The sequence below is a fragment of the Cajanus cajan genome, chromosome 7 (assembly GCF_000230855.2).
Source record: "Cajanus cajan strain Asha chromosome 7, NIPB_CcT2T_4, whole genome shotgun sequence".
Taxonomy (NCBI): Eukaryota; Viridiplantae; Streptophyta; class Magnoliopsida; order Fabales; family Fabaceae; genus Cajanus; species Cajanus cajan.
In genome coordinates this window covers 18,276,570-18,403,020 of record NC_138523.1, presented here as the reverse complement: position 1 = coordinate 18,403,020, position 126,451 = coordinate 18,276,570, and the positions used below count along the sequence as shown (strand labels likewise).

General features: G+C 32.6%; 5 protein-coding genes, 1 long non-coding RNA gene and 1 other non-coding gene across 11 annotated transcripts; 4 read left to right on the top strand and 3 right to left on the bottom strand.

The window, feature by feature from the left end:
- The first annotated feature begins 30,135 nt into the window (after positions 1 to 30,135).
- On the top strand, positions 30,136 to 33,978 carry LOC114916448 (MATH domain and coiled-coil domain-containing protein At3g58410-like). Of its 2 annotated transcripts, none has more exons than XM_083059403.1 (4): positions 30,136 to 30,273; positions 30,572 to 30,677; positions 31,009 to 31,169; positions 33,099 to 33,978. In XM_083059403.1, exons 2-4 carry the CDS (start codon positions 30,595 to 30,597, stop codon positions 33,833 to 33,835), a joined length of 981 nt encoding a protein of 326 aa, XP_082915529.1. In that variant the 5' UTR covers positions 30,136 to 30,273; positions 30,572 to 30,594; the 3' UTR covers positions 33,836 to 33,978. The 2 variants fall into 2 exon arrangements, with proteins under 2 accessions (XP_082915529.1, XP_082915528.1); XM_083059402.1 differs by having other exon boundaries at positions 30,137 to 30,273; positions 30,572 to 30,716.
- A 10,511-nt stretch (positions 33,979 to 44,489) lies between these two features.
- On the bottom strand, positions 44,490 to 49,884 carry LOC109807988 (uncharacterized). 3 transcript variants are annotated; one of them, XM_083059401.1, is made up of 14 exons: positions 49,099 to 49,878; positions 47,902 to 49,016; positions 47,581 to 47,816; positions 47,299 to 47,502; positions 47,113 to 47,205; positions 46,924 to 47,016; positions 46,415 to 46,843; positions 46,251 to 46,323; positions 45,683 to 45,738; positions 45,481 to 45,611; positions 45,277 to 45,373; positions 44,950 to 45,167; positions 44,752 to 44,841; positions 44,490 to 44,538 (listed from the first exon to the last, which is right to left on the bottom strand). In XM_083059401.1, the coding sequence occupies exons 2-12, from the start codon at positions 48,062 to 48,064 to the stop codon at positions 45,090 to 45,092; spliced, it is 1,653 nt and encodes a 550-aa protein (XP_082915527.1). In that variant the 5' UTR covers positions 48,065 to 49,016; positions 49,099 to 49,878; the 3' UTR covers positions 44,490 to 44,538; positions 44,752 to 44,841; positions 44,950 to 45,089. The 3 variants fall into 3 exon arrangements, with proteins under 3 accessions (XP_082915527.1, XP_082915526.1, XP_082915525.1); XM_083059399.1 differs by lacking the exon at positions 44,490 to 44,538 and adding an exon at positions 44,659 to 44,681 and having other exon boundaries at positions 47,299 to 47,816; positions 49,099 to 49,884; XM_083059400.1 differs by lacking the exon at positions 49,099 to 49,878 and having other exon boundaries at positions 47,299 to 47,816; positions 47,902 to 49,018.
- LOC145949878 (uncharacterized) lies at positions 48,284 to 50,962 on the bottom strand. Its single transcript, XM_083060780.1, has 3 exons — positions 49,434 to 50,962; positions 49,099 to 49,320; positions 48,284 to 49,016 (listed from the first exon to the last, which is right to left on the bottom strand). Exons 1-3 carry the CDS (start codon positions 50,960 to 50,962, stop codon positions 48,284 to 48,286), a joined length of 2,484 nt encoding a protein of 827 aa, XP_082916906.1.
- Positions 50,963 to 51,031: 69 nt separating this feature from the next.
- LOC145949700 (uncharacterized) lies at positions 51,032 to 56,254 on the bottom strand. The gene is made up of 4 exons (XR_014428112.1): positions 54,339 to 56,254; positions 54,041 to 54,090; positions 53,133 to 53,198; positions 51,032 to 51,951 (listed from the first exon to the last, which is right to left on the bottom strand). It is a non-coding gene; the product is annotated as an uncharacterized LOC145949700 (long non-coding RNA).
- A 22,333-nt stretch (positions 56,255 to 78,587) lies between these two features.
- On the top strand, positions 78,588 to 82,193 carry LOC109793368 (MATH domain and coiled-coil domain-containing protein At3g58410). 2 transcript variants are annotated; one of them, XM_083059398.1, is made up of 4 exons: positions 78,588 to 78,739; positions 79,037 to 79,142; positions 79,474 to 79,634; positions 81,314 to 82,193. In XM_083059398.1, the coding sequence occupies exons 2-4, from the start codon at positions 79,060 to 79,062 to the stop codon at positions 82,048 to 82,050; spliced, it is 981 nt and encodes a 326-aa protein (XP_082915524.1). In that variant the 5' UTR covers positions 78,588 to 78,739; positions 79,037 to 79,059; the 3' UTR covers positions 82,051 to 82,193. The 2 variants fall into 2 exon arrangements, with proteins under 2 accessions (XP_082915524.1, XP_082915523.1); XM_083059397.1 differs by having other exon boundaries at positions 79,037 to 79,181.
- Positions 82,194 to 94,166: 11,973 nt separating this feature from the next.
- TRNAR-CCU (transfer RNA arginine (anticodon CCU)) lies at positions 94,167 to 94,239 on the top strand. Its single transcript has one exon. It is a non-coding gene; the product is annotated as a tRNA-Arg (tRNA).
- Positions 94,240 to 97,944: 3,705 nt separating this feature from the next.
- Positions 97,945 to 99,825, top strand: LOC145949877 (uncharacterized). The gene is made up of 3 exons (XM_083060779.1): positions 97,945 to 99,220; positions 99,443 to 99,655; positions 99,728 to 99,825. The coding sequence occupies exons 1-3, from the start codon at positions 97,945 to 97,947 to the stop codon at positions 99,823 to 99,825; spliced, it is 1,587 nt and encodes a 528-aa protein (XP_082916905.1).
- The last annotated feature ends 26,626 nt before the right edge of the window (positions 99,826 to 126,451 follow it).

The window sequence follows — 126,451 nt, the reverse complement described above, 5'->3', positions numbered from 1 at the left end:
GGTTTATCTTCATTTGTCTTCTTTCCCGACCAAGAAAATCTCACTATTATAGATGGACCTATTATAGTCACTTTCTTTTTACCACCCTCTAATCACGTTAATCCTATTGTAAATTTATTTTCACCACCTATGTAAATATTATCGTAGAAGTAAAAGAAAATGGTATGTAAATAGGCATGTATTGTAAATATTTTTAGAATAACATGTAATGCAAATATTGAAATAGTAATGTAAAATATAAGTAGTTTATAATTACGTACGTTATTGCAAATGTTTTAATAATATGTAATATAATTATAAGCTAATTATATGTATGTGAGTTCGAAAAAAATTTTCTTTGTTATCACGTATAATATTATTAATAATATACTTGTGTTTTCAATCTATAAATATATATATATATATATACACACGTATAACATTCGGATTAATATTTATACTATTAGACGTTACAACTGCGGCCATGGCGATATTCGGCTTCTACAAAGGAATGAGAAACAATATTCTGCTTCTTAGATTTCCATGAGATAGGGGATTGTCCAAGTGAAATAAAGTAGCTGCTGATGGATCATCGAGTGATAGGACAACCCGCCCAGTCGGAGTCACAATATGCACGAAGTTGAAGATCACAAGTAGAATTGAGAAGTCCTTGCCCGAGATTTCTCTTGATGTAGTGCATATAATGTTCTTGTAGAGGATGTTGTAGAAATTGAGAAAGTATATGGACGACATAACTTAACTCAGGTCAGGTGATGGTAAGATAAATAAGCCGACCTACAAGTCATCGATAATGTGTACGATTATCGTAAGTTGGACCATCAGTAAGGGCTAATTTATGATTTTGATCCATGGGAAAGTCAACTAGCTTACACCCAAGTAAGCCACATTCACTCAAGATATCCATAGCAAATTTGCATTGACTCCAAAATAGACCTGATGAGCTACGAGCAAATTTAATACCGAGAAAGTATTTAAGTTTGCCAAGATCTTTGATTTTAAAACAAGATCGGAGATGATTCTTAACTCGATCACAAGAAAATGTATTATTTTCAACTAAAAGGATATCGTCAACATAAATAAGAACAACAACAAAATCATGATCGCAAGTGAAGGTAAACAACGTGTAATTAATTAGCTTTGAATTGTTGAAATCTGAAACTGAGAAGAGGGTCACAAAGTTTGGCAAACCAATTTCGTGATGATTGCTTGAGACCATAGAGGGAATGACATAGTTTGCATGGAAAGCCAGGAGAACTAGTAGAAAAACCAGAAGGAAAATGCATATATACTTCCTCCTCAAGGTCTCCATGGAGAAAAACATTATGAACATCTAGTTGATAATTATATCCCACCCTTTTGCAATAACCACGGAGAGGAAAATATGCACACTTACCATTTTTGCAACAAAAGAAATGTTTCATTATAATCTTCTCCTTCAATTTGGTTATTGCCTACAATGACTAATCTAACTTTGTGTCGTTCTATAGAGTCATTATAATGATAATTGATTCAAAAAATCCAATTGCAAGGAATTGCCTTCTTGCTAGGAGGAAGAGAAGTGACCACCTAAGTGTGGTTATCCTCAAGGGCTTATATTTCAAGTTTCATAGCCTGCTATCAAAGTGGATCCTTCATGGCATCTTAGAATGAACCCAACTCTATGGTGCTACTTATAACCGCTAAGAATTTTTGATGTTGTGAGGAGAAAATATGATTAGTAACAAATTTCTCAATTGGATATACCTAAGTGGACGTTGGAGAAAGTGTTGATAGAGGAGGGTGTAGTGGTAGTGTGACAATGTTAGTCTTTAAGATGGTGGCCAATGAGGTCGCTACTTGTGCGACAAAGAGATACAGAAGGTGGAGATAGAGTGTTGGAAGAACTCCCCCTATCATGTGGAGGTAGGCTGTGAGGGAGTTAGAGGAATGTTTATGGTAGCTAATGTAAACGGAAATGCATCCTCAAAAAATTGAACATCACGAGAGACAAAAAATTCCTTAGTATCTAAATCCAACACCTTCCAACCCTTTTTGTTTGAGGGATAGCCCACAAAAGCACATTTTCATGAGCGTGCAACAAACTTATCAAATAGTTTAGGCAAAATCATGGCATAACATAAGTAGCCAAGGACCCTTATATAATCATAACTAGGTGGAGTATCATGAAGCACTTCATATTGATATTTTCCTTTAAGAAATGGAGTGGGAGTCTTGTTAATCAATTGAGCAGCCGTGAGAATACATTCGGCCCATAAATCTATAGGAAGATGTCCATTAAACCACAAGGCACGGGCCATGTTAAGAATGTGGTGATGTCATCATTGAACTCTGTCGTTTTGTTGTGGCGTGTATGCACATGATAATTGTTGGAGAATTCCACGATTTTCAAAGAAGGAACGAAGAGAGGAAGACATAAACTTAGTCCTATTATCGATTTGGATCTGTTTAACCATGTAATTAAATTGAGTTTGCACCATTGTAATAAATTTTATTAAAACAGAACGTGCCTCATGCTTATCACGTAAAAGATAAACCCAAACATGATGGCTAAAATCATCCAAAATAGTGAGAAAGTAACAGGCACCGGTGGAAGACACAGTTAGGTATGGCCTCCATAAATCACAATGAATTAAATCAAAAGGGTGTAAACTATGATTATTAGTGATAAGGAATGAACTACGAGTTTGTTTGGCTCTACAACACAGATCACATGGAGCCATTTTATTAGAACTAGAAACAAATGGTAGTAAAGTTAAATAATTCCTAGAAGGATGACCCAAGCGTCAATGCCATAATTCGAAAGTGGAGTAACCATGAACTGTATTTACAAAAACTATAGTTTGCAAAACACATATAAACCCCTTCATGTTAACACCTTCTCCAATCGTCGTCCTCGTCTGTAGGTCCTGTAGAAAACAAGTGGAATTAGTAAACATTGTTATGCAGTTGTTACAAGTAGCAACTGAGAGACAGAGATGAAGTTTCACGTAAGAGATGACATATATAGAACATTGGTAAGTAGCAATAAAGAGGTAAGCCTGACGTCCCCACATTGGATTGCAAGGGTACGAGCACCATTAGGTAAGCTTACTGAACAAGGGGGAATAGTACGAATGTTGGATAGGTATGAGATGGTCCTAGTCATATGTTGGGAAGCCTCGTTGTCCAAAAGCCAAAGGTGTTTGAAAGATATTATAGCCGATAAAGTTTTAGTGGAAATTTTGGAGGAAACAACAATGGACATCAAATGTTGAAGCATATTAGGAGTAAAGTCAGTAATAGATAAGGGTTTGGAGGAGCCACTATTGTTAGAGGATACGCCAGATTGAGTAGCATAGGTAGAAGCAGAAGCAGGACGACCTTGAATAGAGCATCCACATCCATGTCCACGACCATGGCCAAGAAGAAGGTGATCGGCATAGCCATGGAGTTTGTAGCAACGAGATACATTATGGTCGGTACGTCCACAATGGGTGCATGTGATAGGTGGCTTAGGTGGATTAGTGGGTGCATTCGTGGTGGCATAGCCAAGAGCATTAGTAGGAGTTTCAGAAGAAAGAATCATAGCTTAATGAGATTCCTCTTGAGTAATCATAGCGAAAACTCTATTAATGGTAGGAAATGGATTTCTGTTAAGGATATGAGTGATAAGGGTGCCATAAACAACATGATCAAGGCCCATAAGAAATTAATAGACGCGATCATGTTCTTGTTTAGCAAAGATTGATTTTGTGAAAACACACTTATCCTCGATGGCACAATAGTCAAATGTGCGACTGGACTCTAGTTCATCCTAGATGGATAGAAGCTTTGTATAGTAATCTATAATAGGTGGCCATGTTGCTTTAAAGTTGTGAGGGAAGCTTTGAGATAAAAGATACGAGGAATGTTGGCAACTTCAAATTGTTCCTTAAGATCATCCCATAGACCCGTTGTTGTGACACCCTCTACCCCGCATATCATAACTCAATAAATTTAAATATAACATTTAATAATCAAACATGTTTAAAGAGTATCACATTTTTTAACAAACACAATCAGCAGAAATTACAAAGAAATAAATCTCAAGTTTCCAAAATAATAACATTAACATCCTAATCTAATCTTATCTATGCCCCGATGTCACATGTCCTATCAGAGCATAGCCCATAAAGAAGCCTAAGCTTCACGACCAACATTCTCAGCCTCATACTGATAATCACCTGTATAACAGTCAGAGAAAAACAACACAAAGAAAAAGGGAGTGAGAAAACATCTCACTCGGCTCACAGTGTAGAAATATATACCAGATAGCCAAGCACAAACAAAACATGTATAACATAGATTAATAACAATATCACATCTTACTCATTCAAGGCATATTCATTTGTCATATAACATCAAAAGACACATGTATGGACACGGACTACATTTTATCATGCATGTGGCGCCAGTCACTTATCACGTAGTATATTGCCGCTAGCAATACACAAAGAGTAGTCTAGGAGTACATGCCGGGACACAACCTCTGCGCACTCTCACTAGAAGGACATACTACCAGAGTCTCGTCGGGATAGCTAAGCCGCGCAAGATACATCCCATGCACACAATGGGCGAGACTGGGACTTCCAAACCGAGCCATCCCCAAGGACTGATCCCCACAGTTTTTACACTAGGGGGCCTTCTCTGGCGGCGTATTCCATATCGTACCCTTATCACTTTATGCAAATGATGCATGTCAAACAAGACTCTATGCATTCTCATATCACTTTATCACTTTCCATGGTCATTTCTCTTTATCACATTTCATATCTCTTTGTCACATTATCACATTATCTATCTCATGGTCAATCATATCTCATGGTCATTTCACATCATATTTCATCATCACATCATATCATTAGAAACATCACATTCACATTATCATATCATATTCATAACTTTCACAATCATAATCTCAACAGAATTTCTATTCATACACACATATTAACCCAGCAATTAGAACATACAAACAATATAACATACAACAAACACAGGATTGGGGGCCAATCCCACTACCCAGCATACAATCCCACACCCAGAGCGAGATTTCTCACTCCCCCCCTTACCTGGATGACAAGCGCTGAAACTAAAGAAGAGCTTCCTCCTCTAGGCTCCTTCTACTAGGATAGAACCACCTCCTATGGATTCCTCTAGGTCTTCAAAGAGAAGAAGAGGAGAAGAAGAGAGTATAAGAGAAGAGAGAATGAGAATTGAGGGATGGTTTGCAATGGAGAAGTGAAGGGCTATTTATAGCCTTCAAGACACATTAAAAAATGGAAAATAATGAAAAAATCTTAGACAAAACTAAGTGGAATGAATTAGTGAGATGAATTATTAAAGTTGGTGGGATGAATTAATGGAGTTGGTGCCATGTTCTTTTCCTCATCGACTTTAGCTACTGATTTGGACCTTATAGACAGCCGAATCTGAAAATATTTCCTTCATGAAAGTTGTAGGATTTTCTCTTATCTTTCCATAGCCACCAAGTTTGTATCATTTGAACAACCACCGACCAAGTTATACCCCACAAACCGAGGCTTGCCAATCAGTCCAGCGAGAACCAATTGTATCAATCAAATTCCAATTTTGACCTCCTAAACAACCGATTTTGCAAATGGCTATTTCTGTAAAAGTTGTGCGTTTTTCTCTTAGATTTCCATTGACACCAATTTTGCATCATTTGGACCATCACAGCCCAAGTTATGCCCTAAACACCGAGGTTTGCCAGTCAGCCCAGCGAAAACGATTTTATTGAAAAGAAAGTTTACAACTATCTAATTAAGCCCAACAATATACATATATTTCTAAAGCCTACAATTAAGCATAAATGAAATGTGAATTAGCTACAATTGAAGTAAAATATAATCACAAAATTATGACCAAATACCATATAATAATAATAAAAACTGGGATGTTACAATTCTCCCCTCCTTTAAGAAATTTCGTCCTCGAAATTTACCTGAAAACAGGAATGGATGAGCTTCCCGCATTTTGCTTTCTAGTTCCCATGTAGCGTCTTCTTCAAAGTTTCCTCCCCAAACAACTTTGACTAAAGGAATTTCCTTACCTCTTAGTTGCCTTACCCTCTTGTCCTCAATTCTCAAAGGTATGGTTTCATAAGTGAGGTTATCCTTTAACTGAATGTTGTCGGGTTCCACAATATGAGATGGGTCATGAATGTATTTTCTAAGTTGAGAAACATGGAAGACATCATGAAGATTTGATAGGGATGGAGGTAACGCAATTTGGTAGGCTACATCACCAACTCTTTTAAGGATCTGGTAGGGACCAATGAATCTTGGAGTAAGTTTGCGAGATTTAAGTGCTCTACCAATTCCAGTCCAAGGAGTTACTTTAAGGAATACATGATCTCCCTCTTTAAACTCAAGGTCTTTCCTTCTTTTATCATAGTAGCTCTTTTGTCTACTTTGGGACGCTCTCATTTTATCCTGGATCATCTTAACCTTTTCGGTGGTTTGTTGAACTATCTCAGGTCCCAAAATGGCACTCTCTCCAGGTTCTACCCAACACAAAGGTGTTCTACATCTCCTACCATACAAAGCCTCATAGGGTGCCATCCCAATACTGGAATGGTAGCTATTATTGTAGGTAAACTCTATCAAAGGTAGGAAACTATCCCAAGTACCTCCATGTTCTAAGATACAAGCTCTCAACAAGTCTTCTAAGGATTGTATGGTCCTCTCAGTCTGGCCATCTGTTTGGGGGTGATATGCTGAACTCAACCTAAGCTTAGTGCCTAACGCCTTATGCAAGCTCTCCCAAAATCTAGAGGTGAACCTAGGATCTCTATCAGAAACTATACTAGTAGGAACCCCATGCAACCTTACAATCTCACCTATGTACAACTTGGTTAATCTCTCCAAAGGGTATCTAATGTTAATGGGAATAAAATGGGCAGACTTAGTTAATCTATCCACAATGACCCATATAGCATCCAAGTTCTTCCTTGTCCTAGGTAATCCTACTACAAAATCCGTCGAGATGCTATCCCATTTCCACACAGGCACATCTAAAGGTTGTAGCAGACCTGAAGGTTTCTGGTGTTCTACTTTAGCTTTCTGACATACTAAGCAAGCATACACAAATTCCTCTACCTCCCTCTTCATCTTAGGCCACCAGAACATTTTCCTAAGGTCTTGGTACATCTTAGTGGCTCCTGGATGGATACTAAGGCTGCTCCTATGACCTTCTTCTAGGATTGCTTTCTTAAGCTCAGGCACACTAGGAATGCATAACCTGTCCTTAAATCTTAACACCCCATCTACTCCAACTTTAAACTCACTTTCCACACCTTGATTCAACTTCTCTACTTGACTCAATAAGAAAGGATCTGCTTTCTGACCTTTTCTAATCTCATCTATCAAGTTATTAGTCACTCTCAAGGCTCCCAACTTAATACTCCTAGAGGTCAGTTCACACACTAAGCTCATATCTCTAAACTCTTCAATCATGTGCAACTCCTTAATCATCAAAGAAGAGATTCTCAAGGATTTTCTACTCAGAGCATCAGCTACAACATTAGCCTTGCCAGGGTGGTAATTTAATTGAAAATCATAATCCTTAAGGAACTCTAACCATCTCCTCTGCCTCATATTTAGTTCTTTTTGGTCAAATAAGTACTTAAGGCTCTTATGATCACTAAAAACTTCAAATCTAGACCCAAACAAGTAATGCCTCCACAACTTAAGAACAAATACTACTGCAGCTAATTCAAGGTCATGGGTAGGGTAGTTTTGTTCATGGATTTTCAATTGCCTAGAAGCATAGGCTATTACCTTTCCCTTCTGCATAAGTACCCCTCCTAAACCCATCTTAGAGGCATCACAATACACTACAAAGGTTTCATTAGGGTCAGGTAATGCTAAAATAGGGGCACTAGTTAACCTCCTCTTAAGTTCCTGAAAGTTCTCTTCACACTTAGAGTCCCACACAAAAGGTTGATTCTTCCTAGTCAATTTGGTCAAAGGTAATGCTAATTTAGAAAAACCCTCTATAAACCTCCTATAATACCCAGCTAACCCCAGAAAACTCCTGATCTCAAAAACTGACTTAGGTGTTTTCCACTCAAGTACAGCTTCTACCTTAGAAGGGTCTACAGCTATCCCTCCTTCAGAAATCACATGTCCCAAAAAGCTTACACTATTGAGCCAGAATTCACACTTAGACAATTTAGCATATAACTGCTTCTCCTTAAGGGTTTGAAGGACAATCCTAAGGTGTTCAGCATGTTCTTCCTTAGTCTTAGAATATACAAGGATGTCATCTATGAAGACTACTACAAATCTATCCAAATAGGGGTGAAAGATCCTATTCATATAATCCATGAATACTCCAGGTGCATTAGTTACACCGAAAGGCATAACTAAATACTCATAGTGCCCATAGCGGGTTCTAAAAGCAGTCTTTGGGATATCCTCGGATTTCACTCGGATTTGGTGATAACCTGATCTCAAATCTATCTTACTAAACACACAAGCCCCAACTAGCTGGTCCATAAGGTCATCTATTCTAGGCAATGGATACTTATTCTTGATGGTTACTTTATTTAGTTGCCTATAGTCTACGCACAACCTCATGCTCCCATCTTTCTTCTTGACCAACAAAACAGGCGCTCCCCAAGGTGAGACACTAGGTCTAATGAATTGTTTCTCTTGAAGTTCTTCTATCTGTTTCTTGAGTTCAGCTAACTCCTTAGGGGACATTCTATAAGGTGCTATGGATATGGGTGCAGTACCAGGTACTAAGTCTATGGAAAACTCAATCTCCCTCTCAGGTGGTAAGCTAGATATGTCCTTAGGGAAAACTTCAGGAAACTCTCTTACTATGGGAATCTTACTAGGCTCATGGTCTTTCTCAAGAGTTAAACAGGCGAGAATCATGTAAACCTTTTCATTTTCCTTTAAACAAGTTTTTATTTTGTTAGCACTTAAAAACTCTGCGCCCTTATTCTCACCAAAAGATATGGATTTTTCAAAACAATTTAGTAGGACATGATTGGAAGATAACCAGTCCATTCCAAGAATGATATCGAGTTGACTAAGAGGCAAACAGATAAGGTCAACCAGAAACTGTCTTTCAGAAATAGCAATTGGGCATTTGAGGCAAATACTAGAAGTAGATATGGGACCTTCTGTGGGAGTTTCTACCACTAGATCATAGCTCAAATAAGACACTGGCAATTTCAATTTTTGGACACAGGCAAAAGAAATGAAAGAATGAGTTGCACCAGAGTCAAACAGTACAACCAAAGGATTCTCAGCTATGAAACAAATACCTTGTATTAAATTATCGGACTGAGTAGCTTCAGCACTACTAAGAGCAAATACTCTTCCAGTAGTTGTTGGACGTTTAGGTTGAGAATTAGCTCCTGTTCCCATCATACGTTGCTTTGGCGATTGTGGACACTGAGTACTAATATGACCTTTGCCATTGCAATTGAAACATGTTATTTCTTTGTCGGGACAGTTATAGTGTTCATGCCCACGCAGCCCACATTTCTTGCATCGATTAGTAGGGGTAGAAACAGAGCCTCCTACACTAGCAGCACCACTTACGAAAGAATTTCTAGCAACGGATCTACTCTTAGCATGATTTCCTTGAATTTTGGTAGGAACAGAGTAAGGCTTACTCTTACCCAGAGCACTAGAACCTGCAGCACGTATAGGACCTCCAGCCCCTTTGTAGAAACTAGCACGTGCACGATTATCACGATCATAGATTCTACTCTTGTTGACAAGCGTTGGATAGTGATAGATCTCTTGATAATTAATTGCTGTTTTTATCTCCGGACGAAGGCCATTCACGAACTTAATACACTTAGCCCTTTCACCACCCTCACCATGGTAATGAGTACAATAGCGAACCAAGGCATCAAATTTTGCAGCATACTCTGCCACTGTATCATTTCCTTGTTTCAGCTCGAGAAATTCAACTTCTTTCTGGCTTCTTACATCATCCGGGAAATACTTTTCGAGGAAGACTCTCTTGAAGTTGTCCCAATTCAATTGCACTCCTCCATCAATCATCCTTTGAAGAGCTCCTTCCCACCAAAAATGGGCATCAACAGTCAACATGAAGGTAGCCAGCCTCACCTTCTGAGCGAAAGGACACTCCATGGCATTAAAAATCTTTTCGATTTCCATTAGCCAATTCATCGCAACATCTGGGTCATATCCTCCTTGGAAAGTAGGTGGATTATTTTGTTGAAATCGCTCTAACCAGTTAGGAGTGATTTCAGCCCTATTATTGTTACTCACGGCTTGTGCTAACGCTTGAAGAGCATCAGCAATTGCACGATCATTTCTACCAGCCATAATCTAAGAAAATAGTACACATGACAACAAACATAATCAACCATCATGCTAGTATAAATTTCTCAACTATCACACAAGCACAGTAGACTCATAACTCACGGTCGATTTGATCAACCAGGCTCTGATACCACTAAATGTGACACCCTCTACCCCGCATATCATAACTCAATAAATTTAAATATAACATTTAATAATCAAACATGTTTAAAGAGTATCACATTTTTTAATAAACACAATCAGCAGAAATTACAAAGAAATAAATCTCAAGTTTCCAAAATAATAACATTAACATCCTAATCTAATCTTATCTATGCCCCGATGTCACATGTCTTATCAAAGCATAGCCCATAAAGAAGCCTAAGCTTCACGACCAACATTCTCAGCCTCATACTGATAATCACCTGTATAACAGTCAGAGAAAAACAACACAAAGAAAAAGGGAGTGAGAAAACATCTCACTCGGCTCACAGTGTAGAAATATATACCAGATAGCCAAGCACAAACAAAACATGTATAACATAGATTAATAACAATATCACATCTTACTCATTCAAGGCATATTCATTTGTCATATAACATCAAAAGACACATGTATGGACACGGACTACATTTTATCATGCATGTGGCGCCAGTCACTTATCACGTAGTATATTGCCGCTAGCAATACACAAAGAGTAGTCTAGGAGTACATGCCGGGACACAACCTCTGCGCACTCTCACTAGAAGGACATACTACCAGAGTCTCGTCGGGATAGCTAAGCCGCGCAAGATACATCCCATGCACACAATGGGCGAGACTGGGACTTCCAAACCGAGCCATCCCCAAGGACTGATCCCCACAGTTTTTACACTAGGGGGCCTTCTCTGGCGGCGTATTCCATATCGTACCCTTATCACTTTATGCAAATGATGCATGTCAAACAAGACTCTATGCATTCTCATATCACTTTATCACTTTCCATGGTCATTTCTCTTTATCACATTTCATATCTCTTTGTCACATTATCACATTATCTATCTCATGGTCAATCATATCTCATGGTCATTTCACATCATATTTCATCATCACATCATATCATTAGAAACATCACATTCACATTATCATATCATATTCATAACTTTCACAATCATAATCTCAACAGAATTTCTATTCATACACACATATTAACCCAGCAATTAGAACATACAAACAATATAACATACAACAAACACAGGATTGGGGGCCAATCCCACTACCCAGCATACAATCCCACACCCAGAGCGAGATTTCTCACTCCCCCCCTTACCTGGATGACAAGCGCTGAAACTAAAGAAGAGCTTCCTCCTCTAGGCTCCTTCTACTAGGATAGAACCACCTCCTATGGATTCCTCTAGGTCTTCAAAGAGAAGAAGAGGAGAAGAAGAGAGTATAAGAGAAGAGAGAATGAGAATTGAGGGATGGTTTGCAATGGAGAAGTGAAGGGCTATTTATAGCCTTCAAGACACATTAAAAAATGGAAAATAATGAAAAAATCTTAGACAAAACTAAGTGGAATGAATTAGTGAGATGAATTATTAAAGTTGGTGGGATGAATTAATGGAGTTGGTGCCATGTTCTTTTCCTCATCGACTTTAGCTACTGATTTGGACCTTATAGACAGCCGAATCTGAAAATATTTCCTTCATGAAAGTTGTAGGATTTTCTCTTATCTTTCCATAGCCACCAAGTTTGTATCATTTGAACAACCACCGACCACGTTATACCCCACAAACCGAGGCTTGCCAATCAGTCCAGCGAGAACCAATTGTATCAATCAAATTCCAATTTTGACCTCCTAAACGACCGATTTTGCAAATGGCTATTTCTGTAAAAGTTGTGCGTTTTTCTCTTAGATTTCCATTGACACCAATTTTGCATCATTTGGACCATCACAGCCCAAGTTATGCCCTAAACACCGAGGTTTGCCAGTCAGTCCAGCGAAAACGATTTTATTGAAAAGAAAGTTTACAACTATCTAATTAAGCCCAACAATATACATATATTTCTAAAGCCTACAATTAAGCATAAATGAAATGTGAATTAGCTACAATTGAAGTAAAATATAATCACAAAATTATGACCAAATACCATATAATAATAATAAAAACTGGGATGTTACAGTTGTAGTATCAAAACACTTGATAAATGGTTGCAATTGAGAATCTATGGAATTGTGAATCCAATTATTTATCATGGAATTGCACATGCACCAAGCATATGCTTCATTAGAATAGCATCATCAGTGGGTGCGGTAACATTCCCTAGAACAAAACCAAGCTTTTTCTTGGCTTTCAATGCATTACGCATAAAGTTTGCCCAATTTTCATAATTAGATTGCCCACGTAAGAGGACCGTGATGAGAATGACACTAGGGTGATCTGAGGGATGAAGAAAAAAATGGTGATCTAGGGTTTGTAATTTTGAGAGTTGTGGAAGACATGATGATGTAAGATCGTCTTGCTCTGTTACCATAAAGGAAGTTGTTGTATAATGAGCCGCTTACTAATATTATTCATGAATTGATCTTTATAAAGTGTATCTAATCCTACCTACTCTTTATATATACTAACCTTATTAGGCCTAGTGGGTCATTGGTAATCGGGAATTAAGCCGAATGACCCACTAGGCCTAATAAGGTTAGTATAAATAGAGAGTAGGTAGGGTTAGATACACTATTTATTTATTAGACTTCTCATTCATTTAATAGTATTTATTGTTCTGATTCAAACACTTTCTTAAACATCAGAGTGTCATTACATGTACCCTGCTTAGGTGACGAAAAATCAAACCCACCTTATAGAAGAAAACCAACAAGTGTTGGAGTATACTTGAGCAAGAACATAAGGAGAAGGTTTATTGAAGGGTATCCTTGTAGGAATATGATTCAAACTTGTACAGAAATCCTCTAGGTAGGCCTTTGTTGGTAGTCCATTATGCCATTAACATCCTATTTGGTAGTATTGAAAGTATCTTCCTATTCTACCATTCCTTTGTACAATATATATATATATATATATATATATATAGAGAGAGAGAGAGAGAGAGAGAGAGAGGAGGGATCCATTTACTCCAAAAGTAAATTTACTTGGACTTACTTCACTCAATAATTCATGTTCTACATCAAATTTCAACGATCCAACCATTGTATTAGTAAAGTTATTGTCTCGATTACATTTTTGTAACTTTGTTAGTCATTGGTAATTACTTATTTAATACAATTACTTAACTTTTAGTTAAAAAAGTTTCTTTTTGGCCTAATTTAATTATTTATTATAGAGTAAATGACATAAATACTCATTGATATGTGAAATTTTATTCATGTCAACTGTGAGAAACTAAACTCCACTAATTCAATTTAATGATCACATTCAATCACTAAACACATGTCATATATATACGTATTAATTTAAAGAAAAAAATGGTACTAAATGCTGATTAAAAATTATTATTAAATTAATTCATATATATTAAATACAAAATTTTATCTTATATAAGAGTAGTTTTATGAGTTTTTATTCAACTAGAGAATTTGTAGGAATTTTTTTTAATTTCTTTTCCAATTTAATTTTTATTTATCATAATTATTATGAATTAAATATTAATATTTTAAAACAATCAACTTATATATATATATTAAATATGAACATCTATCTTGTATAAAAGTGCTTTTATGAATTTTTTTCATCAATAGTGTTTGTAGGAATTTTTTTTGAACCTTTTATCTAATTTGATTTTCATTTATCATAACTTTTATTAATTAATTATTATTATTTTAAAATAAAATGTCAATAAATAAAAAATATTTTTTATAATACAAATTATTTATCATAAATCTAAAATATAATTTATATATTTAAAAATATTCAAATATAATTTTTTAAATATATAATTTATTACAAAATTTTAATTATGTAATATATAATAAATATGTATATGTATTGCATAGATTAAAATATTAGTTAAACTAACATAATTAATGACAAAGATAAAATTTGTCTCACATTAAAAAAAAAAAAAAAAGTTGACTTTTAGAAAATGAGGGACTAAATACTAATTTTTACATGGAAACAGATTTCTAACCCTAACATTTATGTTCCGTAAGGAACCCTCTCCAAAACTTATGAATTATGAAGTCCCTGCTACATGGTGGAGCCGCAATATACAGAGCGTGGTGCATGCTTACGGATTCATCATTGTGGTTCTGTTTCATTCAAAAGAACACAAAAACAATCATGTCCATCATAAAGGACCATGACAAATATGAGAAGAAAAAAAAAAGGTTTTATTTGTAAGTTTTATGAACTGTCCATAGTCAACATACGACTGTGTGCTGTACCTTAGAAAACAAGAACTTAGAGAGTCATATAGTCCATGTATTTTTTTTCTCATATTGTTTGTTTCTTCAAATCTTCCATGTATGTCTTCACTTCTAGATATTCAACTAACTATTTTCAGTATAAACTAATTAATGTTTTTAGTAGTCAATATAATTATATAGAACGAACATGCAGCAGCGTTAGAATTTGACTGGACTTTTTAGCCTAAAGACTCATTGGCCAATTCACGTTCAAAAATTGCCTTGGATACGAAAATGGAACACTTGACTCAATTATTTAATTATTCTGGGATGTGACACACGTATAAGAAGAGAATCATTTTCTGGAAAATGAATTCTTTCGTTTGAGATTTTTATTTGAAGTTTTTCAGTAAAAATTTTCACCCTTAAATAAATATTTTTTCATTCGAATATTTTTTCTTATATTTTTTTTAAGAGTTGGAGTTTTAATAAACAGAAATGTCACATGGAAAAATCCAAATCTCATTTCCTGTCATTATTTAGCTGATCCACGAAACGTGTTTTTAATTTTGTAATCATATTTTATAATAACAAAATATAATGATTTTTATGATTAGGATCTCTGTGAATGTTTAAATTCAAAAGTATAGAGTAGATCGATCTTTCGAAGTAGAATTATAAAGTATTTGATAAAATTGTAAGATGATTAGGCTATATAACATTTAAACCATATAAATTGTTATATCTAATTCATTCTTTATAATATACTATATTATTTTCATTTCACTTTTTGAAAATAAATGATAAAAATACGAGAAAAAATTATTTGAATTAAACTTCTGATGCATATATATATATATATATATATATATATATATATATATATATAAATTTTATACATACATGTTACATATTTTTTTAAAAGTAAGAAAATATTTGAAATTATAACTTATAATTAGAAAATACTTAACTATGATTTTAATCCCTATAAAATAAGCAAGTTCCGATTTTAGTCCTTAAAAAAAATTCTTGTTTCTCATCCTCTATAATTTGTAAATGTTGTTTAATTTTAGTTCCTATTATATTATGTAATTATTTTTAATTATTTATTTATTTTTATTAAAGATTAACGGGTCATCTATTATCTACAAATATTGTGTATGTTCTATGTTAGTGATACCATAATCAAATTTTATGTGTTCTATGACACCACAAAAATTTATCTATCCTAAAATCTTGGTTAAAGACAAAAAATAATGATTTTAAGTTTTTGAGGGACAAAAATTAAAAAAAAAATTGTATAAAGATCAAAATCAAAATTTATTCATTTTATAAGGACCAAAAATATTTTACAAGGATAAAAAAAATTATACAAATTTTTTAAGGATGAAAAATATAAAAAAATTTATAGGGATCAAAATCCAAACTTCCCTTGTTTTTTAGAGATTAAAAACATATTTAAAATTATATAAAATTACAATAATTAAAAGATTAAATATATCTATAATAATTAAATAACTAATTATAGAAAAGTTGATCATATATAAAATTTTATAAAATACATGTTATAAAATAAGAATAATATGACTATATATAGTTACAAGAAATAGAGAATATAAAAAATAAAATAAAATATATAATTAAAATCATATTATAATACTAAGTTGAATTTTAAGTTATGTTTGTTCCTTCTAATTAGAGTTATGTTTTACACAAATGAAATGGAAACAATGAGTGTATATGAAGAAAGAATCATGATATGTGGCAAATTCTACAATTTAAGTGTTATATAAACAAATTAGTTTGTTACCTTTATCAAATATTTTACTATTTACTATATTACTTTAAAGAATTTGCAATCATATGTCTCTCTACTATAGCAATGATGTTTAATATCGGTTAAACTTGAGAATTCAACAATCACTTTTTTAGGATAAATACGTTGATTTTACCAATGTGGAATAAGAAATTTTGCTAATCCATCAAGACCGGCAATATAGCATCCATAGTTGTTGCCATTCTCCTACAACTGAAGCTCTAACACAATAAACAAACCACAAATAAAGAAAAAGAAAAAAATAATTACAGATAAATAGAAAAGAGAAGAACAAAGTAAGTTCCTTTGCTACAATACCCGCGACAAGATTTAAGTGTTGGGTTAGCCTCTAAATTCACCCTTGAACTTCAGAGTTGAATTTTAATTTTAGAGTTGGAGTTTGCATTTTCAGTATTTGGTGAAATTAGAGAGGGGGAATAGAATAAGCAAGTTGGTGTTATTATTGTTCTCAAGAAAATTCTTCTCTTTGTGTCACTTGAACCATTGCGACACACTATACCCCATCAATCACCATCGCTGAAGTCCCTATGGGAGACGAGGGATTTGTTTTAGGATTTGAAATTTGGGGATGAGAGTGAACAATTCAAAAGTGGAAAAATTATTAGATATTTCTGAATCATATGATCTCTCTCTAACTAATCTTTATAGATATCTAATCAAATGTTATTAGTTTTTTTGATAAATTGAAAATTTTAAATATATGTTTTGTAATGTCTTATAATGATTGATTGAGATCATGGATACATGGTAAACTTATACTATTTAATAATCTTTCACAAAAGAAAGTTTAAGCATGTTATTTGATGGCCTAAGGGTGAACATTAAAAGGTTTTAAAAATGATTATACATCTGTTAAATATATATAAAAATATATTTCTACATTGGTCCCGATTAAAACTAATGTAATTTTTTTACATCGATTAACTTGATTAATTTGGTATCGTTGTAAAAATGTTATTTTAAATTACAAAAATACCATGTGTCATTTTCTACTTCATTATTTTTAGTAAAACAAGTGAAAACACCAATTATTATACATAAGAATTGAAAACAAAAAGTGAAAACACTAATTATTGTACATAAGAATTAATATATATATATATATATATATATATATATATATATAGATTACTACATCATATTTGAATAATTATGATTGAAAGTAAAACACATAATTTTTTGTGGTACAGATTAACTTTTTGATTTTAACTATGTATATAATTGAGCGTATTACCAGAATTTATAATTTTTCATTTCTCACTTGATACGCCCTATAGAAATCACTCTTGTTGTGAAGACACTTCATTAATATGAGAAATGAGAATTTTAAATATAGATCATTAGATCATATTTGAATGACCGGAATTAAAAGAAAATTACACATGATATTATTTCATGTGACTATCAACTAGCTTATAAACTTGATTATTCATGTATATCTATTATTGTATGATTTACATTTTTTATTTCATTTCTCATAATAATTAGGTGTTATCACATGAGTCACCTCAATGTGTGTGTGAGACAGTGAATTTGTGTATATGTTTGTCGAATGTATCAATTGAGGACACCTTTTATTGTAAGAAAACAACTACAATGTAAATGATTAAATCGTTCTTAAATATATGATCAAGATTAACATAAAAATGTACATGACTTTTTTTAAGTGGTTATGTAGGGGATAGAAAAGAACGAGTTTAGTTGAGTGATGTTTAATTCTAACTCATTTCTAACCTATTCCTAAACTTGAATGGACTAGATGATCTATTAGTTAAATTAGGATTGGATCTATTTAAGAAAGGGCTAGGTTGACTCAGAATATAAGTAACATTACTTCTCTCTTCTTACTAATATAATTGGAATTTTAAAAATAATTTGTATCTCATCATCATTATACAAGATGTCATGTAAATGAAACGATGATTACTTATAATTCCTAGATAAAAAATAATGTTGAACTCGTGTGAAAAATATATAGGACAAAAGAAGTTAATATAGCCTAAAGTTGTTGAATAAAACACAAAAAATATGAAGTGCATTGCAAGATATAATAAAGATTAGTAAAGATAAGGGTGAACAAATTATGAGTTGAATCAAGTTATAATATTTGACTATAAGTGATCTCTATACATTTTAATTGGGCCAATTAATTTAGACCATAACTTGTTCCTAAACTTGAATAGATATGATAATCTACGAGTTAAATTAGAATTGTGTGTGTAATATAAAAATATCTTTATTAAATAAATGAATTAGAATATAGTTGCAAATTAATTAATATTTAGGTGAAATAAAAAATAAGTCTTAAATATACTTTTAGCCTTTGTAATATGTTTTTATCCTTGTAAAATGAATAAATTTTGATTTTGGTCCCTATAAGATATTTTTCTTTGATTTTCATATTCTTCCAAAATATAAAAAATTATTTTTTGTTTTTAATGACGATTTTAAGGTAGATAAATAACATTATTTTAAAGACCTATAAATATTTTAGATGTGTCACACACAAAATTAATATTAGTGTGTGACATGTTAATGATAAAATGTCACACATTAACATTTTATTATTAATATTTGTATAGGTAACATAAGTCACTTATTTTTAATAATTAAATAAATAGTTAAAATTAAAATTGAAAGGATGGAAAACAAGGAAAAGATTTTACAGCAAAATTAAAACCTCCTCATTTTGTAGGGAGAAATCATATTTAAATATAAAATTAAGTATTATTCTGGAGGTTAATTCGACCTATCCTGGTTTCTACAACTAGGACACATGTTGTCTTTATAGTGACATTGACCTCTTAAAAGAACTGCACTACAACATTATAGTTTATCTATCTAATGTACTTATGGCCCAGGTGATGGCATTCTTGCTTGCATTGATGGAATGGTTGATCAATGAGAGGACACCTTGACTTCTTGGATCAAATTCTTCAAGGGTGACGTCAAGTTTGGAGAAGAAATATGGTAGAATGGGCGATTATGGAGAGTGGGGTGAAGGTGTTTGATGAAAGGCTTGAGGAGGGTACTCTAGGGTTGGCTCACTTCATGGTGATGAAGGACACTTCTAGGGTTGTTTCTCTCAAGGTGAAGATGGTAGGGTGGTGGCCGAAAATAGCCAAGGATAAGAAAAATATTAAGGCACAAAAGGCTCACTCAATATTATAATTCCAAAGTATTTACAAGGTGTGGTGCCTAGGGTATTTATAGGAGTGGGAGGCATCTAGGGTTGCATTTAGAGTTGCATTGGCCGAATTTTACAATGTCAAATGTACATCAAATGAAACCCAAATTAACCTTAGATGCAACTTGGTGGCCAAGGATGGAATCTTTGAGTTTAGTTAGGCTACATCTAGGTGCATGATAAGACCATGCAACCTTTGCCCTCCACTTGGGCCTAAGCCTTTCTAAGTCCAAAAATAGGTCCAAACACCACCAAAAATGCGTCTAGCTCCCTAATTAAATACCTTAGCCCAAAATTAAAAACCTATGATCTAAAGCACCCCATAATACAAGGGTAAAATGGGAAATACAAAAGAAAATAAATCTTATGTCTAAGATACCCAAAATACAAGGGTGAAAATGAGAAATTTAAAGATAAAGGCAAAATAGGAATAAATTTTATGCTAATAAAAACGTAGGAGCTAAGGCCCAAAAGTAGGCCCACTCCTCTTAGGGTTTTCAAAACTAACCCATTCCTCTTGCCTCTTTCAAAATATCACCTCTTGGACTTCTTGGCCTTAGTGTGATTCCATCATCCCCTCCCTCTTGAAAAGGATTTGACCTCAAATCAAGAGGTTCTTCGTCATTACCAACAAAAACATAAAAATAAGCATATGAGAGGCAATAGTATATGATATAGATGGAAAGTGCATCCTTAGAGGAGTTATAATAAAAATGCTAAAAAGATTTTCTAAACTAAAAGGACTAGACTCCCTAATGCTAAGGATATGATCCTCCCTATGATGAAATCTAGGTGTATAACTAAAACCTAAAAAGGTAAAAAGACTAAAACTATAGCACATTAATGCATTAGTCCTAAAAACTAAAATATCTTGTTGGAGGTACCCAATGTAGTGACCTAGGTATGTATTGGAAAATAAAGAAAATTTAACTAAAAAATTACCTAAACAACTTTGTATTGCATAATTTATTAGATACATATGAGAAAAAGGTGTTAAGAGGAGTCTAGAAAACTCATATAATCTAAGTTTGTCTTGTAGGGAAGTAACTAAGTTAAGTTCAAAAAAGTGTGAACTTCCTTCAAGATCAAAAATAGAAGATACAACACCATGAGATGTAACCAACAAACCATACGAACCAAAAGTTGGGTGCTTTATGAAGAGAACTAAAGTAGAAAGAGTCTTAAAGAAAGAAGACTTATCTTCCTTGGGCACCACCAAGGAAGTAGCACAAGAAGTGGGACTAAGTGAAGTCCACTTCTTCTTCACTAAATCTTGAAGTTGAGATTCTTTTTCTTTAAAAAGGATTTGTTTTTGAATCTCCACTTCATGACTAGTGGCAACATGAGAGAAAGAGTTAAGGTTTTGATCAATGAAGAGAGTCTTTTTTAAATCATTTTCAATGGGAAAGTGACTCTCTTCAAGCATAAGCCCTTTGGAAGAAACATTATCCTCCTTACTCTTCTCTAAGAGTGTTGGTTGTTGTTTTTCTTGTTCTAACCACTCTTTAACCCTCTCTATACTTTTCTTCTTTTTTTCTTTCTTTTCTTTTTCTTTTCTTCTAAGTTCTTCCTCTCTTTTTGTATTTTCTTCCTCATGCATACTCTTAGGGATTCTAACCTCTTTGGATTTTTGATACCTAGTTGGGACAACCCTAGGTTTGGATCCACTAGTTTCTCTCCCCTCAAATAATTTTGCAAGTAATTGTTTTATTTCCTCCTTATCCCTAGCATTTTCTTTTTCCCTTTTTTCTAATTTCTTCCTCTCTTTTTATGTGTTCCTCTTCTTTTTTTCTTATGTACTTTTTTAACTCTCTAATCTCATCTCTAACACTAGACCTAGTACTACAAGAATTATGACCATGTACACTAGAATGATCACTCATCTTTGATCAAGAAAAGGTTTTCACAAATTTGTTTTCAAAAGGTTGGTAAAAAGGTTTTCACAAAGAATGAGTGATAAAAAGGTTTTCACAAAAATATTTTCAAGATGCAAGATTGGTATGAAAAGGCCTAAGTGTACAAAGTGAACTATCAAGGGAGGTGGACTACTAAGAATCACTTAAAAACCAAGCTTTTTCAAGTAAAAATCACTAAGTCTTTTCAAACTTTTCTCACAAAACAATTTTTCATAATACTTGTGTGTGTGTGCACGGCCCCCCTAGTAGGCAAAAGAAAGCCTTCTAACGAAAATTTAGACAAAATAAAGACCTAAGCAATTATACTACCAAAAGCTTTAAAACATGCAAAGGAAAGCAACTTAAAACATATACTAGTCGAATTCCTAGGTGAAGGTTTTCAAATCACCTTCAAACTACACGAAATTACTATCAAATTGAAGAGGTTTAAAATGGCCAATTACAACCCAAAATGAATGAAAGCAAAGGCCCAAAATACAAAAAGGCCAAAAATTTAATCAAGAAAGAACAAGTAAGAAAAGAAAATTTTGAGTTTCCAAGTCTTCAAATCTCCACCCCTTCACAATGAACACCCAAGGTTAGCCTTTCAATGGTGTTTTCACTCTTTGATTTTGTGTGATCCTCCAAAGTTCCTTGAACTCAAATCGGACAGCCCTTCCACTCAATCCACCGAGAAAGTGTGTGGTGTTTAGAAGCTTTCCTCACCTAGGTCAAGAAGAAAACATAACCCAAGAGTACAAGAGGCCAAGGAAGAAAACTAAAAAGGCACAATTAAAAAGGCTAAACTCAAGTGGATTTGTTGAGACAAACTTAAGAGTAGAAAGAAAGACTCAAAAACTAAAATTAAGGCACATTAACAAAAGGCAAGCACACAAAAGAGTAAGTCCTAGAATGACACTAGAATAGAATTCAACAAGTAGGCTTAAAAGAAAATAATGCACTTAAGGTGTTTGATTAAATGTGTCATAAGGTAAATAAGCATTGTCCAATGGTCCAAGATTAACTCCAAGTGCCAAGGCATGAAAATTTTGGGTCCAAACTCCACCAGTCTAGCAAAGGTTCCCTTTTTCTTTTGTCTTTGATTCTTTTGATTTTGTTTCTTTTGTTCTTTTTGACACTTGACTAGGTCACAGTTTTGAGGTCCAAAATTCTAGCCAATACTTTATTTTATTTTTTTTAATTTTATAGTTCTCCTTTGCTTGGGTTTTACACTTGTGGTTGTTAGTTTGATGAGTAAGTCCTTGGAGTATCCTTTTAACAACTTACAATGGCTTAAAGAGACAAGTATTGAGTGTCTTCTTAAGGGTTTTAATGTGCAATGTCCAGCAACAAGAATTTGCACATAAAATGCATTTTCATACTCAAAACGTCAAACAATACATAGGCATGTTAAGTGCACCAAGGAATACACAAAGTGGCCGAAAATTTTAAAGCAAGTATGTGCAAAGAAATTAATCACACATGATATTTTAGGAATGTAGAACATGCTAGAACTAATTAGAATGCATGATTGATTCTCTAAAGTACATCAAGGACTCACGGCCATTTTATCAAACAAGTGGCATGCATGTCATTTTTTGTTCATTTCAAAGGCTAAGCATAAAAACTTGGAATTTCTTTCAAGGTAGTTCAAAGGAAACAAGCTTATGAAAAAACCATATGGATTATTATAAAATGAAAAACATCATTATATCATGCAGCCCAAAAATTTCCAGCAACTCAATTTTAAAGAAAAAATGGTAGGAACCCTAGCAAGGAAGCCTAAAGCACTAAGATGATTCACAAGAATGATGAGGCATGAATCAATACATGAAAAGGAGGAATAAGAATCATGACATATGACAAGATGATGACTCAATCACGCACAACAATTTAGACATTCAAGGAGACACAAATGACATGACCGAAAATACCAAAGATGGAAAAGTCACTACTAGAAAATTGCAAAATAGCGACCGAAATTAGCGACCGAAATTTATCAGTCGCTATTTAGCGACTGATTTAGCGACCGATTATGAAAAATAAAAATAGCGACAGATTTAGCGACCAAAATAAATCGTCGCTATAAAATTGGTCGCTATTTCGGTCGCTAAATAAAATTTTTTTCTTTCTTAGCGACGGAATTAAATTCGGTCGCTATTTCGGTTCCTAAATTATAAATTTTGATTTTTTTTAGCGACGGAAATAAATTCAGTCTCTACTTTGGTCGCTAAATTATAAATTTTGATTTTTTCTAGCGACAGAATTTAATTCGGTCGCTAAACATTAGTTAAAATTAGCGACAGAATTGAATTCGGTCGCTAAAATAGTAGTTAAATTTAGCGACCGAATTCAATTCGGTCGCTATTTCGGTCGCTAAAGTATAAATTTTGATTTTTTTTAGCGACGGAATTGAATTTGGTCGCTATTTCGGTCGCTAAATTATAAATTTTGATTTTTTTAGCGACAGAATTTAATTCGGTCGCTAAATAGTAGTTAAAATTAGCGACAGAATTGAATTCGGTCACTAAATATTATTTAAATTTAGCGACAGAATTGAATTCGGTCGCTATTTCGGTCGCGAAATTAGAAATTTTGATTTTTTTTAGTGACAGAATTGAATTTGGTCACTAATTCAGAAATTTTGATTTTTTTTAGCGATGAAATTAAATTTGGTCGCTAAATATTAGTTAAAATTAGTGACGAAATTGAATTCAGTCTCTAAATCAGAAATTTTGATTTTTTTAGCGATAGAATTAAATTCGATCTCTAAATATTAGTTACAATTAGCGGCGTAATTCTATTCGGTCTCTAAATATTAGTTAAAATTAGCAATAGAATTCTATTCGGTCACTAAATATTAGTTAAAATTAGAGACAAAATTCGATTTGGTCACTAAGTAAAACTTAAAAAAATTTATAAATTGCTTAAAAGTGATGATAATATTGTTGTTGAGTATCAATCCCATTTTCTTTTTTTTGTAAGAGCAAGACATTATTTTATATTAAAAAAATATTTATATGCACTCCTACATAATTAATACCAATAGTTATTTATGTGAAAAGAATTTAGAGGTTTTTTTTATGATTGGATTTTTAGGCAGTTTTTTAATTAGAGAATATGAATTTTAAAATTTCTTATTTATTTTGATCCATATTTATAATATATATTTCTAACTTATGATAACTTTATTTTTAAATAAATTTTTATATTTAAATTTTAAATTAGTATTTTATTAATGATTGATAATTAGAAAATAAAACAAGGATAAATACATTTTTTGAATTTTATATCTTAGATTTAAGATGAATAAATATATTATAAGTTAATTAATAATTTATTTAAAATGTTAAAATTTAATTTATAAAAATAATATTTTAAAAGAGAAGGGTTATAATAACATCGGTGTAACTTTTACTAAGTATTACATAACTCAATAACTTTATATTAAATGTGAATTTTGTAAATTCAACCGTTAGATTGAAAGTTTTTTACTCTTAGATCATATATACAGAATCTTATATGAATTCAAGATGATTTGATACTTCATTCTTGTAAAACAAAATTGACGTAATATATACATTTCAAATAAAATATGAGCACTTTGATTACTTTTAAGTTGTTTAATTTTAACAAAAATTGATATAAACATATAAAGTGATATGAACTTTCAATCTATCGGTTGGATTTACAAAATTCACATTTAATATAAATTTATTGAGCGGTGTAATACTTAGTAAAAGTTATGTCAATGTTATTATAACCCTTCTCATTTTAAAATATATAAATTATTACTTAAACTTTTAAATTTATAATAAATAATTTAAATTATATCATAAAATTAATTTTAAATAGAAATAAGTAGATTATTAATTATAAAAGTAAGTATATATATAAATAAAAATTAATTAAATATAATATAATTATTATTATTAGTAATATAATTATTATATATATTATTATATATTTGCAACAGTCCGGATATACCAAAATGATAAGGATCAAAAAATAATATAAATATGAGATTGGATAGTTGAGGATGACTTAAATGAATTAATTTGTACTACTTATACTAACAACATGCATTTACTTTTCGGTAGCTTATCTCATAAGAACTTCACAGTTAAGCATGCTTGACTTGGAGTAATATAGGGATGGGTGACCATCTGGGAAGTTTCCAAAAATTATGTAATTAAGGACAAAACATGCTAAAAACTTAAGTATTGTGAAATAAAATCCTTAAGAGGCCAAATATGAGTGGTTCATAGCGACCAAATTTGCGACGTTTATAAAATTTAATAAAATAAAAAATAAATATTTAGCGACCGATTTATTCGGTCACTAATTTGGTCCCTCATTTCAACCATTTAGCGACCGAATTTTCGGTCGCTAAATAGCGACTAAAATTTTTTCAGTCGCTAAATAGCTTAGCGACCAGGGTTTTAGCGACATTAAATTCGGTCGCTAATTCGGTCGCTAAGGTAAATAGTGACTGATTTTTGCAAATAGCGACCGATTTTTGCAATTTAGCGACCGATTTTGGTGGTCGCTAAATTGCATATTTTTTGTAGTTACCCTTGAAGAACCAAGGCTCTAGATACCACATGATGTCATCCTTGCTTGCATTGATGGAATGGTTGATCAATGAGAGGACACCTTGACTTCTTGGATCAAGTTCCTCAAGGGTGGCGTCAAGTTTGGAGAAGATATATGGTGGAATGGGCGATTATGGAGAGTGGAGTGAAGGTGTTTGATGAAAGGCTTGAGGAGGGTACTCTAGGGTTGGCTCACTTCATGGTGATGAAGGCCACTTCTAGGGTTGTTTCTCTCCAGGTGGAGATGGTAGGGTTGTGGCCGAAAATAGCCAAGGAGACTAAGGAAAATATTAAGGCAAAAAAGGCTCACTCAATATTATAATTCCAAAGTATTTACAAGGTGTAGTGCTTAAGGTATTTATAGGAGTGGGAGGCACCTAGGGTTGCATTTAGGGTTGCACTGGCCAAAATTTACAATGCCAAATGCACATCAAATGAAACCCAAATTAACCCTAGATGCAACTTGGTGGCCAAGGATAGAATCTTTGGGTTTAGTTAGGCTACATCTAGGTGCATGATAAGACCATGCAACCTTTGCCCTCCACTTGGGCCTAAGCCTTTCTAAGTTCAAAAATAGGTCCAAACACCACCAAAAATGCATCTAGCTCCCTAATTAAATACCTTAGCCCAAAATTAAAAACCTATGATCTAAAGCACCCCATAATACAAGGGTAAAATGAAAAATATAAAAGAAAATAAATTCTATGTCTAAGATACCCAAAATACAAGGGTGGAAATGTGAAATTTAAAGATAAGGGCAAAATAGGAATAAATTTTATGCTAATAAAAACGTAGGAGATAAGACCCAAAAGTAGGCTCACTCCTCTTAGGATTTTCAAAACTAACACATTCCTCTTGCCTCTTTCAAAATATCACATCTTGGTCTTCTTAGCCTTAGTGTGATTCCATCACCAGGTTTGATTTATGTGATGATACAATAAAGCACACCAAACAGTGGTGTATAGCGTGGGGAAAAAAACTTCAAAGCAATAATTGGTATAAACATTCTTCAATGCAGAATTATGCAATGGTACAAAGCTACAAAATACTAAAATATGGCAATCAAATAGTCGTTGGATCCAAGGTTTTCTCTAGCTTGAAGCAAACCATGTTGATAATTCCCATTGATATTGTTAATTTAATTTGCCATGACCATATATGTTAAATAGTAGCCAAACCAATCTCTTTCCCTTCTTGTTGGGTTATACAATCCAAAACCAAATTTCATGGCAACGTTGACGTAGCATTATCAAATGAGAAATGTTGCTTAGAAATTCTTGTTCTTTAATCAAAGTAACCAACCCCCTTAGGGTGAAGCAAGGTATCAAATGGAGCATGTATTTTACTTGCAATTGAAGGTAAATTGGGAAACTTCGTTTTGCTACGTAGTCCTTAAAATAATTCTAGCCCTTTTGGGTTTTAAAGCGTTGTATAAAAACCAACGGTTCCCGAATTAAGTATGAGAGTGAGTGAGAGCATAGTTTTAAAAATCGGACTGGTCATCGAACCGGTTAAGGTACTGGGTCAGTGGATCAAAGGTTGAACCGGTGGGTCACTAGTTGAACTGCATGACTCGATTTTTATTTATTTTTATTAAAAAAATATTCATATTAAATATATTTTATACTTATAAATTTTAATAAATTCATATTTTGTTTTAAATTTCAATTTTTCTATCTTATTTAAAATTATTTTTATTTTTATTTTGTAAAAAAATATATACAAAATTACATGTTAAACTATATATTAATAAAAATTAAAAATATAAATAATATGTACATATATAATATGCTTGCAATTGATATCACAAAATAATATATGTAATATCTACATAGATATTATATTATTAAATATATAATTTAAAATTAATAATATACTATAAAAGTTATTTAAGTTGTATATATTATAAACAAATACATTAGAACAAGTAATCATTGTTATATTTAATAAGAATCTTTGTTCTTCTATTAAGAGATTCAATTTTCATTATTATTTTTGTGGTTTATGGTCCCTTAAAAAAATTTAAAAAACAATAAGAAAAAAAGTGGTTGAACCGGTTTGACTCACCGGTTCACCGGTTGAACCAGAAAATTGACCGGTTCAATCCGGTTTGAAACAGGTCGACTGCATAACCAATCCAACTTAAGATTCAGACCGGCTAGACCACCGGTTCCTAGTCCAACCGGTCCGACCGGCTGGTTCGATCCGGGTTTTTAAATCTGAGTGAAAGGGTTGCAGCATCTGGCATGCACACCAATCACCTAAAAGAAATTTGAAAAGACTTTAATATCTTTTTTATTTTATGAAATATCAGGTAAATTTGTTCATAATAGTTTATTTTAAATTAATTTTTTTAGTCAATCTATTCAAATATTATTAGTGAATATATTAAATATTAAGATGTCATTTGTTCTTATCCATTTTAACCCATTTTCTAAATGAATTGGTCTAGTGCAATTTACTTGCTTAAATGTTTAAAAGTTTTGGTCGATTCGATCCATTACGGGTTGGTGGGCTAAATGGATTAACCTATTAATTCACCTATTTTTTTTTTTATAAAAAAATTACAATTTAAAATAGACTCCAATCTAAAATAACTTCAAATCTAAAATAAGAATGGCCAAAGTAAGTACCATGCATATAACATTAAACCTAATTGAAAAAGTGAATAACTTTAAATAATAAAAGCAAAATAATGAGAATCCTTGTCATTGGAATGATTGTCCATCAATATTAAAATTTCATTAGAGACTTGACTAGATAAATCTATAATAATTTTATGTTATTTAAAATAAACTTTATTTACGTCTATAAATTAAATAAAATGATACCTTATTAAAATAATACATATAACAATAAATGATTAAGTGAGAAGTTGGTGGATTGAACTGATGAGAGTTGTAAGTGGGTTAGGTGGACAACCCGGTCTACCAAGAGTTTAGCACGAGTTGAAAGTGGGTCGAATTGAGTTTTTTAACTAATTAGAAACTTCTTGATTTTTTTTTCGTGGACCAGGTAGGCATGGGCCAAAACACACTTTGAAAACTTTATTAAATATTGTTGCACAAAGTTCATGTACTATAATGTTCTTGTTATGTAAGAAAACCATATTAATGCTAATTAATGTTACATAATTCTATTGGTCTCAATATTAAAAAATATTACATGTAGTGACATACAAAAAAGTCATTATAAATTCAATATATGTATATATAAATTTATTTAATATATATTCACATACAATTTTAATGTTGATTTTGAATGAGATTCAACAAAATATATATATATATATATATTGTATTTTAATAATTTTACTGACAAATAATTTTTTATAATACATGCAATATGTTACTGTTAATTATGTTACTCGTAACCTAAAGACTAAAATATGATTTATTTTCATATTATAAATATTAAAAAATTGATTTTAAATTTAAAAGATAAAAAAATAAATTTAAATCCTAGATTTAAAGGATTAAAACATATTTAAATCATTTAAAAAAAATTGAAGATATAACCTCAACAATATGCATAAGAAAATGCTTCATTCTCTATCCTTAATGAGCAAATTTTTTTTAAATAAATGTGCCAAATAAACAAAACCCAGTCAGTTTACTGACTTTTTCAAAGCCTTCCATACTGGAAGTCTACCCTCTTTGACAACAAAATTTCAAAATCTATGCCATCACATGGGATGGCAGGACTCGGCTAATTAGGAAGTTATCATCCTTCTTCCAAATTAAACGTCTAAATGGATTTAATTTTTGTAGGAACTAAATGTTATTTTAATAGTAGGACTAAAGTGCCAATAAACTTCTAACAAAAATACTTACAAGTATCAGGTTAAAAATTTGACCCGTCTAATTTTTTTATCAATATATCAACGACTAGAAATCATGCATGCATCACCTATTTAGTTGCTTCATTCTAAAACTTTCCAAACCCCCTTGACTTTGTATACCTTGCTTTTGTGACATTCATACGAAGGAACATTCCCTTTGCTTCCATAATATATGCTTGCTTTCCAATCCTAGAAAGTTCTTTATTATACATCCGTATGTGCTGGGTTGTGACAATCATCGTCTGTGGTATGTTATGTTTTATTCATTGTTGTCCAGATATCAATTTTTTGTAGTTTTATTTATTTATTTTGCATTTGAGGTTTATCTATGTCGTTTTTGTGATATGAATATCAGTGTTGGATAGTTAATTAGATTTCATTTATACGTATGGTTTTGTTCACTCTAACTTTCCTTGTATTCAAGTTTTTTTTTAATCAACCAACAAAATGATTATTTCTGTAGGGTAATCGTTAGTTTTTTTTTTTTTTTTTTTTATCATAGTAAGTGAAAATTAATATTGTTCTTGTTATTAATTAACGTTTAGGTTGAAGCTGAAAAGTTATTGAAATGGAGAATCAGAACACAGGGGATAAGAAGTTTGAGAAGTTTACATGGACAATTAGGAACTTCTCTAAATTGGACACCAACAAGTTATATTCAAAGAATTTTTCTCTAGATAACCATACATGGTGCTTGATTGAACTGTGTTCTATATATAATATATATATTTTTTAATTATATTATTGGTACAAAATTACTCTCATAATCTCAATTACGATTTTTTTTATCTATAATACTCAAACTCAATTTTTTTTTATCTATAATACTCAAACTTAAAATTTTGCATAAAAAGACCGAATTCAAATTCATTTAAACTTACGATATGTTGTTATAATGTGGATATTCAATTATTAATATACTCTTTTTGACCTAAATTTCAATTATTTTTAATAAGCTTTGTAATTGTAACTTCCTTTTTAGGCGAATTGCGATCTTTCCAAAGGGAAACAAAGGGCCTGACTTGTCTATATTTTTAGATGCTGGTGGAGATCTTGCTAATTTACCAGATAGCTGGAACAAATTTGCAAAATTTAAGTTGGCTTTAATTAATCAAGTCAATGACAAAATGACGATAATAAGAGGTGTGTGTGACATACTTCTTTCTTTTCATCATGATTCAGCTTTCGGCTATATTATTTGGTTCTTCACATGTTTCTTAGCAATTTCGTATGGAAGCTATGTTTTGGTTTGGCTTTTGCATTTTTGGTAGAAAAATCAGATATTTAACAGGCAATTTTCCTTAACATTCTTTTTTAATAGGAAATTTAAATAAGTAATTCATTTGTTCGAAGAATTTTAAATTTTTAGAAATAAAATATTTTATTTAGATGAAGAATTTATAAAGAATTTAAAATTGAAGTATTTATAAAATTCTTTAAATTAGTAGAATTTCAAATTTTTCCAAAAAATTAAGAATTTAAAATTTCTTATATTTTCTTTTTTATTTCACATATATATTTTTATCTTATCTCATATCTAGGCATGGCAACGGGGCGGGGCGGGGGCGGGTTTTACGTTTCCCGCCCCGCCCCTGCAAATTTAAACCCCCCTCGCCCCCGCCCCCGATACCCGCCGGAGATAAAATCTAGGTCCCCATCCCCGCCTTTGGCGGGGTTCGGGTTTCCCCGCCCCCGCTCCTATTTTTTTTTCTTTTAAATAAATATGAATAATTTTAAAAAAATAAAAGAAAAGAAAATAATATAAATTTTTACATATAAATATTTTTAATTTTGGTTTATATATATTGTTCTTACCGGAGATTGGTCGCAGGGGACGATCTGCTAGGTAAGATCAGCGAGCCTCCTTCACAGGTACGCTGGTTGCTCCAAGATGGGGGTGGTACCTGCAAAAGAGACTCTAATGCTAAAGTTAGGGTTTGTGGGAGTATCAGTCTCGTACAAATAATGCACGTACCTTAGTATGAATTAGGGTTTTACTGGGCTTTGGGCCCGAGATCAGTTAAGACCTATTTGGGTGACGAGCTGACGTCATACAGCGCGTGTCCGAGGTCGTCCTGCGCTGTGATGTTGAGCTTGGAGCTCAGTCGCGGTACGGATAGTACATATATATAAAAATAATTTTTTAATTATATTATTAAGAGGGGCGGGGGGTGGGGGGCAGGTATGGGAGCGGGGGCGGGGTGGGTATTAACATTCCCGTCCCCGCCCCCCGCCCCCGATTTTATCAATCGGGAAAAACCCGAACCCGAACCCGATAAACAAGGGTTTTCCCCGTCCAAATCGGGGCGGGTTCGGGCGGGTACCCACGGAGACGGGTTAGATTGCCATGCCTACTCTTATCTCTTCATATTTTTAATTATTGAATATTCAAATTTTTTTTTAAAGTTATTAAATATTATCTAATATAATTATTAAAATTATTAAATATTTTAAAATTGACTAATATTTATTTTTATAAAATTCAATTTAAAAATCTCAACATATGAATATATTTTTAAAATTAATTTTACTATGATAGAATCAAATTATCATATTCAAACTAACAATTTAAAATTTAAGAAATTTAAAATGACTTATTCAAACAAAATATTTTAAGAATGATAAAAATTAAAATCAAAATTATTTAAATACTAAAAATTTTAAATTTCTTAAATTTATAAAATTCTTCATCAAAATATACCATTAAAAAATTATTAGAAATAATACATACTTCAAATTTTTCCGCTCATATAATGATAATAATAAAGTTTGAATCTAAAACTTCATCCATTATCTCAACTCTAGTTTTCTCGTAATTAAAACAATGTCATTTGTTATAAAATAATGTGAAATATAACGAATTGACTAATCACTTATTTCCTTAAATGTAATTGAGGGTATTTGCAAATGGTAATTTTTTTATAGTAATATTATAATAGAACAAAAAACCTAATCATTAACGTACGTACGTTACTGTAGAAATTAATATCGTCAGCATGTTTTTATGTATTAAATTTGATAATCATATCTTTTAATCCAGCCCAACTAACTTTATATTCATGAATTTGCCAGAAACTGAACACCAATTTAATGCACACAAGATTAATTGGGGTTTTCGGAGATTCATATCTTTAAATGAACTTCGGAATACCAAAGGATTTATTGTGAATGATACTTGTAAAATTGAAGTTGAGATCTTGGTCAACAAGCCAAAACATAAGAACCAAGTTGATCCACCTAATAACAAGATTGATGATAAGCCTGTTAAACACATTGATAATCTTTTATCCCATGAAATGTTCACAACATTCGGTGAGTCAATGGATTTTAGAGGTTTAGGAAAAATAGAACAAGGTTTTGTTCCTCTGCTAGAAGAAGTATGTTCACGACATCCTTCACTTATAGATAGTCAAAAGAAGAGAACACGTAGGTTTATTGAATGGGCATTCACAGCTTTAGGGCGAATTCTACATTTTCTTAAGACTAAAAGGGTGAAAGATATGAATGAAGATGCTTGTAATCAACTCCAAATCTTATGGGAGGAACTTGAGACATTTAAGTTTGATTTGGCCTGGCTTGAACCTCATGTTCAATCTGCCTTGGGTATGAAAACTTGTATGGAGAGAACTATTGAAGTGAAAAAGATGAAGGAGAATGTGACTACTTTAGAAATGGAAACAAAGAAGTTGAAGGAAAAGATGATTGAAGCAGAGGTAAATCTTGAAATAGCAAGAAGAGAATTGGTGAAAGCAAATGTGGGCTTCGAAGAATGCGATTTGGATGCTGAACTAGGATATGGAGGAGAATAGATTCGGTTTGTGTCACTTAAAAATTCATTGTATGCATTATGTAATTCATAAATTGTCGATGAAGTGTGTAGATGTGAATTAATTGCATGTATTTGTGAATAATTGTATATGAATGGAAGGTAAAAATTGCACAATTTAAATAACTATAACTTTATCGTAAAAGTTAATGAAGGTCCAATGTGATATTAGTACTGTATATGGTTTAGGTAGGTCATAGAGTAGGCTAAGCTGACCACAAGTTGGGTTAACTCACTTTATGAGTCCATGTTGGTTAATTAAGATCATGAACTAATCTTGTTTATTTTTTTCTTATTTTTTTATTGGCCTTGGGCCTTGTAGACTCTTCTTGCCATGATCCACGGGGTTAAGTTGGTAGCGTGAGCCATTATCACTGATTTTTCTTATTATCATTTCTATCATCACACTAGTACAAAAAACCCCTTTTACGTCGGGTATTTGAAGCCTTTTATGTCGAAAAAGCATCTGACGTTAATACGAGAGACGTAAATTTACATCGCCTGTCAAAGACGACATAAATTTACGTCGGAGATTTACCTAACCCGATGTAAAAAGGAGCCTAAAAACATGCCAGAATTTATGTCGGACAAGACCATGTCCGACGTAAATTTACGTCGGCCAATGCTAGGCCCGACGTAAATTTACGTCAGACATGGTCTTGTCCGACGTAAATTCTGGCGTTTTTTTTAAAAACGTTTATTATTTTTTGATATACCCAACACCTGCATATATATATAGTCCAGAATATCAAACCTAAACCAGGCAGTCCAGAATAGAAATTCAAATTATATTTCAAAATTGAATGACAAAAAGAAAATAATATATAAATCTTAAAAAACATAAATTATGATAATGTAAATCCTATTATCCTAAAAAAGTTATAAAACATATGTTTGTCAATGCTATCAAACTATAAACATAATATCTAGCTAACTAAACTTAGAAATCTAACTATTATATACTTTGAAGAAAAAAAGTTGCCCATTGTTCTCTTATCTTGATCATCTCATCTTCGGGCAATGGAGATGGATCTTGAAAGACCTGAAACATTAATTTAAGTGTCATTAATATACAATGTTAATTATCGTAAAGGTAAATATATTTAAATAAATTTTGATATGAATTACCTACGCCCAAGAATCAGTAATACCCGCAGAAACTATGGCTCTCATCCAATACATGATGTAGTAGCCACATTCAAACGAGTCTTGTTGCTTATTACACTAAAATGAGAAACAAATAACTATTATTTCCAAAGTCAATAAATTTAAATATTATTGGTTGTATTAATTAATTTGCTAACCTTAGGGTATATGAAGTGCAATGTCTTTGATGATCTGCTTCTTCCACTTAAAATATTAGCTCCAGACACGATTCTAATTAATTGAAATAAAAACCGATGTTAGCCAATATATATAATTACAGTTTTAAAAGATAATGAAAAATTTTAGTTACCCTTGTAAATGACATTTAATTTCGTGGCTTGGTTTTCGATGTAGAGTGAACAAAACCACACCACAATGTATTCCTTAGGAATGATTACCATTAACTGCCAATGAGACCTACATTGTATGACAAACAAATTAGGTATAAAATTACCATGATTAAAAAATCAATTAAAAAACTAACCCGTCAATGTATGGAGCCATGTATATATCTCTCGTGAGTCACTCATCCATGTTTGCATATATTGCTGGATATGGACCTGAGTGTTTCCTGATTTTTGGATGGATTGAGGCTCAATAAATCCATATACTTCTGCTTGTGCTTGCTCCACACTCAATTTGTCCATGTACCTAACACAAATAATTATTATAAGTTAAATGTAATTATTGTAAATTTAGACTCATAAAAGAAAATATGACTTACATGGCCCACAACTGTATGATAGATATATTTAACATGGAGTTTCCCCCAACAATCTCTAATGCATCAGGCAGGAATATGTATAGTCACTGTTTTAAAACCCGGACCGACCCGGCCGGTCGGACCGGTTGGACCGGGAACCGGTGGTCCAGCCGGTCCGAATCTGAAGTTGGATCGGTTATGCAATCGACCCGTTTCAAACCGGATTGAACCGGTCAATTTTCCGGTTCAACCGGTGAACCGGTGGGTCAAACCGGTTCAACCACTTTTTTTAAATATTTTTTTTAAAATTTTTTTAAGGGACCATAAATCACAAAAATAATAATGAAAATTGAATCTCTTAATGAAAAAGCAAGGAGTCTTATTAAATATAACAATGATTACTTGTTCTAATATATTTGTTTGCAATATATACAACTTAAATAACTTTTATAGTATATTATTAATTTTAAATTATATATTTAATAATGCAATATCTATGTAAATATTACATATATTATTTTGTGATATTAATTGCAAGCATATTATATATGTACATATTGTTTATATTTTTAATTTGTATTAATATACTGTTTAACATGTAATTTTTTTTATGTATTTTTTTACAAAATAAAAATAAAAATAATTTTAAATAATATAGAAAAATTAAAATTTAAAATAAGATATAAATTTATTAAAATTTATAAGTATAAAATATATTTAATATGAATATTTTTTAATAAAAATAAATAAAAATCGAGTCATGCGGTTCAATCAGTGACCCACCTGTTCAACCTTTGACCCACTGACTCAGTACCTTAACCGGTTCGATGACCGGTCCAGTTTTTAAAACTATGTGTATAGTGGAACATCAGAGCTATCAACTCCAAAAACTCTAATGTCGCATTGCAATTGAATTGGTTTCTCCTTTAATCGTGGTAATATGGATAGAAGCCTAGATATGGGATCATCCTCAGCTTCTGCGATATTAATTAGCATGATTAACATGAGGTTCTCGCATGACCTCCTTACCACGATTGATAAAATCCTAAAGAAATAATCAAAATTAGTTAAACAATAATAGAATTAATAAGAATATAAAAGAGTAATAATAGTATTACCTTTGCTCGTGCTGAAAGCGGCATGACCAAACGCTTTTGGCCAAGCTAAGAATGTGCCGGTTGCCTGCCCCACTAGTTGAACCTCTATATTGGGCAAAGGCACTAGAGCAGCAGCATCTTGAACTTGGTCAACCACAACCCGTGTCCAGTCTGGCTGTAGAGGGACACCATGGATGGTTGAGCCACCCTCAAATACTCGGCCAATAGCCACTAACCGTGGGGGGTCATCCTCAACATATAACTCACACTGGTTTGGTACATCAGTGTGAGTCTGTTCCGTTGAGGGATCTGGAGCAGCACAACACCCTTTAGTGCTGACTCGAACACCATCATAGGTTAATTTACGTCGGACCCCCCTCTGTTCGACATTTTCCCCTCTGTATTTACGGAACTGCCACCGCATTTTTACAACGTTGGGTGTTCCAGTTTCTGACGTAAATGAGGTGACGTAGTAGCCTTTTTTTGCACTAGTGTCATCAATTTGATGACAAGTTCTATCATGGACCAATATATTATATGGTTTATAGATGGATCAATAAAATAAAGTATGTTTTTCATATGGTTCATTGATGAAAAAGTAAAAAATAATGTTAGATATATGAATAATTAAATTAAATAGTTTAAATTTATTTGATGATAATTTTTTTTTATTAATGTATTAATTTTATTGCCTGAAGGTAAATGATCCTTTTGTCCAAAAAAAATTTCTCATTATTCCTACCGTCAACTCTAATCTCCTTCTTTGACACCCACATCGTCATCCCTTGTCAACCCCAACCTCTTTCTTTAACTATGTCAATTCCAATCTCCTTCTTCAACTTCATCAGTCCCAACAACAACATCGCCTTCAACCCTTAAGGGCTTCATCCCCCTTTCTCTTTCGATGATGAAGACTTCAAAACTGATGACAAGATCGTCGCCGCCTACAAGCTCTATAGCCCCACCTATGGTAGCGTCTTTGTCAAACTCCGTCGTCAAAATCGTTCACACCTATCTCGAGAATCCCGTGTCGCCGCCCTCTCCTGCTACTCGGCTCCTTGTGTCGCCTGCGTCAAGCCTGTCGTCAACAATAGCCACCACCATCTCATCATTTGCAACTTTTGAGTCAAGTTTGCTGTCATCGACAATCACCACCACCTTGTCATCTACAATGCTTGCTACAATCGAAGTGAAACTCAAGTTTCTTAAAAAATGATTTTTAAGTAATTTTAAACATTTCAAATAAAATAAATGAATAAATAAGATATTGTTCACTTGTACATCGATAGATAATATGATAAATTTATTCATCGTAGTTACCACCCGATTCGAAAATCATTAGTTTTAATGAGTGCCAACAACTTTTATTTTATGTATTGGATAAGTTAAAATATTAATTATTATTATTATAAGTTCTAATTTTTTATACAACTCAAACATAAAAATTGCAATAATCTATATTAAATATGATGAACTTTATTAAATGATAATATTTTTTAGAACTTTTTTTTATCAATAATATTTTCATGGATTTTTTTTATGATAAAAGAGTTTTTAAGATTTTTTTTTTAATTTTTTATTAGTTTTAATTTTTATTTGTCATATTTATTTATAAATTAAACTTTAATAATATCAAAATAAGTTAATAATAATTAAAAATAATCTTGTGTCAAATATAAATTATTTATCATAAATTAAAAATATTATTTATATATTTTAAAATATTTATTTATATAAATTTTAAATATAATTTATATATTCAAATATAAAATTTATTTATATATAATTTATTATAAATCTTAGTTAGATATGTTAACAAATATTTATCTTCATAATAAGATAAATATTTTTTATATAATAAAAATTATTTTTAATATATAAATTATATTTGTATTTACAACACATAAATTGTGATATACATTTATTTCTAATTATTGAAAATATTTCAAATTAAATTCAGTTTTGACATAAAAATATGAGATAGTAAATTAAAAGACATAAGTTGTTAAAAAGAACTTTTTCTTCCTTTCTATTTTTACAAACCACATGTATTTAATATAATTACATATTTAGAAAAGTTACATATCTAGAACTTGAGTTCAATACCACTAATTAAGTTAAAGCAATCTTTCACTAGTTGATTCAAGAATTTAGTGGATCAACACAATATTAATTAATGTCTCTATTATTTTTCCAACGGACAATAATCTATAAATAAATGACAAAATATGGGTAAAAAAGTTAGTAGATATCACTACAAGAAAAATGTTGATTTTCGATAGAAATTTCCAATGGAAACAGGTAAATTTTCGACAGATTTTTCTTTTTCTGACGAATTTCAATCCGTCAGAAAAAGTGGCGTAAAAAAAAATCTGTCAGAAATAATTTTTTCCGATGGATTTTTTCGTCGGAAAAATCCGTCGGATATTTCCGACAGAAATATCCGTCAGAAAATTCCGACAAAAAAATCTGTCAGAAATTTCTGATAATTTTCTGACAGAATTTTCCGTGGGAAATTATAATTTTTTTTAATTTTAATAAATTTATTAATGTAACAACCCTCATATTTGGCTTCTCAAGAGTTCTATTTCACAATATTTCACTGTTTAGCGTGTTTTATCCTTACTTGTGCAATTTCTGGGAGACTTCCCGAAGGTCACCCATCCTTGTACTACTCCAGGTTAAATACGCTTAACTGTGAAGTTCTGATAAGTAAGCTACCGAAATGTATATGTATGTTGTCAGTATAACTTGTACAAATTAATTCATTTAAGTCATCCTCAAATATACAATCTCATATTTGTACTATAATAATAATATAGAATAATTTTATAATACGAATAATAATAATAATAATAATAATATATTTAATTATTCTTTATTTATATGTACTTACTTTTATAATTAGCATATACTTATTTCTATTTAAAATTATAATTTAAATTATTTAATTTTATAATTTATAATGATAATATAATTTATAAAATTATAAATATTTATTTATCACATACTTATAAATTAAATTTTAATATTTTAAATAAATTATTAATTAATTTAATATATTTATTTACCTTAAATCAAACATATAAAATTCAAAAAATGTATTTATCCTTGTTTTTTTTTTTCTAATTATTAACTTTTAATAAAATACTAACTTAAAATCTTATCTAATTATATATAATATTCTCATATCAAATTTAAAACCAGATATTAGCTATACAAAAATATTAAGATCATATAGTAAATTGTCAATAAGATTTTAGTTAAATAATTTAAAATAATTAATGTTTCAATTATATTGTTAATTAGCAAATAATTTATTCCAAAACTAATTAATTTTTTTATATTAATTATTAGTAAAATGTAATAACTTTTAATTTAACAATTAATTGGATCGATGAAATTCAACAAACACCATGAGTTATTGAGCGGAATAACTTTACCAAGAGTTATTTTGTAAGTTATCTTAAATCAAACATATAAAATTTAAAAAATGTATTTATCCTTGTTTTATTTTTTAATTATCAATCATTAAGAAAATACTAACTTAAAATCTTATCTAATTATATTATAATATTTTCATATCAAATTTAAAACCAGTTCTTACATTTTCGACAAATATAAATTTGTCTGAAATATTCTATCAATAATATAGTTTTTTCTACAAAAATTTTCTCATCGAAAATATAAATTTTCCGACAAATTTAATTTTGTTTTATAAGAAATCATCTTCAATTAATATAACATTTTGTATATATGATTTAAGAGTAAAAGATTTTCAATTTAACGGTTGAATTTACAAAATTCACATTTAATATAAAGTTATTGAGCGGTGTAACACTTAGTAAAATTTACACCATTGTAATTATAACCCCCTCATATATATATATATATATATATATATATATATATATATATATATATATATATATATATATTAAATGTGACTTTTACTAAGTATTACATGACTCAATAACTTTATATTAAATGTGAATTTGGTAAATCCAACTGTTAGATTGAAAGTTCATATCTCTTATAGATTATATATACAAAACTTTATATTAATCCAAGATGATTTGATACTTCATTTTTATAAAACAAAATTGATGTAATATATTCATTTCAAAATACACTAAAATATGAACACTTTGATTACGTTCCATTTGTTGTTCAAGTTTAACAAAATTTGATATACACGTATAAAGTGATATGAACTTTCAATTTAACGGTTGGATTTACAAAATTCACATTTAATATAAAGTTATTGAGCGGTATAATACTTAGTAAAAGTTACATCGGTATAATTATAACCCCCTATATTATATATATACATGTATACACATATATTTGTGTTTTTTATTTATTGTATACATTGATTGAAAAAATCAAAATAGTAAAATTGTATACATTGATTAAAAAAATCAAAATAAGAAAAATCAGAAGATTTATGTTCCATTTAGAATTATTATTATAAGATATATTTTAAAATAAATTATCATCTAAAAATATATATTAGATATTAAAAACATATTTATAACATAAATAAATTAAACTTTATTTTTATAAAATTTAAAATATTAATTTTTATATTTTTAATAGTGTTAAATTATTATAAAATAAGTATTTATGATTGTAGTTTTACCCAAACATTTAAAAAATGTCTATAATAGATAAATAAGTCATACTTAAGATATATATTTTTAAAGAAAGTTAGGTTCAAATTAACTAAATTATAATAAAATATAGTGTGACCTAATTTATTTTCATCTTTAATACTAATCATAGATATAAAAAACTTGTAATAAATAATTATAATATATATTTATACCTTTAAAAGATATATAAAATTTTTAATACCACAAATATATATAAGAAATTAAAAATAATAAATTAAAAATAAAAAATTAAAATAAGAAATTAAAAATAAGAACTAAAAATAATAATTAAAAATAAGAAATTTCTGACGGATTTATATTTCCATCAGAAATGTCCGACAGAAATATAAATCTGTCAGAAATTTCTGACGGAATGTTCCGTCAGAAATTTTCCGTTGAAAATTTTCGATGGATTTATTTTTCGTCAGAAATTTCCGACGGATTTATTTTTTCATCAAAAATTTCTGACAGAATTTTCCATTTCTGATGGATTTATATTTCTGTCAGAAATTTCTGATAGAAATAAATTTGTTAGAAATTTTCAACAGAAATATCTGTCAGAAAATTCTGTCGGAAATTTCTGACGAATCCATATCCATAAGAAATTTACATTTTTCTTGTAGTGTATATAAAATACTAATATAACATTGTAATAAATTCCTACATATAAATTCCTACATTTTTTTGTGATATTATATATATATATATATATATATATATATATATATATATATATCATTCTACTTCATTAAAATTTGTCTTTTCCTAATTGATAAAACTTTAAATGGGGAATGGTCTCAAAATATTTGAAAGAAGACGTAAATCATTTATGATAGTATTAAAAATAATAGAAAAATATAAAATGTTTAGGTATATTAAATTGTGTTAAGATATGAGGATTGATAAGAGCAAGCAAAAAAAAAAGGAAACAATCGACCTCTTCCTCCATTTAGTCTTCTTTGTCAACAATATAGTTTTAAGTAGTGTACTATTTGGTTTATGTTAAAAAACAATAGAATCACTACACATGACTAATATCTCATTCTATTCATCATTTTTTCGAAGCGCTCTTCTTTATTGAATGATCACTACAACATCTTTCACATTTAACAACATTTAAAAAATGTTACCAAATTAAGAAAAATGTTACCAATCATAATTAGCAACATTTTTACAAATGTAGTATAAAGTCCATGTTGCTAAAAGGTTTTAGCAACATTTTAACATACCAATTGTAACATTTTATAAATGTTACAAATTGACATCTTTTGTAACATTTTAGCATATCACTTGTAACATTTTATAAATGTTGTCAATTGACACCTTTTGCCACATTTATCAAATGTTACAAATTTGTTTTAAACATCTAAATCATAACAATTTTGAATCCATTACTTCCTTATTAATTCAAACAGTGAATTGAAAACTTACTATATTGTAACACTTGCAAGCATGAAGTTATGCATTTAATGAATTAAAATAAAGATAAACTTCTTATTTAAATCTTTTTTGTCCATCATGATATCATTCAAAAGGCAACACTAATTTGTCAAGTTTGCAATAACATGTAATTTCTTCTGTCAAAGATAAAACTAAAATCATCTAAGTTTTACGGTTGCATTTTTCTATGAATTCTCATTTTGAGTTGTGTAACTTCTATATCAAATAGTATGATGTTTCAATATACACACGATCTAAATTGCCACAGCCACCACCACCACCATATTCACTCTAAAACCTGCAACATAAACAAAATAAAGGAAGCAATTATGTTCCTTGATCTAATTTCATAAAGAAGCAAAAATAGCCACCTAAATATCCTGATTAATGTTTACTTCTATAATTCTTAATTTTAACATTTGTACGAGTGACGGTACCTAATTATAATAAAATACACTATAAAGGTAGAATTATATCTTGTAATTTTATTTTATTTTTTATTTTTATTTGTTGCTAGGTACGTGAATGTTTGCAACTTGGTTACTAGAGACAAGATTTGTACACTTAGAACAGTATCCAGCACTGTTGAAACTTAATTGTTTCAAAGGACAGTGTAAGTCAAAATAATGTTAAGTTTTCACTCTCTCTCTCTCTCTCTCTTTTTTTATGTGTGGAAATTAAGCTATTTATTTATTTATTTATTATTCTATAGCTAGTTGTTTAAAAAAAATCAAATACAAAACTAAAAAATCAGCATGTGATCAACTAAAAAATCAGCATGTGATCAAAAGAGGAAATTTAGCACAAGTTTAAGTAGTAGTTTTAAATTTAAATATTCAGCACAAGTTTAAGTAGTAAATTTAAATTTAAATAAAATTAGAACAAGATACTAACCTGAATGGTTTTAGCAAGATTTTCCTTATTTTGAATGTCTAAAGAAAAAGACAAGAATGAAATAAAAGAGAATAAGTTTCTTCATAAGTCAAAATAATATAACAAAATGAAACCACCAAGATGTAACTCTTTCAACTTACTCTGCTTATGTTGTTTCTTGTGAGTTTTTCCCTTTTTTGACTTATCCAAGTTAGTCATATCAAAATGAACTTTGGGCTTATGTTCTCTTTTCCCCATTTGTTTTACTTGAAAATCATTGATTGTTCTACTTGTGCCAAGTGGAGTGCATTTACCTATTTACATCATATTCCCATATAAACAAGATAAAAAAAGAAAAACAAATGTAGTTAATTCTTATAACGTATACTAATGCAATTTCTTATTCTAGCTCACTTCATTGTTAAAAACCTGATACAAATTAAAAGTTAGCAACATACCTATTTGATTAGACTGAGCCAACCTATTTAGAATCAACAAAATCAAAATAAAAATGTCATAAATCATAATTTATGTGAATAAAAATTATCATAAAACAATAAATTATAAAAATAACCTTTCATTTAATGCAATATGCTGCAATTTCTTAGCCTCTGCGTTGAGTTTAGCTGCTGTATCAAAATAAGTCTTTTTTTCCTGATTCAATTGTCATAAAAGAGATTTAATCAATAACAAATTACTTTAAAATGAAAATAAGGCTTAGACTTACCTCATTTGTCATGGACTTCCATGTTTTAACAGCCATTTTATTAACCTATATTTTTTAAAAATAAATATCAATTAGTTTATGGCTAAATAAAATCAAAAGTAATTATATCAATTTAATAACTTTCACTTACCCTTTCAACATTTTCGGAATCAAGATTTGCTTCATTGTAAATTTTTTTAAATTTTTGCCTGTAATAAAGATTATTACTGAATAAAACAATCAAAAAAATAGAAAAATACTTTAAAGAAAGAAGATTACAAGAAAAGGGAAAACGCATTGAGTGGACACTCCAACGTATTAGGATCTTTTTCAACAGCAGCTTCTTTAGCCTTTTCTTCATTTGATTTGCTATATAAAAATAACAGCATATGAACCATACTATAAAAAAAATCAAACAAAAAAAAATATATAAATAAACAATTTAAAGACTTAAGCAAGTGAGGTGCATGCATTTACCTTTTGACTAACTTCTCAACTTCAGCTAGATTTTCCACAATTTGAATTTCTAAATTAAGCAAGATAAAAAAAAAGTAAAATAAATCAATTATCTAAAAAGTAAAATTTGAATTTGATCATGACAAAAGGAGCAAGAGGTATCATCCAAAGCCTTTATCGTAACCTTGAGCGTATCCATAATATCCGCTACCATTCCACTGGTTTGGATCAGGTTGGGCCTGAAAATCATCCAAAAAGTCCAAATTCATCCATCAAAATCAATTTACACATTGCAGGTTGAAGCTAAGGCAAATCATAACTACAAAACAAATCAGAAAATTTAGTTACCTGTTTGTTTGAGGGGCTTCGGCCCCATGAAAGCCGAACATTTTGTCCACCCAAAAGTGTGCCGTTTAAAACCCGCAGAGCCTCTTCTGCGCAGATCCTGATGTATGAACATGAAAAGTCAGGGCACAATCAGAGCACACTGCATATAGACTAGGAAGTAATTTAACACGAGATAAATACCAAATATCTGAATGATTAAATTACCTGTCGGCAAATTGAACAAATCCACATCTTTTGCCAGCTGGAATCTTCACGTGAACCAACTCTCCATACTGTCCAAAAACTTGTCTCAAATGGTCATCCGTAACATTAGGATCCAAATTGCCGACAAAAATCTGCAGTAAAAAAATCAGGTCACAAACAAGCACAAAGAATAGTAGTTTCTATATTGCAAAGAAGTACGTACAGTTGTATTATTTGGATCATTCTCGTTCTGTGCCCCTTGAGGATTCTGATATGATGCTGCATGTTCAAAGTACAAATAAAAAGATGGATGACATTAAAAAAAGGAAATTCTGGAAGCAGTCCGTTAAAAAAGATTCCAAACAAAGAAAAAATATATAATACAAATTAAGTTTTCAAGGATAAAAGGATGAAAGAAATAGTTGTGACACAATGCGAGGGGGCAGCATTCTGGCAATATGTGATGCAAATAAATATAATACCACATACAAAGTGGCATGAAAGAGGGAAAGTGGAAAATGAGAATGACAAAGGAAGCTGTCAAATCTCTGTTACTTCAGCTAGATTTTCCACAATTTAAATTTCTAAATTAAGCAAGATAAGAAAAAAGTAAAATAAATCAATTATCTAAAAAGTAAAATTTGAATTTGATCATGACAAAAGGAGTAAAATTTCAATTATATAAACCTCTGAATGCAGAAATTTGTTACATTAATCTCATTATACAAACAACATCATTCCAAGTCAATCCACACAAGAGGTAGCTGTATTATGTTGCTCTTTCTACTTACCATTATTGTGTTGCTTTTTGTGAGTTTTCTCATCTCTTCCTGATTTGCTCTTGGAAGTTGTATGACTTTGTTTCTAACAAAAAAGTGAAAACAATGATTAAATTCAAAATTATTACAGACAATTTTATCATTCTACATTATAAAATATATAAATATATATATACCTTAATATAAGCATGATGAGTAGAACGTGTATCAACAGCTTTCTCTTTTATATTTTGATCATGGCACAAATCTGGAATCACTATTGATGGAAAACATTCTTGTAGCTGAGTCAAAAAAACTTTAAAATTGCTTAGAAGTTCTACTTTCATGGCTTCCACTTGCTCTTTTAACTTTACTTCCATTTCCTCTTGCATTTTTTCTTGTATACCTTTGAGTTCAATTTGAGCATTTCTTTTAACCTCATCAATTACATTTTGGATTTCAACATGAGACTTAGATCCCCATAAGTCAGAAGGTACAACCCCTTTTCCATATGTACGCACATAGCCATGTCGATCTTTTCCCAAGACTTGAGATAATGCATCATCTCGAGCTGAACTTTGCTCTTCTGTTTCTGGATGAGAAGTGATTGCTTCCTTAAGCTCTGACTGAAAATAAAAAGTCAACATTATATCTTCCATTAAAAGAAAAAAAATAAAGAAAATAGAGATGATGGTTAAAATGATACAATAATTTTACTGGTTTCCTCATTATTAGGCTTGTGTGTCATGATAAACATTTCTACACGAGAAGGCTCCCTTCCATCTGGATTTTTCATTGTCTATAATATAAAGAAAAAGATTAATTAAACCATTATTTGAAATAAATAAAACCATCCATTAGACTAATACAAAACTAGTAATGCAATTAGTCTTACCTCTTCATCTCGTATTTCTGCAAAAGATTTTGATCCTGTAGTGTGTATACTGGTAAATTTTCCTCTACTCATTTTGTTCATTGTGCTACGTTTCTTAAAAGAAAAAAAAAACTATATGATTGAAGACAACACCAAGAAAAATAAGTATAAATAATAATGTAATAAAAATTGATATATTTAAATTACCTTAGCTGTGCCAGATTTCCAAAATTTTACCAAAATTTTCCATTGCTCAAGTGGAACACTTGGTGGTCGATTCTTGAAATTGTAGTTGTCTGACATAGTTGGATCAAAATACTTTGTCTTCAATCGACATTTATAACTCCTCCAACTTGAGCATATAGTGCATAAAACCCATTTTTTAGCACGTTCTTCAATATCAAATTTTGACTGCATCATATCATTAATTAAAATAATTAGATTACTCATAAAAAATAATAAAAATAAAAATGAGTTTAAGAGCAATACATTGACTAATTTCCACATATCATCCCAATTTTCTTGTAGTCCTTTCCAAGTTGTGTATGTCAGGGGAGCTAGGTGTGCATTCCTTGCTAAGGTCCCCAAGTAAGTGCTCAAGGTCGCTCGATGACTACCAATAGGTTGACCAAGAATATTAAGTTTAATTGGCAACCGATCTTCATATCCTAAACCATGAGTTTTAAGACATTTGGTTGGGCCTCTTTTCTTCTTGCTTGTAGAACCTATTATCAAGTATAAAATTAATATATTAATGTACATTCATTATAACATGTTATTATACAGTAAGGTAAAAAAGAAATAACTAACCATCATGTTGGGGTGCAAATGGAGTTTGACAAGGGCTTGATGCAACTTCTTCCAACTCATCAAGAATTTCAGCCATGGAGCCACTTGGATATGAAACTTTAGGCTTCTTGGGCAGTAAGGGTGTTTGTTCTTCCCACCCATTGAAGCCACTTTCCAAGACCATAATGTTCTTGGGCCACGAACCTGCAAAATAGCTTATGCCACTTTCAATTTAGAGAGACAAAAAACAATTCAAGTCAGTCAACGTATGCATATCATTCACTAACATGTTATTTCCTACCATCATGCTGGAACACATTTAAAAATGTAAAAATAATATATAAGTAATATCAAACAAGGAATTTAACACAATTTTACATGAAAAAACACAAGTATCTATTATTCAATGGTCGACAACAGTTGTATCAATTGTTGTTCCAGGTACATCATCCCTAAACCAATTGACATCTTTATCTTCATCTTCATCTTCATCTTCATCAATCATTGGACATCTTAATTGATCTTCCAAGTATTTTTCCATATCACCATTCTCTGAATCATTGTATATATCAAACAAATCTCTTGGGGTGGTGTTAGTGACAACATGCCAATTATCACTTGGGTCTTGTGTATAATATACTTGCTTTACTTGAGTTGCAAATACAAATGGGTCATTTTCATAAATCAACTTCCCAAAATTTACAAGTACTAACCCAAAATGATCTTGCTTACTTTGAAACCAATCACATTTAAATAACACAAACTTAGAATGCTCATAATAATCCAACTCAAATATTTCCTTCAAAACTCCATAGTAGGTAACATTTTCTACTTTTGGATTTTCATCTTTCGCGCTTTTAAACTTAATAGTAGATGAAGTGACCATAACTCCAAAATTTTGTGTTTTTCTTTCAAAACCTTCAATAACAAACTTATAACCATTTATCACATAAGCTGAAAATCTTCTAGCAACAGTATTAGGCCCTTTAGACAACCATTTAACCTTTTCACTAACAACCATATTCTTAACATGATCTTCAAACCATTCATGAAAACTAAGATATTGATCTTTTGTCTTATTCCATTTTCTTGATGAAACTTGATTCCCATGAATAGAAAGAAATTCTTCATGTTCTCTGTACAAAACAATTAAAAAAATATATTAAATATTAAAATATCTCATATAGAAGGCAAAAAAAGTTGTGTTTATTCTCTTACTTGACATATGGTTTGGTAAGTTCACAATTAAAGAGTACATAACGATGAGCTTGCTCCCATTCAAGATGTTCCAAACTTATCATTACGCCATCCCCTATTGGACCATCTAAATTCCTTGTCAACTTGTTGAACTTTGTTAAAACATCATCTTTCAAGTACCTCGAACAAAATGTCAAACACTCATCTGCTAAATACCCTTCTGCAATGGAACCCTCTGGATGACTTTTATTACGCACATAAGTCTTTAACTTATGAATAAACCTTAAGAAAAAATGATATAATTTAGAAGAATTAGAGAAAATAAATAAATAAGATTTATTTAGTAAGGGAATGACCTTTCAATTGGATACATCCAACGATAATGTACAGGTCCAGCAATTCTTGCTTCATATGCTAGATGCACAGATAAATGAATCATTATAACAAAAAAAGATGGAGGAAAAATCCTCTCCAATTCACACAGAATCAATGCAATCTCTGCATCCAATAATTTGAACTCTTCAACAATGATGACTTTGGAACACAGAATTTTGAAGAAAGAGCTTAACCTCATTAGAACTTTTGCAACCTCTTTTGGTAACACTTTTCTTATTGCTACCTTTAACAAATCTTGCATCAATATATGAAAATCATGACTTTTAAGTCCAGAAATATCATGTTGTTCAAGTTGAACACATCTAGAAATATTTGAACCATAATTTTCTGGAACCTTCACTCCTTTTAAAACACCACAAAATATCTCCTTTTCTTTTGAAGAAATTGTAAATCGTGCAGGAGGAAGAAATACCTTATTTGGCCCTATGTTTTTAGGATGAATTTCTTCTCTTATACCCATCTCTACTAAGTCAAGGCGGGCTTGGAGATTATCCTTTGATTTACCCTTTATATTTAGTAATGTTCCAACCAAGTTTTCACATATATTTTTTTCTATATGCATCACATCTAGATTGTGACGATGCAAATTAGTCTCCCAATATGGCAACTCAAAGAATATACTTTTTTTGCTCCATGGATCACCTTTTTCTCTTTTCCTCTTTTGATTATTTCCAAACACATTTTTTCTATCACCTAATATTTCCAATATGTTAGATCCTGTTAATGGCATAGGTGCTACTCCCAATTCTTGTGTACCATCAAAACACTTTTTATATTTTCTCCACCTATGTTTTGAGTCTAAAAATCTTCGATGACCCATATAACACATCTTTTTACTATTCTTCAAGTACCTAGAGCATGTGTGGTAGTTACATATAGGACATGCCAATTTTCCACTTGTACTCCAACCTGATAACATAGCATATGCAGGAAAGTCACTAACTGTCCAAAGCAGTGCAACATAAGCCTGAAATAATTGCTTACTATATGCATCATAAGTTTCAAACCCGTTTTCCCAACACTCTTTTAACTCATCAATAAGAGGTTCCAAATAGACATCAATACTACTCTTAGGGGAAGAAGGACCAGGAATAAGTAAAGACAACATCAAGTAAGGTTGCTTCATACAATCCCACGGAGCTAAATTATATGTCATTAGAACTACCGGCCAAACACTATGTTGATTGCCAATATTCTTATATGCATTAAATCCATCACTTGCTAACCCAAGCCTAACATTTCGAGGATCTGATGCAAAATTAGGATGTAAAGAATCAAAGGTTTTCCAAGCAAGTGAATCTGCTGGATGCCTTAGTTTTCCATCCTTGGTCCGACCTTCATCAAGCCATGTCATTAATTTAGCAGTTTTTGATGACATAAATAGCTTCTTGATCCTTGGTACTAAAGGAAAGTATCTCAAAACTTTGGCTGGAATTAGAGATGAAGCTACCTTACGATGAACTTTTCTTCTAGAATTGTTAACCTTCATTTTTTTATACCTAGAAGAATGACACTTAGGGCATGTATCTTCATTCTCATACTCCTTTCGAAATAAGATACAATCATTAGGACAAGCATGGATTTTTTTCATAACTAAAACCTAAGTCCTTAATGATAAACTTGCAATCTTGGAATGTTGATGGCAAGCAAGAGTTTTCGGGGAGCAACTCTCTTAGCAATTGTAACAACATATTAAATGACACATTGCTCCAACCATGAAGATTCTTAATATGAAGTAGACGAACAATGATTGATAACTTGAAAAAATTTTTACAACCAGGGTATACTTCTTGGTGGGCATCATTTACCAATTTGCAAAACCTGGTAGTTTCTTTATCAAGCTCTTCATTATCTTCATCTATAATGTCATCAAATTGATTTTCTCCTAAATCTGTCGACATCATAAAGGTCTCCTCTAATAGGTCATCTAAATCATCATGCATACTAAATTTCTCACATTCATTATCATATGATTTTTTTGAAGATCCACTTTCTCCATGAAAAATCCACTTCTTATAATTTCTATCAAATCCATCACAAACTAAATGCTCATGCACTTCCTCTCGATTACCCCAAGAACAATTGTTGCAATTCTTGCAAGGACATAAAATTTGATCTCCTTGGGCAACATTTTGAAATGCAAAGTCTAGAAAATTTTTCAATCCATCCAAATACCTACTAGATGATCTAGGTTGTTGTATCCAACTCTTATCCATCATTATTCTCTCATGAAAAAATCAATATACCTAAAAGAAATAAGAAAATTCAATATAGTACAATACAACAATTATTAGAAAATGAAAATTCTTAAAAAGTTGAAGATGTATGAATCTAATAAAATGGTGTAAAATTCATCATACAGGAAAAGATATAAGAAATTGATTATTTCTCTTATGAAAATCACAATGAACTTACCTTTTAAGAGAAATGCACTAGGTGAGAGTAGTAGTCAAAAATCTGTCATTTTCTAAAATGTACCTGCACAAGAAGTTAATATGAGAGAGTTTCTACAAATTGGCTTTCCACTATGTTGGATTAGTCTTTTTTTTTCTATCAGAACACTATGTTGGATTTTCTTGATCAACTAATCAACTGAAAAATATGAGTCTAAACCAAATAATACATTGAATTACTCATATACGTGGAATTGTGATTAAAAAAAATCACCTAAGATGATAAATAAATAGGAACTTTTAACAAAAACGAACATAAAATGAATGGTATTAAATTGAGAAGTCAACAGGAAACTAGAATCTTGAATGATAAAGAAAGAAAATCTGGTTGACATTAGGAACCAACAATGCGGTAGTGTGCGTGGCTGAAAAATGTGCTACAGTTAGTAGTATGGTACACGAGATGTTATGGTGATTTTCTGAATACTTTTTCTCCATCTCAAGTTTTCCATCCGTGAGTTACCTTTAGAGAGTATATTTCCTTTTTGTAAATAGTTTAAATTAAATGAAGCAGATGGTAAATGACTTATTAATTTTTTGAATTGAATATATTTATCTAATAATGTATAAAATCATAAACACATGGAAGCCATAGCTATGATGCAACCATACTATTATCCATAATTATTCTCACATGAAAAAATCAATATACCTAAAAGAAATAAGAAAATCCAATATAGTACAATACAATAATTATTAGATATTAGAACAAAGGGAATTCTTAAAAAATTGAAGATGCGTAAATCTAATAAAATGGTGTAAAATTCATCATATGAATAAGATTCATTCAACTTATTACATGCCATAAATGCATAAGAAAAGTAATAAGAAATTGATTATTTCTCTTCTCACAGGAAAAAATTGTACCTTGGAAGCAAATCCAAATGAGATACTAGTGTACCTCTGAATAATGCATGAAATGTGTGGGATCTGTGATGGTTTTTTCTCATTAAGCAAACACTAGTTCGGCTATAGGCATAGGTGTGCTTATCAAAAAATGGCCCTTTGTTTCTATCATATACATGCTCTGGTTTAATTATACTACATGCTCTGGTTTCAAAAAATGGCTCATTGGGTTTTTCTTTTTTCCTGTACTCAACTTCCAAGCCCAGGGCCCATTATTGATGGCATCAATTGCAACTATATGTAGCTGCACTCTGAAATTAACTATTTGACCGAAAGAGGGAATAAAGAAAGCAACTATACCTACACTGTGTGGTTAATATCATACGGTGGAAAACCCCTCGTTTGGATCCATGGTCATAGTTTTTCCTGGTTTCAAAATAGATTATTGGGGATGTTAAGACCACTAAATTCAAAGATTCTTATAGCACATTCTTCAGTTTAATACACATTATTTCAATGAAGAAAGAAATAAACTGGGCAGGCACAAAATCTTGGATACATCATGATACATAAGATTACAACAATACAATTCAGGGGCACTCAGAAGAGCATCTGCAGATCTTGTTTGGACTTATCATACAAGCACTTAAGTTAAAAATTGAAGGTATTTAGTTAAGCTTTTGACAGTAGCTCCCATAAGCTCTTTTACTTACCCTGTGTTTGTTTGCACATCAAATACAAGGGTCAAGTGACATTTTCATGTCTATAACTAGACGCGGATCAAATACTGATAAATGCTAAACCAAACATGTGGAGCGAAACTCTAATCAAACAAAAACTTCAATTAAGCTATTTATCCAAACAACTGCCCCCTGTTCAATCACAAGGCTTCTTCCCGTCTAATTGCAATAATCAATTAATTGTTGCTAAGTGAGAAAAAAAAATGAACAATTTGCATTTCGTCATATAAACCTGCAATTTTCCATAATAATAATAAAAAATAAAAAAACACATACTCTAATCACATTTATAAATTCAACAATTAATTCATGGAGGAAGGAAAAATAGATATGAACTTAACAATTTGGTTAGAAAGTGTGTTGAAAATTAATAGCAACCTAACAGTTTATATCTAGATTGTCAACAACAACCCCTCCTTCTCTAGTTTGTTAAATGACTCATCTCCAACAGAGCCACCCATCTCTGTAATACATAACTGACTCAATCGAAACTAATAAAATAAATAAATCCATTTGCCCAGAAATAACCTGCTTATAACCCGCTTCAATTGTAGTCGTTTCCCTTAACCTTCTGCAAACTGTAAAGAAAATTCAAACAATAGGGAAAAGGAAGCTGAACCAGTAAGATATCTCGTTCACATCCTAAATTCAATGAACAATACGAGGGAATCAAAAGATCCTGGTTACTCAAAATTAAAAATCGTAAAACTTACTTTCGATAACTAGGTCAATATGAGTATGTGACTTCCGATTTTGAAGAATAAGAGAGGAGAATGAGAGATGAAAATAATTAGGTCAATACTTCAAATAGTTAAAAGGATTTTACCTCAGAGAAATGGATGTTTGTGATTTTTGTGGTTTTTGAATGTAAACGCCATTGCTATTCACTCAGAGGTGCGGAAGGGCTCTTTTCACTGTTTCTACGAAAGCAATTTTAAGTGCTCTTGCACTGTTTTAAGCAAGTTTTTTTTAAAAATAAGAAAATAAATTTAAATAAAAACTAATTATTATTATTATTTAAAATTAGTAATTAAGTAAATAATAGTAAAGTTTATTATTAAAAATGTTTAAAATATTGGATAAATTAATAATATTAATGTTAAAAAATAAAAATATATATATAATTTAAACAAAACAATAACATTTATGATTAAAAATGTTACTAAAGAGTATAATTCAAATTAATTGGTAACATTTATTGTTAAAAATGTTACAAAAATATATAATTAAGAGAAATTAGTAACATTTTGTTACATGTTGGCACATAAATGTTACTAAATGTGGTATATGTAGTAGTGGATATAAACAATTTATCATATGATGTGTTGGGAGAAATATTCTTTTCATATAAATCCACTGTTTAATGCAAGTGTGTGTATGTGTGTAAGCATTGGTTGCAATTGATTTTAATTCCTTATTTTTCAACACAATTTGTGTCTCATCAACACTCTCTTAAGGCCATTTTCACCTTCATTTCACCCTACCAACTCATGCTCACTTTTCCACCTCCAAATTTTGAATTCAATACCCAAACCCAAAAGGATCTTTTGTTCGCATATCACATGCTCATAATGGGAAACGTGTGTGGCTATTCCAACAACTTATTTTTATGTTGCACCAACATATACTCATTAGATTGAGGTTACTTTGTGTATGATCCACTCAACAAGGAATGGACCCACATAACTCCTTTTCCTAATACAAATAAGGAAGCACATGCGTATGTTGTTGGATTCATTTTCGAAACCTCAAATTCTACTCACCATTTTTCGGTGGAGATTGTGAATTCCTTTATAAGAAGATTGAGTCATTTTAGAATAAAGGTTTTCCTCTTAGAGTTAGTAAGTGGTTTATAATATATACGAGCTACTTAAAGGGATTTGTTTTTGCCCCTCAATGAATGCTCGATTTGGTACATAAAAGAAACACGTCTTTCATGAGCACAACAAGTGTTCTTGTGGTTGATCCAATTTTGGTGGATCGTTATACCATTGATTATCTTGAATATGCTAATGTTATGAATATAGTGAACTTTGGATTCCTAGGTACTTTGGCGAGACTTTGAAGATTGCCTATATTTAGAGTGTGGGACCTAATATGGCAAGTAGAAGACACCACTCCAACAAAAGTTTTACCAAACATGGCAATGAACAATCTTTCCACAAACCTCCTGTGAGACCCGTGGCTGCCCCCTCTTCCTCCCTCTCAACTTCTTTTTTTTTCCTAACTCTCACTCACTTCTCCTTTCTCACTCTTTTTGCTGATTTTGTTCTCTTGGTGGCTGAAGGTGCAAATGGTGTGTGAGTTGATTCCTTCTCCGTGAGCTGATTTCTCAAGCTTGTTCTTCTCCGCTCGTTCAAGCTTCTTCTCCATTCTCTTCCGTTCTTCTCTTCCCGGAGCTCGGAGTTCTTGTGTCGAGGTAAGGGAAGCTAGGATTTTGTGCTGGTTGTTGTTGAGTGAGTTAGAAACTCACAGATTGTCTGATTCTTGGAGATTGATGGGTTGTTTTGACGAAAATTTCATTTTCGGGGTTTCGGGGAAAAGGGTGAAAATTTGGGGTTTTTCTATGATCGGTGGTTGCATGTTGACAAGCTGAAACCTTGTGGTGTTCTTGAAGGTGTTGGGTAAAAATGGGTGATCTCTTGAATTTTGGTGCATGCATGGTGTGATTCTTGATGTTTTTGGGTTGCATGTGGATGGTAGTGGTACATTTGAGTTGTAGCATGGTTTGGGTCTCATGGGATTGCAAGTTCATGGAGGATTTGAGTGAAAATGAAGGTGAAATCCATGGAGTTTTCAAAGTTCAGAAACCCACAGCTATAGTCGTGGAATCACAGCTATAGCCGTGGAAGAAAAATGCACTTGCAGGAACCCACAGCTATAGCCGTGGATTCGCAGCCATAGCCGTGGGAAGGAAAAACGTGAGGGCAGAGACTTGCAGCCATGGCTGTGGTTTTGCAGTCATAGTTGTGGAAATTAATTAGAATGGCAGAAACTTGCAGCTATGGCCGTCGATTTACAGCCATAGTTGTGGAAGGGGAAGCTGAACTGGCAGAGAGTTGCAGCTAAAGCGCTGGATTGAGCGCTGCAGCGGTGGGACTTGATGACCTAATTTGGTCTTAAGGTCTTCATGAAAGTTGTAGCATTGGATGTTATCTTTCCAATGGCTCTGGAATCACCAAAAAAGGAGTTTTAGAACTCCAGATATGACTGTTTTAGTAAAGAGGGGTCAAGCTGCCAGCATTGCTTATAGCTGTTGCGGTTTTTAGAATTTTTCACAAGGTAGATGAAGGAATTAGGACTTAGTGTCTTCATGAGAGTTGTAGGAAATCTTCTTATCTGTCATATGAGATAAGGATGAGTATGGTAGGAGTAGTATAACTCATGATGCGCTATTTTCTGTGAAGGTTTCCATTTCACATTTAGTGATTTGATTAAGTTGAGAGTTGTTTTAGGTGCTTAGGTTGATTGGTGTTGTTTGGGTGAGTAATTTGACAAGATAGATGAGTTGTAAACAAGATGGTTGGGTCGTATTATGTGTTGAACATGTTGTACGTTGTGAAGTTGTTGATCATGCTGTTTTAAGCTATTGTTGATGATTTTCATGTTGAATTAAAATATTGTTGTACTATAGATTGTTGAGCTGAGTTGAAAATGATGGATATGATGTGATGATTAGTAGATAATGTTGTTGATAATGTTGAGCTATAATTAGCTGTGTTGCAAGATGTTGAGATGTGTTGTATGTTGGTAAGTTGTATATTGTTGTAAGTTGATTTGCTGAGTTGTACCAGTTGTATATTGGTGTAAGTTGATATGTTGAGTTGTACAATTGTGTTGAACTGTGTGTTGATATTGGATGATGTAGGCCGAAAGGCTGAGGTGTTGTAGGCCGAAGAGCTGAGGTGTTGTAGGCCGAAAGGCTGAGGTGTTGTAGGAAATCTCCGAGTTGATATGCGTGACGACGCATTGTTTGTTTTATTGCTGTTATGTTGTATGGCTGATGAGTCGTATGCTGATGATGTGAGATGTGTGCTATTATTGCTAAATGTTGTGGTATTTTAAGCTGATTTTGTTAAGCTGATGATTATGCTGTAAAACCGACGAAATGTATGTTGATGATGTGTTGATAGTTGTATTTTGTTCATATTACTTAAATCTTCCTTTATGTTGTTCCTTTTCATGCTAGCTTACCCTTTTGTTGTTTCCATGTGGTTGGACTGCGATGATCATACTATGTATAGGAGCAGAGCAGGGATAGGTAGTGACTAGTGGTGAGTCTGTAGCTGGCAGGCTGAGCTGACTCCTTTTGATGTTTTGTTTGTTTCAGCCGCTTGATATAGTGGTTTTGGATGTATTTTTGTATTGTACACCCTAACTCTAGTCGGATTGGGACATTGTATATATTTATATTCTAGATCCTATATTTATATACTCGTTCTATTCTGTCTAGTGTTTCCGGTGCGTTGTGGTTGTGAGTGTAGTGGCCAGTCGGGTCGTTACACCTCCCACCAAGTTTTATGTTAAATTCTTCAAGTGTGTAGGGGGATTTCATCCCTATGATAGGGACATTGTGTATTTGCATTCTTATGTTGATGGGGTTTTCATTGCTAACCTAAGGACTAACAAGTTTGAGCACATTCCTAGTTATGACAAGTTTGATATTTTAGTCATTTCCAACTAGAGCTCTCACTCGCAACTCTAATTCCATCCACTAATAATTGACCTTATTCTATAAGTAATTGAAAGTTCCCACCTCAAGTTTATTGCTTAGTTGTTATTTGAACCCATTTTTATGTTTTGAACATCTTATTGTACTTTCTTGGAGACAAGTGACTTATGTTATTATTGTTTTTCTTGTAAGAAAGACTCGAAGTAACACAAGCCTTGTTATTCAATCTTCATGGCATTAAGAAAAAAAGTCTTATTCATAATCTAATTTTCACTTTCCAAACTTATGTTATGTTTGTTTCATCGTTTCTTATTTATTTATTTTTTTGTATTTTTATGGGCATAATGTTTTTAGGCTTTTTCAGTTTCAAAAATTTATTTTGCACTAGAAATTTTCACTTGTCCTTCTAGAGAAAAACTTTCTTTTAATTTGTTTGATTCTTTATCTATTGACATTGAAACTCATGCATTTTCGTGTGAATTTCTATCTGGCATGTCTTTTACTTAACTAATTACCTACACATACAATCTTGAAGTTAATTGCTATGTTGAAGAGTCAAAATACACTCTAGTGAGATCATAGACAATAGATTTCATATCTTACAAGATAATGGATTTTTTTGAACAATGTAAGAATGATCTTGAGCAACATTGGATTCAAGAATTCATTAATTGTTTAAGTTTGTAAGAATTTTCAGTTTCAAAAAATTATTTTGCACTAGAAACTTTTACTTGTGCTTCTAGAGAAAAACTTTCTTTTAATTTGTTTGATTCTTTATCTATTGACATTGAAACTCATGCATTTTCATGTTAATTTCTATCTGGCATGTCTTTTACTTAACTAATAACCTGCACATACAATCATGAAGTTAATTGCTATGTTGAAGAGTCAAAATACACTCTAAATGAGATCATAGACAATAAATTTCATATCTTACAAGATAATGGATTGTTTTGACCAATGTAAGAATGATCTTGAGCAACATTGAATTCAATAATTTAATGAATTGTTCAAGTTTGTTCAACAAAGAATCATGTTTTATCATAAATAATAAGTTAGTAGTGATGCCAAAAGGTGAAAGAGAAAAATGGTAATGAAGAACTAGATAATAAAAAAAGAGTACAAGACTTAATAAATGATAAGAAAAATATAAAGTTGATGGCTTGATGGCTCGACATGAGTAAGGTTAGGCCAAAAAATGGAAATCCAAAAATATAAACTAGGTTAGTGTAGCCTAAAATAGAATTTGACATGTGTAAGTTAGGTTGGGTAAGGCTAACCTAATCTATTTGACAACCTTTATATGTATATATTATAAATTATCAAGGGTAAAAACTTAGAGAGAGAAAGAGAGAGAGAGAGAGAGAGAAAGAGAAAGAAAGAGAGAGAAAGAAAGAGGGAATCCAGAGGAGGAGATTAGCAAGGTTCTGCTCTAGTTTCAGTTCCTGCTTATCGAGGTAAGTGGGGGAGTGAGAAACCTCGCTTGGGGGTGTGGGAATAATTGTTGGGTAGTCGGATTGACTCCCAATCCCTTGCCTGATGTATGTTTCTAGGAACATGAATGTGTTCTGTTTTATTTTCTGATTGCTCTACTGTGTTCTTTGTTGGAAGTGACAAATGAATATGTGGTTATTTTAAAATTAGATAAATTTTTTATTTTTAATATAAACTAAAATGCTTTGTCGATTCCTGTGCGGACCTTACGAGGAATAATTATGACATGATCATGTGAAATATGAAAAATGACAAGGGACATGAGAATGGACTATTAAGATAAGCTATGACTATAAGAATATGAAAAATGATGACATGAGACAATAAATGAAATTTCGTGATAAGTTAAGTCAATGAAATAGTGAATTTATGACATGCATCATATACATATATAACTCTAGGTGTGCTGCTTATGCTGCATACCAGTGATGAAATGATGTATTCTAGGTGTACCTTAGGGTTACCAGTGACAAGCTAACAAGGTGTACCTTAGGGTCACTAGTGATGTAACAAGCTAACAAGGTGTACCTTAGGGTCACCAGTGATGTAACAAGTTATGAGAAATGTGAAACTTCCGTATGACGCCACATGCATGCATTTATGAGTCGAGTCCATGACATCATTACATGATAAATGAGTGTATATGTGATATTGATTGTGTATGTGTATTGTTTACATGTGACTTATGTTTGTTGTGTGTGTGTCTGCTATCTAACCTTTATTTCTGCACCTGGAACCGAGTGAGATATTTCTCACTCCCTTGTTGTTCTTGTATATGTTTAAATTATGTTGCAGGTGATTATCATCATGAGGATGTTAGTGATGAGGCTTAAGGCTTCAGTTGGGCATGCTCTGATAGGATGTGACATCGGGCATAACTAGGCTTAGTTTAGGATGTTATTGTTTTAAAAGCCTTAGTTTTCTTTTCTTTTGTAATTTTGAACATTCTTGATGAAAGGCCAAAGTGTGTATCTTTGTTATATTTTTATTACATGATTTGGAAGGTATAAACTAATTCCTAACTAGGAGGCTCTGCCACCTTTGCTGGAATTAATCTATATTTTTCTTTATATGATTTCTTGAGTTTTGATACTTACATGTTGATTTTTTTTATGATTCATAAATTACAAATGTGATGGAGTCAAGTAGGTGAGATGGAGAAGATAATCTTCCTTGCTTGAATCCGCAATGGATCTTGCCTTTGAGACCTTGATTCCAGCGAAATGAAGAAATGAAGAAGACAAGATTTGGAGTTCCAAATCTTAGAAGGAAGCACTCAAGCTAGGAGTGCAAAGGATGGCTCACGGTTTGGCTTTAGAAAGTGAAGGATTCCTAAAGCTAAACTAAGAACCTAGGTGACTTTGGGGAGGGAAATCTGAAATGTATTCAGAAGAATTCTCAATTATGCTCAAAGTGTTTACAAAGAGTGAAGGAACAAGCACTTATAGATCCTAGGAGCAAGCTAGGTGGCGCCAACTTCACTAGCCAATATTGGAGCCAAAAATTCAAATTTCAAATGGAAATTTGAATTCAAATTCAAGGCTCCATGTGCTTAGTCCGTGAATATGGGGCTTCCATGCATCTAAATGTCATTTAGGGGACATTTAAAGTGTAATTGGAGCTGCACATGTTCAGTCATGCTTGGCAAGAAACATGTGATCCAAATGCATCTCAAATGACTACTAAATGAAATCTAGATTTTAGCTTCTTGGTCTATTTTAGTATTCCTTCAATATTCCTATGTTAATGGCCTAAATACAATGACCAAACATATACAAACATTAGGAAATAATAAAAGAAACAAAATGAGCCCAATATTGGGTACCAAAAGCCCAAAGGCCCATGAAGCCCAAAACTAGGCCCAATAAGCCTATTGTGACACCATCTACCCCATTATTAATATACAACAAATGTAACAATAAAATAGTTCTTTTCTTCTTATTGGGTAAATAAATTTTTTCATAGTTGACAAATATTTCAGATATCACAAGGTAGAAGATTCACATTCGTAACTTGTAAATCATAACTCCAGTGTAAAAAAAAATTATAAAAGAAAAGAAGTTAAGATTTTCAATACAATTTAGTGAAAAACAAGAAATCATATATATACAAATAATAATAAAGGAAATATAAATTAACTCCAGTAAAGGTGGCAGTGCCTCCTAGTTAGGAATCAATTTATATTTTCCAAATCATGTAATAAAATATAACAAAGATATTCATTCTGGTCTTTTATCAAGAACGTTCAAATTACAATTCTTAACATACAATTTCCTTGAATTATAAACTTTATCTACGTTATCTCTTCGTTAGAAATTACAAAGAAGAGAAACTAAAGTTATTAAAACAATAACATATTAAACTAAAAATAACTATGCCCCGATGTCACATCCTATCAGAGCATGCCCAATTGAAGCCTTTAAGCCTCATCACCAACATCCCCATGATGCTGATTATCTGCAACATAATTTAAAACATATACAAAAATAACAAGGGAGTGAGAAACATCTCACTCAGTTTCAGATGCAGAAATAAAGGTTAGATAGCACACACACACACAACAAATACAAGTCATATGTAAATAATACACATAAATAATCAATATCACATATATACTCATTTATCATGCTAGGATGTCATGAACTCAACTCATAAATACATGCATGTGGCGCCATAAGGAAGTTTCACATATCATCACTGGTGACCCTAAGACACACCTGCACAATTGTCGGTGACCCTAAGGTACACCTGGTTAGCATATCATCAACTGTCAGTGACCCTAAGGTACACCTAGTTAGCATATCATCAACTGTCGGTGACCCTAAGGTACACCTTGTTAGCATCAATTGTCGGTGACCCTAAGGTACACCTTGTTAGCATTGTTGGTATGCGGCCTCAGCGGCACACCTGGAGTAATATATGCATATGATGCATGTCATGCATTCATTATTTCATGAACTCAACATTTAACTTATTACAAGATTTCATCAAGTATATCATGTCATTATTTGTCATAGTCTCATAATCATATCATGTCTCAATAGTCCATTCATATGTCTCATGTCATTTGTCCATATTTCACAAGGTCATGTCATAAATACTCCTCTTAAGGTCCGCATAGGTATTCACAGAGATCCAGAGAACATTTTTTTTTTATATTAAAACCCATTTATTAATAACATTAATTTCATATTCATTTATTACTTTCAACAAAGAACAAGGTAAAATAAATAGAAAATCGGACAGAATAACGGCACCTTCAACAAAGAACAAAGTAGAATAAATAAAAAATCAAACAGAACAACGGCACCTTTAACAAAGAACAAAGTAGAATAAATAAAAAATCGGACAGAACAACGGCACATTTAACAAAGAACAAAGTAGAGTAAATAGAAAATTAAACAAAACAACGGCAAAGGATTGGGGGCCAATCCGACAAACAACTATCCAACAATTATTCCCACACCCCCGAGCGAGGTTTCTCACTCCCCCCCTTACCTGGATAAGCGGAGCTGTAACTTAGGCAGAGCCTCCTCCTCTGGATTCCCTCTTCCTTTCTCTCTCTCTTTCTTTCTCTTTCTTTCTCTCTCTCTCTCTCTCTCTCTAAAATTTCACTTTCTTCCTCTGTATAAAAATTTTCACCCCCTACCCCTATTTATAGGCAATCTGACGCACCCGGAACGGCCCGTACTGATTTCGGAACGGCCCGTTCCGGATCCTTCAAATCTGGGAAAAATTTGTAACTGGAACGGCCCGTTCCCAAAAAACCAGAACGGCCCGTTCTCAATCTCAGCAGAACGGCCCGTTCTCCTTCCGGAACGGCCCGTTCTCCATACCGGAACGGCCCGTTCCAAGGCCGTTCTGGGACTACAAAAACCTCACATTTTCAACATTTGGAACGGCCCGTTCCACTTTTGGAACGGCCCGTTCCGGAACCCAAAATACCCCTATAACTTTATTAAAATTACGAAAATGCCATTAAAATAATAATACAAAAAATTGGGTGTTACAATTCTCCCCTCCTTTTAGAAATTTCGTCCCCGAAATTTACCTGAAAACAGAAATGGATAAGCTTCTCGCATCTTGCTTTCTAATTCCCATGTAGCACTTTCTTCAATATTTCCTCCCCAAACGACCTTAACCAAAGGAATTTCCTTTCCTCTCAGTTGTTTTACTCTCGTGTCATCAATCCTTAAAGGAACCGTTTCATAAGTAAGATTATCCTTCAACTGAATGTTGTCAGACTCAATGATATGGGAAGGATCATGGACATACTTTCTGAGTTGAGAAACATGAAAGACACTATGGAGATTTGAAAGAGATGGAGGCAAAGCAATTTGATAGGCTACTTCACCGATCCTTTTAAGAATTTGATAAGGACCGATGAAACGTGGAGTAAGCTTACGGGATTTCAGTGCTCTGCCTACTCCTGTCCAAGGAGTGACTTTACGGGATTTGTTGAACTATCTCAGGTCCTAACATGGCATTCTCTCCAGGTTCTACCCAACATAAAGGTGTTCTACATCTTCTACCATACAGAGCCTCATAGGGTGCCATCCCAATACTAGAATGATAGCTGTTATTGTAGGTAAACTCTATCAAAGGTAGGAAACTATCCCAACTACCTCCATGTTCCAAGATGCAAGCCCTCAACAAGTCTTCTAAAGATTGTATTGTTCTCTCAGTTTGGCCATCTGTTTGGGGATGGTAGGCTGAACTCAATCTAAGCTTAGTGCCTAAAGCCTTATGCAAACTCTCCCAAAATCTAGAAGTGAACCTAGGATCTCTATCAGACACTATACTATTAGGAACTCCATGCAACCTCACGATTTCACTGATGTACAACTTGGTTAACCTCTCCAAAGGATACCTAATATTAATGGAAATAAAATGGGCAGACTTAGTCAATCTATCCATAATAACCCATATAGTATCCGAGTTCTTCACAGTCTTAGGTAACCCAACTACAAAATCCATAGAGATGCTATCCCATTTCCACACAGGCACATCTAAAGGTTGCATCAGACCTGAAGGTTTTTGGTGTTCTACCTTAGCTTTTTGACAAACTAGGCAAGCATACACAAATTCTTCCACTTCCCTCTTCATTTTAGGCCACCAAAACATCTTCTTAAGGTCTTGGTACATCTTAGTGGCTCCTGGATGGATACTAAGGACACTCTTATGACCTTCTTCTAGGATTGCTCTCTTAAGTTCTGACACATTAGGAATACACAACCTATCCTTAAATCTCAAAACTCCATCCACTCCAATTCTAAACTCACTCTCCACACCTTGATTCAATTTCTCTACCTGACTCAATAAGAAAGGATCTATCTCCTGACCTTCTCTAATCTCATCTATCAAGCTATTAGTCACTCTCAAAGCTCCCAACTTAATACTCTTAGAGGTCAACTCACACCCTAAGCTCATATCCCTAAACTCCTCAATCATATTCAATTCCCTAATCATCAAAGAAGACACTTTCAAAGATTTTCTACTCAAAGCGTCAGCTACAACATTAGCCTTGCCGGGGTGATAATTCAATTGAAAGTCATAATCTTTAAGGAACTCTAACCATCTCCTCTGCCTCATATTCAATTCCTTTTGATCAAACAAGTACTTAAGGCTTTTATGGTCACTAAAAACCTCAAATCTAGACCCAAACAAGTAATGTCTCCACAACTTAAGCACAAATACTACTGCAGCTAACTCAAGGTCATGGGTAGGATAGTTTTGCTCATGAATTTTAAGTTGTCTTGAAGCATAGGCTACTACCTTACCCTCCTGCATAAGTACTCCTCCTAAACCCAATTTAGAAGCATCACAAAATACCTCAAAAGTCTTACTAGGATTAGGTAACACTAACACAGGGGCACTAGTTAATCTTCTCTTAAGCTCTTGAAAACTCTCCTCACACCTAGAATCCCACACAAAAGGTTGGTCTTTCTTCGTCAGCTTAGTCAAAGGAAGAGCTAGCCTAGAGAAATTCTCTATAAACCTTCTGTAATAACCGGCTAGTCCTAAGAAACTCCTAATCTCAAATACTGATTTAGGTGTTCTCCACTCTAACACAACTTCTACCTTAGCAGGATCTACAGCTATCCCACCCTTGGATATCACATGTCCTAGAAAGTTCACACTATCCAACCAAAATTCACATTTTGACAATTTTGCATACAACTGCCTCTCCTTAAGGGTTTGAAGAACGATCCTAAGGTGCTCAACATGCTCCTCCCTAGTCTTGGAATACACTAGGATATCATCTATGAAAACCACTACAAATCTATCCAAGTAAGGATGGAAGATCCTATTCATGTAGTCCATAAAAACACCAGGTGCATTAGTCACACCAAAAGGCATAACTAAATACTCATAGTGCCCATAGCGGGTCCTAAATGCAGTCTTAGGAGCATCCTCAGCTCTCACTCTAATCTGATAGTATCCTGACCTTAAATCGATCTTACTAAACACACAAGCTCCAACTAGTTGATCCATAAGGTCATCTATCCTAGGCAAGGGATACTTATTCTTAATGGTCACTTTACTCAGTTGCCTATAATCTACACACAACCTCATGCTCCCATCTTTCTTCTTAACCAACAAAACAGGTGCTCCCCAAGGTAAAACACTAGGCCTAATGAATTGTTTCTCTTGCAGTTCCTCTATTTGTTTCTTAAGCTCAACTAACTCTGTTGGGGACATCCTATAGGGTGCTATAGATATAGGTGAGGTACCTGGTACTAAGTCTATGCTAAACTCAATCTCTCTCAGGTGGTAAACTAGACACATCCTTAGGAAATACTTCTGGAAATTCTCTCACTAAGGGAATCTCATCTAGCTTACTATCAGTCTCAAGTGTTAAGGAAGCTAAGATCATGTACACTCTTTCATCTTCTTTTAAACAAGTTTTAATGTCAGCAGCACTAAGAAATTCCGTACTCTTACATTCACCAAAGGAAATAGATTTCTCAAAGCAGTTTAAAAAGACATGGTGAGAAGATAACCAATCCATGCCAAGAATTACATCTAATTGACTAAGAGGCAAACAAATTAAGTCAACTAGAAACTGCTTATCAGAAACTTTCAAGGGACATTTCAAACACACTAGGGATGTAGTCACAGGACCATTAGTAGGGGTTTCAACAACTAGATCAAAATCTAACAAAGACACAGGCAAATTCAATTTTTGGACACAAGAGACAGAAATAAAGGAATGGGTTGCACCAGAATCAAATAGTACAACAAAAGGAGTCTCAGCTATGAAACAAGTACCTTGTATCAAATTTTCTGACTGAGAAGCTTCAGCACCACTAAGAGCAAATACTCTCCCTATAGTCTTTGGACGCTCAATTTGCGAACCCGATCCAATAACACGTGTTCTTGGTGGTTCGGGACAGTGGGTATTGATGTGACCCTTACCCCTGCAATTGAAGCAAGTAACCTCGTTGTCATTACACTCAGACCGATTATGACCAATACGTCCACACTTTCCACATCTTCCTGAAGGAGTGGACACAGATCCTCCAACACTTCCAGTAGCACTAACAGTGGATCCTCTAGTAAATGACTTGCTTTTATTAGCAGCAGCTTTATTCCCTTGAAATCTAGTAGGAGCGGAGTAAGGCTTACTCCTACCCGAAGTACTAGAACTCACAGCACGGATAGGACCTCCAACTCCTTTATAGAAAGCAGCACGATCACGGTTGTCCCGATCATAAATACTGCACTTATTGACCAGAGTGGGAAAGTGATATATTTCCTGATAGTTAATTGCAGTTTTCACTTCAGGACGTAGACCATTTACAAATTTTATGCATTTAGCTCTTTCACCACCCTCACCATGGTAGTGTGTACAATAACGAACCAAAGCGTCAAATTTGGCAGCATACTCTGCCACTGTGTTATTCCCTTGATTCAGTTCAAGAAACTCCATTTCTTTTCGACTTCTCACATCATCCGGGAAATACTTCTCAAGAAAGACCTTATTGAAGTTGTCCCAATTCAAGTGCACCCCTCCATCAATCATCCTCTGAAGTGCTCCTTCCCACCAAAAGTGAGCATCATCAGTCAACATGAAGGTGGCCAACTTCACCTTCTGAGTGAGGGGACAATCCATGACATTGAAGATCTTCTCAATCTCTGTTAGCCAATTCATAGCAGCAGCTGGGTCATATCCTCTTTTAAAGGTAGGTGGGTGATTTTGTTGAAATTGCTCCAACCAGTTAGGAGCGACCTCAGTCCTATTGTTATAATTCATAGCTTGTGCTAATGCTTGAAGAGCATCGGCAATCGCACGATCATTTCTACCAGCCATAGTCTAAGAAAATAATACAATCAATAAACATAATCAATCATCATACTAGCATACCAACAAGTTTTACAATCAGTTCAGTCCATCATTCATGTACCAAATAAACATAGTAAACCAAATAAGCATAGTAAACTCATAACTCACGGTCGATTAGATCGACCTGCTCTGATACCACTAAATGTGACACCCTCTACCCCATTATTAATATACAACAAATGTAACAATAAAATAGTTCTTTTCTTCTTATTGGGTAAATAAAATTTTTCATAGTTGACAAATATTTCAGATATCACAAGGTAGAAGATTCACATTCGTAACTCGTAAATCATAACTCCAGTGTAAAAAAAATTATAAAAGCAAAGAAGTTAAGATTTTCAATACAATTTAGTGAAAAACAAGAAATCATATATATACAAATAATAATAAAGGAAATATAAATTAACTCCAGTAAAGGTGGCAGTGCCTCCTAGTTAGGAATCAATTTATATTTTCCAAATCATGTAATAAAATATAACAAAGATATTCATTCTGGTCTTTTATCAAGAACGTTCTAATAACAATTCTTAACATACAATTTCCTTGAATTATAAACTTTATCTACGTTATCTCTTCGTTAGAAATTACAAAGAAGAGAAACTAAAGTTATTAAAACAATAACATATTAAACTAAAAATAACTATGCCCCGATGTCACATCCTATCAGAGCATGCCCAATTGAAGCCTTTAAGCCTCATCACCAACATCCCCATGATGCTGATTATCTGCAACATAATTTAAAACATATACAAAAACAACAAGGGAGTGAGAAACATCTCACTCAGTTTCAGATGCAGAAATAAAGGTTAGATAGCACACACACACACAACAAATACAAGTCATATGTAAATAATACACATAAATAATCAATATCACATATATACTCATTTATCATGCTAGGATGTCATGAACTCAACTCATAAATACATGCATGTGGCGCCATAAGGAAGTTTCACATATCATCACTGGTGACCCCAAGGCACACCTGCACAACTTTCGGTGACCCTAAGGTACACCTGGTTAGCATATCATCAACTGTCGGTGACCCTAAGGTACACCTAGTTAGCATATCATCAACTGTCGATGACCCTAAGGTACACCTTGTTAGCATCAACTGTCGGTGACCCTAAGGTACACCTTGTTAGCATTGTTGGTATGCGGCCTCAGCAGCACACCTGGAGTAATATATGCATATGATGCATGTCATGCATTCATTATTTCATGAACTCAACATTTAACTTATTACAAGATTTCATCAAGTATATCATGTCATTATTTGTCATAGTCTCATAATCATATCATGTCTCAATAGTCCATTCATATGTCTCATGTCATTTGTCCATATTTCACAAGGTCATGTCATAAATACTCCTCTTAAGGTCCGCATAGGTATTCACAGAGATCCAGAGAGCATTTTTTTTTATATTAAAACCCATTTATTATTAACATTAATTTCATATTCATTTATTACTTTCAACAAAGAACAAGGTAAAATAAATAGAAAATCGGACAGAATAACGACACCTTCAATAAAGAACAAAGTAGAATAAATAAAAAATCAGACAGAACAACGGCACCTTTAACAAAGAACAAAGTAGAATAAATAAAAAATCGGACAGAACAACGGCACATTTAACAAAGAACAAAGTAGAGTAAATAGAAAATTAAATAAAACAACGACAAAGGATTGGGGGCCAATCCGACAAACAACTATCCAACAATTATTCCCACACCCCCGAGCGAGGTTTCTCACTCCCCCCCTTACCTGGATAAGCGGAGCTGGAACTTAGGCAGAGCCTCCTCCTCTAGATTCCCTCTTCCTTTCTCTCTCTCTTTCTTTCTCTTTCTTTCTTTCTCTCTCTCTCTCTCTCTCTTCTCTTTCTCTCTCTAAAATTTCACTTTCTTCCTCTGTATAAAAATTTTCACCCCCCCTGCCCCTATTTATAGGCAATCTAACGCACCCGGAACGGCCTGTACTGATTTCGGAACGGCCCGTTCCGGATCCTTCAAATCTGGGCAAAATTTGTAACTGAAACGGCCCGTTCCAAAATCGAAACGGCCCGTTCCCAAAAAACCAGAACGGCCCGTTCTCAATCTCAGTAGAACGGCCCGTTCTCCTTCCGGAACGGCCCGTTCTCCATACCGGAACGGCCCGTTCCAAGGCCGTTCTGGGACTACAAAAACCTCACATTTTCAACATTTGGAACGACCCGTTCCACTTTTGGAACGGCCCGTTCCGGAACCCAAAATACCCCTATAACTTTATTAAAATTACGAAAATGCCATTAAAATAATAATACAAAAAATTGGGTGTTACACCTATGGCTAAAAAATGCTAGTCTATGTGGTCCAAAATACAAGACCAAAATATGTGAAACCTATACTAATATAATATGTATAAAATATAAGAAAAATGGATTTATCAAGAGATGGCCCATGTGAAGCTCAAATTGGGCCTTCTAGGCCCATCGGGCCCATTGGGCCTTGACTGGCCCAAAACTTCATGTCTAGCCCATTTCTCTTGGTTCCTTCAAGATGTCACCTCTTGGCCTCCTTGGCATGATTCCATCAAAATGTGAATCTTCTACCTTATGATATTTGAGATATTTGTTTTATACATGAAAGATGTTATCAAACTATGAAAGATTTTATTTACTCAAAAAAAAAATTATTGTTTACGTTGATTGTGTATTAATGTTGGGGTAGAGGATCGATGTTAGAGTGTATATGTTTGTGGAATGTATCAATTGAAGACACCTTTTATTGTAACAACAACTACAGTGTAAATGATTAAATCGTTCTTAAATGATCAAGATTAACATAAAAATGTACATGACTTTTTTTTTAAGTGGTTAGGGGATATAAAAGAACGAGTTCAGTTGAGTTATGTTTAATTCTAACTCATTCCTAACCTATCCCTAAACTTGAATGGACTAGATGATCTATTAGTTAAATTAGGATTGGATCTATTTGAGAAAGGACTAGGTTGACTCAGAATATAAGTAACATTAGTTCTCTCTTCTTACTAATATAATTGAAATTTTAAAAATAATTTGTATCTCATCATCATTATACAAGATGTCATGTAAATGAAACGATGATTACATATAATTCCTAGATAAAAAAATAATGTTGAACTCAAGTGAAAAATATATAAGACAAAATTAATAGGCCAAAGTTGTTGAATAAAACACAAAAAAAAAAAAAAAATGAAGTGCATCGCAAGATATAATAATGATTAGTAAAGATAAGGGTGAACAAATGATGAGTTAAATCAAGTTATAATATTTGAGTATAAGTGATCTCTATAAATTTTAATTGGGCCAATTAATTTAGACCATAACTTGTTCCTAAACTTGAATAAATATGATAATCTATGATTTAAATTAGAATTGGTTGGATTGGGCCATCGGGTTGGGTTGGATTTTACACATCCTTAATTTTGGGACCACTAAATAAATCTTAACTATTTATATATAAATTTATGGTTGAGATTTATAGTTTTTACATTCTTAAAATTAGAATTATACATTCTCATCATTTTGTACTCTCCTATTCTTAAAATGTGCATGTGTGTGTTTTGACCTCGATTTCATTGATATTGTTAGAGTTACCATATATGGTATTGTCTACTTTGTTGCTTGGTAGTGTATCTCAATTTTGTCCTGAAAAGGTGTCTTAGCAGGTTAAGAGAAAACAAATGTTTATAAATTATTCCTAACTTTGACTCTTAATTGATGTAAGACTTTTTGATGTATTAGAACAAATTGCATCATTAATATCACTACATTCAAAGTATTATCTACTTTGACGATCAATGGATCGTTACAATTTTTTCATGAAAAGGTGTCTCAATAGGTTAATAAGAAAATAAGATGTTTATAATGTACTATTGACCTCAACTCCTAAGTGAAAAATGTATAATGAATATTGAATGTTCCATAGTATATATTATGCTAATTTTAGTTTAATATATTTTTTTTTGTAAATATAATATATGTAAAAAAAATTCAAGTTAACATTAGATTTTGAGATTAGGTTACTTAATTAAAATTATTGAATGATATAAGATTATATATATCTGTGTGTGTGCGCGTGTGTGTTCCTCTCAAAATATAATATATAAAAAATATTAATTTTATTAATTATTATAATAAAAGAGATCACAATTAAAATATCCTTAATTATTAAATAAATGAATTAGAATATAGTTGTAAATTAATTAATATTTTGGTGAAATAAAAAATAAGTCTTAAATTTACTTTTACTCTTTGTAACATATTTTTATCCTTGTAAAATGAGTAAATTTTGATTTTGGTCCTTCTAAGGCATTTTTCTCTGATTTTCATATTCTTCTAAAATCTAAAATAATTATTTTTTATCCTAATGACGATTTTAAAATAGATAAATAACATTATTTTAAAGACCTATAAATATTTTAGAGGTGTCACACACTAATATCTTGTGTGACATGTTAATGATAAAATGTCACACATTAACATGTTATTATTAATATTTGTATAGGTAATATACAGTCACTTAACTTTTTAATAATTAAATAAGTAGTTAAAAAATAATTACATAACAATAATAGAAACTAAAATCAAAATTTCTAAAATTTAAAGGATATAAAACAAGGAAAATATTTTACAGAAAAATTAAAACCTCCTCATTTTGTAGGGAGAAATCGTATTTAAATATAAAATTAAATAAATATTATTCTGGAGGTTAATTCGACCTATCCTGGTTTCTACAACTAGGACACATGTTGACCTTACAGTGACAATTGACCTCTTAAAAGAACTGCACTACAACATTATAGTTTATCTATCTAATGTACTTATGGCCCAGGTTTGGTTTATGTCATGATACAATAAAGCACACCAAACAGTGGTGTGTAGCGTGGGGAAAAAACTTCAAAGCAATAATGGGTATAAACATTCTTCAATGCAGAATTATGCAATGGTACAAAGCTACAAATTACTAAAATATGGCAATCAAATAGTCGTTGGATCCAAGGTTTTCTCTAGCATGAAGCAAACCATGTTGATAACTCCCATTGATATTGTTAATTTAATTTTCCATGACCATGTTAAATAGTAGTCAAACCAAGCTCTTTCCCTTCTTGTTGGGTTATACAATCCAAAACCAAATTTCAGTCATGGCAACGTTGACGTAGCATTATCAAATGAGAAATGTTGCTTAGAAATTCTTGTTCTTTAATCAAAGTAACCAACCCCCTTAGGGTGAAGCAAGGTATCAAATGGAGCATGTATTTTACTTGCAATTGAAGGTAAATTTGGGAAACTTCTTTTTGCTACGTAGTCCTTAAAATAATTCAAGCTCTTTTGGGTGTTAAAGCGTTGTATAAAGACCAACGGTTCCCGAATTAAGTATGAGAGTGAGTGAGAGGGTTGCAACATCTAGCGTGCACACCAATCACCTAAAAGAAATTTAAAAAGACTTAAATATCTTTTTATTTTATGAAATACAATGTAAATGTGTTTATAATAGCTTATTTTAAATTAATTTTTTTTAGTCTATCTAGTCAAATATCATTAGTGAATATGTTAAATATTAAGATATTAAAATGGATTAGCTCGACTCATTTGGTCTGATCCATCTCAACTCGCTTTTTAAGTGAATTGGTCTGGTTCAACTCACTTGCTTAAATGTTTAAAAATTTTGGTCCGATTCGATCTATTACGTGTTGGTGGGTTAAATGGATTAATTTACTAATTCACCTATTTTTTTTATAAAAAAAAAACTACAATATAAAATAGACTTCAATCCAAAATAACTTCTAATCGAAAATAAAAAATGTCAAAGTAAGTACCAAGTATATAACATTAAACCTAATTAAAAAAGTGAGTAACTTTAAATAATAAAAACAAAATAATGAAAATTCTTGTCATTCGAATGATTGTCATCAATATTAAATTTCATTAAAGACTTGACTAGATAAATCTATAACAATTTGATGTTATTTAAAATAAACTTTATTTACATCTACAAAATAAAATGATACCTTATTAAAATAATGCATATAACAATAAATGATTAAGTTAGAAGTTGGTGGGTTGGACTGATGAGAGATGTAAATGGGTTAGGTGAACAACCTGATCCACCACGAGTTTAGTCCGAGATGATCAAATTGAATTTTTTGACTAATTATAGAAACTTCTTGATTTCTTTTTTTTTGCCTAGCCTTACTCGTTTTCAAGGTGAACAAGGTAGGCATGGACCAAAACACACTTTGAAAACTTTATTAAATATTGTTGCACAAAGTTCATGTACTATAATGTTCTTGTTATGTAAGAAAATCATATTAATGCTAATTAATGTTGCATAATTTTATTTGTCTCAATATTAAAAAAAATGTCACATGTAGTGACATATAAAAAAGATCACTATAAATTTAATATATATAGGTATAAATTCATTTAATGTATACCCAGATACAACTTTAATGTTGATTTTGAATGAGATTCAACAATATATATATATATATATATATATATATATATATATATATATATATATATTGTATATCACTGTAATTTATAATTACACTTTATAATTTTAAATTGTTAGGTTGAATATGATAATTTGATTCCACCATAATAAAATTGATTTTAAAAATATATTTATATGTTGAGATTTTAAAATTAAATTTTATAAAAATAAATATTAATCCATTTTTAAATATTTAAAATTTTTAAAAATTCATATTAGATAATATTTAATAATTTTAAAAATATTTTTGAATATCCAATAATTAAAAGAATGAAGAGATAAGATAAAATATATAGGTGAAATAAGAAAACAAATATGAAGAATTCCAAATTCTCCCATTTTTGGGAGAATTTGAAATTCTACTATTTGAAGGAATTTCACAAATACTTGGATTTCAAATTCTTTGTAAATTCCTCATCCAAACAAAACATTTCACCTCAAGGAATTTGAAATTCTTCAAATTAATGAATTACCCTATATGTATAAATTTCCCATCCAAACACATCATAAAAGAAATTTAAAAAGACTTAAATATCTTATTTTATGAAATACAATGTAAATGTGTTTATAATAGCTTATTTTAAATTAATTTTTGGCTAAAAACCTAATTTGGTCCCTTATAATCTTTTTTTGTTTCAATTGAGTCCTTCATTAATTTTTGGTCTCAATTTGGTCCCAAACTAATTAATTGGTTTCAATTTAGTCCCAAATTAATTAATTGGTTTCAATGTGGGACTTTCCGTCCAAATTGCTTTAACGGTGTTAACTTTTGGCCACGTGGACGCCATGTAGATGCATACGTGGATGCCACGTGGATGAGAATTTTTTTTAAAACACCTGGACCCAGAACGGCCCTTTCTGGGTGCACTTTTGGTGTGTTAATTTTGCATCCGGAACGGCCCGTTTCAGGTGCAAAATTAACACAACGAAAATGAAACCAGAACGGCCCGTTCCGGTTTCAGAACAGGCCGTTCCGGTTTTATTTTATTTTATTTTATATATAAAATATTAATAATTTTATAAAATATATATTATTAATTATATTTTAATTATGTTATTATATCTAATAAAATAAATATATTAATATTTTTTTATATTTTATTTTATTATATTTATTTTATTAATTTTTATCATTTTATTCTTTTAATCTTAAATAAGTTGCAAAAAATTATAAAGTGATATTTAAATATTTTTTCAAACAAAAAGAGAAAGAAAAAATTATTACTCTATTTATAAGATAATTATATTTTATAAAAATAAGTCATTTTAAAATTTTTACCATAAAAAAATATTTTTCAAAATTATTATATTTTTTAATAAAATTAATCAAGAATATTGGTTTAATTGCATTTTTTATCTCTCAAGTATTACAATTGTGCAGTTTTGTGATTTCCAAGATTTTAATTGCATAATTTTAGTCCTTAAAGAATTACAATTGCGCGATTTTGGTCCTTCAATTTTTAATTGAACAATTTTAGTCCCTCAAATATTATAATAGTATGATTTTTGTTTCTCCCATTAAAAATTAATAATTTTAATATATATATATATATAATGTTTTAAAATTAAATAATTATTTATCTATTCAAATTAACGTATATTATAATTTTTGATATTATATCAATAATATTATTAATATATTTATAGATAAACTAATAATTTGATAAATATAACTTGTTATATATTAATATACTTTTACAAAAATATAAGTATATTAATTAGAAATATATATCTGATCGTATATATTTATATTTTTGTAAAAGTATATTAATATATATTAAGTTATATTTATCAAATTATTAGTTTATTTATAAATATAGTAAAAATATTATTGATATTAATAATATTAAAATACTAATAATATATAAATTTTATTTATTTAGTAATAATAAATATATATCATTTGATACATTAAAAAAAATAATATACGTTAATTTAAATAAACAAACAATTATATAGTTTTAAAACATTATATATATATATATATATATATATATATTAAAATTATAAAATTATTAAATTTTTAATGAGAAAGACTAAAATTGAACAATTATGATATTTAAGAGATTAAAATTGTTCAATTAAAAATTGTGAGATTAAAATTACACAACTATAATCTTTTAAGGACTGAAATTACTCAATTAAAACTTTAGAGATCAAAATTGCATAATTATAATATCAAAAACACAATTAAGCAAAGAATATTTTATTCACAGTTTTGGAACGGGCCGTTCTGAATGCAGAACGGCCCGTTCTGAAATCAGAACGGGCCGTTCTGTTTTCAAAACGACCCGTTCTGCGTCACTGATGGTGTTTTAATTTTGCAACCAGAACGGCTCGTTCCGTTTTCAGAACGGGCCGTTCCGGTCCAGGTGTTTTCAAAAAAAATTCTCATCCACATGGATGCCACGTAGCGTGGCATCCATGTGGCCAAAAGTTAACTCCGTTTAAATAATTTGGACGGAAGTCTCACATTGAAACTAATTAATTAATTTGGAACTAAATTGAAACCAATTAATTAGTTTGGGACCAAATTGAGACCAAAAATTAATGAGGGACTAAATTGAAACAAAAAAAGATTATAAGGGACCAAATTAGGTTTTTAGCCTTAATTTTTTTAGTCTGTGTAGTCAAATATTATTAGTGAATATGTTAAATATTAAAATGGATTAGCTCGACTCATTTGGTCTGACCTATCTCAACCAATTTTTTAAGTGAATTGGTTTGGTTCAACTCACTTGCTTAAAAGTTTTGGTCCGATTCGATCAATCATGAGTTGACGGGTTAAATAGATTAACCTACTAATTCACCTTTTTTTTAAGAAAAAATTACTACAATTTAAAATATACTTCAATCTAAAATAAAAAATGTCAAAGTATGTACCACGTATATAACATTAAACCTAATTGAAAAAGTGAGTAACTTTAAATAATAAAAACAAAATAATGAAAATTCTTGTCATTAGAATGATTGTTCATCAAATATTAAATTTTAGTAAAGACTTGACTAAATAAATCTATAACAATTTCATGTTATTTAAAATAAATTATATTTACATCTACAAAATAAAATGATTACTTATTAAAATAATGCATATAACAATAAATGATTAAGTTAAAAGTTAGTGGGTTAGACTGTTGAGAGTTGTAAATGGGTTAGGTGGACAACTTGATCCACCACAAGTTCAGCCCGAGTTGGTCAAATTGATTTTTTTGACTAATTAGAAACTTCTTGATTTTCTTTTGCCTGGCCTTACTCGTTTTCAAGGTGAACCAGGTAGGCATGGACCAAAACACACTTTGGAAACTTTATTAAATATTGTTGCACAGAGTTCATGTACTATAATGTTCTTGTTATGTAAGAAAATCATATTAATGCTAATTAATGTTGCATAATTTTATTTGTCTCAATATTAAAAAAAATGTCACATGACATATAAAAAAGGTCACTATAGATTCAATATATGTAAGTATAAATTCATTTAATGTATATACTTACATATAATTTTAATGTTGATTTTGAATGAGATTAAACAAAAAAAAAAATATATATATATATATATTGTAATTTATAACTACACTTTTTAATAATTATGAGAATACATTTACTATATTGTTAGTAAATTAGTTTTTAGTGACAAAAAAATGCTTCATTCTCTATCCTTAATGAGCAAAAATTTTCAAATAAATGTGCCTAAGAAACAACACCAAGTCAGTTTACTGACTTTTTCAAAGCCTTCCTTACTGGAAGTCTACCCTCTTTGAGAGGCTTAACAAAATTTCAAAATCTATGCCATCACATGGGATGGCAGGACTCGACTAATTAGGAAGTTATCATCCTTCTTCCAAATTAAATCTCTAAATGGATTTAATTTTTGTAGGAACTAAATGTTATTTTAATAGTAGGACTAAAGTGCCAATAAACTTCTAACAAAAATACTTACAAGTATCAGGTTAAAAATTTGACCCGTCTAATTTTTTTATCAATATATCAACGACTAGAAATCATGCATGCATCACCTATTTAGTTGCTTCATTCTAAAACTTTCCAAACCCCCTTGACTTTGTATACCTTGCTTTTGTGACATTCATACGAAGGAACATTCCCTTTGCTTCCATAATATATGCTTGCTTTCCAATCCTAGAAAATTCTTTATTATACATCCGTATGTGCTGGGTTGTGACAATCATCGTCTGTGGTATGTTATGTTTTATTCATTGTTGTCCAGATATCAATTTTTTTGTAGTTTTATTTATTTATTTTGCATTTGAGGTTTATCTATGTCGTTTTTGTGATATGAATATCAGTGTTGGATAGTTAATTAGATTTCATTTATACGTATGGTTTTGTTCACTCTAACTTTCCTTGTATTCAAGTTTTTTTTTTTTAATCAACCAACAAAATGATTATTTATGTAGGGTAATCATTAGTTTTATTTTTTTTTTATCATAGTAAGTGAAAATTAATATTGTTCTTGTTATTAATTAACGTTTAGGTTGAAGCTGAAAAGTTATTGAAATGGAGAATCAGAACACAGGGGATAAGAAGTTTGAGAAGTTTACATGGACAATTAGGAACTTCTCTAAATTGGACACCAACAAGTTATATTCAAAGAATTTTTCTCTAGATAACCATACATGGTGCTTGATTGAACTGTGTTCTATATATAATATATATATATATTAATTATATTATTGGTACAAAATTACTCTCATAATCTCAATTACGATTTTTTTTATCTATAATACTCAAACTCAATTTTTTTTTATCTATAATACTCAAACTTAAAATTTTGCATAAAAAGACCGAATTCAAATTCATTTAAACTTACGATATGTTGTTATAATGTGGATATTCAATTATTAATATACTCTTTTTGACCTAAATTTCAATTATTTTTAATAAGCTTTGTAATTGTAACTTCCTTTTTAGGCGAATTGCGATCTTTCCAAAGGGAAACAAAGGGGCTGACTTGTCTATATTTTTAGATGCTGGTGGAGATCTTGCTAATTTACCAGATAGCTGGAACAAATTTGCAAAATTTAAGTTGGCTTTAATTAATCAAGTCAATGACAAAATGACGATAATAAGAGGTGTGTGTGACATACTTCTGTCTTTTCATCATGATTCAGCTTTCCGCTATATTATTTGGTTCACATGTTTCTTACAAATTTCGTATGGAATGGAAGCTATGTTTTGGTTTGGCTTTTGCATTTTTGGTAGAAAAATCAGATATTTAACAGGCAATTTTCCTTAACATTCTTTTTTAATAGGAAATTTAAATAAGTAATTCATTTGTTTGAAGAATTTTAAATTTTTAGAAATGAAATATTTTATTTAGATGAAGAATTTATAAAGAATTTGAAATTGAAGTATTTATGAAATTCTTTAAACTAGTAGAATTTCAAAATTTTCTAAAAAATTAAGAATTTGAAATTTCACATATTCTCTTTTTTATTTCAGTTATATATTTTTATCATATCTCTTATCTCTTCATATATTTAATTATTAAATATTCAAAAATATTTTTAAAGTTATTAAATATTATCTAATATAATTATTAAAATTATTAAATATTTTAAAATTGACTAATATTTATTTTTATAAAATTCAATTTAAAAATCTCAACATATGAATATATTTTTAAAATTAATTTTATTATGATAGAATCAAATTATCATATCCAAACTAACAATTTAAAATTTAAGAAATTTAAAATAACTTATTCAAACAAAATATTTTAAGAATGATAAAATCAAAATTATTCAAATACCAAAAATTTTAAATTTCTTAAATTTATAAAATTCTTCATCAAAATATACCATTAAAAAATTATTAGAAATAATACATACTTCAAATTTTTCCGCTCATATAATGATAATAATAAAGTTTGAATCTAAAACTTCATCCATTATCTCAACTCTAGTTTTCCTCGTAATTAAAACAATGTCATTTGTTATAAAATAATGTGAAATATGCCGAATTGACTAATCACTTATTTCCTTAATAGTGTGTTTGGATGAAAAATTTTACAAATTTAAAGAATTTTAAATTCTTGGTATTTGAATTACTTTGATTTCAATTTCTATTATTCTTAAAATATTTTATTTGGATAAGTCAATTCAAATTTCTTAAATTTTAAATTATTAGGTTGGATATGATAATTTGATTCCACCATGGTAAAATTGATTTTAAAATTATATTTTTATGTTGAGATTTTTAAATTAAATTTTATAAAAATAAATATTAGCTAATTTTTAAATATTTAATCATTTTAAAAATTAATATTAGATAATATTTAATAATTTTAAAAATATTTTTTAATATTCAATAATTAAAAACATGAAGAGATAAGAGATAAGATAAAATATACAAGTGAAATAATAAGAAAAAAAATATGAGAAATTTCAAATTCTTACTTTTTTGGAAGAATTTGAAATTCTATTATTTCAAGAAATTTCACAAATGCTTGAATTTCATATTCTTTATAAATTCTCTATTCAAACAAGGCATTTCACCTCAAAGAATTTGAAATTCTTCAAATAAATGAATTACTCCATTTAAATTTCTCATCCAAACACACTATAAATGTAATTGAGGGTATTTGCAAATGGTAATTTTTTTTATAGTAATATTATAATAGAACAAAAAACCTAATCCTTAACGTACGTTACTGTAGAAATTAATATCGTCAGCATGTTTTTATGTATTAAATTTGATAATCATATCTTTTAATCCAGCCCAACTAACTTTATATTCATGAATTTGCCAGAAACTGAACACCAATTTAATGCACACGAGATTGATTGGGGTTTTCCGACATTCATATCTTTAAATGAACTTTGGAAAACCAAAGGATTTATTGTGAATGATACTTGTATAATTGAAGTTGAGATCTTGGTCAACAAGCCAAAACATAAGAACCAAGTTGATCCACCTAATAACAAGATTGATGATAAGCCTGTTAAACACATTGATAATCTTTTATCCCATGAAATGTTCACAACATTCGGTGAGTCAATGGATTTTAGAGGTTTAGGAAAAATAGAACAAGGTTTTGTTCCTCTGCTAGAAGAAGTATGTTCACGACATCCTTCACTTATAGACAGTCAAAAGAAGAGAACACGTAGGTTTATTGAATGGGCATTCACAGCTTTAGGGCGAATTCTACATTTTCTTAAGACTAAAAGGGTGAAAGATATGAATGAAGATGCTTGTAATCAACTCCAAATCTTATGGGAGGAACTTGAGACATTTAAGTTTGATTTGGCCTGGCTTGAACCTCATGTTCAATCTGCCTTGGGTATGAAAACTTGTATGGAGAGAACTATTGAAGTGAAAAAGATGAAGGAGAATGTGACTACTTTAGAAATGGAAACAAAGAAGTTGAAGGAAAAGATGATTGAAGCAGAGGTAAATCTTGAAATAGCAAGAAGAGAATTGGTGAAAGCAAATGTGGGCTTCGAAGAATGCGATTTGGATGCTGAACTAGGATATGGAGGAGAATAGATTCGGTTTGTGTCACTTAAAAATTCATTGTATGCATTATGTAATTCATAAATTGTCGATGAAGTGTGTAGATGTGAATTAATTGCATGTATTTGTGAATTATTGTATATGAATGGAAGGTAAAAACGGCACAATTTAAATAACTATAACTTTATCGTAAAAGTTAATGAAGGTCCAATGTGATATTAGTACTGTATATGGTTTAGGTAGGTCATAGAGTAGGCTAAGCTGACCACAAGTTGGGTTAACTCACTTTATGAGTCCATATTGGTTAATTAAGATCATGAACTAATCTTGTTTATTTATTTATTTGGCCTAGGGCCTTGTAGACTCTTCTTGCCATGATCCACGGGGTTAAGTTGGTGGGGTGAGCCATTATCACCAATTTTTCTTATTATCATTTCTATCATCATCAATTTGATGACAATTTCTACCATGGACCAATATATTATATGGTTTATAGATGGATCAATAAAATAAAGTATGTTTTTCATATGGTTCATTGATGAAAAAGTAAAAAATAATGTTAGATATATGAATAATTACATTAAATGGTTTAAATTTATTTGATGATAATTTTTTTATTAATGTATTAATTTTATTGCCTGAAGGTAAATGATCCTTTTGTCCAAAAAAAATTCTCATGTTATTCCTACCGTCGTCAACTCTAATTTCCTCCTTCAACACCCACACCGTCATCCCTTGTCAACCCCAACCTCTTTCTTTAACTATGTCAATTCCAATCTCCTTCTTCAACTTCATCAGTCCCAACAACAACATCACCTTCAACCCTTAAGGGCTTCATCCCCCTTCCTCCTTCGATGATGAACACCTCAAGACTGATGACAAGATCGTCGCCGCCTACAAGCTCTGTAGTCCCACCTATGGTAGCGTCTTTGTCCTTGATAACGACATCTTCGTGATGGATGCTAAGATGAACAAAACGAGGTTTGGGTCTAGGTGAAGAAGGAGAAAGTGCATGATGAAGAGGAAGAAAGCGAAAGCACCAAAGAGAAAGTGCAAGCCTCAAACCCCTAACACTTCTTTCCAGTGAGTGCTAACTTCGACAATAATAACGGATCCTAACTTCAATGAGGAAGATGCAGGAATGAGATCCCTTCGCCTTCCTCTTTCTTCACTAAAATCGTTCGCACCTATCTCGAGAATCCCGTGTTCTCAATGGTAGCCACCACCATCTCATCATTTGCAACTTTTGAGTCAAGTTTACTGTCATCGACAATCACCACCACCTTGTCATCTACAATGCTAGCTACAATCGAAGTGAAACTCAAGTTTCTTAAAAAAATGATTTTTTAAGTAATTTTAAACATTTCAAATAAAATAAATGAATAAATAAGATATTGTTCACTTGTACATCGATAGATAATATGATAAATTTATTCATCGTAGTTACCACCCGATTCGAAAATCATTAGTTTTAATGAGTGCCAACAACTTTTATTTTATGTATTGGATAAGTTCAAATATTAATTATTATTATTATAAGTTCTAATTTTTTATACAACTCAAACATAAAAATTGTAATCATCTATATTAAATATGATGAACTTTATTAAAGGATAATATTTTTAAGAACTTTTTTTTATCAATAATATTTTCATGGATTTTTTTTATGATAAAAGAGTTTTTAAGAATTTTTTAATTTTTTATTAGTTTTAATTTTTATTTGTCATATTTATTTATAAATTAAACTTTAATAATATCAAAATAAGTTACTAATAATTAAAAATAATCTTGTGTCAAGCATAAATTATTTATCATAAATTAAAAATATTATTTATATATTTTAAAATATTTATTTATATAAATTTTAAATATAATTTATATATTCAAATATAAAATTTATTTATATATAATTTATTATAAATCTTAGTTAGATATGTTAATAAATATTTATCTTCGTAATAAGATAAATATTTTTTATATAATAAAAATTAGTTTTAAATATATAAATTATATTTGAATTTATAACACATAAATTGTGATATACATTTATTTCTAATTATTGAAAATATTTTAAATTAAATTCAGTTTTGACATAAAAATATGAGATAGTAAATTAAAAGACATAAGTGTTAAAAAGAACTTCTTCTTCCTTTTTATTTTTACAAACCACATATATTTAATATAATTACATATTTAGGATTTAAGAATTGTTGTTGAAGTTAAGGGATAGGGGTTGAAATTTAAATTTTTTAAAGAGGTCTGACTCAATTAATTGAACCAAATGTGTTAGTTATTGTGAATACCCTAATTGTTACCAAGTTTGATTCTCTTGGATAGAAAAGTTACATATCTAGAACTTGAGTTCAATATCACTAATTAAGTTAAAGTAATCTTTCACTAGTTGATTCATGCATTTGGTGGATCAATACAATATTAATTAATGTCTCTATTATTTTTCTAACGGACAATAATCTATAAATAAATGACAAAATATGGGTAAAAAAGTTAGTAGATATATAAAATACTAATATAAATAATTGTAATAAATGCCTGTATTTTTTATATGATATTATATATATATATATATATATATATATATATATATATATATATATATATATATATATATATATCATTCTACTTCATTAAAATTTGTCTTTTCCTAATTGATAAAACTTTAAATGGGGAACAGTCTCAAAATATTTGAAAGAAGACGTAAATCATTTATGATAGTATTAAAAATAATAAAGAAAAATATAAAATGTTGAGGACGTAAATCATTTATGATAGTATTAAAAATAATAAAGAAAAATATAAAATGTTGAGGTATATTAAATTGTGTTAAGATATGAGGATTGATAAGAGCAAGCTAGAAAAAAAACAATCGACCTCTTCCTCCATTTAGTCTTCTTTGTCAACAATATAGTTTTAAGTAGTGTACTATTTGGTTTATGTTAAAAAACAATAGAATCATTACACATGACTAATATCTCATTCTATTCATCATTTTTTCGAAGCGCTCTTCTTTATTGAATGATATAAACAATTTATCATATGATGTGTTGGGAGAAATATTCTTTTCATATAAATCCATTGTTTAATACAAGTGTGTGTATGTGTGTAAGCATTGGTTGCAATTGATTTTAATTCCTTATTTTTCAACACAATTTGTGTCTCATCAACACTCTCTCAAGGCCATTTTCACCTTCATTTCACCCTACCAACTCATGCTCACTTTTCCACCTCCAAATTTTGAATTCAATACCCAAACCCAAAAGGATCTTTTGCTCCCATGTCACATGCTCATAGTGGGAAACATGTGTGGCTATTCCAACAACTTATTTTTATGTTGCACCAACATATACTCATTAGATTGAGGTTACTTTGTGTATGATCCACTCAACAAGGAATGGACCCATATAACTCTTTTTCCTAATACAAATAAGGAAGCACATGTGTATGTTGTTGGATTCATTTTCGAAACCTCAAATTCTACTCACCATTTTTCGGTGGAGATTGTGAATTCCTTTATAAGAAGATTGAGTCATTTTAGAATAAAGGTTTTCCTCTTAGAGATAGGTAAGCGGTTTATAATATATACGAGCTACATAAAGGGATTTGTTTTTGCCCCTCAATGAATGCTCGATTTGGCACATAAAAGAAACACGTCTTTCATGAGCACAACAAGTGTTCTTGTGATTGATTGCATTTTGGTGGATCGTTATACCATTGATTATCCTGAAGATGCTAATTTTATGAATATAGTGAACTTTGGATTCCTAGGTACTTTGGTGAGACTTTGAAGATTGCCTATATTTAGAGTGTGGGACCTAATATGGCAAGTAGAAGACACCACTCCAACAAAAGTTTTACCAAACATGGAAATTAGTGCACATGAACAATCTTTCCACAAACCTCCCACCAAGTTTTATGTTAAATTCTTCAAGTGTGTAGGGGGATTTCATCCCTATGATAGGGACATTGTGTATTTGCATTCTTATGTTGATGGGGTTTTTGTTGCTAACCTAAGGACTAACAAGTTTGAGCACATTCCTAGTTATGACAAGTTTGATATTTTAGTCCTTTCCAACTAGAGCTCTCACTCGCACCTCTAATTCCATCCACTAATAATTGATCTTATTCTATAAGTAATTGAAAGTTCCCACCTCAAGTTTATTGCTTAGTTGTTATTTGAACCCATTTTTATGTTTTGAACATGTTATTGTACTTTCTTGGAGACAAGTGACTTATGTTATTATTGTTTTTCTTGCAAGAAAGACTCAAAGTAACACAAGCCTTGTTATTCAATCTTGATGGCATTAAGAAAAAAAGTCTTATTCATAATCTAATTGTCACTTTCCAAACTTATGTTTTGTTTGTTTCCCCTTTTCTTATTTATTTTTTTTGTATTTTTATGGGCATAATGTTTTTAGGCTTTTTCAGCTTCAAAAATTTATTTTGCACTAGAAATTTTCACTTGTCCTTCTAGAGAAAAACTTTCTTTTAATTTGTTTGATTCTTTATCTATTGACATTGTGTAACACCCCAGCAACCCGCATGTGGATATTGTCCGCTTTGGCCGCAGCCCTCACGGTTTTGTTTCTGGCAATGGCACGCATGCCACCCCAAAACGCGTCCACACAAGGAAGGTATCCACACCCATATATATGGCATGCTTCGTTCTCCTTCCTAACCGATGTAGGACTTCACAATCCACCCCCCTCATGGGAGTCCAGCGCCCTCGCTGGCACACCGGCCCGGGTCCAGGCTTTGATACCAAATGTAACACCCCAGCAACCCGCATGTGGATATTGTCCGCTTTGGCCGCAGCCCTCACGGTTTTGTTTCTGGCAATGGCACGCATGTCACCCCAAAACGCGTCCACACAAGGAAGGTATCCACACCCATATATATGGCATGCTTCGTTCTCTTTCCTAACCGATGTGGGACTTCACACATTGAAACTCATGCATTTTCGTGTGAATTTCTATCTGGCATGTCTTTTACTTAACTAATAACCTATACATACAATCTTGAAGTTAATTGCTATGTTGAAGAGTCAAAATGCACTCTAGATGAGATCATAGACAATAGATTTCATATCTTACAAGATAATGGATTGTTTTGAACAATGTAAGAATGATCTTGAGCAACATTGGATTTAGGAATTCAATGAATTGTTTAAGTTTGTAAGAATTTTCAATTTCAAAAATTTATTTTGCACTAGAAATTTTTACTTGTGCTTCTAGAGAAAAACTTTCTTTTAATTTCTTTGATTCTTTATCTATTGACATTGAAACTCATGCATTTTCATGTGAATTTCTATCTGGCATGTCTTTTACTTAACTAATAACCTACACATACAATCTTGAAGTTAATTGCTATGTTGAAGAGTCAAAATACACTCTAGATGAGATCATAGACAATAGATTTCATATCTTACAAGACAGTGGATTGTTTTGAACAATGTAAGAATGATCTTGAGCAACATGGATTCAAGAATTTAATGAATTGTTTAAGTTTGTTCAACAAAGAATCATCTTTTATCATAAACAATAAGTTAGTAGTGATGCCAAAAGGTGGAAGACAAAAATGGTAATGAAGAACTAGATAAGAAAAAAAGAGTACAATGTAACACCCCAATTTCTTTAAAAGGATATTTTTATTAGTGATGGCATTTTCGTAATTATTGATGACATTTTTGTAATTTTAATAAAGGAATAAGGGTATTTCTGGGTGTCGGAACGGGCCGTTCCAAATGCAGAACGGGCCGTTCCAAAAGAAGGAATATGCTTGTTTTTAAAGACCCAGAACGGGTCTGGAACGGGCCGTTCTGGTATGGAGCACGGGCCGTTCCGGAGGGAGCACGGGCCGTTCTGCTGAGTTTGAGAACGGGCCGTTCTGGTTTTGGAACGGGCCGTTCTGCTTTTTGGGAACGGCCGTTCCGATTTCAGAACGGGACGTTCCAGTTGAGAAATTTGCCCACGTTTGAAGGATCCGGAATGGGCCGTTCCGAAATCAGTACGGCCGTTCCGGGTGCGCCAGTTTGCCTATAAATAGGAGGCTGAGTGGTGAAAAATTATATACTGAGTGAGAAGGTGAAATTTTAGAGAGAGAAAGAGGAGAGAGAGAAAGAGGAGAGAGAGAGAGAGAGAGAGAGAGAGAGAAAGAAAGAAAGAAAGAAAGAAAGAAAGAGAGGGAAGAAAGAGAGAATCCAGAGGAGGAGGCCCTGCCCAAGTTCCAGCTCCTGCTTATCCAGGTAAGGGGGGAGTGAGAACCTCGCTCAGGGGTGTGGGGATAATTGTTGGATAGTTGTTTGTCGGATTGGCCCCCAATCCCTTGCCGTTGTTCTGTCTGATTTTCTATTTACTCTATTTTGTTCTTTGTTGAAGATGTCGTTGTTCTTCTATTTACTTTACTTTGTTCTTTGTTGAAGGTGCCGTTGTTCTGTTTGATTTTCTATTTACTCTACTTTGTTTTTGTTGAAGGTGCCGTTGTTCTGTCCGATTTTCTATTTATTCTACTTTGTTCTTTGTTGAAAGTAATAAATGAGTATGAAATTAATGTTAATAATAAATGAGTTTTAATATGAACAAGAATGCTCTCTGTGAATACCTATGCGGACCTTATGAGGAGTATTGATGACATGACCATGTGAAATATGGACAAATGACATGAGACCTAAGAATGGACTATTGAGACAAACTATGATTATGATACTATGACAAATAATGACATGATGTACTAAATGAAATTATGTAATAAGTTAAATGTTGAGTTAATGAGATTATAAATGTATGACATGCATCATATGCATATATTACTCCAGGTGTGCCGCTGAGGCCGCATACCCACGACTAACAAGGTGTACCTTATGGTCACCCACGATGTAACATGCTAACAAGGTGTACCTTATGGTCACCCATGACTAACAAGGTGTACCTTAGGGTCACCCACGATGTAACATGCTAACAAGGTGTACCTTAGGGTCACCAGTGATGTAACCAGGTGTACCTTAGGGTCACCAACGATGAATTGTGAATCTTCCGTATGGCGCCACATGCATGCATTTATGAGTTGAGTCCATGACATCATAAGCATGATAAATGAGTATATATATGTGATATTGACTATTTATGTGTATTGTTTACATGTGGCTTATATATGTTGTGTGTGTGTGTGTGCTATCTAGCAGTTATTTCTGCACCTGAAACTGAGTGAGATGTTTCTCACTCCCTTGTTGTTTTTGTATATGTTTTAAATTGTGTTGCAGATGATCAGCATCATGGGGATGTTGGTGATGAGACTTAAGGCTTCAGTGGGGCATGCTCTGATAGGATGTGACATCGGGCATAGCTAGGCTTGTTTTTTTTAGGGATGTTATTGTTTTAAAAGCTTTAATTTTCTCTTCTTATGTAATTTTGAACGTTCTTGAGAAAAGACCAAAATGTACATCTTTGTTATATTTTTATTATATGATTTGGAAAATATAAATTAATCCCTAACTAGGAGGCACTGCCACTTTTACTGGAATTAATTTATATTTCCTTTATTATTATTTGTATATATATGATTTCTTGTTTTTCACTAAATTATATTGAAAATCTTAACTTCTTTTCTTTTATAATTTTTACACTGGAGTTATGATTTATGAGTTACGAATGTGAATCTTTTACCTTGTTATATTTGAAATATTTGTCAACTATGAAAGATTTTATTTACCCAAAAAAGAAGAAAAGAAATATTTTATTGTTACATTTGTTGTATATTAATAATGGGGTAGAGGGTGTCACATACAAGACTCAATAAATGATAACAAAAATATAAAGTTGATGGCTTGATGGCTCGACATGAGTCAGGTTAGGCCAAAAAATGGAAATCCAGAAAGAATATAAACTAGGTTAGTGTAGCCTAAAATAGAATTTGACATGTGTAAGTTAGGTTGGGTAAGGCTAACCTAATCTATTTGACACCTTTATATGTATATATTATAAATTATCAAATATAGTATATGATGAGAAATATTAGCAACACACTCTTTTTAACACATTTATTCTTATTGGTTATAATTAATTGAAAATTATAAAATTAGGAGAGAGAGAGTGTGAGTGAGTGATTAAATAGAATGTGAGACCTACCAAATTTTTTATTTTTCAATAATTTTCAACCAATTTATGAGAGTGTATTTAAAAGAGTGTGTAATGTTTTGCCAACATTTCTTATTATATTATTAAAAGTGTTATTCATAATAATTAGTGATTTAATTAGTGGATGCTCATGTTCAATATACATTATTACAATTTATCTTTTTGTTATGCATTATTTCATTCTTATATAATTGTTCATCTACCATATGTACCTATAAATAGGCTAGTCCTCTTTCAAAAATGATACATCATTTTGATTTTTTCTCTCTTTCATATTGTCTTCTTTGTTCTCTTTGTTATTACCTTTCTTTTCATAACACATTATCAACATAATATTCTTTCTTTTCCATTAATATTGCAACATACAAGACAAATATTTCAAAAATGGATTTTGACATTAACATCAATAATGAATATAAATGTCTTGTTGATAGTGTAACGACTCACATGATTCTCAAGAGTAATAAATTCTTCTCAAAAATTTAGTAATGTGAGAAATCAATGTTATTGGAGGTTAACGAACCAATACACCCATTATGTGGATCATTTAGATATTTTAGGATTTTAATTGATGCATTAACAAGATGTCATATGTTTGTTTATCATCAACTATCAACTAGGAATTTATGAGATTATTAGCTCAAATAATTAGATTAAGAACTCATTTTCCTAATTATCCCATTAAGAAATTTTTTTTGATAATGCTAGTGAATCTCATGCTCTTATTGAGTGTTGTATGTCTATTGGAATTAATATTGAACCTCCAATAGCACATGTTCATATGCAAAATAGACTTGCAGAACCATTCATTAAGTGTTAAAAATTAATTGCAAGACTATTACTCATGAGATAAAAACTTCCAATGTCAACTTAGGACATGTAATTTTTGCATGTTGTAGTATTAATTTGCATCATGCCAACAAGCTATCACGAATTATCCCTTTTATAGCTAGTTTTTTGTGAGTAACCTAATATTTCTCATTTAAGAATCTTTGGGTGTGTTATATAAGTCCAATTTTCGCACCTCAAAGACCTAAGATGGATCCCCAAAGAAGGTTGAAAATATATGTTAGGTATAAATCTTCATCTATAATAAAATATCTTGAAGCATCAATTTGGTAATTATTTACAACTCAGTTTGTCAATTAACATTTTAATCAATTGATTTTCCCAACATTAGGAGGAAAAAATAAGCAGCTGGAAAAAAATATTAGTTGAAATGAATTATCGCTATCTTATGTTGATTCTCGAACAAAATAATGTAAAATGAAAGTTCAAAAGATAATTCATTTGTAAAATTTAGTCAACCAATGACCAAAATGTATTCACAGATCCAAAAAGAGTGACTAAGTCATATGTACTAGCTATTAATGCTCCAATAAGAGTTGAGTTCCCGGTTGGGCATCTAATATTGCAAACAGGTCATAAATATGCATAAAAGGTTGTAGACCAATTGATTCAAAAGACAAGAATCCTTGAATAAAAAATGGAGCTAAAGAGAAAGATGGTCAAATTGAGGATGTGTAAACTCAAAAAGATTCCCCTGATATAATTAATATTCTAGTTCTCGAAGAAACTTAAGTACCAAAAATTATTGAAAATGAAGAGATCTCAATAAATTATGTCATGAATGGAATACGATGGAACCGAAACAATGTCAATGTAACTGATGTATTTGCATATATTATAGCGTTAAATGTAATAAATGATATCAAGGATCAAGAACTAAAGCCCATCAAGGATTGTCAACAAAGAAATAATTGATTAAAATGGAAAGATGTAATTGAGGCAAAATTATACTCAATTGCTAAGCGAAAAGTTTTTGGATTAGTAGTATGTACACCTAAAGGAGTAAAATCAATTGGATACAAATGGATTTTTGTGCAAAAACAAAATGAAAATGGTGAAATTGTGAGATATAAAGAAAGACTAATTGCTCAAGGATTTTCAAAAAAATCCAATATTGATTTTGAAGAGACATATTCTCTTATAGTGGATGCAAGTATTTTTTGATACTTAATTAGTTTGTTTGCACATAAAGGACTTAATTTACATCTAATGGATATAGATACAATATATTTGTATGACTCCCTTGACATTAACATCTATATAAAACTCCTAGAAGGATTTAATTTACTCATGAGTGCAATTTCTAGAAAATATTACTTAATCAAGTTGAATAAATCTCTATATGGACTAAAGCAATTAGGATGTATGTGGTATAATTATCTAAGTGAATATTTTCTAAAAGAATGGTATAAAAATGATTCAATTTGTTCGTTTATTTTTATAAAAAGATCTGAAAATAGATTTGTTAATATTGTTATTTATGTAAACGACATAAACATTATTGGAACTCTTGAAGAACTTCAAAAGTCATAGATTGCCTATAGAAAAAAATTGAAATGAAAGATCTAGGAAAGACAAAGTTTTGCTTAGGATTGAAAATTGAATATTTAAAAAATGGAATTCTTATGCAACAAGAAGCTCATATAACAAAGGTGCTTAAAAGGTTTTATATGAACAAATTACATCCATTATGCATTCCAATGGCTGTAAGATCTTTAGATGTTAAAAAATATTCATTTAGACCTCAAGAAAAAGATGAAGAAATAATTGATCCTGAAGTACCATATCTTAGTGTTAAAGGAGCACTATTGTATCTTGTTAATTATACACAACTTGATTAAGCATTTGTTGTTATTTTGGTGATCACTATAGCTAGTAGGCATGGCAACGGGGCGGGGGCGGGGGTGGATCCCCCGCAAATTTAAACCACCTCCACCTCTGCCCCTAATACCTGCTGGGAGTAAAATCTAGGTACTTATCCCCACCCCTAGCGGGGTTCAGGTTTCCTCGCCCCGTCCCCACCCCCACTCTTTTTTTTTTCTTTTTTTTTGTTTTTTTTTAAATAAATATGAATAAATTTTTAAAAAAAAGTAAAATAATACAAATTTTTACATATAAATATTTCTAATTTTGATTTATATATATAAATAATTTTTAGTTATATTATTAAGCGGGACGGGTACTGGGACGGGGTGAGGCCCCGCCCTCGATTTATCAATCGGGAAAAATCCTAACCCAAACCCAATAAATACGGGTTTTCCCCGTCCAAATCGGAACGGGTACCCACAGGAACAAGTTAAATTATCATGCTTAATAGCTAGAGTTTAACAAAAATAGCCTGGCATAAAAAAACAATTATCCTTAAAAAATCACCTTTTTCATTTTCCCATCTAGAAGTTGAATTGCTTTCCCTATATTAACTCATTTTCACAAACATTTTTCCCCATTAACTTTTTCTTAGAATTTAACACAAAAATGTGAGCAATCCAATCTCCTTTACTATACCTTTCACTATGATGTTCTCTCATTCTCACATTAATCGCAAGTCAAGTTACTCTTTCTTCAATTCTAATTCAAACCAATAATCCCCCTTCACTTACTTTTATTCAAGTGTTTTGTAAATTAAACCAATGAAAATTCTTCTCGTCAGTAATCATTAGTTTTGATATTTCTACGTGAAATTTAATATTTTTTTCCATGCCCAGGTTGAAGCTTGCAAGTTATATGCATTGAAATTATGCAATATAACAAAAGGCCTAAACAAATGTTTCAGCAATATACATGGAGGATTAACAACTTCTCTAAATTGGACTCCAAACCACAATTTACTATTTTTTTTCATTTTCAATTTATTTAATATTAAATATTTTATATTGATGTCAGAGAAATTATATTATTAATAGGTATATATAATTTAAGTTTGATGATTTTCGCATTTAAGTATATTTTTTATTTTAATATAAGTGATTATATTTTGACTTCTTCACCTCATTAATTACGTTTAGGAAAGAAATGGAAGAGGTCTTTTAATTATTTTTTTTGATACAATTTGGAACAATTCTTTTGGCTGTTCTCATATTACATTGTTTGTGGATAATTTCTACTCCTTTAAGTTAAATTGTTATTATTTATTATTTTAAAAATGTAACAAAAGCGCCTGTAGCTCAGTGGATAGAGCGTCTGTTTCCTAAGCAGAAAGTCGTAGGTTCGACCCCTACCTGGCGCGAATTTCAGCTTATAATTTTAAATTTTTGGCCCACTAAGCCTTTTTTTTTTTTTTTTTTTTTTCACTCATCTTAAATTGACATTGAATCCACAATTTCAGGTAATATTATATTTTTTTTAAATAATTTTTGTCTACTTATATTAATTAAAATATTATTATAAATTAAGTTAATAAATTATTACTATTTTTTTCAAAAAAAAATGTTATTACAAATAGAATTATATTTTATATCACAATGTCAATTTTTTAATTTTTTTTTCAAAATTAAAGTTTGTATACTTCTCCAATTTCTAGTTGTTTTCTAAAATTAAAGTCTTATGTTGAGTAAAAGAATAACTCATAAAATGTATATATAACCAAAGAGTGAAGCTTAAAATAAAGTAACTTAGATATTTAGAATATCTTTAGTGTTAAAGAATTTGTAAACAATAGCTACATTAAAAAAATTATTTTATAAAGCTTACAAAAACTTAGTTATATTATTAAAATGTTGCAAAAATATCATTTTGTAAACATATTTAAAATGTCGTTAATATGTAAAAATATTACTAAAAGTCTTTTAGTAAATAAAAATATTGCAAAAGTATATTAGCAACAATTACTTATATTTTGATATTTTTCTAATGTTGCTAAAAAAACCTCTTGTTGTAGTGAGGAAAGAAATCTAACTTGCTTTCATGGTCTCTCAAAGGCCCAAAAACTTGTAAGCTAAACAAAAACTGTCAATTTATCTTATAAATGTGCGTTTAAGCCTAGTTCAATCCCACAAAATAGACTTGCATTAAGTGATAATTGTTCTAACTTATATTATATTATATATTATATATATATATATATATATATATATATATATATTATTTTCCCTTTTTCTAGTCAATGTTAAACTTAGATTTTTTTCTACAGTCCTTCACACCTAGTATTATTGGGTGTGGCTTGGTGCATAATTAAATAAGTGGGACTTCAGAATTTCCTCATACACCTCCTCACATCCAATACTATTGGACTTGATATGTGTATAAATAGTAGGTGACTATTTTTAATAGGTCTAGGATAACTATGATACCATATTAAACCTATAAGCTTACTTTATAGATTTCACTTAGGCCAAAATCTACATTTCTAAGATGTTATAAAGTTATCCTAGATCTATTAAAAATGATTATCTACTATTTATACACACATCAAGGCTAATAGTGTTAGGCTTTAGGAGGTGCATCATGATAATTTGAATCATTTAAAAATGGTCATCCACCATTTATTCATACTCCAAGCGTAATAATGTTGGGTGTGAGAAGTGTATTAGGAAAAACTTAAGTATTGTATATTCTAGACACCAAGTCTAATAGTGTTGAGCATGATAAAGGTGTATTAAAAAAAATTTAATTCTCACATCAATTAAGGATAAGGCCAACAAAAATATATAAATGAAAAGTAATTGTCAACTTATAAACTGATTTTATTATGTTGAGTTAGGTTTAAACACATTTCCTAAGAAGATAAAATATAATCGTTAAATACATCATACTATTTATTTAATTTATGAATATCATTTTTTAAAGTCATAAAAATATATCAATATAGGATGTGTATTGATAGGGGTGACCAGGAGATGGGTTAGGATAGGTTTTTACTTGTCCTTACCCGATCGAAAAAGTTGATCGAGTTACTTATTTAAACCCAAACTCGATCCGATCAAGACTTGAAATATACCAGATTGAATAGGATCAACATGATGTTTTAATTCAATATATCAATATTAATGTATGTATATTTAAATTATGAGAAAAAAAAGATATAAAACTTAAATTAAGCTATATTTTATAATATATATTTTTTTTAAAATAAATAATATCATTATAAATATAATTTAATATTATACAAAGTATTATCTATTAAAAAAATTATAGTATTAATAATACACAATCATTCTAAGAATTTATACATTGTAAAAGAATAAAGGATGGGTTGGAACAACCCGAAACATAACCCATCCTAAAACCCTAAACTCTAAATCTTGAACTTTATAAAATATGATATAGGTTATTTTGTAACATTTTCTTGAAAAATGTTACTACAATTGCTTCTAGAATCAAAGTCCCACATCAAGTAAAAAATATATATTTCTCTCATCTCTAATTGTTACCCATAATTAAAGCCATATATCGAATAAATGAATGACTCATAAAGAGTATATATAATCATATAGTTATACTTAAGATAAATGAACTTTGATATTTGATATATAAGTAGTGGTGATTAATTAAGAATGTCTTTAATCTTCTCTTAAAGAACTCCTAGGGATTTAAGAGACATGAAAATATAATAATTGATAATAATATCTAAATTAAAATTAATTATCATTTTATAAAGTTAACAAAAATTTAACAACATCATTAAAGTGTTACAAAAATATTACTTTGATAACATTTGATAAATATTATCTAATTGTATAAAAATGTTATTAAAAGTCTTTAATAACATGGACTATATATATATATAACATTTGATAATGTGTTGCTAAATCAATTTGGTAACATTTATACACAATTTGTTAACATTTTTCAAATGTTACCAATAACTCTTTGTATTGTAGTGGACTATTAACACTAAGAACCACCTACTTACAATCTAACTCAAAGTTAATTGCCTCCTGATTAATTCTTTTGACCCATTTTAGAGCCTCATGAAAGGCAAGTGCCTTAAATTTGTGTGGATCTGGGAGTGACGAAAAGGGGCAAGTCCTTGCCTTCAAATAGGTTCCTTCATGGTTACGTAAGCACCAACACCAGAAGACCTAGTAGCTATGAAAAGTGCACCATCTACGTTGTACTTTAATTCATTGACATTATGGGGATACCATCTAGGTTAACATGGCACTTTACTGCTTGATTGGGTTATCTTTTCTCATGTGCAAGCCTATGTTTGCTCTGAAAGGGTATCCTCTACTCTATATGATTATTCGCTATGATTCTAGTTCACACTTTCCCAAAGTTTCTTGTTTTTGCTTATCTAAAATGCTCTAGGTTAATTAACATGAAAAATGTGAATTTTTTACCCAAATATTATTTAAAAAAAAAATTACAAGATTAACAACTGTGCAGGTTTATTTACCAAGTTAGAACCATTTACTGTGCAAGCTCAGAATTCGGTTCCCAGGGAACCGAATTCTGAGCATCAAAGTGTTATTTTTTTTGTTTTTTCAACTCAGAATTCGGTTCCCCGGGAACCGAATTCTGAGTTGGTTTTATATTTTTTTTTCTCGTGTTTGTGGGGAAATGTGGGCTGATGTTGGAAGTGGAACGACCCATTCTGAAAGCTGAACGGGCCGTTCCAGAGTTAAGAATTAACGTTGAAATAGACCCAAGAAACGGCCCGTTTTAAAACCTGGAACGTGTCGTTCTTCTTTTAGAACAGCCCATTCCAAAATAGAAGTTTACACATTTTTTTGCAAGTGGAACGGCCTTGGAACAGCCCGTTCCAGGAGCTATTTTAACGAAAGGGAACGTGATTTGGAACGGGTCGTTCTGGTTTTGGAACGGCCCGTTCTGGGTAAATAGTAAAAACGCAAGTTTTTCTATAAATAGACCCTCTCCCCTTCATTTTTTTCACACGATTTCAGCTTACCTTCTCTCCTTTATTCCTTCCGTCTACCCTTTTGAATCACTTTCTTAGAATCACGTTCATTTCCTTTAAACCTTTCATAAAATGGCTTCTTCAATCTACGTTATTGTTCATTCTGATGGTTCCATTAACCAATGTCCGAATGAAGGAATCACCTTCTCCTCTCCATCTGCAAAATTAGTTCGTATCAACAGAGGAATTACTCTAGAAAGGCTTCAAAGAGTCATCCACAGAAAACTACATCAACAAGATTCTGAGAGGGTGGTTAGCATACATTTTCGGTACCCTATTAGACTTGGCCCAGGGGTTAGTAACTATACCTGTGTTGAGTTGACGGATAATGAAGACGTTGAGGCACTTTTCAATGTTCACGATTCTAATCATCTTCAATCAGGTATTGAATTATATGCTACATTTACTACAGTTGAATCACATGCACCGCAAGTTTCACCTTCACGTTCACCTTACGAAATTTATCAAAGTTACCAGTACAATAACCCATCTGGCTCTTCTTATGATATCCCGTCCAACTACGACATTGAGTCATACACACAACTTTTAAGTGGTCCAATCATGGACCTTAATCAAATACCTTCTCAGCCATTTGAGCAAGCTACACCTTCTGCTTCTCAACCCAATGTTGAAACCAACATTGAAGATGATGTTGTTGTTGGTCTCCCAACAGAAAATGTCTTTGATCCTTTTAGCGAGGACGAAGACGAAATTCTCTCTGCACATGAACATGATGATGAAGAAACCCTCCCAATTCCAAATAATCCACCACTACAACCACAACCAGTAGCCATATACAACCCACCTCGACACTTTTTAGAGTTTCCCAATGAAATCCAACAAGACACTGAGTATAGCCATTTGTTGGAGCGTGATATGGTTGTGTATCCACCTGGAACACTATTTGTTGGCCAACGCTTCCAAACAAAAGAACAAATGCAGGACGCCATAAATAGATTTCACATTCTTAACCATTGCACTTACAAGGTTAAAAACGCAAGCAGTACTATGCTTGTTATGGAATGCGTTCACCACGACTGTGCCTGGAGATGTCGTGGTATATTGCGCACCAGGGAACAACATTGGGAAATCATGATCCTTGAGGGCCCCCACACATGTGTTTCCCCACTTATCTCCCAAGATCATAATAAATTGGGATCACAAATGATTGCTCAAAGCATTGGTGAAATTATTGAGGTTGATCCATCGACATCCATTTCAACCATCATAGCCCACATCAAGTCCACCATGGGTTATACAATTAGTTACAGAAAGGGATGGTTGGCCAAGCAACATGCCATTGAGAATATCTTTGGAAACTGGGAGGATTCGTACAACAAGTTACCAGGTATGTTGTAAGCAATGCAAATGTATGTTCCAGGTTTTATTTGGAAATTAAATACGCAACCGGCTTACCAAGGTGAATTATTGGACGAGGGGAGTGTTATATTCAAAAGGTTATTTTGGACCTTTAAACCATGCATTGATGGTTTTGCCTTCTGCAAACCAATTGTACAAGTGGATGGTACCTTTTTATACGGGAGATACAAAGGTACACTATTGGTCGCAGTTGCGCAAGATGGTCGCAACAACATAATTCCTATTGCATTTGCTGTTGTTGAAGGTGAAACTAGTGATGAAGCTATTCGAAGTGCATACTCAAGAAATGGAAGTGGATGGACGGAAAACAATTCTGTCCATGTCTATTGTACTCGACATATTGCACAAAATTTCATGCGACGATTCAAAAATGCAGCACTAAAGAAGGATGTCGTCAATATAGGTAAGTTTATCATTACTTTTTTAAAAGCATTTGATTATTACTTTTAATTATTTAATATATTTTTTTTTGCAGCCTACAGGATGGCTGAGCCTAGATTCTTTTACTATTACAACATAGTAAGAGATACTAATGTTGAAGCAGCTCAATGGTTAGACAACAAACCTAGCTGAGTCAATTAATTTCGTATTGAAGAAAACACGAAATTTGCCAATTTGTTCCATGGTAATGGCCACATACACTCGTTGCAACAAGTTTTTCGTTCAAATAGGTAGGGAAGTGGGCACAATGATTAATGCTGGACATGTCTACTCGGAAATTGCAAATAAAACTATTCAAGATGCACAGTCTAAGGCAAATACTCATAGAGTTATCATCTTTGACAGATCAAGCAGTAGATTTCTAGTGGAAGAAATGCAACATTCCAGAGAAGTTCGACCAGCTGAGAGATTTGCAGTAAGGCTTGATGAATTGTGGTGTGATTGTGGCAAGTTCCAGAAAGTTCATATCCCTTGCTCACATGTACTTGCTTCATGCTTACATGCACATCATGATTATGAAAGGTACATATCTCCCATATATACCTTACAACAAGTTGCAAAGGTATACGAAGGACAGTTTGGAGAGCTTCGACATGAAGATTATTGGCCTACTTACACTGGTCCAACTTTGTGACCAAATCCAGAACTGAAGAGAACTTCGAAGGGTCGACCAAAGTCCACCAGGATTAGAACAAAGATGGATATTAGAGAACAACATACTCATGTAAAAAATTGTTCTTATTGTCACACTCCTGGTCACACTAGGAAGACATGTCCGAATATTAGTCATGGATGTAGTTCCCGCCACCAATGATCATTATTGTTGTAATCAGTTGTAATAAATTTATTTAGTTATGTAATATTAAAGTTAATTACTTTGTGTTAGTATCGGATACTACGTTGTGTTTGTTTTGAAATCGTATATTGTGTTCGCTACAATACTTATAATTATAATAGTTTATAACCTTCTTAGTGCAGTAAATGTAAAAATGCATAACATTAAAATTCATATTACATTGATAAAGACACATAGTACATTAAAATAAAAAAACAATAACATTAACATAGAGTGATTTATATACATTTTTCAATCTCCGTAATGGTGTCCAGTTCCACAACGAGGGCGACGTCTATTACGGCCTGGATTACGCCGTGGAGGTTGTTGCTCAGAAGGATTTGGTTCATCATCAACCATCGGATGTTGAAATGGTGCTAAAGAACTTCCAGGTTCATTACCGAATTGTGGACGGTAAATAGATTGCATGTATGATTGTGCTGAAGATGGAGTTCTAAAATCTACTCCAAATAAATTTGTAAAAAAATCCTCTGTAGTTGTTGCAAATGAATGTCGTCTGTCAATTATGTTTTGTTCAGGAGTGACGTACTGAGGATTTGATACATGCTGACCAGTCTCTTAATGCGATCGCATGGAAGTTCCACCAGTCTCAAATGTTGTGGAAGTCCTTCGTTGTTGATGGGTCCTTGGATCTTGTAGTAGTCGTGGCACAGATAAAAAATAGATGGAATTGGCCATGTACCATTCCATGTATTCTCGTGTGTGAAACAGTGGGCCTTACATTGGATGACCCATCAATGTGTGCTCACGTCTATTGTTCTATATGTCGATCCATTGAGCATGTCTTGTAACCCAATTTTCATCTTGTCTTCCCCTCATGTCAATGTTGTGCAGGTTATCCAAATTATTCGGTGGAGAAGGGACATCTTGGAAGAGACGAAATTGCAATTTCACTCTATCAGATTGGTGCCATTCAACAATTGCAAAACAAATAACGGAGGTGCATGATGTCCATAGCAGAGCATCTCTATATGCTTGCATCGGTATTGCTGTTTGCAATACTCCATATGGCGCCCATAAAAACTACAAAAAAAATTAAACTTCTTTAGTTAACATATTATGCTAAACAAAAGAAAATAAAAAAAATAATAAAAATTTGATTTTAAAGAATTACCTGATCATTCTGAATGTGATCAAACCTTGATCTATATCCAACAACATCATTATGAGGTACATTTTGAAAGTTTAAAACTCTGCCCCCGCTCCATTTACAGACTAGAGGGAATGTTGCTGGTAACCTGGAAATAGGCGCAATATATGGCATGCGATGCCATGCCCAAGACTGTAACAAAGATGCACAACCACCCATTGTTTTGCTACTAACATTTGTAGCTCTACACATTTCCCTATATAACATAGCTAAACAAGCCGACCCCCAACTATATTGTAACGACCCACCCTAGGCCGTCACATCTAGAACCAACCAAAGATAAATAATATATATAAAAGAAAATAGAATAAGAGCCAGCTACGCTAGAGTGTAAATATACAATAACATATAAAATTGTTTCTAAAATATATAACATAATTTTATAGTAGAGTCATCCTCAGTAAGGTTATACAGTAATCCAAAAAGATAATATAATTACAACGTCATGAAGACATCAAAATAAGACACCCTAGGTGCTGGTCAAGCTCTAAACCTAGCCACTTCTCAAAACAGCTATCCGAAAGACTCCTTGCTATCCCAAAGCCTCATACCTGATCTGCTCCCCCACATAGTGAGATCATCACAGTCCACATCATGGAAATATAAGGGTTAGCACATATAGAACCAACCATAGTATATCATAATAAAATATCATTAAAACAGATATTTATCCAAGTATTTATCCAGACCAACAAGTCATTTCCAAGCTAAATATAGACCAATCCAAAATATATTGTATACACATCCATGCCAATGCATACATATTTTATTATAATAAAGAATCCATAACCAATGTATACAATCCATACCATATGTATACATATTCCACATCCAAAACAAAGTCACACCACTGTATAATCCATGATGTAACCAACACATCCAAACCAAATGTTGGCCTCAACACCATCCAAACCAAGTGTTGATACGATGAAACATGTCATCAACCCATGTCTCACGCCTAACCTCTCATGGAAAATATACAGTTGGATTACGTCGTCACGTAACCCTGGTGGGGCCACCTCATCCATCGGTATGACTCGGCCTAGACCCATACTGGTAGCAAATAGAATATTTAGAGGAGTACTTCAGAATCCACCCAACATCTGAAGTGGTTTATTATATAACCTTTGAATAAGTTCCACATTGGAATCCTCACCATGGGATTCCCAAATTTCATATTTTTCCAAAGATTATATCCTGATCTCACCAAGAGATCTAATCCATACCATAACCTTACCCCTCTAAGTTCTATTAGCTTTCCAAACCACACACATATAGCATATTCCATAATTACATACCAAAAATTTCCATAACCATGCCAAATTATTCAATATAATAACATAAATAACTAAACACTTAAAACAACCATCAACTTAAACAAATGATAATCTTCATATAAACAAAATAACATATTAAAAGTTATACTACCCTTATCATGCTCATACATACTAGATTAAGTCTTATAAGTACTACCCTTACTTAGATAAACCTGAATCAAAACTCGGGCAGAACCTCCTCCTTTTCCTTAAACAAGAACCGAAACTCGGGCAGAATCTCCTCCTCTCCCTCCTCTTTTCTCTCCCCTGGCAGAACCTCCTCTACTGGATTCCTCTTCCTTTCTTTCCCCTCCTCTCCCTTTTTTTCTCTCTCTAGGATCCTCTCTCTCAATCCTACTTTTCCAACACCCCCAACCCCCTATTTATAGAGTTCTGCCTGCCTAACCCGGAACGGACCGTTCCAAAAGCGCAACGCCCGTTCTGGGCCTGAAAAATCCACGTAAAATTTTGAACTGGAACGGCCCGTTCCAAAACCAGAACGGCCCGTTCCGAGACTCATCCAGAACGGCCCGTTCTCCTTCCGGAACGGCCCGTGCTCCTTCCAGAACGGCCCGTTCCAAAATCAGAACGGCCCGTTCTCCTTGTTGGAACGGCCCGTTCTGGGCCCGTTCTCGATCTTTAAATCTAGTTCATTTTTGGTGCTTGGAACGGCCCGTTCCGCTTTTGAAACAGCCCGTTCCAAGTTACCCAAACACCCTCTATCTTTAAGAAAATTTACAAAAAATGCCATTGATAAATAAATAATACAAAAAATGGGTATTACAATTCTCCCCAACAACAAAAATTTTCGTCCTCGAAAATTCACTTACTTATAAAGAGATATGGGTATTGATCCTTCATCTTGTCTTCCAATTCCGAAGTGGCTTCATTAGTAAACTCATCCCAAACAACCTTCACCAAATTGATAGATTTACCTCGCAATTGTTTAACTTTCTTATCTGCCACTGAAACTGGCTGTTTCTCAAAAGTTAGATTCTCTTTAATTTGCACTGCCTCTGATTCCAAGACATGACTCAGATCGTGAATGTACTTCCTCAATTGTGAAACATGAAACACATCATGTAGATTAGACAGAAATGGAGGTAATGCAATCTGATATGCCACTGGTCCAATCCTCTTGAGAATTTGATACGGCCCAATAAACTTAGAATTCAACTTCTTAGTTTTGATAGCTCTTCCCACACCTGTGGTAGGAGTTACCTTAAAAAATACATGTTCTCCCTCTAAAAAATCCAAAGGTTTTCTCCTCTTGTCTTCATAAGACTTTTGCCTACTCTGAGCAGCTTTCATTCTTTCCTAAATTTGTTTCACCTTTTCAGTAGTCTGTAAGATGATCTCTGGCCCCACCATCACTGATTCTCCCTCTTTAAACCAACACAAAGGTGTTCGACACTTTCTCCCATACAGAGCCTCAAAAGGTGCCATTCCTATACTTGCGTGAAAACTGTTATTATAAGTAAACTCAACCAAAGGTAAGATTTCTTCCCAACTCCCTAGATGATCCAAAATACAAGCCCTCAACAAGTCCTCCAAAGATTGAATAGTCCTCTCAGACTGCCCATCAGTCTGTGGGTGGTAAGCAGAACTAAGTCTTAGCTTAGTTCCTAACGCCTGATGCAAACTCTGCCAAAATCGAGAAGTAAAACGAGGATCCCTATCAGAGATGATACTGGAGGGCACACCATGTAATCTAACAATCTCCTTAATATACAACTGAGTTAACTTTTCCAAGGACCACTTTATATTCACCGGAAGGAAATGAGCACACTTAGTTAATCTATCCACGATCACCCAAATAGAATCACAATTCTTAGCAGACCTTGGTAATCCAACAACAAAATCCATGGTTATACTATCCCATTTCCATTCTGGCACTTCCATCATTTGTAACAAACCTCCTGGTTTTTTATGTTCTACTTTAGCTTTCTGACACACAATGCAAGATGCAACATACTCGACTATCTCCCTCTTCATACCATTCCACCAGAACATTTTCTTCAAATCTTGATACATTTTTGTCATACCCGGATGTACACTCAACTTGCTCTTATGACCTTCCTCAAGTATCAACTTCTTCAACTTTTTATCTTGTGGAATACAAACTCTACCCTTGTACCTCAAAACTCCACCCATATCTTGTTCAAATCCTTCAATTTTTTCAGAACCCAACAACTCTCTAACCTTATTCAATCTCGTATCCTGAACTTGTTTTTGTTTCACCATCTCCAAGAAATCACTAGTAATGGTAGTCATACCACAACTAATAAAATCTGAGGCAATCACAACATTAAGATTCATATCCCTGAATTTCTCTACCAGCTCCATCTCTCTAACCATCATGTAAGACATATGAAGAGATTTTCTACTCAAAGCATCTGCCACCACATTCGCTTTACTTGGATGGTGCATTAACTGAAAGTCATAATCTTTCAAAAACTCAATCCACCTCCTTTGCCTCATATTTAACTCTTTCTAATCAAACAAATATTTTAGACTCTTATGATCACTGAACACATCAAATTTTGCTCCATAGAGATAATGCCTCCAAATCTTTAAAGCAAAAACCACCGCAGCCAACTCTAGATCATGTGTAGGATAATTCCGTTCATGAGTCTTTAACTGCCTAGATGCATAGGCCACAACCTGTCTATCTTGCATAAGAACACATCCTAAACCTTGATGAGATGCATCACAATAAACTTCAAAAGATTTATTAGGATCTGGCAGAATCAACACTAGAGACGACGTCAGCTTTTCTTTTAATTTTTGAAAACTCCTTTCACACTCCTCCGTCCATATAAAAGGATGATCCTTCCTGGTCAGTTGTGTCAAAGGCATAACTATTTTAGAAAATCCTTCTATGAATCTTCTATAATAGCCAGCCAATCCCACAAAACCTCTAACTTCAGTAACTGATTTCGGACGCTCCCACCTCAAAATCGCCTCCACCTTAGTAGGATCAACTGCAATTCCTTGTGCAGAAATCACATGACCCAAGAACTTAAGTTCAGATAGCCAAAACTCACATTTTGACAACTTTGCAAATAACTGTTTCTCCTTCAATACTTGCAAAACTATCTTCAGATGTTCTCTATGTTCCTCCATAGATCTAGAATAAACCAGAATATCATCAATAAACACCACCACAAACTTATCCAGAAAGGGTCTGAAAATCCTGTTCATATAATCCATGAAAATAGCTGGAGCATTCGTCACTCCAAAAGGCATGACAACATACTCATAATGGCCATACCGAGTCCTGAAAGCAGTCTTTGGTATGTCCTCCTCCCTTACCCGAATCTGGTGATACCCAGACCTCAAATCAATCTTGGAGAAAACAGAAGCTCCCCTCAACTGATCCATCAAATCATCTATCCTTGGCAATGGATACTTATTCTTGATTGTCAATTTATTTAACTGCCTATAATCCACACATAACCTCACACCACCATCCTTCTTCTTTACCAATAAAACTGGTGCTCCCCACGGAGATACACTAGGTCTGATCATCTGCTTCTCCAAAAGTTCTTCAACCTGCTTCTTCAATTCAGATAACTCCGCTGGTGCCATTCTATAAGGAGAAACAAACACTGGTCCCATCCCTGGTATAAGATCAATACTAAATTCTAACTCTCGCTTTGGTGGTAACCCCGGAACATCATCCGGAAAAACCTCTGGGAATTCTCTAATAACATCAATACTATTCAGTAACTTTTCATTCTCTATACTAATAAAAGATAGGATCATAAACCCAAGAGCTCCACCCTTCAACAACCCATCCACCTGTCCACTAGAAATAAATCTCTCCTGTTTAAAAGTAGGAAAGATTAATCTCTTCTCTGAACAATCTATCAAAATCCTGTTGGCAGAAAGGCAATCCATCCCTAAAATCACATCTAAATCAGATAGAGGTAAACAAAACAAATTTATTTTATAACAAAGCCCTTCCACTTCCACTGGACATTTCAAACAAACCTCAGAAGTCAAAACAAAACCTGAAGCTGGAGTAGAAACAACTAGATCCACACACAAGGAACTTACAACTAAATTTAACCTTGTCACGTATTCATAAGAAATAAAAGAATGTGAAGCACCAGAATCAAATGGAGTAGAAATATCATTACCATCAGCTTTGCCCTTTCCCTTTACCAGCTCAGATGACGTTTCAGCTTCAGCACCTGTTAAAGCAAAAACACGACCTGCTGCAGTAGGCCGATCCACTTTCTGGTTCTCTTTAGCTGGAGTATTTCTGACAATGCAATCTTTAGCCATGTGACCCACCTTGCCACATTTAAAACACGTATAGTTCTTTGTAGGACAGTCCTTCATCATATGTTGGCCTCCACATGTGTAACATTTAATACTCTGAACAACTCCTATAGTAGTAGTCCCCATCGATTTCTTATTAGCATTTCCAATTTGAAATTGAGATGGTCTCTTTTGAGGATGTTTCCCCTTCCCAAATCCAGATGATCCCTCTGTACCCTTTGCCACTCTATTTCCTCCTTCAAATCTCTAAACTGTTTTTGCCTTTTCAACTAGAACTGGAAACTCCATAATCCCCATAGGAACAATAGTCTTTTTCAGCTCATACCTTAAACCTTCATTGAACTTCCTGCATCTCCAGGCTTCAGTGATAGCTTGAGAATAGTACCTAGCCAAGTGTTCAAACTTAACCACATACTCTTGTACTGACATATTTCCTTGCTGCAGTCTCAAAAATTCAGTTTCCTTAGCATATCTGGCGCTATCTGGAAAATATTTCTCTAGGAATACCTTTTTGAAATTTTCCCAATTTATCGCCTCCCCTCTAGCTTCCATCATAGCTTGAGCACCTTTCCACCAGAAACTAGCCTCACCCACCAACATATAAACAGCATAAATTAGCTTCCTCTCCTCGGGGCATTGCATCACCATGAAGATTTTCTCCATCTCTTCAATCCATTGATAAGCAATTTCAGGTCCATCAACACCTGTAAATTGAGGAGGATTCCCTTTTCTGAACTCTGACAAGCCCCTATACTCATCAGGTACCTCAGCCCTAGCTGCTTCAGCTACAGCCCTGTTAGTCTCCATCTGAGCCAATAAAGTATTCTGTTGTCCAATAGCAGCAACAATTAGCTCCATAGCCTGAGCAATCTGCCGCTCATCTACACCTGAAGAAGGATTAGAATGGTTTCCCCTACCAACCATCCTAATAAAGATAAAAGATCAAGGAACCCATGAGTTTACACCAAAACACATAAGAAATTCCTTTCAAAAAATCCATTTCCACACAACAGAAACATAACAAGACCATTTCCCACAAACCCTAAAGAGACTCGACCAACTCTGATACCAAAATTGTAACGACCCACCCTAGGCCTTCACATCTAGAACCAACCAAAGATAAATAATATATATAAAAGAAAATAGAATAAGTGCCAACTACGCTAGAGTGTAAATATACAATAACATATAAAATTGTTTCTAAAATATATAACATAATTTTATAGTAGAGTCATCCTCAGTAAGGTTATACAGTAATCTAAAAAGATAATATAATTACAACATCATGAAGACATCAAAATAAGACACCCTAGGTGCTGGTCAAGCTCTAAACCTAGCCACTTCTCAAAACAGCTATCCGAAAGACTCCTTGCTATCCCAAAGCCTCATACCTGATCTGCTCCCCCACATAAAGAGATCATCACAGTCCACATCATGGAAATATAAGGGTTAGCACATATAAAACCAACCATAGTATATCATAATAAAATATCATTAAAACAGATATTTATCCACAGTATTTATCCAAACCAACAAGTCATTTCCAAGCTAAATATAGACCAATCCAAAATATATTCTATACACATCCATGCCAATGCATACATATTTTATTATAATAAAGAATCCATAACCAATGTATACAATCCATACCATATGTATACATATTCCACATCCAAAACAAAGTCACACCAATGTATAATCCATGATGTAACCAACACATCCAAACCAAATGTTGGCCTCAACACCATTCAAACCAAGTGTTGATACGGTGAAACATGTCATCAACTCATGTCTCACGCCTAACTATTGAGCTTAGGAGAGCTTAAAGAGTTTTGATGATCACAACATGAGAACAACAACTTGGAGCACAAAAACAAAGTCAAAGAAGAGTCAAGAAAATGCTATGAGTTGGAGCTATGTAATAGAACTTAGGATATAAATTGTTGTGAATGTGTTTCTATATTTTGTGTGCTTAGTATGCTTTGTGCATAATCAAATCTTATCTAAACCAAGTAGAGAGTATATGATGATGAGTTAAAAACATTGGAAATTTATTTTGAGTCTTAAAATGAAGTTTTAAGAACTAACTCAAAATAATCGATTATTGTTAAATATAATTGATTATTTCAGCAAATAGGCTAAGTGGAATGCCTTGCTGTAATAATCGATTATTTGCCGAAATAATCGATTATCCCAGGAACAACTCTCTGGAATAATCGATTATCCAGCTAAATAATCGATTATATTGTTCTTGGTTGATTTCCAGAAAATCTAAAGAACAAAATAATCGATTATTCTTTAAAATAATCGATTATCTGTGTCTGAAACTTTTATAAATAGTTTGAACTTTGAGAAACTTCAGACATGAGTTAGAACTGATAAACAATTTGTGAAAAACGTTTTTGTGAGTCTTTGTGACATCTTGGAGAGTTTTTTTTGTGAAATCCAAGAGTGAAAATGTTTGTGAAAAGCTTTGATAGAAGATCATCATCATCATATTCTTGAAAGAGGAAGATAAAGATTTGTTCAAGAATTTCAGGTGAATTCGTTCCTTTTATTCTTTGTGAATCTTTGTGGAAAATCTTGAGAAGGGTTTCTCAAGTAATAAGGTTTCTTGTAGTGGGTTCTACAAGGGGTGCTTTCTTGGGGTCAAGAAAGTGGTTATCTTTAGTATAGAAGTATATGCATGTGTGTTTGCTTGTAAACCTTCTTGATTAAAGATAGTGGAACAAATCTTAATCAGGTGTTGATTAAGGACTGGATGTAGGTCACATGTGGAGTGGCAGAACCAGTATAAAAGACTTGTGCAATCTTCTTCTACCTTATCTCTTACTTTGAGTAATTGCTTAATTGAATATTAAAGAAGATAAAACTTGATTAACAAGTGTATGTGAATCTTGATGGTTTAAATCTGTAATTGAACATTATTGTTGAACCTCATTATATTGTAATCAAGTGAGCACATTGCATTCATATTTTCATAACAAGTCTTTAGGAGGGCTTCATTTGGAAATTCTGTCATAGAAAAGTTTTGATTGAAATTAAGATCCAAAATACTCTGATAAATTTTTAAAGGGTCATTGAATCCAATTCACCCCCCTCTTGGATTGTGCCATTCTTTTCTATCACTAACCTCTCATGGAAACTATACAGTTGGATTACGTCATCACGTAACCCTGGTGGGGCCACCTCATCCATCGGTATGACTCGGCCTAGACCCATACCGGTAGCAAATAGAATATTTAGAGGAGTACTTCAGAATCCACCCAACATCTGAAGTGGTTTATTATATAACCTTTGAATAAGTTCCACATTGGAATCCTCACCATGGGATTCCCAAATTTCATATTTTTCCAAAGATTATATCCTGATCTCACCAAGAGATCTAATCCATACCATAACCTTACCCCTCTAAGTTCTATTAGCTTTCCAAACCACACACATATAGCATATTCCATAATTACATACCAAAAATTTCCATAACCATGCCAAATTATTCAATATAATAACATAAATAACTAAACACTTAAAACAACCATCAACTTAAACAAATGATAACCTTCATATAAACAAAATAACATATTAAAAGTTATACTACCCTTATCATGCTCATACATACTAGATTAAGTCTTATAAGTACTACCCTTACTTGGATAAACCTGAATCAAAACTCGGGCAGAACCTCCTCCTCTTCCTTAAACAAGAACCGAAACTCGGGCAGAATCTCCTCCTCTCCCTCCTCTTTTCTCTCCCCTGGCAGAACCTCCTCTACTGGATTCCTCTTCCTTTCTTTCCCCTCCTCTCCCTTTTTCTCTCTCTCTCTCCTCTTTCTCTCTCTAGGATCCTATCTCTCAATCCTACTTTTCCAACACCCCAACCCCCTATTTATAGAGTTCTGCCTGCCTAACCCGGAATGGCCCGTTCCAAAAGCGGAACGCCCGTTCTGGGCCTGAAAAATCCACGTAAAATTTTGAACTGGAACGGCCCGTTCCAAAACCAGAACGGCCCGTTCCGAGACTCATCCAGAACGGCACGTTCTCCTTCCAGAACGGCTTGTGCTCCTTCCAGAACGGCCCGTTCCAAAATCATAACGGCCCGTTCTCCTTGTTGGAACGGCCCGTTCTGGGCCCGTTCTCAATCTTTAAATTTAGTTCATTTTTGGTGCTTGGAACGGCCCATTCCGCTTTTGGAACAGCCCGTTCCAAGTTACCCAAACACCCTCTATCTTTAAGAAAATTTACAAAAATGCCATTGATAAATAAATAATACAAAAAATGGGTATTACATGTATCGTCTTGTTCTTCTAAGATTTATTAATAAAGATAAATACATAAGATGTACCTTATTGCTTGTTTTGTCAGGCATCAAAACACCTCCTATTAAACCTAATATATATGATCTACAATGTGCATCAAGTTGTTCTTGAGATGGCTCCTCTGGTAATTCTAACATATTTTCTCTTAACCACTTTAACTTAATCATAGAGCCAATTAGTGACTCACCTTTAACTGGCATGATTCCGAGATAGGTGGAGCACATTTCCTCCCAGTCATATAATGTTGGGCCAATGACTGGTAAACCATCAACTCTTAAGCCAAGTTGACGTGCAACATCCTCCAGTGTTATGGTGCACTCTCCAGTTGGAAAATGGAATGTATGAGTCTCAGGTCTCCATCTTTCAACCAAAGTTGTGATTAATGTGTGATCCACTTTCAGATGTCTGAGCTTTGCAACCCCAGAAAAACCAACTTCCTCTAGTATAGGAACAATTAGAGGGTGAGGTTCTGGCATTGAATGACAGTAAGAACAAATAATATTCTCAGTCTCCTGCAATAATTACCAAAATTAGTACTAATTTGTTACAACTTCATTGAAATTTAAAGTAAATAACAAAAGTTATAAACTTATCGTTCTACCAATGAAAGCAGACCTATGCTCATTTTTCTTCCACAACAACATTTTTGATATTTGGTTAATGAAAATTGAACCAAAAAAAGAATTTCTTACTATCAAGGTGAATTAGAAGCAGTACAGGAAAGGAGTAAATTAGACAAACTTAGCTGAAATCGCATAAAAAATGAAGGGGAGAGGGCCTATTTATAGAAAAACTTGCGTTTTTACTATTTACCCAGAACGGGCCGTTCCAAAACCAGAACGGCCCGTTCCAAATCACGTTCCCTTTCGTTAAAACAGCTCCTGGAACGGGCCATTCCAAGGCCGTTCCACTTGCAAAAAAATGTGTAAATTTCTATTTTGGAACGGGCTGTTCTAAAACAAGAACGGCCCTTTCCAGGTTAAAAAAATTGACTAAAAAATTTCTTTAAAACGGGCCGTTTCATGGGTCTATTTCAATGTTAATTCTTAACTCTGGAACGGCCCGTTCTTGGCCCGTTTCAATTTCAGAAAATGCACTCTGTGGCTTTAAGCAGAACGGCCCATTCTGCTTTCGGAACGGGCCATTCCACTTCCAACATCTGCCCACAATTTTCCACAAACACGAAAAAAAAAAAAATATATATATATATATATATATATATATATATATATATAAAACCAACTCAGAATTCGGTTCCCGGGGAACCGAATTCTGAGTTGAAAAACAAAAAAAAATAAAACTTTGATGCTCAGAATTCGGTTCCCCGGGAACCGAATTCTGAGCTTGCATAGTAAATGGTTCTAGCTTGGTAAATAAACCTGCACAGTTGTTAATCTTGTAATTTTTTTTAAAAAAACAATATTTGGGTAAAAAATTCGAAAAATGTTAGAAAATAAATTTAATAGAGCACAAGAAAAAAAATAAAATATTTAGATTTATCAATAAAATCAATATCAACAACATAATGAATACTATAAAATTAAAAGCAAAACAATCCGTAATAACTAACTAAACACAAAGAGTAAATTAAAATATTAAATAATAAGTTTAGAGTAGTCTGGGTTGAAGCACGCCGAGCGCTATCCTTAGAGAGAAAACGCCTCACTGCACTGGTAATTTTGAGTCTTATAATGCGCTCCTCTCCCAAGATACGTCAACCTGTTAGATCGTTTGAGTGCAGTGAAAATCCCTGAACCAAAGAACACCGCTCCAAAAATATATTTTAGTAGTAAAAATAATTTTAAAGGGAGAAATAGATAAACTTGTGTATTTTTTTGTATCTGTTTTTTTCACTTACTTATATATATATATATATATATATATATATATATATATATATATATATATATATATATATAGGCACTATCATATACCTTTTTTCAAAAAAAAATGAGACGTGCATGCATCAGTTTTAATTGTTTGTTTATTTAGCAAACTTTCCGGTGGTAACAGTAAAATAGTGGATGCACGTTAAGCTAACCACTTTGAAACAAAAGCAAGACTTGGTCAGGAGAAAAACCGTACCATATCCATTTTCTAGTTTTAGAACGTTAGAATAAAAAGGAATTAATTAGGTTAAATATTTAATTTAAATTTTAAATTATAATATAATTTCTCAACAATCCCCCACTAATTTAAAATTTAAACACGGAAAAAGATGATATATATATATATATATATATATATAAACTTAAATATTTTAATGGAGCATGATATATTATATCTTCAGTATAAGGAACTTTCCGGGTTTGAGCCTTATACCTAATGCATATGAACTTCTATCTGAGAGAATATGGAGACATGATTGTCTTGAGCCATATCCCTTTGGCCAAATTTTAGAACATAACACGTATAATAAAGGTGTTCATTTGAGTTCTAATCAGTGGAGCGCATTACGGCCTTGTGCATGTATCTTGTTTCGTGAGTGTCAATTAGAGATTGTCCATATCTCACAGTAGCGGCCCCACCACCACACTCACTAGGTGAACCCTTCCAAGGGTGGTCTATGACACTCACCCCTACAACAATTTTCATTGGGTCCATTAAGAGATATTTTTAATTTTAACACAATAAATATAAATATTTGAATACCTCAACCTTATTATTGTCACAGTTTACTTTAGAGTACACCTCACCATAGGAATGGAACATGTAATAATTTTGCAATTTACAATGGTGTACTTAGTTAACAAACAATTTTGTTATTACCCATTGAACTCCATTTATGGGATCGCCATTTATGTGGAGACGGATGTCCATTGTTGCAACTAGTTGATGGACTTTGGTCCCATTCCCCTCAACGATTCAAGTACTTGTTGACGCGTCAACCCTTTTGTGAGTGGATCCGCAAGATTATTTTCAGACCTGATAAAATCAACAGAAATAACACCATGAGTTATCAAATTTCTAATAGATTTGTGTCTTATTCTCAAATGCCTTCTTTTTTCATTAAATTTTTTGCTAGTAACTTTAGCAATGGCAACTTAACTATCACAATGCATTGAGATTGGAGGTATGGGTTTATTTAATAATGGCAAGTCATATAATAAATTTTTAAGAAATTCAGCCTCACTACTAGCAGTATCTAAGACAATTATTTCAGCTTCCATAATAGAACGAAAAATAATAGTTTGTTTTGCAGATTTCCAAGCTACTGCACCTCCAGCTAAAGTAAAGACATATTTAACCACTAGTAGATTTAGTTTCATTAGAGTAAGAAATCCAATTTGCATCACTAAAGCCTTCAATTACAGCAGGATAACATGCATAATGAATGCCATAATTAATAGTTCCTTTAAGATATCTGTACCTGTATAAGGATACACCAATGATCTTCTTGTATTCTGAAGGCCAAACGAGTGTTCTGAACGAGTATTCCAATCCAACGTGAGTAGACGGGTTTGTACCTGCAAAAGGCACTCCGATGCTCAAGTCAGCACAAGCACGGAAATCTAGAGTAATTAATGAACAGTGACGTTACCTTTTGACCTGAGCTATTTATACGGACAATCGTGGGCCCTGGACCTTATGGGCCCTGTAACATACTTACCGTATTAGGTAATACTTCTTAATCAGCTAATTAACCCTTAATCATTTATTAAAGATAATAAAGATAAGCCGATCCAGGTGACCGATTGGCAATCGGCCACCTGGTTCGGCCATTCGGCGGCCGATAAGAGGGTGGCTAAACGCCCCTACCCGTACACTGCCCCCCAGCCTTGAAGAAAGGCGGAACTTTCTTTAAGGGTAAATTGGAGATGGCGGTCAGGGTAAGATGAAGAGGCGCGCGTTTATAACCGTTGGATCTCGGAAATCCAACGGTTACAATTTTTCAACACTTTAAATTTTCCCGCTTCTCTTCAATTCTATAATTAGGTTAGATGGTAGGGCCATTCGCACGTATTATTCTAATCCGACTTGTGCTAGTCCGAGCGCTTAGAGGCCGATTCGATTATCCATTGTGCTTTTGTGAAGAAATTGGTAAGTTTCTATTACCATGGTTGATACTTCTTCAAGTTCTTCGGCTGACAGCTCTCGGTCATCGTCCTCCGAGGGGTCCTCGTCCAGTACATCAAGTCACTCCAAATTGTCTTAGTCCCCTATTGATGCTGAAAGGCCAGATGAAGGTGATGATTTTTCAGAAGAAACCTCTACTAGTGGAAGTGAAGAAGTCAAAGAAAAAACAAAATGGGTAGCAACTCGTCAACGATACGGTCCCTCTGATGTGCCTGGATACGAGTGGGTGAACGGGGAAGTCACTTCCTATTATTCTCGGTATCAGGATACACAAATGATCACTAATCTTCTGGACTACACTAACTGTCTGAACTTTGACACCCACGAAAAACCCTACCCGATTGGGATTCGGTCATGCCGAAATAATGCCTTTCCAAATCCTGACATGGTCTGCCTTGATCAAAGTGGTGGGAAGATGGAATCATTTAACTTATATGACTGTCTTCTTCGGGATCTCAAAGTCAAATTGCCATTTGATGAGTTTACTGTAGGAGTGTTGAGAGTGTTGAACGTGGCCCCTACTCAATTGCATCCTAACAGCTGGGCGCAATTACAAGGCTTCAAACACTTGTGTAAATGTCTCCATATTAAGCCTTCTCCACTTCTCTTTCTATACTTCTATTCGTCCCAGCCGACTATTTTGGCAAAATGGCACTCCCTAAGCCGAGTAAGTGATCGGCTATTGTTGGATAGTTTTACTTCATCATACAAGAATTTCAAGGCCGGATTCTTCCGAGTGACCATACGGCCGAACGGGCGACGCTTCTTCTTTGATAAGGATGGGAAGAGTCTATTCCCTTTATACTGGACCCATACCCCTCGACCCTACGACGTAGTACCGAAAAAGATGCTGACAGCCGAAGAACGAACAGATTTAAAATTATTAATGCGCCTTCCTCGGCGTTTGCCAACTAGATCTCTTATCAATTTAATAGTGTCTCCTCGTTGGTGGGCCGACCTGATAGGTATGTTGTCTATCCTATCTCTTTTACCATCTTAATTCCTATTGATGTTTACTTAACCTTTTCTGCAGGAATCATGGTTAAGAGTGGTGCTGATGACTTGAATAAATGATTAAGGGTTAATTAGCTGATTAAGAAGTATTACCTAATACGGTAAGTATGTTACAGGGCCCATAAGGTCCAGGGCCCACAATTGTCCGTATAAATAGCTCAGGTCAAAAGGTAACGTCACTGTTCATTAATTACTCTAGATTTTCGTGCTTGTGCTGACTTGAGCATCGGAGTGCCTTTTGCAGGTACAAACCCGTCTACTCACGTTGGATTGGAATACTCGTTCAGAACACTCGTTCGGCCTTCAGAATACAAGAAGATCATTGGTGTATCCTTATACAGGTACAATATCTAAATAACCTTTCTAGAGCAAACCAATGTGAATGATCAGGATTATGAGTATATCTTCCTAACCTACCAACAACATATGCAATGTCCATTCTTGAGAAGTTAGACAAATGCAACAAGGAACCAATAAATTGAGAATATTTAAGAGGAGACACAATTTCACCAATATTTTTCTTCAATTTAATGCTAGAATCAAATGGGGTAGAAACTGGTTTCACATCAAAATAATTAAACTTTTTTAATAATTTTTCAATATAATGTGATTGTGTCAAAACAATTCCATCATGATTCTTAATCAACTTAATGTCGCAACCCGGATTTTTCCGATCTCGCGACTAATGGTTTAGACATCCTTTTAAAAGTCTCATCAATTAAGGAATGCCCGGACACTAGACTAATCCTTAATTAATGATTTTGAAAAATGGTTCATGGAGTCGCCACCAATGTTTTACTCAAAACATTGGAAAAAGAAAAGGTTTTTCTTTATAAAAAAAAAACAATCCAATAATGGCCTTGATAACCAGAATTGGGTTCGAGGGTCGGTTACGTGTAGGGAAGGTATTAAGCACCCCTACAGCGCCCTAAATCGGTACCCTATGATAAAGTTAATATAATAAGAAATAATAAATTAAATATTAGATCCCTTTTTATTAATTATTATTTACATGCTTGAAATTTAAATTATACAATTAATCCTAAAATGTCTACATGATTATTTTTATTATAACAATATTAATTATAAATAAGAAATAAATAAATAAAAAAAGAGAGAAAGAGATTAACTGAAATACCTCTTGAATGAGCTCTATTGAATCTTCAAAACAAGAAGATTTTGGGCGCTTTGTAGCAACCCTTCACACTACAATGCCTCAGAAAAAATCTCAAGAAATAAAAAAGAGGGGGGGAGAGAGAAAAAGAGAGAAATTTCGTGCTCTAAGGAGTCTGGACGAAATTTTTGGACCCCGGAGAAATGAGCCCCAGCTGTCTATTTATAGACTTCCAAAAGGGGGTCCAGAACGGCCCGTTCCAAAATCGGAACGGTCGTTCTGGATATGGTCGTTTCGTGTCAAATTCGTATACCGGAACGACCCATTTTGAAACCGGAACGGCCCATTCCAGTAGTGAGAATAACACGTAATTTTTAGACCGGAACGCCCTTGGAACGGCCCGTTCCAGATTTAGGAACGGCCCGTTCCGGTTTAGGAACGACCCGTTCTGTTTTAATTAGGAACGGCCCGTTCCAGCTCCGTTCCAATTAACCTTTTAACCCTTTTTTGAGGAGTTTGGAACGGCCTGTTCTAATCTTGGAACGACCCGTTCCAATTTCAGAACAGCCCGTTCCAAATTAGGGTTTTTGGCTTTTTGGGAGCCTCAGAACGGCCCGTTCTGGACCTTGGAACGGCCCGTTCCGATTTTGGAACGGTTCGTTCCGGGCCAATAAAAATATTTAATTTGTGCTTTTGGGCCCTCTGAAGTCCTGTCTTCTTGTTGGCACGCTTCGGGAGCTCCTTTCCTTCGTAACAGAGGTCCATTTCCTTGTTTGTATGCCCCTAGACGAAATTGGGTGTCTACAGCTGCCCCTCTTTACTTGTCCTTTGGAATAGTAATGTGTTGCTTTTCCAAAGGCAAGGAAAGACGTAAACATTTCGTCCGGGTCTTCTCTTCGTCTCTTTGGTGCTTCTGCGTTGTTTCCCTTGTGATAATGTGTAGCTTCTTTCGCTCTGAGGTTAGGTAACCCTCTTCGATCTTGTACTAGTTTTGAGGATCTAGCAACCTTTTCACTAAGGTCAGGTAACCCATTTTGTACTAGTTTTGGGGATCTAGCAACCCTTTCACTAAGGTCAGGTAACCCACTTTGTAGTTTTGGGGATCTAGCAACCCTTTCACTAAGGTCAGGTAACCCACTTTGTACTAGTTTTGGGGATCTAGCAACCCTTTCACTAAGGTCAGGTAACCCACTTTGTACTAGTTTTGGGGATCTAGCAACCCTTTCGCTAAGGTCAGGTAACCCACTTTGTACTAGTTTTGGGGATCTAGCAACCCTTTCACTAAGGTCAGGTAACCCACTTTGTTCTAGTTTTGGGGATCTAGCAACCCTTTCACTAAGGTCAGGTAACCCACTTTGTTCTTGTACTTGATGTCTTCTCAATGGTGTTGTGCAATGAAAGACTGCCCCCAGGTGGATGGGCAGGAGAGTTTTGATGTGCCCCTGTGTTGGTGGGCAGAGAAGTGGATGGTTAGCAGGGATTCCAGTGTTGCCCCTGTCACTTGAGTATTGTGATGCCTCTCCAGGCACAATGCTGAGTCTTTTTGATGATTGATTATTTGATTGTTGGTGGATGGTTGTGGAATGAAAGACTGCCCCTAGGTGGATGGGTAGGAAATGTTTGTTGTTGTTCTTGTCAAGGTGAGTATTGTGATGCCTCTCCAGGCGCCTGCTTGTAATATTTTTTTTCTAAATTTTGCTTTCTTAGCTTTGACTTTTTCATATTTGAAGCTTGCCTTTTTCTGCTATTTTTCTAAATGCTTCGGCTTTTTCAACATGTATGAAGCTTGCCTTTTTCTGTTTTATCTTTTGTCATCATCATTGGTGGAGGGATCCCATCCCATGATGATGTTATTTGCTTAATATTTATTGACGAGTATTATTTTGGAAGCCATTCCTGGCTTTGGTAAGGAAACCATTCCTAGTCTTGACATTCTCTTGAATCATTCTTCATTCAATTGAGGAGTAGGGCGCGAAAGCCTCTTCATGCTTGTGGACTTGATTATTCTTCCTTGTCCAGTTCTATCCCGTCTTTCTGTTGACATGTCTTTTGTTTCTTGGTGGCTATATGAAACCACTTGTATGGAATGCCCTTGTTGGGGGCTATGCCTTTTGACATGATCTTGGCTTTAAGGCACTGTCTAGTTGTTGATCCTTTTTTACGAGTGCTTCGGCCTCTTGATTCCTCCGACAAGTAATGGATAGACACACACAAGAATGCAAGAATGCAAAAGAAAATGCAAAGCAAGAATGGATTGGATTTTTTCAAATTTTTGTTTTTTGTTTTTTTTTTTTAAATGAACTTATACCCTTTTATGCACACTTATGTCATATGCATGTTATGCAATGATGCTTCTATGCTAATGCTTATTTATGCAAGATTTATTTATTTATTTATTTTGAATAATTCCCATTGGATAAAGAAAGCTTTCTAAGTGTGTGAAATGCTTATTGGATGCATGTCATGCATGTTTTGATTTTTAGTGTTTTTTAGAAGGTGGCTTTCCTTTTCTCCTTCTCACGAATAAACTACCCTGATTGATGCATAACTTCAGTTGTATTGGCCACTTGGTATCAAACTGTCTTTGGGGTTTTCTCTGTTTTCTTTTGTTGTTTTTTTTTTGTTCAAAAACCCTAACTTTTGCCTAGGATGCATCCTAGCGGGTATTTTCTTGCTTTTTTCATTTGCCCTAATTTTTGCCTAGGATGCCCTTTACGGGTTTTCATCCCAGTGGTTCATTTTCATTTTTTTCTCTTTTTTTTGTACTTGTTTAAATTTTGAAAACCATCAACAATATACGTCATTAAGATTGAACAAGACATAAAGGAAAGAAAAAGATGATTTAGAATGAATGGTTAATGGAGGTAGGATGATTTAGAATGAATGGGTAGTGGAGGTAGATGAGTGTTTAAGTTTTTTAAACAAACATTTCCTTGGATAATTATTATAATCATTCTCCTAATTATCTTAAACTACACATCTGAGTCTCAGGCAGAGTCTTCCTAGAATTTGGCCCCTCATAGAAGTGTTCAAGCCGTCTTTTAGCTTTTAACTATGAGAATCATCACTTGCTATTTTTATCCTTTTTTAGATCCCTAATTTTTGCCTAGGACGTGTCCTAGCGGGAACTTTCAATTTTTTTTTTTGTTTTTTTGCCTAAGATGCCATTTGCGGGTTTTCATCCTAGTAGTATTTTGCAAGTGATATTATTTTTTGGCATAACACTTCTTTGCTTTGAAAAAATCTCCTGCCATCCGCGTTTGGGAGGACCAGCGTATTTGATGATTAACACTGCCCCCCATTCCCGTACACCAAGGAGAAAGATGTTGCCCCCCACTTATCGGTGTTGAAAGAGAGTTCTTTCATGAGCCGAGATTTGTGGTTCCTTTGTCGGTCAAATTGGGCGAAAGTTGTTTGTTATTATTTTTTATTTTTTTTGCAAGACTCTTCTTATGCAATAAGAATGTTGTGTAAGACTCTTCTGATCACTTTCTTATTTTTTGTGTTTCGAGGAGGTGATCTTATTGTCTACCTTAGACTCAGATAATGCGTTGTAGATGTTCGAAGCTTTGATTAATTTTATTATCTTCGGTCATGTTTGTTTTTTTTTTATGGTGATTGATTTATGAATTTAATGTGTGACATAAGAGAGAAAAGAATAGACACAAGGGTTTTATGGAAATGACGTATGTTATTGATGAATGTAAAAATAAAACAAGCCCTTATTTTGAACTCATGATCGTGGGCGAAGGTCAGAGTTAAACATGAACTTAAAGTAATTTTAACTTTAATTTTTTTTTTGAAGAGAGAACCCTCAACAGCTTTCAATAGATCATTCCCAAATTACTAGTTATCATGGTCGTTCGTTGATGTCTAGTCTGTTGGCCTCAAACTTGAGTCGCCTAGTGTCGATAAGCTCTTGTACGCGAAGCTTCAAGGCCTTGCAATTTTCAATAGAATGCCCTGCTGCCCCGGCGTGATAATCGCAAGTTTCCTCGGGCCTATACCATAAGGGGCAAGGCGGTTGTTGCTTTCTTTGCGGTGGGGCTTTTACCAACATTGAGGCCTCCAACAGTTGAGGAAGCAAGTCGGCATAGCTCATAGGAATTTTGTGAAAAGTCCTTTGTGCTTTTGAGACTATCTTAAGCTTTCGAGGAAAGACGGGGAGGGTGGTAGCATCCTTTCCTTTTCTCCCGTAGATCCATTTTGATTGAATATCCTCGGACTGTGGGGGTTTTGTGATTTCAGCAGCTTCTTTACCGTCAAAATTGTGTGTTTCAACAGCTCTCAATCTTTCTTCTAGAGTATTCAAACATCCTCTAGTATGGTCGATGTCGTGTTGCATTATGGTCATGGCATCAATCATCTTAGTCATTTGTTGTTTGAGCTGTATGAACTCCATAAAAAGTACCCGACTTCCTTCTTGTAGAGCTTCCATGACTCTTTCCCCTTGAGCTTCGTGAGTATGGAGTGTTTAGGAGACACCTTCGAGTGACAATGAATAGTTTTCTATTAAACTATTTGGATGTAAATGCATGAAAGGGAATTTCTAATAAAGATTCGATGGCTCATCCTTGAGCGAGGTGAGTTATCGGTGTTCCTCTTCATAATATTTTATGATGTCACAAAGGTCACACTAATTTCTTGTCTTAGATACAAATTCCCTTGTGATTCTAAATATATGATATGCATGTTCTTTTTTTTTTGCCTACTCTTTATCATGTTTCTATTATCTAAAAGGGGAATGATGCATGGTAAAGATGAGATTTCTTTTATTGATTTTTTTTTACCAAAAAGGAAACTACCTATATGATGTTGAATGGAATGCTGATCTAAGAATGTACAAAAGGGGTATAAGATTTTTATTATTATTATTATTGTTTGCTTATTATAAAATTTTATTCCATCTTATTAGAACAAAATAATACAAACAAATGCACACACATATGCTCAATCAACGTACACCCACGAACGATCATGATCAAATCCTTGGTCTGTGGTCCCTGTCAAGAAAGTGCGTTGTATAGGACGATTCTAATATCACTAGTCTTTAAGGCCCCCAAGGTGCCCCCATTATAGGGACTCAGTATCTCTGTCGCTGTCACCTGGCAAACTCTAAGGTCTGTCGCAGTATTTCAGGCTAGAGTAACCGGTTATCACCTTGAGTGTGATTTCCGACAAGGCTCGCAGGCTCCAAGGCCAAACTTGGGCCGGTCGTACGTCAACCACTCCCTATGTTTAATACCCCCATGCCCCCAGGTGTAGGGGGAACTGTTGTGTGCAAAGGTTTGTGTACAATTTATATTCCAAACAAATGCTGAATTTAAACAGGCATACAGATAATAAAGCCAAACAAATAAAGCAAACAAAATAAAGGGGAAAAATATTTAAATTATTATTTTTTTATTTTATTAACTTCATCAATTAAATGGTTTTGACCCTCTTTGAATGTCCCCAGTGGAGTCGCCATCTGTCGCAACCCGGATTTTTCCGATCTCGCGACTAATGGTTTAGACATCCTTTTAAAAGTCTCATCAATTAAGGAATGCCCGGACACCAGACTAATCCTTAATTAATGGTTTTGAAAAATGGTTCATGGAGTCGCCACCAATGTTTTACTCAAAACATTGGAAAAAGAAAAAGTTTTTCTTTAAAAAAAAAAAAGAATCCAATAATGGCCTTGATAACCAGAATTGGGTTCGGGGGTCGGTTACGTGTAGGGAAGGTATTAAGCACCCCTACAGCGCCCTAAATCGGTACCCTATGATAAAGTTAATATAATAAGAAATAATAAATTAAATATTAGATCCCCTTTTATTAATTATTATTTACATGCTTGAAATTTAAATTATACAATTAATCCTAAAATGTCTACATGATTATTTTTATTATAACAATATTAATTATAAATAAGAAATAAATAAATAAAAAAAAAGAGAAAGAGATTAACTGAAATACCTCTTGAATGAGCTCTATTGAATCTTCAAAACATGAAGATTTTGGGCGCTTTGTGGCAACCCTTCACACTACAATGCCTCACAAAAAATCTCAAGAAATACAAAAGAGAGGGGGAGAGAGAAAAAGAGAGAAATTTTGTTCTCTAAGGAGTCTGGACGAAATTTTTGGACCCCGGAGAAATGAGCCCCAACTGTTTATTTATAGACTTCGGAAAGGGGGTCCAGAATGGCCCGTTCCAAAATCGGAACAGTCGTTCTAGATATGGTCGTTTCGTGTAAAATTCGTATACTGGAACGACCCGTTTTGAAATCAGAATGGCCCGTTCCTGTAGTGAGAATAACACGTAATTTTTAGACCGGAACGCCCTTGGAACGGCCCGTTCCAGATTTAGGAACGGCCCGTTCCGGTTTAGGAACGGCCCGTTCCGGTTTAGGAACGGCCCGTTCCGTTTTAGGAACGGCCCGTTCCAGCTCTGTTCCAATTAACCTTTTAGCCCTTTTTTGAGGAGTTTGGAACGGCCTGTTCTAATCTTTTAACGGCCCATTCCAATTTCAGAATAGCCCGTTCCAAATTAGGGATTTTGGCATTTTGGGAGCCTCGGAATGGCCCGTTCTGGACCTTGGAACGGCTCGTTCCGGGCCAATAAAAATATTTAATTTGTGCTTTTGGGCCCTCTGAAGTCCTGTCTTCTTGTTGGCACGCTTCGGGAGCTCCTTCCCTTCGTAACAGAGGTCCATGTCCTTGTTTGTATGCCCCCGGACGAAATTGGGTGTCTACACTTAATACCTAAAATAACATCAACAAGACCAGGATCCTTCATTTCAAAATTACTAGACAAGAAAGAGTGAAAGACTTCACATCATTTATAACATGTAGATTACTACCAAAGATTAAAATATCATCCACATAGAGACATAAAATAACACACGAATTATCATCAAATTGTTTCACATAAACACATTTATCACTATTTTTAAACTGAAATCCATATGAAGAAACAACTTGATCAAATTTATCATGCCATTGTTTAGGAGCTTGTTTTAAACCATACAAGGATTTAACAAGTTTGCAAACTTTATTTTCGATTCCAGGTTCGATAAAACCTTCAGGTTGATTCATGTAAATTTCTTCCAAATCACCATTTAAGAAGGCAGTTTTTAAATCCATTTGATGAATTTCCAAATTAAAAACACAAGCAAGTGCAATTAAAACTTTAATAGTAGTAACTTTAGAAACAGGAGAGTATGTATAAAAGAAATCTACACCTTCTACTTGTTTATAACCAATAACAACAAGTCTTTCCTTAAACTTATCTATGGAGCATCTGTTCTTAATTTTTTCCGAAAAACCCATTTACAACCTATACTTTTGCAACTAGGAGGAAGGTCAGTCAAAAACCAAGTTTTATTGATTTTAAGAGAATCTATTTCATCATTAATAACTTCTTTCCAAAAAGGTGCATCAACAGATCTCATAGCTTCACTATAAATTTTAGGATCATTTTCAAGTAAAAAAGAATAAAATTCAGGACCAAAATCTTTAGCTTTTCTAATTCTTTTACTAATTCTAGGTTCAAAATCCTTGTTAACAGTACTACTAAAAGGTAAAACAGAGCTAGAAGTATCATAAACAGGTTTAGACAATTTATTCTTCAAAGAAAAAATATTTTCAAAGAAAACAACATCTCTAGATTCCATAATTATATTATTAGAAATTTCGGCAACTTCAGAATTAATAACTAAAAATCTATAAGTAGTACTATGTAAAGAATATCCCAAAAAAAATACAATTGTCTTGGGACCAATTTTTCTTTTCTTATTAATAGGAATATTCACCTTTGCAAGACACTTCCACACTTTGAGATATTTCAAATTTGGTTTTCTATTTTTCCAAAGTTCATAAGGGGTTTTATCTGAATTTTTATAAGGAATTATATTCAAAATGTGACATGCAGTAAACAAAGCTTCCCCCCACAAATTATCAGGAAAACCAGAACTTATAAGCATAGCGTTTATCATGTCTAATAAAGTACGATTTTTACTTTCAGTAATTCCATTAGATTGAGGAACATAGGGAGGAGTGACTTCATGAATAATGCCATGTGTTTCAAAAAATTCACCCATTTCATTAGAAGAATATTCCCCTCCTCTATCAGAATGAAGAATTTTAATACTCCTTTCTAATTGATTTTCAACGTCTGCTTTATAAACCTTGAATTTTTCAAATAACTCACTTTTATGAATAATCAAGAATACATAGCAATATTTTGAGAAGTCATCAATGAAGATGATAAAGTATTTCTTTCCACCACGACTAATAATACCATTACTATCACATATATCACTATGAATGAGTTCAAGTACACAAGTTTCCATTTGGACAGAATTTTGAAAATATTTTCTAGGTTGTTTGGCTTGAACACAAACTTCACATTTTTGTTTCAATTCATTAAAAGATTTAGGAATAAGATCAAGTGTCATCATTGTTTTAATAGAATTCAAGTTAACATGTCCAAGTCTACCATGCCAAATGTCACAACATTCAACATTTGAAATAGAAGATGAAGAAATGCTAGAATTTTTATTAACAAAGGAAGACATGATATTAAGTTTAAATTAATAAACCATCACAAATATATCATTTCCCAACAAAAGAACCATGTTGAGAA

What these genes read in the sequence shown, in the direction of transcription:
- LOC114916448 (XM_083059402.1), top strand. Translation starts at nt 30,595, where the DNA reads ATGGAGAATCAGAACACAGGGGATAAGAAGTTTGAGAAGTTTACATGG. An exon ending in TCTCTAGATAACCATACATG is followed by an intron (nt 30,717 to 31,008) that starts GTGCTTGATTGA and finishes CTTCCTTTTTAG; the next exon opens with GCGAATTGCGATCTTTCCAA. An exon ending in CAAAATGACGATAATAAGAG is followed by an intron (nt 31,170 to 33,098) that starts GTGTGTGTGACA and finishes TGAATTTGCCAG; the next exon opens with AAACTGAACACCAATTTAAT.
- LOC109807988 (XM_083059399.1), bottom strand. Translation starts at nt 48,064, where the DNA reads ATGGTCTTGGAAAGTGGCTTCAATGGGTGGGAAGAACAAACACCCTTA. An exon ending in GGAAATCTGGCACAGCTAAG is followed by an intron (nt 47,206 to 47,298) that starts GTAATTTAAATA and finishes TTTTCTTTTAAG; the next exon opens with AAACGTAGCACAATGAACAA. An exon ending in CTCATCATGCTTATATTAAG is followed by an intron (nt 46,324 to 46,414) that starts GTATATATATAT and finishes CTTTTTTGTTAG; the next exon opens with AAACAAAGTCATACAACTTC.
- LOC145949878 (XM_083060780.1), bottom strand. Translation starts at nt 50,962, where the DNA reads ATGAAGGTTAACAATTCTAGAAGAAAAGTTCATCGTAAGGTAGCTTCA. An exon ending in TGGATGTATCCAATTGAAAG is followed by an intron (nt 49,321 to 49,433) that starts GTCATTCCCTTA and finishes GCGTAATAAAAG; the next exon opens with TCATCCAGAGGGTTCCATTG. An exon ending in CTTACCAAACCATATGTCAA is followed by an intron (nt 49,017 to 49,098) that starts GTAAGAGAATAA and finishes TGTTTTGTACAG; the next exon opens with AGAACATGAAGAATTTCTTT.
- LOC109793368 (XM_083059397.1), top strand. Translation starts at nt 79,060, where the DNA reads ATGGAGAATCAGAACACAGGGGATAAGAAGTTTGAGAAGTTTACATGG. An exon ending in TCTCTAGATAACCATACATG is followed by an intron (nt 79,182 to 79,473) that starts GTGCTTGATTGA and finishes CTTCCTTTTTAG; the next exon opens with GCGAATTGCGATCTTTCCAA. An exon ending in CAAAATGACGATAATAAGAG is followed by an intron (nt 79,635 to 81,313) that starts GTGTGTGTGACA and finishes TGAATTTGCCAG; the next exon opens with AAACTGAACACCAATTTAAT.
- LOC145949877 (XM_083060779.1), top strand. Translation starts at nt 97,945, where the DNA reads ATGGCTTCTTCAATCTACGTTATTGTTCATTCTGATGGTTCCATTAAC. An exon ending in TTCGTACAACAAGTTACCAG is followed by an intron (nt 99,221 to 99,442) that starts GTATGTTGTAAG and finishes TATTGGTCGCAG; the next exon opens with TTGCGCAAGATGGTCGCAAC. An exon ending in GAAGGATGTCGTCAATATAG is followed by an intron (nt 99,656 to 99,727) that starts GTAAGTTTATCA and finishes TTTTTTTTGCAG; the next exon opens with CCTACAGGATGGCTGAGCCT.